Below are 144179 nucleotides of genomic sequence, written 5' to 3'. Positions count from 1 at the left end.
TGTCGTGGAAATTTCCTCTATTTACCAAATCATGGGAGCAAACCACACACACACATCAGAGTTAGTTATAAAAGTCCATCTTTAATTATATGAGCTCTATCACAATCCTGTGACTATCAGATAAATTCAGTGTCTCCCAGTGAATTCTCTGAGAGCCCCCTTACAATGCAACTCAGTTCCTTTAATAGCAAAGACACACATAGTCAGACAGCATAGACATAATTCATCGTTCAGCTTTGTCTCCTTTCCCAAACCCCAGAACCATAAACCAAATCCTCCATATCAAATTGTCATTTAGATACAACCCACTCAAAATACAAACTCCTGGACAAACTCACGGAGAGAAAAAGGTTAGGCTATAGGTTAAGATAGAAACAACATTAGAGGGAGCATAGAATGATTCCAGACACTGCAACCCTTCTTTCCCCAGAATGGGAAAGGTAGGGAGTAAAAGACATGTTTACACATGATGACACTTTGACCTCTCCCCTCTCTGTGGCCCATGCAACTTAGTCCTGACATAGAACAGATAACTGCCAATGGCCACCACTATAGTACAACAAAATACATTCTTATGAGAAGTAACTTACACACATTTGATGAATATTAAACATCTTACAAATGTTACCAACACATTCTGATAATTCCACAACAATGTTCAAGCAGAGTTTGAACATCAGACAGGATGGCATTGTCTCCCTCAATCCATGCAACGGCTACTGCTATAGGTTTCAGGCTGCTGGAAAAGACATAATCCTAGAGGATCCTCTTGATAGGGCTGTCCATATCGGCAGACTGTGATATGGCCATTTCTTGGAGAGACTCCTTCCTCACCCCAACGGGTATTGCTGGGCAGCTTCAATGTGGTGCTCTTATTCTTCGCACTTTGCTTGGTGAGGTAGATTGCTGCTATAGCTTGATGACCCTTCACATACCTAACCATTTCCATTGCTCTCTTGTAGAGCGTATCCATTGTTTTCAGTGCCATGATGTCCTTGAGGAGCAGATTCAATTGCATGAGCAACACGGCCAATGGGTGTGATGTGAGGGTAGGACTCCTCCACTTTAGACCAAGCAGCCTTCATGTTCACAGCATTGTCTGACACCAGTGCAAATACCTTCTGTGGTCCAAGGTCATTGATGACAGCCATCAGCTCATCTCCAATGTAGAGACCGGCGTGTCTGTTGTCCCTTGTGTCTGTGCTCTTGTAGATTACCGGTTGAGGGGTGGAGATGTAGTTAATTATTCCTTGCCCATGAACATTCGACCACCCATCAGAGATGAGCAGTCTGCTTTCTCTATGATTTGCTTGACCTTCATTTGAACTCTGTTGAACTCTGCATCCAGCAAATGAGTAGATAAAGCATGTCTGGTTGGAGAGGTGTATGCTGGGCGAAGAACATTCAGAAATCTCTTCCAATACACATTGCCTGTGAGCATCAGAGGTGAACCAGTTGCATACATAGCTCGAGCAAGACGTTCATCAGCATTTCTCTGACTATGTTCCTCCATTGAGTCAAAAAACCTTCTGATTCCAGGAGGACTATGAGCTGTTGCTATCGATAAGGTGTCTGATTCATCATTTTTACCATACATATTAACCGGATGCAGAAAATATGTTTTTTTTGGGGACGTTGAAATCGGGTTAATTTTATGTTCTGAAAAAAAGTTGAAAAAACGTCAATTCCAGAAGTTGAAAATATGTATTTCTTTGGTAATTGATTCTATGGCCGAATGTAAACTGCACTTATAATGCTTACTTGAGAATGTATCACACTAATACTTTTTTATCCATTTAATAAAAGAGGAGCCAACTGAAGATTGCAACAGAAAATATTTGGTAACACTTTACTGTAGGTGTTTCTATGCATGCATTCATAAAGCTTTTAAACAAAAAGTACTGGTTTATATATATATATTTTTTACATTGAGCTCATTGAATTACTTCACCAATCAAGTGTGGATAGAGTAGGCAAGCTAGTTATTTACATGCGTGATGGACAAAGTGTAGCCTATGGTGCAAGATGTGACTGATATTTTGCGGGTTGGGTGAGAGCTAGAGAGGGTTGAGGAGGCTTGAGACACTGGGCATCTTCTTGTGACATGCATAATCTAGCTAATTAAAAAATCTATCTTCTGAATCAAGCTTGTAATGTCAGTACAGTAGCTTATGCTTTGAAGGGGGAGGAGCAGGTAGCAAAAAAAAACATGCACAAGCAAAGATTTTCAGCTTGCAGGCAGACACTGGAATACGTTTCTGAGGGACAGAGTGAGGGCTTTGCATAGGTGTTTTGTTGTGGGACTAGAAAAAAATGCCTGATGCATTAAATAACTTTATTAACCGGTTCTCATGCATTTGTAATAATGGTTCTGTTACGGAACAGTATGGATCACTTTTGTTCCAGGTTCTGTTTCTGTTCCTTGAAAATATTCATTTTTTGGTTCTGGAAGAATTGAGGTTAGAAAAAGGGTTAGCTCAAATGCTCTCCTAACCTGCTGGCTGTACGCCATCTAGTCACAACCTTGCTGAGCCTCCATCGGCAGAGATCTCCTTTGCTCCTTTTTTTCTGGTTCATAAACAATCAATGAACTAAGAAGACCAGACCCAGTTGTTAATGCATTGGTGCATATGGGAGAGCCACCCCTTAAGCAGACCGGATCTGTTAACAATTGTTGTTCATTTACCCACTATCTTTGTCCATCAAGACATGTAGGTAGAGGGAAAGGGGCGTTGCTACTCCATATAGCCAACATTCGCCTCTTCCTCTCTATTGCTTTTATCGCCTGTAAACTAATTAAAACGAGCCTACTAATTTTTAAAAATTGCGCACTAAGCTACACATTAAAACAGATTCGTGAAGTTCACACTCCAGAAAGAATGGTGGCGATGATGCACTACCAGTTGGTTTGGCTGTGTCAAAAAAAGCTATCGAAGAAAAACTATTGTGGTTGCCGCGCATGCGTCCGTTCGGTCCTTGGTGTGCTGTGTGTAAGCTGGAGAGCTATGGCGGCGTGCCGGGGATCCTCTTCAAAATGGTTTTTCACCCGGGAGCAAATCGAAGCCACGCCGTCCCGCCGTTCGGGAGTGGATCCGGACAAGGAGCTATCTTACCGACAGCAGGCGGCTAACCTCATTCAAGATATGGGCCAGAGACTCAACGTGTATCCTTTATAAACAAGCTTGTAGTCATCAGATGTCGAAGGAAGGAGGATTTACATAGCGCTCTTTGTAGGCCCGTGTCTGGGGCACGCGCTAGAGGCAGTTTATGTTCGGCATTATTTTGTCATAGTAGAACATTTCAAATGTGCCAATGTGGTGTAGGTTATTATCCATCCAAGTTTAACTAGCAAACATCACCCAACATGAAGGGCATCTGTCTGGCGATAGTTAGCAAACTAGCCATGCTAGCAGCTAACTAGGGCATCTCTCTGGCTCTAGTTAGCAAACTAGCCATGCTAGCAGCTAACTAGGGCATCTCTCTGGCGATAGTTAGCAAACTAGCAGCAAACTAGCCCACTACTTGTTAGTTACCATAACTGAAATGTTACTTAGCTAACGCTGATGTTCAATGATGAATCATAGTTCCTTCGCTTAGACAAGTGATAGCTGCCCAGCATGCCAACACTAGTCAGCTAGCATTGAACGGTCCTGTCAAGCTAGCTTGTTCGTTGTGACTAAGTTGCTTAGCTAGTTAGCTCGAGCAAGTTCACTCAGGTAAAGCAGGACGTGCATTGTTGAATTTCTCAATTTAATTTGCTCGGTTGCCATGTTAGTACGTTGCTTACTGGATCAAATGTATCTAACTACTGTACCTTAACTAATAGTTCGCTAGTATCTATCCGGCATTGTCAACAACGTGGATCAAATGATTAGAAGTTGCCACATCTCATTGACTTGATTTAATTAAGTAACTAATGGCTTACTCGGTGGATAACAATGGCTGCGTTTATACAGGCAACCCAATTGTGATTGGTCAAAAGATAAATCAGTGGGGGAAAATGATCACATCAGATTTTAAAGCTTATCTGATTGGTCAAAGGACCAATTGGTGAGAAGAAAAAAAGATCACAATTGGACTGATTGTAAACGCAACTGTGATCTGTGGACTAAAATACATAATTTTAGTTAGTTGATGAAACATTGTAAGTTAAAATATATTTGAATTCCTTAACCCATTTTCTCCAGCTCACAACTTACAATAAATACAGCAATTGTTTACATGCATAGATTTTATATGTTCCACTCTTTCACCAAATTCCACAGAAATGTAAGTATTTTCTTTTCTTCATTATGTATAGTCAGCCTGACTCTGTTTTCTCCATACAGACCATTTGCAACATGTTTACTTACTAATATATTCAAATCCATTTATTTTGTTACAGATCATTTCTCCAACCACCTTATTCCTAGCTGCGAAAGTTGAAGAGCAACCTCGGAAACTTGAGCATGTTATTAAAGTTGCCCATGCTTGTCTAAACCCTCAAGAGACCCCGCTTGATACAAAGAGTAATGTAAGTATGGGTATTGTAGGTTTTATTTTCCCTTCCCACCTCCCTGCTTGTCCCATTTTGTCAATGGCTTGAACACTTTCTTTTGTGTGATTGTATTGAGGTTTGAGTGTAAAGGTTTATACAAAGTGTTAGTATACACTGAGTATTCAAAACAATAAGAATATCTGCTCTTTCCGTGAGACTGACTGACCAAGTGAATCCAGGTGAAAGCTATGGTCCCTTATTGATGTCAGCTCAATATTAGGTAGGTGTTCCTAATGTTGGGTATACTCAGTGTATATTCTCCTTTGTCACCAGAGGGCGAGTCTAGATTGACAATATTCAGGCTTTGTCAGACTGATGTCTCAGTCCAGTCTCAGCAAGATCTTCGTGCTCATATTATTCCTAGTAGCGAGACTGAGTTGAAACCACTGACACTAAGAAAACAATACTGTTATGGTTTGGAATTGGGCTTTGAAATAGAGGTATGGATAGACACATTACAAATGTCATGTAATGATTGTCTATTGAACAGGCATACCTCCAGCAAGCTCAAGAGCTGGTGATACTTGAAACCATAGTGCTGCAGACTTTAGGTAAGTGAAGTCTGACTGAGTGAGCATTTAGTGAGAGCTTGATCTTGTCTACAAAGTGTTTGAATATTATGTTTGACCATTCTGTTGGTTCATTGCTGCCAGGCATTGGTGAATTTCAATTTTTCAGACTGTTTAAATTGTTTGTCATGTTAACATGTTGATCATTCCTCAATGCCATAATTCTATTGTACCCGCGCAGGTCAAAATGTTCTTCTGTTATGATGAATTTCAGATCTTGGCAAACAGCAGTCCCAAGCATGTTCCAATCTGTGGTCTCTATGACTACGATATACTCTATGTGGCCACCATCTGTGGCCATTTTGATTATACAACACCAATATACTCACTCTTATTTGGATGGAAAGAAATGAGAACTCCCTTTCATAGTCCACATGTTATCCTAACTGTGCTCTTGTGATAAAGAATAGAGGGGAAGAACCATAGAACATTACTTTAATACATTTCATCTACAAACTGTTACTGTTGAAACTCACCTGTCATGTATTTTGTTCCAGGATTTGAAATAACTATTGAACATCCACACACTGATGTGGTGAAATGTTCCCAGCTAGTGAGAGGTAGAGGCTTCTTTCTTTGCTCTTTCATGCCCTCTAGTCCACCCAACCTCTAACGTGGGTGGGAGGGAAGATAATGCTGACATAATGATTGTGCAACAAGTCATTGTTGACCTTAGAGTTCACAAAACATGGTGTACAATTTGTGAACTTCTAATGATAACCCTTACCGGAGCTTACTGGTTGGCAAAGACTTACCCTCTTTTTCTTTCACTTGCAGCAAGCAAGGATCTGGCACAGACTTCCTATTTCATGGCTACCAACAGGTTGTTATCCTGACCCTCCTTTGTTGCACTGTGACTACTGCACACTATAGCTTCCTTTAATGCAGGGTACCCTTTCAGTGTCCAACGGCCCTCTATGCGCCGGTGGCTACTGGGACGCCAGCCCCCTCCTTGCCCCCCCGGGTTGGGGGCGTTTGGCGGTACCGGCCCCGGTTGCAGTGCGGTGTATTGTACAAGGGACCAGAGTTGGCACAGTGGGGTTGAATGCACAATGTGAAGTGTAGTGGTGCGCTAGAACCTCACGTTTGCTCGGTTACAAAAGTGCATATGTCTAAAAAGACACTTTGGTAGCCTGAATAGCAGCTAAAGATTACACAGATGTAAACATAACGTAGAAGTCATCCCGGTAAGTACCAATACCCTATTTTCTTTTTATTTGTATTTTTCCAATTTCACAAAATAGTTTTAAAGTATTTTCTTAAGTTTAAATTTTTTAAGTCAGTTAACCAAATACTTTTTCGTGGAATGATATCATATGCAGTGCATTCGGAATGTATGAAGACCCCTTGACTTTTCCCACATTTTGTTACGTTACAGCCTTATTCTAAAGTGGATGAAAAAAAATGTCCTCATCAATCTACACAATACTCCATAATGATAAAAGCTATTTAAAAAAAAAACGTTCTTTAGACATTTTTGCAAATGTGTATATATATTTTTTTAATTAGTTTATCACATTTACGTAAGTAATCAGACTCTTTACTCAGGACTTTGTTGAAGCACCTTTGGCAGCGATTACAGCCTCGAGTCTTGGGTATGATGCTACAAGCTTGGCACACCTGTATTTGGGGAGTTTCTCCAATTGTTCTCCGCAGATCCTCCCAAGCTATGTCAAGTTGGATGGGGAGCGTCGCTGCACATCTATTTTCATATCTCTCCAGAGATGTTTGATCAGGTTCAAGTCTGGGCTATGGCTGGGCCACTCAAGGACATTCAGAGATTTTTCCCGAAGCCACTCCTGCATTGTCTTGGCTGTGTGCTTAGGGTTGTTGTCCTGTTGGAAGGTGAACCTTCGCCCCCAGTCTGAATTCCTGAGCGCTCTGACGCAGGTTTTCAACAAGAATCTCTCTCTACTCCATTAATCTTTCCCTCGATCCTGACTAGTCTCCCTGCCGCTGAAAAACACCGCCACATCATGATGCTGCCCCCACCATGCTTCACTGTAGGAATGGTGCCAGGTTCCCTCCAGATGTGACGCTGTTTCTCATGGTCTGAGAGTTGTCATGCCTTTTACAGAGGAGTGGCTTCCGTCTGGCCACTCTACCATAAAGGCCTGATTGATGGGGTGCTGCAGAGATGGTTGTCCTTCTGGAAGGTTCTCCCATCACCACAGAGGAACTCTGTAGCTCTGTCAGAGTGACCATCGGGTTGTTGGTCACCTCCTTGACCAAGGCCCTTCTCCCCCAATTGCTCTGTTTGGCTGGGCGGCCAGCTCGGACGAGTCTTAGTGGTTCCAGACTAATTCCATTTTTTAAGAATGATTGAGGCCACTTTGTTCATGGGGACCTTCAATGATGCAGTAATTGTTTTGGAAACCCTTCCCCAGATCTGTGCCTCTGCACAATCCGATCTCTGAGCTCTTCGGACAATTCCTTCAACCTCATGGCTTGGTTTTTTTCTCAGACATGCACTGTCAGCTGTGGGACCTTTATATAGACAGGTGTGTGCCTTTATTATGTCCAATCAATTGAATTGACCGCAGGTGGTATCCAATCAAGTTGTAGAAACATCTCAAGGATGATCAATGGAAACAGGATGCACCTGAGCTCAATTTCACGTCTCATAGCAAAGGGTCTGAATACTTATGTAAATGAGGTATTTCTGTTTTAAATGAATGAATTTGCATTAATTTCTAAACCCGTTTTCACTTTGTCTTTGTGATATTGTGTGTAGATAGAGGGAAAACAACATGATTTAATCCATTTGAGGAAAAGTCTTAACGTAACAATGTGGAACGGGTCAAGTGGTCTGAATTCTTCCCGAATGCGCTGTTTTGTATATAAAACAGAAATGGAAGTGCCAATTTTACATTTCTGATGTTAACCCATTAAGGACCTGCTCAAATGGCAAGTTTTTATTTGCTTTGAAGAGAAGAATTCATGTTTTCATGCACCATTTCATTGCATTGTAAAATACTGATTTGGTGCCACATCTGCCCATTATCATACGTATTATTCTTGGTTTCTGGCTTTCCGCGTACAAACAACCTTTCACAGTTCATGGTCTGCAAATTCTCGTAGAACTAGGTCCTTAAAGGGTTACTTTTAACATGACATGTTGGGTTAGGATTTAAATATAGCCTTTTTGTTTCCAACTGTTGAATGCCCTCAAAACAAACTACAGTGTCTGGACGCAGATTTTGATAGTCACTTTTCTGTAAAGTGCTGTAATTCAGCAATTGTATGGATATATATATATATATATATATTTTTAATAGAAACAATTATCAAAGAGCCAAAGACAACGTTGTGTTCCAAAAGCGGCCTGTTCAGGCTGGGTTTGAGACGTTTGAACTGGAGAGGCTTATAGACAGTGAACAAGGAGAATAAGAGGTTGCCGCTGTGCCTGAGACATCACTCTAATTCGAGGATAAATGGCTTCTTAATGCCTTAACTGAATCCAATGACCAGCCACAGCAAGTAGGAGCATAGAAATGTAATTGACTTGAATGGGAATGTCTGTTTTAGAATCCAAACCATGGAAATACTAGTTGCCATGGTGAATTCTGGAACTTCTGATCTGTATGCGCACTAGTCTCAGGCTGTGCGGTCATACAGGAGATGGATATAAAAATGCATATTATGGATTTTTTTTACGTCTAGCGTCCAGACATTGTACTTGTTGTGACACAAGGTTACCATCCAGCTTTTACCACGGTCTTTCAAATGGTAGGATATCTAGCTCTCTGTGCTAGAAAATATTGTAAGGTTCAGTATTGTAGCTCGTTCTAGTTCTCTATTACTCTGGTTCTTTTAGAACTCAAACCAACTTGGACTAGAGTTGACCAGAAGAAGGCATTTCTATGCATGTCTCACCATAACCAGTTAGTCATGTGTGATGAATGCAGAATGAATGTCTGTTTGAATTAACTTGAGTTTACTTTGCCATAAAATGTTCACCTTGTGTGTTATTTATTGGTGGTTGATGTTTCAATAAAGGGTGAAATTCGGTCACTTTCCCCACACAAAAAAATGAATAAGTCATCTTTTTTTAAATAGAATTGAAGTTATTGCTATATCTGCAGCTCCTTGTGGTAAACACTAGGATGGTAGCCACAATGTGAAACTGACTCATGATCTATTCTGCATGTCAGTTGTTGTTTTATTTTGGTAAGTGTGCAACTGTGTCAATCTGGGTCTAACATTTCTGTTATAATGATTCTTATTCTTCTCTAATACTATGTTTTACCTCAGCCCTAAGCACCTGTTACTAACGTTGACCCCCCCCCCCCCCCTCTTTGTTTTTTCTTCCCTCTCGTCCATGTGACCCGTTGTGCTCCGGCCTCTCTTCACGCAGCCTCCACCTCACCACCTTCTGCCTGCAACACAAGCCCACAGTAATCGCCTGCGTCTGCATCCACCTGGCCTGTAAATGGTCCAACTGGGAGATCCCGGTCTCCACTGACGGGAAACACTGGTGGGAGTACGTGGACAACTCTGTCACACTGGAGCTTCTCGATGGTGAGGCTTTGATTTGATTTTGGTTTATGCTCATAGTCGAATAGCCACAGTTACAATGTGGTTTAGTTTAGAAGAGTAGTTTGTTTTCGTCAATGAGAAATGTTTGCGATATGTCATTGCTATGAATTAGGTGTTAACATTAAGTGTGATCTTTCCTTGCCTTCAGAACTGACGCATGAGTTCCTTCAGATTCTGGAGAAGACACCGAGCAGGTTGAAGAGGATACGAAATTGGAGGGTAAGCTTCTGTTTTTCACCAGTGAATCATTAAGACCTCTGACTCACGTTAAACACTGTAGAGCGTCTTGTCTGCTGATTTTAATTCAGTGTAGTACAGTTTTATTGCTGTACAGTTTTATATAATGCCCTTTGCAAAATCGCCTCCTCACGCCATCTTTCGCTCTTCTCCCACTCGCCAGACCACGCAAGCTGCCAAGAAGACCAAGGGGGATGGCTCTCAGGCAAACGACCCCTACCCAGGACCCTCCCTGATCCACGAACATTCCCTGGGAGATGCCATCCCTGGGGTCTCCAACTCAGCCTTCTCCAAAGCCGCTTCATCGTTCCCTGTCCCTCTGCCAGGGCACGCCAGTGGGCCCCTCTCCCTGGACTCTATCGCGTCCATGCAGGGCACCTCCTACACCTTCACAGCCCCCAGCGACTGGCCCCAGGATACGGGGGGTCGCTTGGAGGGAGGAAGCTATTCCCTCAAAACGGATGCACTTGGCCTCCAGCAGGGTCCTCCAATGAACCCGAACAGACCCGATAAGTCAGGAGAGTTCAACCCTACTAAACATGAACACAAGGTCGGGTCAGGGGGGGGTGTGGGGAAGCAACAACAGCCAATTTTCCCTCCACCGCCCCCACCGGCTCAGAAAATGTCCCTGGACAAGTATAGAGAGAAGCACGCTGCTGAGCTGGCGGTGCAGCATAAACGCAGGGCAGAGCAGCAGAGTTTCGAGCCTGAGGGCAGGGACTCATATATACCCTCTGTCCAATCAGACCACAGGAAACACATGCAGCTCCACCCTAACCCTGGGAGCAGCAGCACCACTGCCTCCCCTCTTAAAATGAAGCTCGCCACGCCAGGCCAGGACAAGGTCCCCTCTGACAAACGGGACAAGGGGGGCTCACTCAAACTCCGCCTTCCAATTCCTTCTCAGGGGGGCGTGGCCAGCAAAGAGGAGCTGAAGATGAAAATCAAGGTGTCCTCGGAGCGCCACAGCTCTTCTGATGAGGGCGGGGCCAAGAGCAAACATTCCAGCCCGCTAGTGAGCAAGGAGAAGCACCGAGAACACTCAACCCACCGCCACCACCACAAGCAGCACGGCCACTCTCACCTTCATGCAGCACAGCACAGTGGCAACGGCCGAGGGGTCCCGAGGGGCCAGCGGGGGCCGGGCCAGCCGTCCTCCGGAGACCCCTAGGGCTGGGGGGTGTTGAGGGGGTGGCGGGCATGGCCCCTAGCTCTGGTTCCAGCTCCTCCCGCAAGAGGGGGCACCCACACGTCGCAAGCCACAACCACCACTCCTCCAAAACGAGCAAAAGCTCCAAGGGCGGCGCAGGTAGTTCCTCCTCCTCTCATTGTTCCTCTGTTCAGCTGCAGTCACAGTGTGTGTCGTCTCAGTCACAGCTCTGGTTTTAACCTTCCCTCCCCCCCCCCCCCCCTCCTCCCCCTGTCACATACCAGGTGGGCTACGAACATCTCAACGCCCTAGTGAAACTGGACAAGAAGCCAGTGGAGAGCCGCAGTCTTGAGGGAGCCAGCCGGGCGTTTGCTGCCAACGGGCAGACTACAAACACTTCTGACATGCTCGATTCTCTCAAGTGCCCAAGGAATTAACTCATGAACCCTTTGTAGCAAAGCATAGGAAGGTAAAGTAAAAAATATAACGGAAAGTGTAGGACATCTCAACGTTTGAGGCAAAAAGAGAGAAAGGAATGCTTCCTGATCATCTGATATTTTGGCAGTGCTTGTATAGTCCTGCCCCTTTCAATGTGTAATTGCTGCTTTGTCCTCCATATTCTCAGGATGGGTCATGGAATGCGGACGTGTGTGAGTGTTAGGGGGTCATCCGAGTTTAAATCTCCCATGTTCGGAGGGGGAAAAAGTATAAATACTGAAAAGGCACGAAAGGTGCAATTTCTAACAGTCTCTTTTAAATAATAATTTAAACAGCATTGCCACAGTTGTTATCCATTCTGGTGAGAAAACATGTCAAGTAGCCCTCCGTTGTGGCAGGAGGGGGCTTAGCTCAGACAGAAGTAAAGGCAGGCCAAACATGGCTGCCAATGGAAGTTGGATTTTTAGTTGTTTATTTCTCTTGAATTATTTTTTCCTTTTTTATGCTGAATACTGTATGTAGGATCTGCATGCGATCATCAAAGGGATAACTCAGAAAGCTGACCGCTGTTTACAGAAAGTAAAGATAAATGTACATACATTTTTGTATGTTTAAAAAGCTATACCATAAATACTCAGGTTTGGAGCTGCTTGTAACTATAACAAGATATATATATTGGGAAAAAATACTATTGTAACTTGATGTAGGAGTCCTATCATCGGTGATTCTGACTGCCGCATTCCTGTGTTGTGCTTAGAGCCTGTACTACACATGGGTGGCTGCCAGGAGATGGCACTTGAACTTCGACCTTTCCAACTCAGCCAATCCAGACCCTACAAACAGTAACAACCACCTGGCATGTTGTCAGAGGCCATGCAATTTGTACACTTTTTTTTTTTGACTTCCAAGATTACCTTAAGCTGGATGCCAAAGGCTTTGCCTCACAAAAAAAACTAAAGACATACATGAGAAGAGGACAATAATAATAGTGCTATAACGTTTACATGCCTAACCTTTGCTGTGAAGAGCATTTACACAAAATTGTTACTTGGCTTGACGCTGTAGCCCATAGATACAAAGCTGTAGGTAAGTAATGTAGTATTGTTTATGTCTGGTGAAAGAAAACAACAGCATAAAAATAGCCTGGATGCCAGTCTCTCTTGCCAACTCCTTATGTAATTGATATGGCTTGACAATGGAGTAGGCAAGAGCACCAACCGTTCTGGGACCAGGCTAGCAGTAAAGGCTGTCAGTGTTGATACAGTACGGTGGCTTGTATGCTGTTCTCCAACGGGTCAGTTTCCTAATATATATGGAGTATATCGTTCTCAATTCTGGACACACAATAGTAACTGTTCTTTGACTGGTTAGTCCTTTATTTCAGTGTGCAGAGAGTTTGTATTGAGGCCAAGATGGTATATTTCCCCAGTACTGATAGTGATTATACTCTTGGGCACAGACATTATTACAGTGGTTTGGTCTCAACAAGAAGGCAAATGCAAACCTTGACATCCATTTTTTTGTTTTTTTTGTTCTACAAATAAATCTTACGGTTACCACTACCTTAAAACATTACCTATGTTGTATGGTTGGTATTTACTGTATGCTATATGAAAAGTATGGATGCAATATGTTTGACAAATGCTTGTTATTATTCAAGGAATTATTTGTGTAATAGCCTAGGGAAAGTATCTAAGTTTTAAGCAATACATTTGAAAGGGCATTTAAAAATACAATTTGGACATGTTATATAAATGATTGATAGGTGTTCCTGATTGGCACATCTGGCGTTATTTCCTAACAGCTTTGAGTGTAGGTCCTAAACTAAGATCACATTGTTAGGAATGAAAGGGTGGTCCAATAGTTGTTCTGCAGACGGGCGCTGTTTCTGGTCACTGCAAAGAGGACAGATTAATGTTATTCAACTTGGATGCCCTTTTATTATCATGATTTACTGACTGTTGGTGAGTTATCACATTTGTCTTTGACTTAGTAATTGGTAATCTAATTAAGTTACTGAAATGTTAATCCACACTGTTTTACTTCGTAGCATTCTATATAAACCCAGAGTAGATCCCAATCCTCATATTCGGAGACCAGGTTCAAGGTAAGGAAACATCCAGTCATTTAGTTGAACTATGCCTTTAAAAATATATGTAGGACAGAATTGTAAATCTATATGTAGGACAGAATTGTAAATCAACTCACTTGGTCAGACAGACTTGAACAAAATCCCTGGCGTCCTCTGAGAACCTGTCAGGCAGCGAGGGCATTAGGCCTCGCCTCGCCCCAATGTAGAACAGCGCTGCCATCTTGTCCATGTGTGACAGCGGCGGCTTCCCCGTGGCCATTTCAAACACTGTGCACCCCACGCTCCAGATGTCCGACTTCCTGCCGTGACCCGTCTCGTTGATTACCTCTGGCGCCATCCAATAGGGCGTGCCGTGCACCGATTTCAGGAGGTCACTATGACTGTACGTATGAGTGAGGCATCTCAAACGGCGGGCGCAGCCGAAGTCTATCAACTTGACTACTCCCGTAGGCATCAACATCACATTGTTCCCCTTCAGGTCCCTGTGGATGACCCTGTTGAGGTGCAGGTAGGACACGCCCTCCAGGATCTGGCGGGTGTACAGGGCCAGGACGCGCTCCGGAAGGGGACCAAAGCGGTGGAGCACGCTGGCAATGGAGCCTCCGGGGACATACTCCATGAAGATGCTGACCATGTGGTCCCGCAGAGAGGTGCCCAGAAATCCCACAATGTTGTCGTGATGGAGGTTCTTTAAGAGGTCTACTTCTTCCTGTAGACGGTTGTACTCCTTGTCTGCGGTTTCGAGGTCTGAGGCGTCCAGGGCCACCTGTTTTACGGCTATCAGCTGGCCTTGGTTGGTCAGTCCACAGTACACCTAAAAACAGCGTAAATATGAAGTTTTAAAATTCCTATTACAGGCATGCTCAGGAGCTAATTTGAGACCCTAGAGATAAGCTTGACTGTTTCATTTGAATATCTATATAATGAAGGTAGCCTTGTTTTGATATGGGATTATACAACTATAGCAAGGTTTGGGTGTTGGCATGATTGGTTCTCTTTACTGTGATGTGACTTTTCCTTTTCTACGAGGCAATTGAGAAGCAAACATGTATTCACAGTTCCATAAGCTCCTCTGCCCAGCACTTCTCCTTTCCTCCAGGTGATGGCATCATCCACTACTAACCCAGACCCACTGAGCACTTCTCCAGGTGATGTAAAATCCTAATGGACAACCGCACAGGGTGAGAAGTTACACACACAACCACACGTATGTGTGTGTATATATGATTAGCTGTAATTGGTGTAGGTACTCCAACTTACCCCCAGTAATGACTTCTCACATCTCAGCTCAGAATTGTTTCTGAATTCCCTCTGGTCTGAGTCACAGTTGTTTTCTGGACATACACCATCTCTCTCATCCAGTGATATCAGCTCTTCTGCCAGACAACGGAGCAGGTCATCGGTCAGTGGTCCCTCCCCCACATCATCCAGAAACTTCTGGAACACAGGGGACACTGTCCTGCTGTCACAGCTACCTGAGGTCCAGGTGTTGATCTTAGGCTGCACAGGGCAATTGGATGGGGTGGATGAATGGTCTAAATGATTTGCCTTGTTTTTCTCATTTTCTGACATGTTCGCCATGGGTCCCCTATTGTGCAGCACATGGTGGTGATCATCATCTAGGTCAGAATGAGATGTGAGTTTAGTCTTTGTCTGACTGGGGGAGGTTTCGTCTCTCGGCCAGTGGTGAGAGATTAGTGGGTTTGGCGTATGGCTGGACATAGACAGCACTTCTTCGATCACTGACAGTGACAACATATGGTCCCCCTCCTGAACCTCGGGTGTGCTGGGAGAGACGGTCTCTTCTCCATCTTTACCGAGGACCAGCTCAGTCTTAGTCTGGATGTGGATTTGCAAGTCAAGCCCAGAAATAACCACCACGTGGTCTTTGTCATGCGTGCTGGCGATAGGCGTCAGATGCGACTTTCCCCTGGATATAGGCCTAATAGCCCTGTTCTTCCTCTGCTTGGCCTTGTCCACAGGGCTTCGCCTCACTCTTCTGCTCTCCAGTGGTTTAGGGCATTTGTGTTTGGTCCTGTGGGTTTGGGTCTTCCTAGACGGGGCAGACAGGACCTGCCTCGTCCTCTCACTTGAACTGGAAACTCTTATGTTGTCAAACACCGGGCCGGCAAACATCTCATAGATGACTGGTCCCTCCTCATCCCCGGTGTTGATTTCCTGGAAGATATCACTATACGTGATGTAGTCCACGGCTGACTTGGCCCTCAGGGTCCCCAGTTGTGACCCAGTCTTGGCTTGTCTGGCACTTTTCGGTTCCCTCTGCTGAATATGTTTCTGACAAGGTACTTTTATTTTAAGTGCCTTTTTGTCGTTGTTCAGCTTTTTGCAGCTTGGATGTATGGGCTCTGTAACCCTCGTTCTGACAGAGGTTGAGTCTGTGCTTTTCTGACCAGTCTTTGTAGAGGTTATCCCATTGACGATGAGATCGGGAGGTTTTCTGACTTTGCCTTTGACTTGTGAAGGAATGGGTGAAGTCCTCAGGTTGCTTTTGGACTTGCTGTTCCCCCGAATGTGATCTTTGTGTGCCAAGACGTTGAAAGACTGATTGGTTTGGATGCTAGTGCTGCCTCTACTCTCCTTGTTCTTGGCAGGCTTGATAGGTTTGATCTTTTTCTCTGTAGGAGGGTTTAATTCAGGTAGTGTGACATTCACAGTAGAAGGAAGACATTGATACTCGGTGTCGTCCACAACACTAGTCTTTGCATTGTCATCAACTTGAATCTCTTTGTTTCCATTTCTTTTAGATGCAAAGGGACATGTGGTAGTTGGCTCAGTACTTGTAGTCTCTTTTGAGAGACCCCCTGAGCACATCACCTTCGTCCATTCCACTGCCACAACCTCACCCTCACAGTCCCTCTCAAAGCATGAAGTGCTGTTAACATCTTTGAAATTCGTCAAATCGGGGTTAAGTTGGTGACTCAACTCAATTATTGCTTTGTACCCTCTCCCTCCAGGGTCAGATTTGATAGATACTCCTTCCTTGTTATCCCTAGGAAAGGCACCCTGATGTCTTGTCGACTCCCTATTCCTATGGTCTGCATTATCCTGACTGTAATCTCCAACATTAAACTTTCCAGATGAGTCTAGATCCAACTGCAACCTTCCCTCTAAAGTCTCTCCAGCGTGTTGTTTTGCTGTAGTCTCTCTTAGGTCTCTTAAGTCTCTCTTATTGTCATCCACCTCTACCTCCAAGTCAATGGAGGATTGGCTACTGAAGCTGCTCTCCTCGCTGCCCCCTCTGGTGCCTGGGGACCCTCTGGGGCTCACCCTGGTCCTGGCCAGCCTCTCCCTCCTCAGCCTGGAGGTTATGGAGGACATGGAGGTCAGGGGCACAAGGCTGATGGGCTTTAGGGGAGAAGGGTGCTTCAGGCCGGGCAGCACTCCTCCGTTTCTATGCCTCCCCTCCAGAGGGGCTAACAGCTTGGGGGTCCTGATGGGGCCTGGAAGCAGGGCAGGGAAGGAGCCCTGGACAGAGATGATTGGAAAAGGCAACAGTGAATAAATAGCAGATTACAGATTTACAAACTAAGGAAGCTGTATGAAAATGTGATGTACGAATAAAACACGATTTATTTGCGTTGACCTACCTTTCGACCACTGCTTTTTTTCTCTGTTTCACCACATCCAAGCCCTGCAAGACAAGAACATGCCAAGCTTTACAAACACAAAATGACACAACTTTTTCCTCAACAAAGAGTACTTCTCTAAACACATTCATGAGCATGACCTTAACCTAAACAAATGAATCAACAACATGCTGACCTTTATACTGTCCTCTAAGCCTTTAGCAGATAGTAATGATTATATTACTAACTGTTCTGGATGTGAACTCTGGCCTGGACCAGAGAGTCCAGGAGAGGCTCCAATAGACCGGGGGCAGATTGGCTCAGCTGGGCTGGGTGAGGGGCCACCGGGCTGGGGGCCACAGCCTCCCATCTGAGCCTGGGGGGAACAGGCAGGCAGGATGAGCTTCCTGTGGTCTTCAATAGCCCCGGTGTAGGATCCAGTTTGTCTAAGTGTCTGGCTCTGAACCACAGACTGGGTAGAGATGAACATTGACTGGAGAGAGAACAAAGTAGATTTGAGAATAAATATTTTGCACCTCACAATGCTCTTCACAGGTAATCTTGGTAAAATAATTTGGTTCATTAAAATCATCTATAATTCACAAAACCTGGAGCTGAGACGTAGGGTAATCTTATATAATTTCCTAATAATGAAAACAGTGCAATTGAAAGGGATGGACATTCTCTGTTCTTTGTGGATGCAGGACAGAGGGCACAGCAGAAGGACGCTGGCTGTTGCTGTAAAGTGAGAACTTTTCAAAGGGGTTTATTCTCCCAGGATCCCTTTGGACCTCTTTCAGCAGTAAGAGCCCTACAGACAATGATCTGTTTCAGAAAGCAAAGTAGACTCTCCCTCAGTTTCTCCCTCCCTCCCTCTGTTTCTCTCGGTCTCCCTCTGTTCTCTGTTTGGGAAGATTGGCATGCCCTTGACATGATGACTGCTGGCCTGACTGTGTAACTGGACACTTCTTATTCTGTATTTATGTAAGTGAGGGAGGTGTGGGGGTGAAGTACACACAAGGAGGAGGGACTATCATACGGTGGATTTGTTTGTGTGTGAGAGAGCTTGTTAATAGCAAGGATGTGTGCATAAGTGTTTGTGTGTGTCTGTATGAACAGGTGTTGGTGTTTGGGTGTGTTCCTGACTCAATTTGCCCTGTGGTTACTGTATTGTTGTATTAATTTATAGCCGTTCTAATTAACATGGAGCGTGTGTGCGTGCCCACCTGCTACCCTTCCCCAGATCTTGGTAGGCTTGCCTCATGTCCATCAGGGTATCCATGGCGCTCTGGAAGGAGAGGGAGAGCCCCTTATCTACAGGACCCAACACAGCCCGAGGTCAGTAGGGGTTGATGTACCTTTCACACACAGCAGGGACATTACTGCTACTGTGTGTCAACAGCAAAAGTCCCAAGCCAACAGTGAATGGTTCCTCTGTTACACGTAGGATAGCATTCGGTATCACAACAGTCCACTGACAAATCAGATTATTTTTTTCTCCAGTTAACCATTATTTAACTAGGCAAGTCAGTTCAGAACAAATTCTTATTTACAATGACGGCCAAACGGGGACGACGCTGGGCCAATTGTGCTCCGCCCTATGGGACTCCCAATCACAGCCGGATGTGATACAGCCTGGATTCGAACCAGGGACTGTAGTGACGCCTCTTGCACTGAGATGCAGTGCATTAGACCGCTGCGCCACTCGGGAGTCCAGATGCTCCACCATGACACTGTTTATGTTCAGTAGAATTTCACCAAGATCCAACTGAACCAATAATATAATTTATTATCACTGCATAATACCAAACATTTTACACTATTTACATGTTGTTTTTACACACAACTATTTCTATACACAGCCTATGTGCAGAAAACTACAAATGACATTTAGCATTTACAGTACTTTCCAAACAAAGTGTTTGGAAAACAACATAAGAAACAATAGACGTTACCTGTTTCAGAGCCAGTTAGTCCAATCTACCCTCCTCTCAACCTACTCAGATTATATGACAGAATGAGATTGAGAGGGGCTGTTCACCTCTCGTTCGCTCGCTCTCGTTTTCGCTCTCTGAGCAACTCTGTTCTGTTGTGTGTGTCTGACAGGAGTCAGGAAGGTTTCCAGCTGGGAGTCTGTATTGTGTCTCCTTGAGGGGAGTGATTTAGCACACTGACCCAATCAGCTTGGGCCATGGCAGGGCTGGCCTTTGTGGCTGTCTCTTTGTGGGATAGGCCCAGTGTGTGAAGAGAGGGGAAGAGTGTGTTTGGGAGGAGGGGGTGGTCTTGTGTAGAGCCAACAGGGCACACAGACCAGGGACACAAGGAGTCACTGTCCAAGACCCTACCTACTGTAGGTGACAGTGCACAATAAGGAAATACAGCTTACCTTGATTGATGGCTTTATGATGGTCGGATAAAGGAACGCACTCTGGAGACTCCAGCAAATCCTACAATGGGAAAATAAGAATGGTCATAAGTAGCCTTAAACCCTGTGGCATTTGGCATGAAACCACAAAAATATCTATGATATCACTGTCCTAAGTGCAGTTAGGAGGACGATGGTGACTGTTGTTGTAGCTAGTGGTTGTTATGTTCAACTGACATTTATTTCAGAGCCTATAACGAATTAGATTGTTAAACATCTGATTAACAACTCCACCCCATTTAATTTCCCTGGGGGGGGGCCCTAAAATATTATATAGCTTCACGTTAGTGCCCAGTCTGCTATGTTTGTGTGCCCCTGGGATAGCCTCTTATAACCATCTGCCCTTCCGCTATTCAATAAGTGGGCTGGGTCATTAGACACCAGACAGTAGCCAGCTGCGCTCCCTGCCCTTGTCTCACCTGTTAAGGCCACTTCAAAGCAAAGTCAGGATATAGCTAAGAGTCGTCTAGTCAGAACACAGACTCCCCACCAGCCAATTACACTGATGTAACTCAGGTCTCTGGTGAATTGGGCCCCATTGCTTTAGGGGAAGAGCCACTATGGATTAAGCCTTTTAATTGATTAAGTTTATTTGGGCAAGTAATAAATAATGCATTTGAGACAGAAGCTATGTTGTAGTACATTTATTTTGATGCAATACAACTAACTTGTCTTGTAATATGTTTGATGATCTTAAAATGTGTTAACACATAGTGAACAAAATCACATGAGGAAGTAGGTCTCCACAAAATTACAGACTTGTACACTTCTTACATAACTGTACAACCGGAGGATCACTTACCTCTGTGCTGGCAGCAGTCTGAATGAGGACATTTTGGGTCAGATAGGGAGAGGAGCTTGGGGAGTTTGTTGCTCTCAGCTCATCGGTTAGAGAGGGAGAGGGGCTGGGGGAGTTTACTCTCAGCTCATCAGGGTGGAAGCACTGCAGGTCCAGGGGCGTGGGCGCTGTTTGTTGACCAGGGCAGAATGAGACGGAGGTGTGGAGTTAGTGGAGTCAGTGAGCACAATTAGGAAACAAGGCCCTCTCACACACTCAGCCCCTCAGGAATTCACCAGGATTTCCCATATGAGTGCTGGCTTTGACCCCTCCTCCAAGCTCAGGAAAACATTTGATTACGCAAGTACACACTGCACGGATCGACTAAATCAATACTATTCACCACAGGAGGTTTGTGGCACCTTAATTGGGCAGAAGGGGCTCATGATAATGGCTGGAGCGGAATACGTGGGATGGTATCAGAGATATGGTTTCCATGTGTTTAATGGCATTCCATTTGTGCTGTTTCTGCCATTATTATGAGCAGTTCTCCCCTCAGCAGCCTCCTGTGCTATACACTAAGCTAATAGATAAGTCAAATCTGTATTGCATTTCTGTCAGGATCGATTTGAAAACTTATAAGGCATCATGTTGTACATGACCTGAGTGCTGTGATGTCATAAGAACGAAATGCCACAAACAAGCAGATTTGGTGTGGTACTAGTATGTGTATAACCAACAGATCACATGGTTTGTACTTGGATAGAGAAGTATTTCCCTGGAATATCCTCAAAAGTAAACAGAATATATCAAACCATACCAAACATCTGAGTTGTGTTATGTTGGATTTGTCTGAACATCATGGTTGAAAGTCATGTCATGTAATTACACCGCAATAACTGTAGTAACAACATTGTCTGACCATCTTGGTTGAAAGTCATGTTATACCTGGCTGTCTGAGGGACTCAACCATCATGTGGATGAGTTCGTCTTTCAGGGGGCTCTCTATCTGTGCAGCATAGTGAAGAGCAGAACAGCCGTTGACATCACACACCCCCAGGTCACTGTTTGAAAGAGGGAGAAGAATTAACATAATTTATAGAGCGGAAGGCGGCGTATAGACCAATGAAAATGCAGGGGCAAGGTGAAAAAGTATTTGTGAGTGCTGTTATGGAACAAGGAAGTTGTTAGCTTGGGAGGTGGAATATATTATTATGTTGTAAGATTGTAATAAAATTGTATTGCAGTAATAATACGGTCATTTTGCAATAAGGTTCTGTAATAATGTAATGTTTTAGGCTGTTGTAATAACAAAACCAAAGTGATATTGTCATTGTTGCAGGTTTCCTTACGCTGAGAGAGCCAGCAGTTCCCTGACCACCTCCACAGGTCTGTATTCCCATGGCAACCGGACGTCCAGCTCCTCAAACAAGTCGACGTCCCTCACAGCCAGCATTAGAGGGGTCAGCCCGTCGCGGTTCTGAGTGTTCACGTCCACTGGGCCTGCAACACAGACATAGAGATATAGGCTCAGCATTGGTGCCTGCGAGTTACACATTACGAACAAAGAAAGGTCAAATGAGAAATATCCTGGAGATGATTACAGATGGAATGCTCATAGCTGCTTCGGCTGCATCCATACAATGCTGTCCTTTGTGCTAATCTAAACTCTAGCCTACCCTGTTGTTAGACAAGCACCTGATGCTGTGTGTCACATTTCCAGTTACACAATGTAAAGGGCGTTGGGAGTGATATCAGTGGCGGTGGCAGTGACTGTGTGCGCGATTGGTGTGTGCTTGTGCGCGTGTGTGTGTGTGGTCTATGGTGGGGCGTTGTAAAGGAGTTTTGGGGGAGGCGGACTTACCAGAAGGTGCTGCAGGGAGTGGAGGTCTCCCTGCCAAGCAGCCTGGAGGAGCTGGGTCTGGTGGGGCAGAGCCCTGAACATGGCTGATAACAGCACCCCCTGGAGGACTGGAAGACTCACATGCAGTGGTGTCTGGTTGCTATGGTTGCACAGAGTCACATCGGCTCCTCTTTTCAGAAGGAAGTGTACAACCTGACAACAAAATTTACATTAAAATACCCCCCCTCCTCCTATGTTTTATTGGTAGGGTAGGGTTAATAACATGCTTTGGTCCCCTATTTCAAAATGGCAAAGGTCAAGTAAATGACAGCCAGCATAATAGTATGGGGTTTATTGCATGTTTTCTCAGTGTACATCGTACAATGCCATGTTTTGCTTTGGCAACAGTGAAATCTGTGAAATCATACAGAGTCAAAACAAAAGCCAGAAAGACCCAACTCCTGGGACACATGCAAACAATTGTTTCCCTGTGGCCTTAGACACACTACTAACAAAGTAATGTGGTTGTTTTGATAGTGTATCTCCAGAGAATGATCATGGTTCTTCACCCCCCCTCCCTCAATGTCACATTGAGGGATAAAAAAAAAAAATAGTCTAGAATTTTTCATCGGTCAACACCTGTGTTTAAATGGATTGTTCACATCCTCACAGTATGTTAAACTGTTTTTGATTTAAATATTCCTTCATTCACACAGTGATGCTTTTGTTGAATATAGATTACAATGTGCAAGACTAATAGACATGCAACCACATAAACAGAACAAAGTCTGTATAAAGCATATCAGCCATGCTGTGTTTCCATTCAAATATATAGGCTTATTCACTAACAATAAGAATACTAATCACATCAGTTCAGTCAAAGGGTCACTGAAGCAGACTAACATACCAGACAGACCTCCCCCTAAACCAAATTCCCCTCCCCCAATGATGCTTACCTCAGTCAAGCCCTTCTGGCAGGCAGTGATAAGGGGAGTACAGCCCCCCTCCATGCGGGGAACATCCACCTCCTCCCAGGGACAATCTCCCAGCTCCTCCAGCCCCAGGTCTACCACCTCCAGCTCTCCCCTCAGCACCTCAATACCAGCCCCCAGAACCCTTCTCTCACTACTCTCCATCATCCACAAGGGTCCTGTTGACAAGTTGGCGAAAATAGAAGCCAGATGGATGAATGTAAGAGATAACAGTGAAGGTTGTTTTGTTGCTCTGTAGCTTGCTGCCTTTCAGCTTGGTTTGTTTGCTGTGGTTACTCTCCTCTTTCAAGATCTGGTACCTCCACGTATGGTGTGGGGCTTCAGCATGTTTGTGTTGAATGTTGATGCAAGCCTCTAGGGCTCTCCATCCCTGTTCCTTCAGAGCTACCGTTCAGTAGGTTTTCACGCCAACCCTAATCTAGCGCACCTGCTTATAATAATTACTATAATATCATAAGCTCCAGTAGGAGAGGTGGAGTGGAGGACATTTCCTCTCGTTACTGTATCATGTGTATCAGAGAATGACTGCCTCTCACATGGTGTCCTATATCCCCTATACCAGCGGTATTGAACGCTTACCCTACAAGGTCTAGAGCCTACTGGTTTTCTGTTCTACCTCATAATTAATTGCACACACCTAGAGTCCCCTCTAAATTAGAGGGGAACAATGGAGAAAAAGCAGTGGAACTGGCTTTGATGTCCAGAGTTGTGTTTGAGGGCCCTATACAGTGTAATACTTTTGATGCAAAAGTAATGCACTACGGTGCCTACACATAATACCCCATAGTGTTGAATTATGTTGTTAGACATGTTTACAAAAAAATGAAAAGCTGAAATGTCTATCTGCCTCACAAAGAAGGGTGCCTATTGATAGATGGGTAAAAAATAAAAAGCAATAATTGAATATCCATCTGAGCATGGTGAAGTTATTCATTACACTTTGGATGGTGTATCAATACACCCAGTCACTACATAAATACAGGCGTCCGTCCTAACAGTTGCCAGAGAGGAAGGAAACTTCTCAGGGATTTCACCATGAGGCCAATGGTGACTTTAAAACAGTTACAGAGTTTAATGGCTGTGATTGGAGAAAACTGAGGATGGATCAACATTTTTGTTACTCCACAATACTAACCTAAATGACAGAGTAAAAAGAAACAAGTCTGTACAGAATACAAATATTCCAAAACATGCATTGTTTGCAATAAACCACTGAAGTAAAAATGCAAAAAATGTGGCAAAGAAATTAACTTTATGTCCTGAATACAAAGTGTTATGTTTGGGTCAAATCCAAAACAACACATTACTGAATACCACTCTACATATGTTCAAGTGGTGGCTGTATCATGTTATGGGTATGCTTGTAATCATTAAGGACTGGGAAGTTTTTCACAATAAAAATGTTTACGGAATAGAGCTAAGCACAGGCAAAATCCCAGAGAAAAACCTGGATATCTGCTTTCCACCAGACACTGGGAGATGAATTAATCTTTCAACAGGACAATAACTTAAAACACAAGGCCAAATCTACACTGGAGTTGCTTACAAAGAGGACAGTGCATGTTCCTGAGTGGCCGAGTTACAGTTTTGACTTAAATATGCATGAAAATCTTAGGCAAGACCTGAAAATGGTCTTTCAATGATCAACAACCAATTTGACAGAGATTAAAGAATTTTGAAAAGAATAATGAGCAAATATTGCCCAATCCAGATGTGCAACGCTCTTGCCTTGTTCACACTACAGGCCTTAATGCTCAAATCAGTTCTGTTTTTCAAATCCGTTTTGGAATAATTACTGTCCAAACAGCAAGTTACAAGCAACCAAATTGGATTTGTGTGTGTTCAGAGTTCAGACAATAGTAATTTGGTGACATGGCTCAAATTTGACTTGTGTCACTTCAACCTGCTAATGTGAATAAGGCTTTAGAAACTTTCCCAGAAAGACTGACAGCTGTAATTGTTGGCAAAGGTGATTCTAACATGGGTGTGTGAATACTTATGTAAATTAGATATTTCTGTATTTCATTTCCAATAAATGTTCTAACATTTCTAAAAGCATGTTTTAACATTCATTGTTTGGTATAGTGGGTTGATGGTTGAGAAAAACCATTGGAATTCAGAATATAACACAACAAAATGTGGAATAAGTCAAGGGGTATGAATACTTTCTGAAGGCACTATATATATAGTACCCTCAACAGTACACATTTGGTTGTATCCCCAGACAAGCACGCCTGATTCAACTTGTCAACTAATCATCAAGCCATCAATGAGTTGAATTGGGTGAGTTTGTCCGGGGCAACAACAAAAATGTGCACTGTTGAGAATACTGGAGGACTGGAGTTGAGAAACACAAATGTAGGGGATAGGGTGCCATTAGGGACACAAACACCGACTCATGATGTGACTTAGACAATGACAACGAGTTAATGAGAGCTAATACAAACCACAGGCCTGACTGGCATCATAATAACAACAACTATTCATCCCTGGAACATTAACCAGCATCCTAGTGGATTCATGACTGACAACTAGTCATTTAAACCATTTTGGGAGTTCTTTACAGATTAGCATTCTAGAACCAATTAATGGAATAGTACTAAAAGTGTCAGTCAGAATGGACATAGTTAAAGCAAGAAGTCTTGAAAAAGAAAAGCAGTAGTTGAGTGAAATGAACAACTTTACTCACCTTCAGTATTCTTGGTCTCAAACTTTGAAATGTCTTACTCAATCCTTTGCCCAATTTTCATGCTTCACATTTACTCCAATGTTCTTTGACAAACAAATATAGTGTTCTGCATTTTAATAGCAGCTGTTTTATAAGAAAACCTCCTAGTTTAGCTTCTTCAGTGCATGTCTGCTCTCCTTCCTTGTGCAGTGTGCATGCCTCCCCTCCTAAGTAGCTTGAATGTTTACATTCTGTTACCAAGGAGATAGTCAGCCAGGCAGGCCAACAGTAGATTAATTGCCAGTCTGAATGGGCCTCTCAAACAAATAAAGGCAACACTGAGTGCATGCCTACAATTAGAAGTGAGATCTGTCAAAATGTTCCTTTTTCCTGTATGAATTAGCAGTTGTGGAAAAGTACCCATTTGTCATACTTGAGTAAAAGTAATGATATCTTAAAATAAAATGACTCAAGTAAAAGTGGAAGTCACCTAGTAAAATAATACTTGAGTAAAAATATTTGGCTTTAAATGTACTTACGTATCAAAAGTAAATGTAATCGCTAAAATATACTTAAGTATCAAAAGTGAAAGTATAAATCATTTGAAATTCCTTATTCTGGTTATAGCAAACCAGATGGCACTATTATCTTGATTTTTTAAAATTAACGGATAGCCAGGGGTACACTTCAACACTCAGACGTCATTTACAAATGAAGCGTTTGTGTTTAGTCAGTGCCAAATCAGAAGCAGTAGGGATGACCGGGATTTTCTCTTGATAAGTGTGTGAATTAGACAATTTTCCTGTCCTGCTAAGAATTCAAAATGTAACTCGTACTTTTGGGTGTCAGGGAAAATGTAAGGAGTAAAAAGTACATTATTTTGTTTAGGAACATAGTGGAGTAAAAGTAAAAGTTGTCAAATATAAATAGTAAAGTAAAGTAGATACCCCCCAAAAAACGACTTAAGTATTTTTTACTTAAGTACTTTACACCACTGTGAATTAGTCATCATAAATTACACCAAAAATATGTCGATTCAGTCACAACAAGCTGTTCTGACACTCAGCTCTGTAGTTAATCAGTATTACGCTCATATTTCACATGACATGTATGGGGTATAGCTTTGTCTTCAAAATAAAGCCTGTTATGCAGACCACCCCATGTACATGCTTTGGTCCATATGCCTGTCAGCATTTAAGTACCCTTTAATCTATTACTTTACATTCCCCTTAAACTAGTGGTTAGAGCGTTGGACTTGTAACCGAAAGGTAGCAAGTTCAAATCCCCGAGCTGACAAGGTACAAATCTGTCGTTCTGCCCCTAAACAGGCAGTTAACCCACTGTTCCTAGGCCGTCATTGAAAATAAGAATTTGTTCTTAACTGACTTGCCTAGTTAAATAAAGGTAAAATAAATAAAAACTTAAGAGAGCTGAGGCTTTATACAAATCATGTTTATTGTTTACAAAAACACATAACAGCGAAGGAACTTTGAGTTTCCCCCATGGTTGTTTGAAAACTGGTTTTACACATTTTATTTTGCAATATAGAATCATCTGTATTGGAAAATACAGTCCATTGTACAAAATATACAGTACCTTCAAGCTTACATGGAAACACAAACCTGTTTTATTTATGAATATAGAGTCAGTGTATAACTAACAAACTGCAGAAAGCTCCTATATGGAAGTATGCAGTTTATATTTGACCTATTACCTACCATAGCCATATTCCATATTTTGTGAAAAATTCCATCACATTATGTACAATGACTTAACACTTTTCTAGACCACTCTGTCATAACCCCAACACAGTCATAATAGTATTATGAAGACTTTAGAAACGGATGGTTCATGCCTAATCCAAACCAATGTTTTCTGTGATGATTAGTAGACAGTTTAAGAAACATCCTAGTTCATCTTGTTGAAGGCCATGTTGTCAGGTCAGAGGTCACAGAGCTTGGATGTGATGTCACAACGTCCTCCTATCCTATCTGAGAAGTCACCGGTAAAACCTGAAGATTGTGGGGAATATCTTCTTATGAAGGTATTGTACCCGTTCCTCTTGTGTTCTCAATTTCTCAAATTCAAAGTAAGGGATCTGGTGGGGAACATACAGACAAAGACCAATGTCAGATAGGTCTTCATGAGAAAATAAATACGCCTCGACAAATGTAACTCAGTCACAGAAAATGACACATTACATTGATTATAGAGATGAATTCAAAGCACATAGAGTACTAACACACATTCCACACACCTCACATTGTGTGTCTATTCTAGCCTGTAACCAGGAGCGGAGTTCCCCTACCTGAACCACTTCGTAGCCCATTCTGCAGAGGTGGCGTCTCTTTGTGGCCTCCTTTCCCAGAAGGTGATGGGTGTTGCTGCAGAAGCGGTCCTGAGCATCCAGGCACAAGGCAATCCTACATAGAGGAAAACAATTAACCTGTTATCTGACTGGCCATTTTATACAATGGGTGATAAGTCGTGAAATACAATAAGTATCATTCTGTCCGAGGATCTGCCTGAACAAGGTGCTGTGAAGATTTGCTCATTGGAATAAATTGTTGTATTTCAATTGAATATAATCTTTGGAAGCAAGGACCACTTATTGGGCACTTTGGAAAACAGGGTGATTGGTAGATCAGGGAATGAGTCTGTGCAGCGCCCTGTCAGACTGATCCTCTAACAAAGTTCCAATGGCTCTAACCTCCTATGAGTGTGGTCCCACTGTGAGAGAGGCAGGACAAACCCATCCTCATCCAGACAGATCTCCACGTCTATGGTGTATCCAGGCTGCGTGAAGACCCTGGTAGAGTAGTAGGTCTTTCCCTCTAGCAGCTTGTTAAGAGGGCCCTTCACCTGGTTGTACAGGTAGCTCTCTACAGGGCTCTCAAAGGAGTGGTCCATGGAGGAAAACTTCTTCACATGGAGATGGTAAGGTAATCTCGGGCCCTGTACGGAACACAGTATAATATACAGTATATACATCAGAATGAACTTAGTATTCAATCCAACTACTACAAAATAATATTTTTCATTCAGTGTGACACGTGAAGGCCCATTGTAAGAGTCAGAGGGCTTTAATTTGACATAATTATTGTATGATTTATTTGTTTATTTACAATGTTATTAGGGAGGTACTCACCCGGTAGTAGGTGCACTCTAGTGAGATAGAGAGGTTGAGTTGGGTTAGCTGGCCTAAGGCATGCTTGTCCAGGGGCTCCCCTTGTGCTGGGAAAGAATAGCAGCCGTCATCAGACACATACATAACATGACTCTGGCTATCTCAGCGGTGGACAGTGACAGAACTGTGCTGCTAGTATGATGTAACTTAAACCAAAGACTATTTCTGACCATCATCTGGAGGAATTTAATTTGCAACTGAATGGAAAGGACAAAACTGACCCTGTTACATAGACATATACACACCTGACATGAAATTGTGCACACATACTCACATGTAGCCCGTTTACTTTAGCTCTCACTTTTTTTTTTACACACACACACACACACACACACACCAAAACTGACTAGCCTACCTTGCAACCTCTGTAGGAAGTAGGGGCTGAAGACTTTGGACACAAAGTTGAGTGGAAACCTCTCCAGGTGAATACAGGAGTGGAGCACCTCAATCAGAGCCCTGGGCTGGAACTGGGAGAAGCGAGAGGACAGCACACTCTCCAGCTTCTTAAACATCTGACTGGAGCACTGGGGCAGGTAGCTCAGTCTCCCCATGGCAATGATCTGCCGGGCTATCTGGGGTGTGGTATACTTCTCTGAGTTGCAAATAAAGCTCTCAGCCACAGCTTCGAATATGGGCTCTGAGCGACACCTCATCTGAAGGCAAAACTCCATCACCACGCTTGTGAGTTCGGGGTCTGCGTCTACTATTTTCACTGGCAGGTGCTTTTCCATGGCTGTTATGAAGTCTTCACCATGCTGACCGAAATGCATTAAGGCACCTAGAACTTTGATGAGCTCTTCATCTTGGAACGATCTGAATACCCTAGAGGCCCGTCTGCTCAGCTTCACAATCAGTGCAATGGCCTGCCTCTGTTGTAATGCCACCAGGGAGTGGAAGATGTCACTGATGTTGATGGCTTGTAGTCTGTGTATCAATTTCTCTGTGTGTCTGTGTAGTCTTGACATGAGATCTTGGCAATGGTGTGGGTCCTCGAGTAGTGCAAGGAAGGAGTACACACGAGCGGTTTCATTTTGGGTGAGAGCATCAATTCTGATGCTCACGGAGTCGAGAACCTGCTCAACAATCTCTGACCTCTTCCCCTCCAGATTATAGGCTACTTCTCCAAGATGGCACAGGTGAATGACCCCAATGTCTGTTTTGGAGAGGTGTGTCCTCCACTCCTCTTTCAATCTAGAGACAATTGAACTTTGATAGTCCACACCAAACTCAACACATACTCCCAGTAAGGTTGCCAGACCCTCAGTTTTCTCATTGCTGGGAGCTTCTTTCAAACGTGTTAACAACTCAGGTAAAACCTCAACCTCGAAAAGGGATTTGACAGAAAGTGTCTCCACATTTACGTGCCCTAGTTTTGTTGGTGAAGCACTGGTTCCTAATTGGGTGTCAATGGAAGGCTGTCCAGCTGTTTTGGGCAAAAGGTGTTTCTCCGGATGAACCCTTAATTCGTAGTCTTTCTCTTCTGCAAATGGGAGGTTACTTAACTGTTGCGCCACCGCCCCCATCTCACGTGTGTTATGGAAGCAGCCTAAACTACTTTTTGGTTGTGCCATTCTGGCTTTAAAAGAAACGTCCGATTTCAATATTCTTCCAGATGAATCTGAGTGACGTATTAATCCCCGAGTACAAGTCACTAAATAGTTGGGAGAGTACTGACACACAGCCCTAACTGAGGAAGAAATGCTGACAACTGACTTCATGATTGAAATGATGTAATCCTCCTCTGAATTAAAGTGGAACCTAGAATAATAAGAACATGAAAGTGTGTTATTATGCATGCAGAAACATTATTATACTTCATTAATTACATTGCAGTCCAGTTTGTTAAAGTACCTTCTTTAGCAGTAACTTCCATGCACCAAAAACACAGCACTCTTTCACTTTTGGTAAAATGCCGAATGAAAATTCCAGTAAAAAACATTGCCTACCTTACATCATCATTAGTTTTTGAGCACCGTTAATATATTTTTCTTTAAGTGTGTAGTTTGCTTACCTCCTCGGTTCGAATACATTGGAAGAACTGACGAGTCACGGGCACTTACGGAACTGGCATTGTGTGTTCGGTAAATACCTTGTGTAATGTCACATGTGTCACTATTTGCTGCCCTCTGCTGGCAACATGTGTCCATGAAGGCATTTCACGTCTCCAATATGGCTTATTATATGAAGGCATTTCACGTCTCCAATATGGCTTATTATATGAAGGCATTTCACGTCTCCAATATGGCTTATTATATGAAGGCATTTCACGTCTCCAATAAAAGCTTATTATTATGCCATCATATCACCTTTAATAACAAATATATTACAATATGTATCAAAGCAATAATTGTATCTGCATAAACTGGTTAAGTAACTGCATTGTTGGTTAAGAGCTTGTAAGTAAGCATTTCACTGTAAGGGCTACACTTGTTGTATTCTGCGCATGTGATAAATAACATTTGATTTGATCTGATTTGAGTGTTTGACAATATGCAGACTGATATTAATTCCAAGACTAAGTTGTAAAAGTAAGATGTATTTTTCTACTACTGTTACTACTAGATGAACAAATGAAACTGCATTAAATAAAGGAATTTAAAACAAAGTACTCGAATGAAGGTAAATTGTCAAAGCACGAGCCTTGTGTCAAAAGCTTTGTTCGGTGTAAAATGTGTCAAATTCGGTGACGTCATTGCTTAATTGCGGAAGAGACTCCATCGACAAGAATCCCATAATGCAACGGACAGCAAAATTCATAAACAGGAATTCATGATGGCGGCTGACAGTGACGTGAGTACAGTACTGGTGTACAGTTTATAAAGTAAACATTGCATCATATTAAACATGTTTAGAAAATATTGGATGTTAACGTTATTTCCTTTACAGCCGGAGTCGGAGGTCTTCGAGATCACGGATTTTACCACCGCGTCGGAGTGGGAGAGGTAGGTGGATACTGGAGATCTCTGGCTAGCTAAATTAGCTTTAGCTAATAACAACAACAGTAACGTTAGTTGTGAATCATCATCAGACTAGCTAGAAGAATTGGATTAGAAGCTATTCATGGCTGGCCAAATATAGTTCGCCTGTTCCATATAGCTAGCATAATATGCTGAGTATATGACAGACAACGTTCTCGTCTCCTGTCTTGTGCTGTCAATCACTTTGCTCAATCAGCTAGCTATGCTGGTTTGCATTGCATTCCTCCACGAATAAATATTGCAGTACAACTGCAGTTACAGTGCAGCTATTCTGCAATTACTGCGTACAAAATACAACAGTCGACTGCAGTTACTTCACTTTTACTGCAGTTTCAAAACGGCAATATTTTTTGTAAGGGTTTTGTTAGTGGTTTACCCATAGGTTAGCTAACTGTCCTGTCACATCATAATTGCAAAAGAAAGCAACTGTTCTTACCAATGTTGACAGCTCAGCAGAGCCCTACATACACTACATGGCCAAAGGTGTGTGGACATACTTGAAATGAGTGGATTCTGTTATTTCAGCCACACCCTTTGCTGACAGGTGTATAACATTGAGCCCTACACCATGCAATCTCCAGAGACAAACATTGGCAGTAGAATGGCCCGTACTGAAGAGCTCAGGAACTTTCCATTATAGGATGCCACCTTTCCAACAAGTCAGTTCATCAAATTTCTGCCCTCCTAGAGCTGTCCCGGTCAACTGTAAGTGCTGTTATTGTGAAGTGGAAATGTCTAGGAGCAACAATTGCTCAGCCACAAAGTGGTAGGCCACACAATCTCACAGAATGGGAACGCTGAAGCTCGTAAAAATCGTATATCCTCTGTTGCAACACTAAACTGCCTCTGGAAGCAACGTCAGCACAAGAACTGTTAGTCGGGAGCTTCCTGAATTGAGTTTCCATGGCCAAGCAGCCGCACACAAGCCTAAGATCACCATGCTCAATGCCAAGCTGTGGCTGAAGTGGTGTAAAGCTCGCTACCATTGGACTCTGGAGCAGTGTAAACCCGTTCTCTGGAGTGATGAATCACACTTCACCATCTGTCGGTCCGACGGACGCATCTAGGTTTGGCGGATGCCAGGAGAATGCTACCTGCTCTAATCCGTAGTGCCAACTGTGAAGTTTGGTGGAGGGGGAATAATGGTCTGGGGTTGTTTTTCATGATTCGGGCTAGGCCCCTTAGTTCCAGTGAATGGAAACATCAATGCTACAGCATACAATGACATTCTAAATGGTTCTGTGCTTCCAACTTTGTGGCAACAGTTTGGGGAAGACACTTTCCTGTTTCAGCATGACAATGACCCTGTGCATAAAACAAGGTCCATACAGAAATGGTTTGTCGAGATCGGTGTGGAAGAACTTGACTGGCAGATTCCTGACCTCAACCCATTGAACACCTTTGGGATTAATTGGAACGCTGACTGCGAGCCAGGCCTAATTGCCCAACATCAGTGCCTGACCTCACTAATGCTCTTGTGGCTGAATGGAAGCAAGTTCCTGCAGTAATGTTCCAACATAAAGTTGGAAAGCCTTCCCAGAATAGTGGAGGCTGTTATAGCAGCAAAGTGGGACCAACTCCATATTAATGCCCATTATTTTGGAATGAGATGAGCAGGTGTCCACATACTTTTGACCTTGTAGTGTAGCTTGTCCTTCCTTATCAACAGTATTTCCCAGAGCCATTTATTTCGAGATTGTGCACGCCTGCTTGTGTGATCACTGCTCTCTGACTTCTGCTGGTATATGTTATGATCCCCATGTTGTTTGCTAGGTTTGTGTCCAGAGTAGAAGAGGTTCTGAATGACTGGAAGTTGATTGGGAACAATTCAAGCAAACCACCAGAGAAGGTAACAATAAACCCTCATTCAATCAGACCTTAATGTTATGTAAGAAGCACCACGCATTAATAAGCAGCGATCTGGTAAGCTTGTTGAATTCATTCATGGATGCCCTGATTGTCGTCTTGATCCAGGGTGAATACACCAGTGGTACCTGGGAGGAGAAGACCCAGGATATCAATTTTGCTGATTTTAAATTCTCCGTAACGCACCACTGCCTGAAGCAGGAGTCTGAGGAGGGCGAGGGGAAGGAGGAACCTGAGGAGGGTACATTGCTGCTGCGGCTTTTATTTATAATCCCTGTTATCATATCTGTCTCATAGGAATTGTCACTTGTTTCCCCTAGGATTTATTTCAGCAGTGGTAGCAAACTTAGTGTAGTGGGTGTGACCAATGAAGTCTCCAAGCTAAAATTTTAGAGGTCCCTTTCTTGGCTGCAGATAATTTCACTTTTAAAAGTAATTATTCTGTAAACTCATAAGAGCGTCTGCTAAATGACGTAAATGTAATACCCAAATAATGATGGTGACTTGTCCTATACATGTATTTATGGCCAAATCATAAATAGGACAAAAACACTTCAAAAACCCCACCTCAAATTTGTATCTCAAACAGACCATTTAAAAAGTCTTGCTATTTCCTCAGAGTATGGTATTCCCACACCATTATGTTCGGGTATTCCCACACCATTATGTTCGGGTATTCCCACACCATTATGTTCGGGTATTCCCACACCATTATGTTCGGGTATTCCCACACCATTATGTTCGGGTATTCCCACACCATTATGTTCGGGTATTCCCACACCATTATGTTCGGGTATTCCCACACCATTATGTTCGGGTATTCCCACACCATTATGTTCGGGTATTCCCACACCATTGTGTTAGGGTATTCCCACACCATTCGGTTAGGGTATTCCCACACCATTCGGTTAGGGTATTCCCACACCATTGTGTTAGGGTATTCCCACACCATTCGGTTAGGGTATTCCCACACCATTGTGTTAGGGTATTCCCACACCATTGTGTTAGGGTATTCCCACACCATTGTGTTAGGGTATTCCCACACCATTCCAACACAGAAACTATATGATGAGACTATATGGATGAACTCCACAGTTTTGTCTGGACCACTGCTCTGCTCTCCAGCAACAGAGAGAATCGTAGTGGATGTTAAAATATAAATGAAGATTCCCACTCTGCTCTCTCTCCAGATGCCTTCCCCACAGCCATGCAGGACCTGCTCTGCATGAACAATGACTTCCCTCCCAGGGCCCACTGCCTCGTCAGATGGTGAGTACAGTACTCCAGGTCTCCTAACCTCCGACCTCTAACCTTTACCTCTTACATTTATTTTAAGATGGGAATTAAAATGACTGAAGATAGACATTAACAACTGCTATTGATATTTGTTAACACTAAATCCAGCTGATGTCTGATCTTTTTGAGAAATATATTACAGAGTTTGGTTTGAATGAGACTTGATGGATAGATAGATGGTAGCTGTCTGCTCTCTTTAAAGTATTCCGTTTGTGTTTGCAGGTATGGCATGCGTGAGTTTGTGGTCATCTCCCCCGGGGCCAACTGTGAGGCGGTCATCAGTGAGTCCAAGTGCAACCTGCTACTTAGCTCCATCTCCATCTCTCTGGCCAACACAGGCTGGTAGGTGACAGTAACTCAGAGCAACAGTGAATAATATATTAACTAATACTCTTTGGGAACAGTATAATTGTTATAATTCAGTTACATTAGTATGCCACAACATCACTTTATGTTCTTATGGAAAATCAAGTTAATATTGGTAACATAATTTGCTTTGACAAAGAAAAGGGCTGATACTGCCAATGTGTTCTATTCATATTCATGAATCTACGCTAAGGGAAAACAGTGTTAGTTCTTACACATTCACACATCTAGTGGCAACCTGCCCTTTGTGTGTGTTTCTGTTTGATGACACAAGCATGTTTTAAAATAGCAACACTGTGGGTGGTGAGTACAGCTCTCTATGGCATCGTATTGCGGTAGATCAGCTGGTATCCATGGCAACACCGGGCTAAATGGGAGATGGTACCATTGTAGATGCTCTGAGTGCTGTGGCTCTGCAGCTCTGCTCTGTGGTAGCAGCAAGGTCACCTGGCCTCCCACTGTGTCTCTGGGAGTTTACTGTGAGGCAGAGTGACACTAATAACGCGGTTATAAGAGAAGGAAGCATGTAGCAGACCATCAGAACATACAGTACCTTCAGAAACTATTCAGACCCCTTTACTTTTTCCACATTTTGTTACGTTACAGCCTTATTCTAAAATTGATTCAATTGTATTTTTTCAATCTACACACAATAACCCATAATGACAAAGCAAAAACAGGTATTTAGAAATGTTTGCTAATTTTTATTTATTTTTTTAAACGGAAATATCACTTACATAAGTATTCAGACCCTTTACTCAATACTTTGTTGAAACAACTTTGGCAGCGATTACAGCCTCGAGTCTTCTTGGGTATGACGCTAGAAGCTTGGCACACCTGTATTAGGGGAATTTCTCCCATTCTTTTCTGCAGATCCCCTCAAGCTCTGTCAGGTCTTTCCAGAGATGTTCGATCGGGTTCAAGCCTGGGCTCTGGCTGGGCCACTCAAAGACAATCAGAGACAAGTCCCGAAGCCACTCCTGCGTTGTCTTGGCTCTATGCTTAGGGTCGTTGTCCTGTTGGAAGGTGAACCTTCGCCCCAGTCTGAGGTCCTGAGAGCTCTGAAGCAGGTTTTCATCAAGGAGCGCTCTGTCTTTGCTCCGTACATCTTTGCCTCGATCCTGATTAGTCTCCCAGTAACTGAAGCTGAAAAACATCCCACAGTATGATGCTGCCACCACCATGCTTCACCAAAGGGATGGTGCCAGGTTTCTTCCAGATGTGACTCTTAGCATTCAGGCCAAATAATTCAGTCTTGGTTTCATCACACCAGAGGATCTTGTGTCTCGTGGTCTGAGAGTCTTTAGGTGCCTTTTGGCAAACTCCAAGCGGGCTGGCACGTGCCTTTTACTGAGGAGTGGCTTCCGTCTGGCCACTCTAGCATTAAGGCCTGATTGGTGGAGTGCTGCGGAGATAATTATCCTTCTGAAAGATTCTCCCATCTCCACAGAGGAACTTTAGAGCTCTGTCGGAGTGACCATCGGGTTCTTGGTCACCTCCCTGACCAAAATCCCCGATTGCTCAGTTTGGCCAGCTCTATGAAGTGTCTTGATGTTTCTAAACTTCTTACATTTAAGAATTATGTAGGCCACTGTGTTCTTGGGGACCTTCAATGCTGCAGAAATGTTTTGGTGCCCTTCCCCAGATCTGTACCTTGACACAATCCACTCTCGGAGCTCTACGGACAATTCCTTCGACCTCATGGCTTGGTTTTTGCTCAGACATGCACTGTCAACTGTGGGACCTTATATAGACAGGTGTGTGCCTTTCCAAATCACGTCCAATTTTTATTTTATTTAATCCATTTTAGAATAAGGCTGTAATGTAACAAAATGTGGAAAAAGAGGTCTGAATACTTTCCGAAGGCACTGTATAGCTTCAAGTTCTTTTCTTGCACGAACACTTGTTCTATTACTAATGCATAGAGCATTTACTGCATTTTGTTTTGTGACTGGAAAAAAAATGAAAAGGAAAATAAATGAATCCATAGATATAACAAGGCTTATTATTTCAATTCCATACTTGTTCAATCCACTAGGTGGTGTATGTTTTGATTGTAATTTCTCTATTGTGCACCAGGTGCTGCTGTGTAGCTGTGGTATATCAGGGATGCTGAGGTAGTTACAGGATTTCAGTGTGTGCCTGCTCTTCCACATTGATACCAGAGATGCCTTGCATGTCTCTCAAAATCAAAGTTTTTCAAACATCACAATTTGTCTGTTGTGCAGCTCCAACTGAATGCCTCGATCCCAAACGAATGGGAAAGATGAGCAACATCTAAAATGATTTGACTAGATGGTGTTTATATATCTCATTAATTTGGTGAATGATGCGCATAGCTATGTCTTCACAACTGATGGCATAGGACATTACCTCATCTTGACACAAGAACAGGTGTAGTTAGAGTAGCAACAGGATTTCAATGTGTGGCTACCTTCCCACAAAACATCTGAATGAATTTGAAGTGACTTATCCCCATTAACGTCCTCTATCCCTGTGGATGCCATGCAGCCAGGTACCCATGTTTGTGCAGATCCAGCAGAAGTGGAGGAGGATGTACCATGGGGAGTGCCAGGGCCTGGGGGTGCGTACCGACTTTGAGATGGTCCACCTTCGCAAAGTGCCCAGCCAATACAACCATCTCTCAGGCCTACTGGACATCTTCAAGTCCAAAATAGTGAGTATGGAAGGACCAGGGCTTACTTATTGCCTTACATGGGCTTTTATGAGTAGTGCCTTTCACATGGGTCACCCATAAATAATTGTAAGACTGGTTTCCCAGGAATGAGAGTAAGCATAGTGGACTAGGATGTACTTAATGGTGAATCTCCATTGAGCATGCTTGTTCAGCCATGACTAGGGTTAATCTGGGTCCGGGCACTCAGTCCTACAATTAAATTCTATGATACAGTTGAACTCTAAAGTTTACATACACTTAGGTTGGAGTCACTAAAATTAATTTTTCAACCACTCCACCAATTTCTTGTTAACAAACTACAGTTTTGGCAAGTCGGTTAGGACATCTAATTTGTGCATGACACAAGTAATTATTCCAACAATTGTTTACAGACAGATTATTTAACTAATAATTCACTGTATCACAATTCCTGTGGGCCAGAAGTTTACATACACTAAGTTGACTGTGCCTTTAAACAGCTTTGAAACTTCCAGAAAATTATGTCATGGCTTTAGAAGCTTCTGATAGGCTAATTGACATCATTTGAGTCAATTGGAGGTGTACCTGTGGATGTATTTTCAAGGCCTTTCAAGGTTCATCCTTGGGAGCAATTTCCAAGCGTCTGAAGGTACCACGTTCATCTGTACAAACAATAGTACGCAAGTATAAAAACCACGCAGCCGTCATACCACTCAGGAAGGAGACACTTTCTGTCATCTAGAGGTGAACGTACTTTGTTGTGAAAAGTGCAAATCAATCCGAGAACAACAGCATAGGACCCTGTGAAGATGCTGGAGGAAACAGGCACAAAAGTATCTATATCCACAGTAAAACGAGTCCTATATTGCCATAACCTGAAAGGCCGCTCAGCAAGAAAGAAGCCACTGCTCCAAAAATGCCATAAAAAAGCCAGACTACGGTTTGCAACTGCACATGGGGACAAAGATCATACTTTTTGGAGAAATGTCCTCTGGTCTGATGAAACAAAAATAGAACTGTTTGGCCAAAATGACCATCGTTATGTTTGGAGGAAAAATTGGGACGCTTGCAAGCCAAGGAACACCATCCCAACCATGAAGCACGGGGTTGGCAGCATCATGTTGTGGGGGTGCTTTGCTGCAGGAGGGACTAGTGCATTTCCCAGAATTGATGGCATCACGAGGAAGGAAAATTATGTGGATATATTCAAGCAACATCTCAAGACATCAGTCAGGAAGTTAAAAGCTTGGTTGCAAATTGGTCTTCCAAATGGACAATTATTTTTACTAGGCAAGTCCGTTAAGAACAAATTCTTATTTTCAATGACTGCCTAGGAACAGTGGGTTAACTGCCTTGTTCAGGGGCAGAACGACAGATTTGTACCTTGTCAACTCAGGGATTCGATCTTCCAACCTTGCGGTTACTAGTCCAACGCTCTAACCACTAGGCTACGCTGCCACCCCAAATAGCCCCAAGCTTACTTCCAAAGTTGTGGCAAAATGGCTTAAGGACAACAAAGTCATGGTATTGGAGTGGCCATCACAAAGCCCTGACCTCAATGTGTGGGCAGAACTGAAAAAGCATGTGTGAGCAAGGAGGCCTACAAACCTGATTCAGTTACACCAGCTCTGTCTGGAGGAATCGGCCAAAATTCACCCAACTTATTGTGGGAAACTTGTGGAAGGCTACCAAATACCAAATGCAATGCTACCAAATACTAATTGAGTGTATGTGAACTTCTGACCCACTGGAAATGTGATGAAAGAAATAAAAGCTGAAATAGATCATTCTCTCTACTATTATTCTGACATTTCACATTTCTTAAAATAATGTGGTGATCCTAACTGACCTTAGACAGAGAATTTTTACTTGGATTAAATGTACATATGATGGATGGAACAAGATAATACATCATCTTGACTCTTTCTGTTTCTGCCCTTTTCCCTTTTTCTCTTCTCTGTCTTATGTTGTTCTCCAGGGTTGTCCCCTGACTCCTCTTCCTCCCATCAACATCGCTATCCGCTTCACGTATGTCCTGCAAGACTGGCAGCAGTACTCCTGGCCTCAGCAGCCCCCTGGTCAGTACCACCAACAACACAACCACACAGCCTACTAAACTGGAAGAAATGTATCTGGTTATTATGACCCCTTGACTTTTCCCACATTTTGTTACGTTACAGCCTTATTCGAAAATGGATTAAATAAATATGTCCTCTGCAATCTACACACTACCCCACGATGACAAAGCGACAACAGTTTATTTTTATTTTTTGCAAATGTATTAGAAATAAACTGATACCTTATTTACCTAAGTTTTCAGACCTTTTACTATGAGACTCGAAATTGAGCTCAGGTGCCTTGATCATTCTTGAGATGTTTTTACAACTTGATTGGAGTCCAACTGTGGTAAATTCAATTGATTGGACGTGATTTGGAAAGGCACACGCTTGTCTATATAAGGTCCCACCGTTGACCGTGCCTGTCCGAGCAAAAACCAAGCCATGAGGTTGAAGGAATTTTCCGTAGAGCCCAAAGACTGAATTGTGTCGAAGCATTGTGGATTGTGTCGATCTGGGGAAGGGCACCCAAAAATGTTGGCACCATTGAAGGTCCCCAAGAACACAGTGGCCTTAATCAGTCTTAAATGGAATAAGTTTAGAACCACCAAGACTCTTCCTAGACCTGGCAGCCTGGCCAAGCTGAGCAATCGGGGGAGAAGGGTCTTGGTCAGGGAGGTGACCAGGAACCCGATGGTCACTCTGACAGAGCTATAGAGTTCCTCTGTGGCGATGAGAGAAACTTCCAGAAGGACAACTATCTCTGTAGCACTCCACCAATCGGGCCTTTATGGTCGAATGACCAGATGGAAGCCACTCCTCAGTAAAAGGCACATGACAGCCTGCTTGGAGTTTGCCCAACGGCACCTAAAGACTTTCTGACAATGAGAGGCAAGATTCTCTGGTCTGATGACACCAAGATGGAACTCTTTGGCCTGAATGCCAAGTGTCACGTCTGGAGTAAACCTGGCACCATCCTTACTGTGAAGCATGGTGGTGGCAGCGTCATCCTGTGGGATGTTTTTTAGCGGCAGGAACTGGGAGACCAGTCAGGATTGAGGGAAAGATGAACGGAGCGAAGTCCAGAGAGATCCTTGATGAAAACCTGCTCAGGACCTCAGACTGGGGCGATGCTTCATCTTCCAACAGGACAATGACCCTAAGCACACAGCCAAGACAACGCAGGAGTGACTTCGGGAGAAGTCTCTGAATGTCCTTGAGTGGCCCAGCCAGAGCCCGGACTTGAACCCGATCGAACATCTCTGGAGAGACCTGAAAATAAATGTGCAGCAACTCTCCCCATCCAACCTGACAGAGCTTGAGGGGATCTGCAGAAAAGAATGGGAGACAATCCCCAAATACAGGTGTGCCAAGCTTGAAGCGTCATACCCAAGAGGACTCGAGGCTGTAATCGCTGCCAAAGGTGCTTCAACAAAGTACTGAGTAAAGGGTCTGAATAGTTATATACTTATTTAAATGTGATATTTCAGTTTATAATAAATTAGCAAAAATGTTTTAAATGTTTTGCCATTATGGGTAATTGTGTGTAGATTGATGAGGGGGAATTTAGAATACGTCACCCAGTGTCTGTTAGAAAGCAGGCCGAACCAGGTCTTCCTCTAGGATTTTGCCTGTACTTAGTTCTATTCCGTTTATTTTTACCCCCCCAAAAAACCTTGCTGATTACGAGCATACCTATAATATGATGCAGCCACCACCATGATTGATAATATGAAGAGTAGAACTCTGTGATCTGTTGTTGGATTTTCCTCAAACATAGCATTTTCTATTCAGGACATAAAGTTAGTTTCTTAGCCAAATGTTTTGTTGTTTTATTTAGACCCTTATTGCAAACAGGTTGCATGTTTTGGAATATGTTTTGTCTGTACAGGCTTCCTTCTTTTCACTGTGTCCTTTAGGTTAGTATTGTGGAGTAACTACAATGTTGTTGATCCATCCTCAGGTTTCTCCGATCATAGCCATTAAACTCTAACTGTTTTAAAGCGGCAGGGTAGCCTAGTGTTGGACTAGTAACCGGAAGGTTGCAAGTTCAAACCCCCGAGCTGACAAGGTACACATCTGTCGTTCTGCCCCTGAACAGGCAGTTAACCCATTGTTCCTAGGCCGTCATTGAAAATAAGAATTTGTTCTTAACTGACTTGCCTGGTTAAATAAAGGTAAAAAAAATCAAATAAAAAGCCACCATTGGCCTCATGTTGAAATCGCTGAGTGGTTTCCTTCCTCTCTGGCAACTGAGTTAGGGAGGACGCCTGTGTCTTTTGGAGTGAGTGGGTGTACCACCCAAAGTGTAATGAATAACTTCACCATGCTCAAAGGGATATTCAAAGTCAGCTTTTTATTTATTTATACCCATCTACCAATAGGTTCTCTTCTTTGCGAGGCATTGGAAAACCTCCCTGGTCTTTGTGGTTGAATCTGTTGGAAATCACTGCCCGACTGAAGAACCTTACAGATGATAATTGTATGTGTGGGGTACAGAGATGAGTTAGTCATTAAAAAATCATATTCAACCCTATTATTGAACACTGAGTCCATGAAACTTATGTGACTTATTATATTTTTACTCCTGAACTTGGTGCTAGGCCTATGTAGGTTAGACCATAGTGTATTGGAACCGGTCTTTCAACGCCTCCACGCGCATTGCCAACTTTTTTAGGAAACTGATATAATCCACTCAATCTCTATGCTCCAAATTCAATAGTGGATGATTCTTCCCACGGTCATGTTAAGTGCTGCTCCCTGGGGTACATTTTAGTGCTGCAAAGAGATGCTCAACTCTTTGAATGGTGCAGGGAAGGCGATAAAAGGTAAGAGCTCAGATTTTTAAACGGCTTACAAACAGTCACTATTTCTGCTCCTCTTGAATGGGGCTGGTGAGCTCTAGTTTGAGAGACCAGAGTATATTTGGACCTTTAGTTTTTATGGGATGAATTTGCCTGCCTTCAAGGCATTGAAGATGATAAAGCGTAAAAAGTGTTTACAGTTTGGGTTCTTCTTGCTACTTCTAAGTGGAAGTATTGTGTGCTGAATCAAAGTCATGTTTGAACAATGAAGGTAAGTGTTTTTTTTTGTTTTTTTGCTGCCTCCAGACTTCGACGCTCTCCTCGGAGGTGAGGTGGGAGGGGTGGAGTTCGGGAAGCTACCATTTGGAGCGTGTGAGGATCCAATCAGGTAGGATCGATGGTACTGTAGCCATGCCGATAAAACAATTCATGCTTAATTTAGCAATTTACATCATTGGTCATGTGTATTATTTGTGTCTTTTAATAAGAGCCTGTAATTAATTGTTTTATGTAATTAATTAATCTTGATTATGCGAAACAAACATATCTGTATTTAATTGTTGTTTAGTGAGCTTCACCTAGCGACCACCTGGCCCCACCTGACAGAAGGCATCGTGGTGGATAACGATGTGTACTCGTATGTATCCACCACCACCCTCCCTCTCTCTTCTGCCCTGCTGGTTGACACACACTGAAAAAACATCTCAACAACCTGAGCTATGATCTATCAACAACATTGTTTGTCCCCCCACAGAATGACAGGTATTTAGACAGGGAAGATGGAGGTGTCGTCTTTAATAAATAGAATCAGTAGCCAGCTTAAACTCATCAAGTAAGTGAGCATTGAGATAGACAGAGAGAGGGAACCTCCAGGTAGGTGATGCCAACAATGAAACAAGTTCCCTTTGAAACATTGGGAAAGATTGTTGCCCATAATAATTTCCTGTGTGCCAGACAGTGTAGGTGTTGAGGATGGATCTGGAGGAGTTGTGTGGGAGTTGATATAACAAGTACTTCAGCCCTAGCATCAGCACTCGCTTGTTCAACTGCATTAAAGCTGAATGACTTTACGCTTTTCAGTTTAGTGATAAAGTGGTGCTCAGTGAGCCAGCGCATCTTATTAACAGTGTTTGTGTTTTTCTTCGAGGCCCTTCATCCTAAATGTTCATGACATTCACTGTATAAAGACATCGAGACTAATCTCAGCCCTCTGAAGAGAATCGAAGACCGAGATTAGCCCAGCCTAAGATGGTCCTCCTCCAAATATGTTTTGGGTTTTATTTTGATGGTTGGATTTATTGTTGAATCCCCTTTGGGCATTCTGGGATAGAAATGTTATACATGGTGTTTTGGCGTTTAAAAAAAGAAGATATGAGTTGAAATGTAAATTCTACCTTCCCTGACTGAATGGGTAATATACCTGGGTAAGAACCCCTTTTTGCCCTCAGAACTGCCTCAATTTGTCAGGGCATGGACTCTATAAGGTGTCAAGTGTTCCATGGGGATTCTGGCCCATGTTGACTCCAATGAGTCCCACAGTTGTATCTAAATGGCTGGATGTCCTTTGGGTGGAGGACCAGTCTTGATACACACAGTAAACTGTTGTGTGTGAAAAACCCAGCAGCGTTGCAGTTCTTGACACAAACCGGTGAGCCTGGCATGTACTACCATACCCCGTTCAAGGACACTTAAATATTTATTTTGCCCATTCACCCTCTGAATGGCACACATACACAATCCATGTCTCGAGGCTTAAAAATAATTTAACCTGTTTCCTGCCCTTCATCTACACTGATTTGAAGTGGATTTATCAAGTGACATCATAGCTTTCACCTGGTCACTCTGTGTCATGGAAAGAGCAGGTGTTCTTAATGTTTTGTACACTCAGTGTAGATTATATGGCAAGTGATGTTTAGTGGTCCTTATTTCAAGGATCTCAAATTAACCAAAAGGTCAATAGATGATTATCATGTAATTACTCTTTCCACTATATAATCCCTATACTAACACCAGGACGTTCCAGGCTGTAAAATATACCACACTAACAAGGAACCTTTCCTCCTTTCAGAGCACCATGTTTTAATAGCCATTGTTCAGTCCTAACCTTGACTATAATGGTAAATGTGAACCACTGAAACGATCCAGGGCCAGTTTACCTTCCTCCCCTGTGTTGTCTGACTGTGTTCTCTGTGTGACCTTACAGTGATCTGGACCCGCTCCAGGCCCCTCATTGGTCAGTCCGAGTCAGGAAAGCAGACAGCCCCACCTGTTTGCTCGGTAAGACCTTCACAAAAAGACTTACTGACCTTAAAGAAACATTATAAAATCCCATGGATACCCATGTAGAGCAGTGTGTATTTCCGTTGTCCTTCAGCTACCAGATATGTGTATAGTGGGGGTTTTGGGAACTACATGCAAAACACGTCTTTTGTAAGATTTGTTGGACAATAAAGTAGGGTTAGGTCGATGGTGACTAAATCATGTGACAGATGATGGTTTTAGCCTATTTGATCTTGACTGGCACCTCCCAGTAAAAAGACTGAGTGTCACAGGGCAGCACACAGGTGACATTCAGAGTAAGTTGCCTATTCCTATTTGTTATGGCCTATTTTATATCGGACACTGATTTAACTATCTTGTGTCGAGCTGTTTAAAAAAACATGTGTCCTATATTCCTTTCTCTCTCCATTCGATAGGCTATAAATATGATTGGCTTGTCTCCGATCAAGCAATGGACGTAACAGAGTTCCTTCTCAAATTTATTTGAATAGTCTAAAAACTTAAGGTAGCCAGAGTATTAATAATTAGAGAGAACAAACAATATCAATAGGAAAATAGAATGTCAAGTTAAATCAAGTTTAAGCTTTTAAGAAAGAAATGACTCGTGCTGGCCGGGAAAATCCTTCCATGCGAGGTTGAAAACCAAATGGCCAATAACCGATCCTCCTACTAGGCCGATCATAAAAGCTTTATGACTAGTTTAAAGTTATGAACCGTAGCTTATTTCCCAAATATAGTAGCCTACGAAGGTGTTGCTCTAAAGTTGTTGTGGCTTTCAAAAATAACCAGAATGGAAGTCTATGGTCTAGGCATAGGCTATTCTCAGTCACAGCTTTAGGAGCGAGAGAAAAATAAATAATATTGTTTGTTATATTATTTTATGATGCAAATACCGCTATTATTGGCCAGTTTTGAAGACTGATTCTATCCAGCCCGTGATGTAGGCCTATAACCTAGTTCACTACAGGAAGAAAGTCCGTTCCTCATCAGACAGTTACTGCTCCAGCATGTACGTGCCACACACACACACACACACACACACACAGACACACACACACACACACAAACCAGTTCTGCTCCTCCACCGGAATGTAAAATTAGAAAATATTTGCCATTGCCGGCACTTTGCCTCTTCCCAGGCTTTCAACAACATTTATCTTTTGTCATGGTTCTTCCAGTTGCATTCAATTTCGCACTATAGCGCAACTGTTTTAGCTGATTAAATGTTTTGGTGGCCAATAGAGAGAGCATCGTATATCACAATGTTTTATGGGTACCTAAGCACGATACGACAAAGGTTGCCATTGCCCAATCCTACAATAAAGCTTTTTTGACTTTGAATTGATTGTAATAAAACCTCATGTTGCCCATCCCAGGTGACTTCCTGACGGAGTTCTTCAAGCTGTGCTCTAAGAAAGAGTCAACAGAGGAGATCCTGGGACGGGGTCCAGTTGAGGAGGAAGGCAAAGGTAATAGGACTCCCTCTATTAGTGTCTGCTATGGCTACTGGGGTGTGTCTCAATAGTCTAACATCACTCACTCCCTCTCATTTTCCAATATGTTGTATGCCCAAAGGGGATTTGTGCAGAGCTCAGTGCTGATGGAGGAAAGGAAGAGTAGAACATGAAGCCACTTTGGACTATTGAGATGCACCCTTGGCTTGTGTCTTTCCATTTTTGTTTGTTTGCTGGTGCATGTGAAGGGAGCATATGCTCTCTCTGTCAGAGCCCACCCTCATTCCCTCCCTGTGTATAATTTTTCTCTCTCTCCCTCCCCTCCCCTGTGGTTACAGATGACATCAGCCATGCCCTGTCTAAGTTGACAGAGCCCACGGCCGTGCCCATCCCCAAGCTGTCTGTCTCTAACATGGTGCACAGCGCCCGCAAACGCATCCGCCGCCACCGCCGCGTCGACGAATCACCGCTCAGCAACGATGTACTCAACTCCATACTGCTGGTGAGAGCGGCAACGCATAGACACACACACACACAGTGAAACCCAATATAAACAATGCATCAGTTCTGATGGGTACGCTAGGCCATGTGTTTGGCCTGCTCAGATGTCTACCGCAGCCCTCTGAAGGATTTATGGGGATTTAGTCTTTCTGACATAGTACACAAGTGGCTCTGCCTCAGTGGCTGTGAGAGAGAGAGAGCTCCAGACATTCACTGAGAGGAGAGAAAGGGAGCCGAGTCTGCAGCCAGGCTCCACTGGCATTGCTGTGTGGAACAGTTTCTTAATCAGCCGTGAAGACACTTGGAGTCTCAATTGGCAAGCCCCTAAGGGCCTTTATGGGTCCTGGTCAAAAGTATTGGACTGAATAGTGAATAGGGTGCCATTTTGGAATACACACACTGCTAGAGGCTCAGTGGTGAGTCAGTGAGGTGAATAAAACATTTAAACCAGACTCCGTTAGTAGCATAATTGTTCCTTGAGGGTTTTTTTTTTGTTCAAAGGGTGAAATGGAATGGATGTTCCCTATGTAAGAGAATGGTTAAGCTCATATTTGTGTGTGTGTCTCTCAGTATCTCTTCCCAGACGCCGCCATAGACAAGTCATCATCAGAGAACAGCGAGAGCAAGGCTTCTCAATTGAATACTGATGGGAAACCAGAAGAGAAGGAGTCTGACGACTATGTATGTCTGCCCTCTATCTCTATCTCACTATTGTTCTCACAGACAGACATTGTACATCAGGGGTGTGTTCAGTAGGCATGACATTCCAAAAAAACATTTAAATACCTGAACTTGTCTGATAAAAGCACTCGTCTTTTTTCAGTGTGAACGAGATTGTTCCTTACTGAACGAAACTCACAAACACAATTTTCAATTGTCAAACTTACACATTCAGAAAATCCATGATTGATTAGTGTAATTGTCTGTAGTACCGCATCCTGATTGCATTCTCTTTGTCAACTGTCTCCATCCAGAACCTGTACAACCAGCTGAAGTCTGCGCCTAGTGACAGTCTGACATACCGCCTGGCTCTGTGTGTGTGTCTGGTTAACTTCTACCATGGAGGGGTCAGGGCGGTGGCTCACCTCTGGCAGGAGTTTGTCCTTGAGATGAGATACCGCTGGGAGAACAACTACCTCGTCTACGGGTGAGACCATTATCGTATTTATTACGCAACAAACTAAACTGCAAAAGAAGAAACGTCCTCTCACTGTCAACTGTGTTTATTTCCAGCAAACTTAACGTGTATATATTTGTATGAACATAAGATTCAACAACTGAGACATAAACTGAACAAGTTCCACAGACATGTGACAAACAGAAATGTCCCTGAACAAAGGTGGGGTCAAAATCAAAAGTAACAGTCAGTATTTGCCGTGGCCACCAGCTGCATTAAGTACTGCAGTGCATCTCCGCCTCATGGACTGCACCAGATTTGCCGGTTCTTGCTGAGATGTTACCCCACTCTTCCATCAAGGCACCTGCAGGTTCCCAGACTTTTCTTGGGGGAATGGCCCTAGCCCTCACCCTCCGATCCAACAGGTCCCAGACGTGCTCAATGGGATTGAGATCCGGGCTCTTCGCTGGCCATGGCAGAACACTGACATTCTTGTCTTGCAGGAAATCACGCACAGAACGAGCAGTATGGCTGGTGGCATTGTCATGCTGGAGGGTCATGTCAGGATGAGCCTGCAGTAAGGGTACCACATGAGGGAGGAGGATGTCTTCCCTGTAACACACAGCGTTGAGATTGCCTGCAATGATAATCAGCTCAGTCCGATAATGCTGCGACACACCGCCCCAAACCACGATGGACCCTCCACCTCCAAATCGATCTCGCTCCAGAGTATAGGCCTCTGTAACGCTCATTCCTTCTAACAATAAACGCGAATCCGACCATCACCCCCGCTGAGACAACCACGACTCGTCAGCGAAGAGCACTTTTTGCCAGTCCTGTCTGGTCCAGCGACAGTGGGTTTGTGCCCATAGGCGACGTTGTTGCCGGTGATGTCTGGTAAGGACCTGCCTTACAACAGGCCTACAAGCCCTCAGTCCAGCCTCTCTCAGCCTATTGCGGACAGTCTGAGCACTGATGGGATTGTGTGTTCCTGGTGTAACTCGGGCAGTTGTTGTTGCCATCCTGTACCTGTCCCGCAGGTGTGATGTTCGGATGTACCGATCCTGTGCAGGTGTTACACGTGGTCTGCTACTGCGAGGACGATCAGCTATCCGTCCTGTCTCCCTGTAGCGCTGTCTTAGGCGTCTCACAGTACAGACATTGCAATTTATTGCCCTGGTCACATCTGCAGTCCTCATGCTTCCTTGCAGCATGCCTAAGGCACGTTCACGCAGAAGAGCAGGTGTTTTTCAGAGTCAGTAGAAAGGCTTCTTTAGTATCCAAAGTTTTTATAGCTGTGACCTTAGTTGCCTACCGTCTGTAAGCTGTTAGTGTCTTAACGACCGTTCCACAGGTGCATGTTCATTAATTGTTTATGGTTCATTGAACAAGCATGGGAAACAATGAAGATCTTTGAAGTTATTTGGATTTTTACGAATTATCTTTGAAAGACAGGGTCCTGAAAAGGGATGTTTCTTTTTTTGCTGAGTCTATATATTAATTTAGCAGCAGTGTGCTTTTTTTTAAGGGATAGTTTGACATTTTGGCAACTAAGCCATTTCTTTACTTATCCAGAGTCAGATGAACTCATGGATACCATTTTTATGTCTCTGCGTGCAGTTTGAAGGAAGTTAGCTAACTATCATACGCGCAATGACTGCATGTCTATGGGAACATCTAGCATGCTAGCTGTGCCTGTAGACTACCAACGTGCTAGCTGTTCCCCTAGCCTTCAAGTCATTGCCCTAGTTAGCAATGGCTTGTGAAACTACCTTCAATTTTGTTCAAACTGCACGCAGAGACAAAAAATGGTAATTCCCAAAATCTCACACTATCCCTATAAGATCAGAGAAACAAGTTACATCATATATTTGTAGCAAGCAGAGCGAGCAGTGGCGCGATTCAGAACCATAAGCGCACAGCCACCGCTTGCTCATATCCCTACAAGTGCTCTGGCTCCCATCAATTATATTTAATATGGTGTCAACATCATTTAATTTTCATGCATTTTGGTGTCAAATGTTGTTTTTTTTGTCACCTTCTCAAAGTCGTTCTACAAGAAAATCTCCTGGGGGCATGCGCCCGGACCCCTGCAGCAAATACCCCCCACCCCTCCCGCTACCTTTCCCACCGCTGTTGAAAAAAATCCTAGGGGAAACACTGCACTTGATTACAGAGGGAATAGAAATAGAAATTGGATTGAACCCTCATCAAATTGGATTGAACCCAAACCGGAATCCCATCAATAATGATGTTGAGGGTATACACCGGGACTGTATACTGAATTATCCCCTTCCCTGTCTTTTATTTCAGACTGGCCAGTGGTCCTCCAGACCTTCGCTGCTGTCTCCTGCACCAGAAACTCCAGGTGACGAGCCCAGTCTATCAACTGTATACATATAGACCTCACTATGATTATTACTAAGACTGTTTACTCAGTCCTAATTAAAAAAAGAAAAAGCTTTGTCAGAGTTTTCCCTCTTTAAGGCCTGCAACAACAACAAAGCTCTCTGTAATGCCTTTGATAAAAACCACTGTAAGCCCCACACACCAACATAAACAATAGCTACATGAAAGCATTAATCCAGCACAAAGCAAACTATCTGCAGAAATGAATTGTTTAGGAATGATGGATTAAGATGGTGGTAGCAGCAACTTGTACACCAGGATCTCTATCTTTCTGTGTGTTTTGGTTTTGCATATTAGTCTGGTAGCGATAGCATGTAAAAACATTTTTATTGGTAGTACAAAAGGGGTACCTCTCTCCTCCGAGTGTTCACTCAATTGAGTCTAAATTTATCCTGGAGAGGATAGGATGAATAAGGTAGAACTGTTGATAATAATGCCTCTGCCTTAAGTTTATGATGGAGAGAGTGTGAGTGAGTGGACAGATAAGAGAGAGAGAGAGAGTGCGAGCCGACAGGTAGGAGAGAGTGCGAGCCGACGGGTAGGAGAGAGTGCGAGCCGACGGGTAGGAGAGAGAGAGTGCGAGCCGACGGGTAGGAGAGAGAGAGTGCGAGCCGACGGGTAGGAGAGAGAGAGTGCGAGCCGACGGGTAGGAGAGAGAGAGTGCGAGCCGACGGGTAGGAGAGAGAGAGTGCGAGCCGACGGGTAGGAGACAGAGAGTGCGAGCCGACGGGTAGGAGACAGAGAGTGCGAGCCGACGGGTAGGAGAGAGAGAGTGCGAGCCGACGGGTAGGAGAGAGAGAGTGCGAGCCGACGGGTAGGAGAGCGTGACAGGAGAGAGAGAGAGAGAGCGAGCCGACATGTAGGAGAGAAGGAGAGAGTGCGAGCCGGCGGGTAGGAGAGAAGGAGAGGGAGCGTGACTACAGGAGAGAGAGAGAGAGCGAGCCGACAGGTAGGAGAGAGAGAGAGCGAGCCGACATGTAGGAGAGAAGGAGAGAGAGCGAGCCGACAGGAGAGAGAAAGAGCCAACGGGTAGGCGAGAAGGAGAGAGAGACAGCCAGCCAGTCGACAGGTAGAAGAGAGACAGCTAGCCAGTCGACAGGTAGGAGAGAGACCGCAAGCCAGCCAGCTAGTCGACAGGTAGGAGAGAGAGACAGCTAGCCAACCAGCCAGTCGACAGGTAGGAGAGAGCGAGAGCGAGTCGACAGGTCGGAGAGAGACAGCTAGCCAGTCAGACAGTCGACAGGTAGGAGAGAGAGACAGCCGACGGGTAGGAGAGAGTGCGAGCCGACGGGTAGGAGAGAGTGCGAGCCGACGGGTAGGAGAGAGTGCGAGCCGACGGGTAGGAGAGAGTGCGAGCCGACGGGTAGGAGAGAGTGCGAGCCGACGGGTAGGAGAGAGTGCGAGCCGACGGGTAGGAGAGAGTGCGAGCCGACGGGTAGGAGAGAGTGCGAGCCGACGGGTAGGAGAGAGAGAGTGCGAGCCGACGGGTAGGAGAGAGAGAGTGCGAGCCGACGGGTAGGAGAGAGAGAGTGCGAGCCGACGGGTAGGAGAGAGAGAGTGCGAGCCGACGGGTAGGAGAGAGAGAGTGCGAGCCGACGGGTAGGAGAGAGAGAGTGCGAGCCGGGCGGGTAGGAGAGAGAGAGCGAGCCGGCGGGTAGGAGAGAGGAGTGCGAGCCGGCGGGTAGGAGAGAGGAGTGCGAGCCGGCGGGTAGGAGAGAGGGAGTGCGAGCCGGCGGGTAGGAGAGAGGGAGTGCGAGCCGGCGGGTAGGAGAGAGAGAGTGCGAGCCGGCGGGTAGGAGAGAGAGAGTGCGAGCCGGCGGGTAGGAGAGAGAGAGTGCGAGCCGGCGGGTAGGAGAGAGAGAGTGCGAGCCGGCGGGTAGGAGAGAGAGAGAGGAGCCGGCGGGTAGGAGAGAGAGAGTGCGAGCCGGCGGGTAGGAGAGAGGAGTGCGAGCCGGCGGGTAGGAGAGAGAGAGTGCGAGCCGGCGGGTAGGAGAGAGAGAGTGCGAGCCGGCGGGTAGGAGAGAGGGAGTGCGAGCCGGCGGGTAGGAGAGAGGGAGTGCGAGCCGGCGGGTAGGAGAGAGGGAGTGCGAGCCGGCGGGTAGGAGAGAGGGAGTGCGAGCCGGGCGGGTAGGAGAGAGGGAGTGCGAGCAGGCGGGTAGGAGAGAGGGAGTGCGAGCGTGACTACAGGAGAGGGAGAGAGAGCGTGACTACAGGAGAGGGAGAGAGAGCGAGCCGACAGGTAGGAGAGAGAGAGAGCGAGCCGACATGTAGGAGAGAAGGAGAGAGAGAGAGAGAGAGCGAGCCGACATGAAGGAGAGAGAGCGAGCCGACTGGAGAGAGAAAGAGCCAACGGGTAGGCGAGAAGGAGAGAGAGACAGCCAGCCAGTCGACAGGTAGAAGAGAGACCGCAAGCCAGCCAGCCAGTCGACAGGTAGGAGAGAGACCGCAAGCCAGCCAGCCAGTCGACAGGTAGGAGAGAGACAGCTAGCCAACCAGCCAGTCGACAGGTAGGAGAGAGCGAGAGCTTATCGACAGGTCGGAGAGAGACAGCTAGCCAACCAGCCAGTCGACAGGTAGGAGAGAGCGAGAGCGAGTCGACAGGTAGGAGAGAGAGACAGCTAGCCAACCAGCCAGTCGACAGGTAGGAGAGAGCGAGAGCGAGTCGACAGGTCGGAGAGAGACAGCTAGCCAGTCAGACAGTCGACAGGTAGGAGAGAGAGACAGCTAGCCAGTCAGACAGTCGACAGGTAGGAGAGAGAGACAGCTAGCCAACCAGCCAGTCGACAGGTAGGAGAGAGAGACAGTTAGCCAACCAGCCAGGCGACAAGTAGGAGAGAGCGAGAGCGAGTCGACAGGTAGGAGAGAGCGAGCGAGTCGACAGGTAGGAGAGAGCGAGCGAGTCGACAGGTAGGAGAGAGCGAGCGAGTCGACAGGTAGGAGGGAGCGAGAGCGAGTCGACAGGTAGGAGGGAGCGAGAGCGAGTCGACAGGTAGGAGGGAGCGAGAGCGAGTCGACAGGTAGGAGGGAGCGAGAGCGAGTCGACAGGTAGGAGGGAGCGAGTCGACAGGTAGGAGTCATAGCATTTTGGATGACAGTAGTTGGCCTGCCAAATGGCCGCGGTCACCGTAATAACTGTTTGAATAGCAAGAAAATAAATGTATACAGTGTTATTTGCAGTTGTTGTACTTCAATAACACAACCCCCAAAGCAAATCTGTGGAGAAAATAGAAAATACAATTAAAAATAAAATGTATTTGAGAAGGAAAAATCATAGCTGTTATGCTGGGAGGTAGAATAAAGTAATAGGATGCCATTTGTAACCCCCCCCCACCCTAGCCTGGAGTTGACCAATCAGAAGTCCTTACAGTACAACTTGGCCAATGGCCAAATAACAAGGATCCTGCTTCAGACTCAATGTACAGACCAATGAAAACGTAGCATACGTAGCTCTGAGTTCAGGACTGACATTCCACAGATTCCAAACAGCTGTTGAACTGAGACCCAACTATTTCCCTTGACAATTCCTTATTGACCATTAGTACTCTATTTAGTTTTTAGTACTCTCGTCCTCTGTGTTGTGTATTTATCTTCAAAATATTCTTAGAGTACCAGTCAAAAGTTTTGACACCTACTCATTCAAGGGTTTTTCTTTATTTTTTAAAACTATTTTCTACATTGTTGAATAAGAGTGAAGACATCAAAACTTTGAAAAAACACATGGAATCATGTAGTAACCAAAAAAGTGTTCCAACAAATCAAAATATATTTTATATTTGAGATTCTTCAAAGCAGCCACCCTTTGCCTTGATGACAGCTTTGCACACGCTTGGCATTCTCTCAACCAGCTTTACCTGGAATGCCAACAGTCTGCAGTCCAACTCATCCCAAACCATCTCAATTGGGTTGAGGTTGGGTGATTGTGGAGGTCAGGTCATCTAATGCAGCACTCCATCACTCTCCTTACACAGCCTTGAGGTTTATTTTCAGTCATTGTCCTGTTGAAAAACAAATTATAGTCCCACTAAGCGCCAACCAAATGGGATTGCGTATTGCTGCAGAATGCTGTGGTAGCCATGCCGGTTAACTTCTTGACGCACACATCCCTTTAACTGGATCATTTTCAACAACACCCTCTGAATTGCAGCGCGTCAAATTCAAATTAAATTACAAAAAATATTTCATTTTCATGAAATTACAAGTGCAATATAGCAAAACACAGTTTAGTTTGTTAATCCACCTGGCATGTCAGATTTCAATACAGCTTTTCGGCGAAAGCATAACAAGTGTTTATGTAAGAACATCTCTCTCAGTAGACAAAATATTACAAACTCTAGCAGCTAAGTAGATTGGTCACGAAAGTCTTCTGACTTATAGATTTACTCGCTTACCTTTGATCTTTGGATGTTTGCACTCACGAGACTCCCAGTTACACAATAAATGTTCCTTTTGTTCCATAAAGATTATTTCTATATCCAAAATACCTCTATTTGTTTGGCGCGTTATGTTCAGAAATCCACAGGCTCGAGCGGTCACGACATCGCAGACAAATTCCAAATAGTATCCGTAATGTCCACAGAAACATGTCAAATGTTTTTTATAATCAATCATCAGGTTGTTTTTTAAAATATATAATCGATAATATATCAACCAGGACTGTCCCTTTTTCAATAGGAGAGGCTGTCCCACTCTGTTTCTCAAGCAAAACTCTGCGAACACCCAGCTATCCACTGACGCAATGTGATCATTCTCGCTCATTTTCAAAATAAAAGCCTGAAACTATGTCTAAAGACCGTTGACACCTTGAGGAAGCCATAGGAAAAGGAATCTGGTTGATATCCCTTTAAATGGAGTCAAGGCATCCAATGGAACAGAGAGCTTTCAGGAAAAACAGCACTTCCTGGTTTGATTTTCCTCAGGTTTTCGCCTGCAATATCAGTTCTGTTATACTAGTTCTAGTTTCTGGGTCTGAGAAATAGGCAGTTTCAAAAGGGTATGTTTTTTTAGCCAAAACATGTCAATCCTGCCCCCTACACTCAAGAAGTTAAGTGTGCCTTGAATTCTAATTAAATCACTGACAGTGTCACCAGCAAAGAACCATCACCCCACCTCCTCCATGCTTCACGGTGGGAACCACACATGCAGAAATCATCCGTTCACCTACTCTGCGTCTCACAAAGACATGGCGGTTGGAACCAAAAATCTCCAATATGGACTCATCAGACCAAAAGACAGATTTCCACTGGTCTAATGTCCATTGCTCGTGTTTCTTGGCCCAAGCAAGTCTCTTCTTCTTATTGGTGTCCTTTAGTAGTGGTTTCTTTGCAGCAATTCGACCAAGAAGGCCTGACTCACACAGTCTCCTCTGAACAGTTGACGTTGAGCTGTGTCTGTTACTTGAACTTTGTGAAGCATTTATTTGGGCTGCAATCTGAGGTGCAGTTAACTCTAACTCTCTCTTATCCTCTGCAGCAGAGGTAACTCTGGGTCTTCCTGTGGTGGTCCTCGTGAGAGCCAGTTTCATCATAGCCCTTGATGGTTTTTGAAACTGCTCTTGAAGAAAATGGCAAAGTTCTTGAAATGTTCTTAAAGGAATGATGGATTGATTGGCTCAAACGCATTAATTAGGAATGAAATTCCACAAACTGAACTTTTAACAAGGCACACCTGTTAATTGAAATGCATTCCAGGTGACCTACCTCATGAAGCTGGTTGAGAGAATGCCAAGAGTGTACAAAGTTGTCATCAAGGCAAAGGGTAGCTACATTTTTTTGGTTGCTACATTATTCCATATTTGTTATTTCATAGTTTTGATGTCTTTGCTATTGTTTTACAATATAGAAAATAGTAAAAATAAAGAAAAACCCTGGAATTGAGTAGGTGTGTCCAAACTTTTGACTGGTATTGTATATTATAATTGTTGGGGTTGCTCTTGACACATTTTCTCCTCTCATCCGCTCCTGACTGCATGTGCTGCCATTGAAATAGAATGAATAGAACCCCCCCTCCCAGAAGAAAAAATCAGTTAACATCATTTGAATGAACATTCTACATTACTTTGGAAATCGTTTCAATACCAGGCAGTGGTTCCAGGCCTGTTCTATTAATTATTTTCTATGTGTCCTGCTGCTGCATTGTGGTCATCCAGTCAACTTTTGTGCCAGCCCTACTCCCCATGGCCCAGCCAGATGTCTGCAGAGGCCCCAGACAGAACCAGACCCATAAACAGTGTTGTTATTCAGCTGCCCACGCCTCACCTGGGGGAGGGAGGGATTGAGGAGAGTGAGAGGAAGAGATAAAAGGAAGTAGGGAGAAGTGGTAATAAAGATGTCCGGAGAGAGTGTGAGCGAGGATGAGAGGGAAGGAAGGAGAGGTAATATCTTTCTGGAAAGGCGGAGTGAGCCACTTTATCTGCAATCACTTTAATAAGAGGAAGAGGTGCCCAGGCTGCACTGGGCAGAGAGCTCCTGACTCATAAGCTGAGTCTGTCTCTGTATCGCTCTCTCCCTCTACCTACCTACCTCTCTGCTCTCTTTCCCCTTTCTCTCTCTTTGTTCTCTATTTCTCACACACGCACACACACCTAGGCTGGGCATGCATCAGTATTAGAGCAGGAAGTGACTCTATTCATAGTAATGAAGTGCCGCAGCCTGCACTAGGTAGACGTTTGGAGCTCAGTGTAGGAGGAAGAGAAGACTTTAGTGTGGGCACACAGGGACATGATGATGAGAAATGGCTCGATAAGGGGCAAAGGGATGGGGTTATACCGGATAGAATTACACACACACACACCGCCCAAAAGCTTGCCATCTGCTGCTGTTTCCCTGACTCCCTGCACTCATCACTCTTTGTCCATCTCTGCCCCCCAGATGCTCAACTGCTGCATTGAGAGGAAGAGAGCGAGGGATGATGGAAGGAAGACTGCTGAGGGAGGGAAGGAGAGGGAGAGAGGGAGGGAGAGGAAGGTTTCAGGGGCAACCGGGACTGAGAATGGGCGCCTGGGGCCGGAGAGTGCGGAGATGGGCAGAGAGGTGTCTCCTGGGAAGTCATGGGACTCGTGGAGTGACAGCGAGGGCGAGGACGAGTTCTTTGAGTGCCTGAGCGACACGGAGGAGATGAAGGAGGCTGGGTCCACAGACGGAGAGAAGGGCGGGGCCAAAGTGGCCAAGCCAGACGGTCGGCTCCACCCCCATGGGAAGTTGACCCTGCTCAACTCCCAGGAACCCCTGTACATCCCTGTTACTCAGGTCAGACACACAAGCACACACAGCCATTTCAATCTTCATGGTGGCTTCAAGCACCCTTTAATTGTTTAATGTTTGGTGTACAATGCATATCATTGTAAAATGATTCCTAGGACCAATATGTCCACATACTGACCATGTCATTAACAATGCCACAGGTCAGACAGACAGCCATGGCAGATGTACTGTACAATATGCACCACTAACTCATTGAACTATTCATTACTACATTGTAGTGACACTGTGACTCATTGAACTATTCATTACTACATTGTAGTGATACTGTGACTCATTGAACTATTCATTACTACATTGTAGTGATACTGTGACTCATTGTTACTATGATACCATAAATCACTATAACACAGTTACCCTGACGAATACACACTGCACACAGTGCCTAATTCATTATCACAGACTTTTAAGAAATTGTTGTAACATAAATCCAATAATTGGCTTTAAATGTCTGTGGGTTCATCTTAATAAGTATGGTAAAAGCCAAGAGCAGCATGATGTGGAACTTAGCCTGACAGACTCAACTCAGCAAAGGTTGTGCTCAGCCTCTTATTGTAGAAGGTATTTGGGGGCAGGTACAAAACATCTTGTTATAATTGGCTATATCCTCTTCCATTTGGTGATCAGCCTCTATGCCAGGGGTGTGAAACTCATTCCATGGTTGGCCTAGTGTCTGCTGGTTTATTTTTTTCCCCTTTCAATTAAGCCCTAGTCAACCAGGTAAGAGACACTCCTTATTAATTAGTGACCTTAATTCATCAATAAAGTACAAGGGACGAGCGAAGACCAGCAGACCGTTGGCCCTCCGTGGAACGAGTTTGGCACATGTGCTCTATGCTATGAGTCTCTCTGATAGTGCTACCTCCCTCCCTCTACATTCCCTGCTATGTGTGTGAGCCCAGAGCTAGCCTGGAGAGATGTGTAGCTCCTTTACCTCTCATCAATTATAGACTGGGATGAATAGTAGAGTTAATTAATGCACAGGGCTGAGGCTGACACTGTTCAATGATTAACACTAGGAGGTGAGACGCAGGAAGGGAGATGGTGGCCCGGGCTTTCTGAAGCCGCTATCTATCCATAAATACATAACACGCACACAAAGATGACACACAGTACACGGACATATACATGGTACACGCACACAAAGAAGACACACAGACCCAGTACACGGACACACACACAGCAGACGCTGCAGCTGGTGGGCGAGGACGGACGCCTTGCCGTGTTAAGAGAACGGATTTGACTGTGTGCTGCGTGGAGGAGAGATGGATGGAGTGTGTGAGTGTAAAATAAACTAGTGTCAGCACTTCTAGATGGGCCCAACGTGTTCACACAGCTTGTGTCTGCTAACACACAACACCGTCTCAGGCCGTGTCTACAATTGACACTTACATTTGACTTCTGCTATCAGAATACGAAGATCAGGTCTAGACGCGCTGAAGTGTCATTGTGGTCTGATTGTGTTCAGATCTGGCTGACCACCTTATCGAGCCATTTTCCTTCAGGAGGTTTGTAATAATAATTGGGTGTGGAACTTTCATTGTTGGACATAAAAGATTGTAAAAGTCCCCAGGAAATCAGCTCCAAGGGATTTTAATTGATGAAATCTGTTCCCAAGTATTCCCACGCATAATAAAGACAAGACGTGATCGTATACAAATGTAAGCAAGGTGTGAAATGATTATGTTTTAGTTAAACATGTCTGTTTGTGCTGCTTGCGGTCAATTTGCAATTATTTGTATTCATGTTCTGGCCCCCCGACCATCCGCTCAAGAAAGAATTGTCCCCCGGCTGAATCTCAATGATGATCCCTGGTGTATACAGAGTCCAGAACACTTTGGTTTTGGGAAAGAGCGGCACCTTTTCATTATAACATTTGCGGAAATACATTCCTAGCGTGTGAGGAACGTGTTTGCTGGCCTCATGAATTCTAGCCAGCTAACAACTATTTCTAGAGTTATTCTAACCCGTTTGCAATCCCATTAGCTTTGCTTGCTGGCTAGCCACTGAGGTTACCTGGCTTGTTAGCTACAGTAGTTAGCTACTACCATGAAGTTGTTGTGTTATAATATTTAGCTTATTCCACTGTTTGCAGACTACATACTGGCATTTGAATATAGTGCAGAAAATCCTGACAAAATGTGGACTAATTTGCCTTGCACCCCCCCTGTGCTTCTCTGCCTGTCTCTGAACCGTTGCAGTGACTTCTGTTGTACAGACAGCTTCTTTCACTCTTGTTTGCGGCAGAATTGATTGGGGAAAGTCGCAAGATGCTATTAAAATCAGAGAAATCCTCGCTGTCGAAACTCCCGAAAGCAGCCTGAAAAGTAGGGGAATTTGACACTATCCACTTTTACAAATAAAGTCACCGGAGGGGGCCTGAAAACTTGCTAAATATATCGACAAAGTCGCTAAATTGGCAACACTGACTGTGGACATGGTGGATACATTTAAATGTAGCTGTAGATGCATGATGTGTCCTTAAAGAATACAAAAACTGCATTCATTAACTGTCAAGTCTTAGACACGGCCTCAGTCTCCGGCTGTCTCGGTGTATCATGCGGGGATTTTTGCACTTGTCTTTTCTCTGTCTGCCTTTTTCCATCTCTCTCCCTCTTTATCCACACACCATTCTCCAAACTTTTGTGTCTCTGACTCTCATATATCACTCCCACTACCCCTCGGTCCTTTTCCATTTCCTCTCTCTTTTCTCTTTCTCTCGCTGTCTGTCCTCTCAATGACATGTTCTCTCTTTCTCTTTCTCTTCCTACATCCATCGATTATCTGTACGTCTGTTTGCTCTTCTGTGCTGCTCTGTCTCTGTCTGGATCTGTTGTCTCCATCTCTACTCGCCTGTCTGTTTTTTTTTCTTCTTTCTATTACCTTTCAACCATTTCCTCTCTGACACCCCTGTCAATCTCTCTCTCGCTATCTCGCGCTCTCTTTCTCTCTCTTTCTCTCCCGCACTCCCTCTTTTCTCTTTCTCCCTCTCTGTCGAACTTTTAAACAGCGTGGGCAGGGTAGAAGGGGGGGGACAGGCAGGGGTAGGCAGAGATGGGTGTTTTAGATTCATGGCATTGCCACTATTTGTAATGAGGTGGATGCCTCTGCTCCACTACTACTCATGCTCTGCTCGGCATTCTCACCTTCCTTCCCTAGTTTTAATTAGTCTGGATAAAGTGTTTTTTGATCGCCGCTCCTGTCTGCCCTGTTTGTATTCTCCACACTCTGGCTGCGTCTTAAATAGCATACTATACTGTATATGGTGCACTACTTTTGACAAGGGGCAAGGCCCGTAGGGCTCTGCTCAAAAGTAGTGCACTATATATGGGAATGGGGTGCAATTTAGGACGTGGGTCTCTCAAGAGCCGCAGCTAATGGTCCCCTCTGACTCAGGTCTTTCTTTATTTCATTAGAAACTTGCTCAGGAGGGGACAGGCTTTTAGTCTTTTCTTTCTCCCAGACCCGACTGTGCATTAGTCAGTCTGAGCCACTGGGTAGAATGCATTAGAGGCTGTGATGGTAAGGAAAGAAAGGCACAGTTGGATTCTGCCCCCCTTTTCCATTCATGATTGCATGGTGTGGCCTTTTGCATTTAGAGGTATGCGGTCGTTGTTTAAAAAGGTAGGTACAGCAGCCTTACATTGGGCTACTTCCGCTCAGAAATCCTTTGGGTGTTGTATGGAGCCCATTGTTATATAAGCCTGCTTTGTGCTGGAAAACAGTTGCATAATGCCAGCAATGAAAAAGGCAGGAATGGCCAATTAAAGCAGGTTATAGAATGTGTAAGTAATGGCTATTAGGGAGTTATTACAAGCCAAGGAGCAGAATCAGGATTCTATGAAATTAGGGACTTTTATTTAGCAGCTTTATCTGAACAATAGTGATTATTTTGTACATAACAAACCTACTGGGTAATCTATGTGACTCAAGACAATGTTAGTCCTCTGAGCTAAATCCCTGGCTTTAGTTTGGCCAACCACCACCTACTTCTACATGTCATCAGTCTTTCTTGTTCATTCAAATAGGTGCATAACCATTTTCGTTATGCACCTGATTGGCCGGTGATCATAACTGACTTTGCCAGTGGTGGAACCGAGTCCGACCTTAGCGAACATTATGCAGTGTTCAGTTGCCCTTCAGCAACTTGGACACTAGACAGGACTGTGGACATTGCTCTACAAGACAGAACCAGTGTTCATTAGCTGGAGCTGATGGGAGATTGGCAGGGCGTTGTGGGTGTTTTGGCATGGGGTTGTAGGTGCCCCAAGTGTTCCATTGTTCCACAGGTTGCTAATGAACATGACGAGCTGTCTCCTCTGTAGTGCTCAGAGTGAATGACCGGGCCAATCCCTGTCATGTCTCTCACACACTAATAAGTACTGTAACATACAGACCTTATGGATCAGCTTTAGGGGTCAGTTTCTGGCTTCCTTGTGTTTCGGAAACCAACCCCCACACACGCACTTCTTCATGCACACACCAAAACCCCTAAAACACAGAAACCCTGAGTGTCCTCCTCCCCACTCCCCAGGAGCCAGCGCCCATGACAGAAGACCTTCTAGAGGAGCAGTCGGAGGTATTGGCCAAACTGGGCACGTCAGCCGAGGGTGCCCACCTCCGCGCCCGCATGCAGAGTGCCTGTCTGCTCTCAGACATGGAATCTTTTAAGGTGAGGACACACACCCCATCCTGACATATATATTTTACACACACACACCCTGAAATGAATGCTGGCACACACACAAACACAGAGAAACACACACAGAGAGAGGCACACTCACTCTCACTGACACCCAGACTGGGTGAGTGGCACAGGAGCCTATTAGTGTTCTCCGTCCTCTCAGTCAGTCAATGTGTCAGACTGGGGGGCGTTTGATTTGATTCTCACAGTCTCTCTGCCTCCCTCGTCTCACACGGTGGCATAGTGGAGGGCATGCTAATTGTGTTATTAAGATCAATGAAAGGCTTCTTTCTTATTATAAAGCGTGAGGGGTGTGGATTTGGACATGTGAAGAGGTCTTTGAGAGCTGATTTTCTGTATAGATTTCTGTTTTAGTGCTTCAAATTTCCATTTAGAAAATAATCCTCCGTCGTGTTGAATTATTGAATACTAGTCGTTGATGTTATGCCTGTAAAAGTATTAGTTGATAGAAGGTTGAACACACATGCTTTTTAATGATTCATGTAGATTTCCTTCGTCATGCAGACAAATCTACAAAGCCGCTCTTTTTTAATAGTTGTCTCTTTAAAAAAAGAATGGACTCAGGCTAAAGAAAGCTTCATTAATCTCTATGGTCACCTTACTGTGCAATGAATACAGTGAAACATACCCCATTTTTCTGCTGAGTAGAATGAAGCCACACCTGCCAACTCCAAGCTGTTGGATTCAAGAGGTTCAGAACTTCAGGTCATTATCTTTAAACTTCTCTGATGGGACTTCAGGCTCAACCCCTTTGTTGCCAACAGTAACAAACGTTGACAAATAGTGTTCTTTCAGGGGGCACAGTTGCAACTTTCTGTTGCATTACCCCGGGCTGTTTTTAGCTGGCCCACTAAATGCTCTACTTTGGAGTTAGTTGTATGTTCTCGACCTCTTCTTCTGTTCTTTCTGAGCTCCGACAACAGCTGACGTGAGGAGGAGGGAGATGGGTTATAAACTAGAGGAAGAAGAATGTTGTGTATTCAACCAGAGCGGTAAATGGGGCCCTTAGTTGAGTTAGAATGGCCTCAAAATGTTTCATGGCCAGGGCCGACCTGCTCTGTATGTAATTGTGCTTAGCCAAGCATAATCTGGCATTTTAGCTTTAATTATCCCGGTCCTTGCGGGCGCAATGCCAAGGATGGACCACTGATGAATGGTGGGGACTTAGGAATATGACAGCCAAGCACTACGTAACCAGCCCCCGCCTCAACTGAATATGTCACACGCACGAATTCCGGTATGCGCGCACACACAAATTTCACACACACGCAAATACACATTTCACACACACACACCTTCTTTAGGGGGACTGCAGTAGAGAAGCCTCCTGTCCTGGCCTGGACCCCCAGGCTACGGAGGAGCTCCTGTCTCAGTTATTCACGCTTTATCCTCTTTCTCATCAATCCATCTACTGCCGCTGCACTGAAATGGAGCTATCTTCTCGCTACGAAACTTACCACGGAAAAAAAATAAAGGAAATGAAGTAAGGCAGGCTTCTAATTAATTATGGAGTGTGAATGAAGGAGAGAAATGACTGTGCTGAATCTCACTAACGCACATCAGCGAAAGGTCACACAAAAGTTCTTGTTCAATTGGTCAGTCGGTTGGTTTCCAGAGGAAGCAGGGAAGCAGTGAGACATTGATTTATTTCACAGCAGCAGGTACTCTGATTCAGACTCAGTCCCTCTGAGGGCCATTAACAGACTGATGCTGTCTGCTACACCTGAATCATCACCTGTCTTTGAGTCATGAGCTCACAGACAGCGAGCACTGCTCTGGAGGGGAGCTGAAGCACTAGAGGTGGTGATAACATCAGCCAGATGTATGTGTGTTTTCTGCTACTATCGCCAGGGTTTTTTAGAAGACTTTTGACTTCTCTTGACTGTGTATATATGCTTTGGAAGATTAGAATATAGTGGAAAACCTTGAACATCTGTGGGGTTTGAGAAACATGACTTTGCTGTGACAGTGACAAGCCTGTGTCTGTCCGTGTCCATATTAGGCAGCGAACCCTGGCTGTACCCTGGAGGACTTTGTGAGGTGGTACTCGCCCAGGGACTACGTTGAGGAGGAGGTGGTGGACGAGAACGGAGACACAGTGGTCAGGGGTGACTTGAGTGCCAGGATGAAGATCCCGGGAAACATGTGGATGGAGGCGTGGGCCACAGCCAAGACTACCCCCGCTCGCAGACAGAGACGCCTGTTTGACGACACCAAGGAGGCTGAGAAGGTACTGAGCTTTAAGAATTGTATTGTGCATTGCAGGGCCGCCATCATTTTTTACATTTTTTTTTTTGTCTGGTCAACTGTAGAATCCTAACAGCTGCATACAATCTACTTCACCCTATCCCTCTGTTCAGGGTAAACAAAGAGGTAACATTGTGTTTTTATAGCTAGCAAATTTGTTTGGTTTTGAAAATACTAAATATTCAATTTAGTTTATATTCAAACTTTGGGTGACTAGGCAACCTAGACTTTTTCAATCCAACTTTATTAACTGGAATTAAACAATGAACTCAATATCTGACATAGACTTTGAAGTCTTTTTTTGTATTAAGCCTATAGTTGCGTAGTGCAGGCCTACACGATGCAGACCTGCGTAAAGCAGACCTCAGCCCCGTGAGTTCTATCGTCCAATAATGTTGGTGTCTCTGTATATGTGTTGATGAAAACCCCCCCTTTAGTCTAGCTTTAAAATATAAAGGTTGCTGCAGTTTGACATGGTTTTCATCCTCCCAAAGGCCAGGAGTTTTTCCAGGAGTTTTTAAAACCATGTGACCTGATTTTTAGAAAAACTCTGGTCCCATCAGAGCCCTTATTAAACCTTTTTACAACTGATAAATCACATCATACCGTGTTAGTTCCAGAATCTTTGGTTACCAGACCAGGAATTACTAAAAGGGGGGAGAAGCTCAGTTTGGGGTTTTCCCCTCAAGTTAGGATTTGGGGAGGACAAGTTGTGCCTAAGAACAACTTTTACCCAGAGCCATTTTGCATTGTGATTCACTGACTGATTTAATATAACAAGCAGTTCAAACCCCCCCCCCCCCTTTGAACTGCTAGACTGAAACTCAGTGAATGACACCTCTACCTGTTCTGCAGCTCATTGCTGCCAGCCCAGAGATCGAAACACTGCCAGGTTCACTACACACTCTGCCTCTCTCTGTTTGTCCCTGTTTCAGCCAATCACCATGCAGCGCTGCTAGAAATAGGAAGTAGGTCAGAACACAAGGTGTCCCTGCTATGACACACACACACACACAAGGTGTCCCTCCCCTCCCTGACATGGGTCCCCTCCCTGAGAGTTTAAACTGAGTTCAGGAGAACCTTGCCGGGCCTTGAAGGTCGGTCATCTAGCCTATAGCACGGCGTCCTTCATCCGTATGGCTGCCGCCAGCCAGCCGGCTCTTTTGGGGAAATTCCAGGTGCACAATTTAGTTTGGAATTAATTTACTGCTGATTTATATACATTTTTTCTTTTTTTCTTCCTGCTCCAGTAAGTTGTCCTCTTAAGTAGGTAGATGACAGGTGTGCTTCTATAATCCACAGTCCTCTGTTTGCAGTCGAGACCATCGCCACAAGGTCACTCTGCGACAACTTAAGAGAGCTGTACTGTGCCTTTCCTTCTATCCCTGTGCTCTCCCTGTGCACGAGAGCCTGAAGGGTTGTGTGTTATTAAGGGATACCAAATCAGATTGAGCTTCTGGAATCTCATCAGTGACTCACTCAACATAACGAATGACCCTGTGTTGTATAAAGAGGAGGGTCATTAAAATGCAGCGCTGCCTCTCGCCAACACAATTGCGTTTATGCGGCAGACAGCCTCCATAAGTCAAAAGAAGCCGATGAACCAGTTTTGTAAAAGAACAATGCCTTTGGAAATGTCAAGTACCTTGCCGGGTCCCTGACAACCTCTGGAATCATAATTGCTGTAAGAGAGAGAGAGAATTTGCTTTTGATATTCTTCCCCTCCCCCAGGTGCTGCACTACTTGGCGGTACAGAAGCCAGCAGACCTGACCCGCCATCTCCTGCCCTGCATCCTCCATGCTGCCATCCTCAAGGAGAAGGAGGAGGGTTAGTGACCGCAGGGTCCTGTTGCTCGGTCTCTGTCTCTTTATCTATCCCTCTCTCATATCTCACCAACTTCCTCTCTTCTCTCCCATACAGAGTCAGTAGAGGACATCCTATCTGTTAGAAAGGCCATCCAGCAGGCCACCTCTCATGCCAGCAAGCTGCTGCGCCACCCCAGCCCAGACTACAAGAAACTAGAGGTGACTGGAAACAACTTTTTTTTCATCTAGCCTTTATCTTACCAGGATAAATCCTGTTTTTCAAGGGAGACCTGGCAAGATTTGACGATCTCTACCCAACAGTCTCTAATCCCTAACCTCTACCTCTAACCCATTGGTTGGACTGCAAGGTAGCCACAGTATACTTTTTTTCTACCCCCAATTCATCCACCCTAGTACTGTGTCTATGTGTCTGTCTCCTCCAACAGGACGTGATTACCCAGCTGATAGCGGTGGAGACGGTCATTGCCCGCTCCCGCTCTCTGAAGGCCAAGTTTGGCATCGGGAAGGCAGAGCAGGGCGACAACGCAGAGGATCTGGAGAGGTACAGTAGGACAAAAGCAGCACGCCCTGAAATAATACGAATATATTCCATTCAGCAGACACTTTTATCCAAAGCGTATTAGGCATGCATACATTCCTGGCATTGCAAGCACTGTGCGCTAAACGAAGTAATTTAATGTTAACCAGTAGGGCCAGATAGATCTGCGGAGATACAAAAATACCTATGGAGTTAAATGAAATCAATCCAACTGCTTCAAACCTATCTATTTCTATGCAGGTCTATTTCTATTGAGATAAAATCTCTTTTGCAAGTGAGACCAATCGAAACCATGAATAGTTTAAGTGTTATCGATTCGGTTTTCAGACAGTGCTTTTAACTTCCCTGTAGATTCTCTCCAGCCCTACTCCTGATGAAACCAGCAGGCACATTTGAACCAACCCTCCATGCCACTACTCCTCCTTCCCCACTGTTGTTCTTTTGTCCTCTCAAATCAAATAACTTTTTATTCATCACCTGCTTCGTAAACAACAGACGTAGGCCAACAGTGAAATGCTTCCTTACGGGCCCTTCGCAACTGCTGAGAGAAAGAAAATAATAGAAAAGTAATAACACGTTTGAGGGAGAGGTTGTTGTCCTCGCACCACCCTGCCTGGTCTCTGACGACCTCCTTATAGGGCAGGGGTTCCCAAACTCTCACGACCCCAACCATAGGCTATTAATGACCATTTGTTTCACATGGTTGGGTCGCGAGAATTTACGGATATCAAAATGGGGTCATGGGCTAAACAAGTTTGAGAACCCCTGACCTATAAGGAGGTCGTCAGAGACCTGGCAGGGTAGTGCGAGGACAACAACCTCTCCATCACCGTCAGCTAGACAAAGGAAATGGAAAACTATAGGAAATGGAGGGCTGAGCACACCCCCATTCACATCGACAGGGCAGTAGTGGAGCGGGTCGAGAGCTTCAAGTTCCTTGTATCCACATCACTAAGGATTTATCATGGCCCGCACACATCAACACAGTTGTGAAGAGGGCACGATAACGCCTCTTCCCCCTCAAAAGGCTGAAAAAATTGGGCATGGCCCCTTAGATCCTCAACGTTCTACAGCTGCGCTATTGAGAGCATCTTGACTGGCTACATCACCGCTTGGTATGACAACTGCTTGGCATTCGACCGCAAGACGCTACAGAGGTTAGCGCGTACGGACCAGTACATCACTGGGGCCGAGCTCCCTGCCATCCAGGACCTCTATACCAGGCGGTGTCCGAGGGAGTCCCTAAAAATTGTCATTAACAGCCTATGTTAACTTTTTATTTTTATTTGTGGCTATCGCAGTCAATTGAAAAACATTTCTAACATTCTGATTGTCTTAACTCACCATCATATACTTTGAATGTGGGGCTATGACAGTCAATTGCAAATTAGACTGACATAATGTCTTATCTCACCACCACTAATGAGAAGGGTATGCTTGATGCATGTCGCGTCGGAGCTTCTCAAAGTAAGGAACATTTTTGGTTTTAATGCAAACGAGAGCACTCAATCCAGCTTCACACAGATTTGAGCTGGCAAAGGGTACTAGGAGTTTTATGGTGCTTTCAAGATAACTGGGAACTCTGAAAAATTAGAGGTCAAATCATGACGTCAGTGATCTTCAGGTCGGAATGTCAGAGCTCTAGAAAGAGGCCCGAGTTGGATGACCGTTCAAAAGGATTTTTCCCAGTCAGAGCTCGTTTTTTTCCCTAGTTCCCAGTTCTCCTTAATGCACTGAAGTCAGAAGTCTGAGATTGCTTAGTTCCCAGTTCACTTACTGATGCTGTTTTCTGTTAGAAACATGCTCAGCGTTGGGAAGGGGGCATGGTTCGCTTTTGTAAGACTCTCCAATAAGTAAGACTTTTGTTAGACTCTCCAATAAGAATTCTTTCCTCTGAATCCACTGATGCGGTTACGCATCTGTAGAATGTTTTTCTTATTTCCCCAGCATGCTTGAATTCAGTTTCCCAAAGATGTCTATTGCATAGGCAAGGAGACATTTTCTTTTACTTTACACAGAAAGTTCTTTAAAAAAAAATGTTTTTTTTACATCCTTTGTGAATGACAGAAGTTCCACTGTCAATGTGAACATCTTTTCAACCCTCCCCCTTGCTAACCACCAATCCTCAGTGTGAAATAGAACATTGTCATGCTCTGATCACATATCACATAGTTTTGTGAACAGGCCTGCGTGCAGTGGATATGCTTTCATGTAGTTTACCATTGAAGTTACCTGCTGCAGTATATTTCAGTTCTGTGCTCAGCTCTTTTGCTGCCAGTTCCTCTCGGTGTATCATACAATGCTTCCATATGGCAGAGGGAGACGCAATCATAACTAGAGTGCAGAGGCCTGCCTGCCTGCCATCCCACCATAGATGGAGCCCCATCTGTGCAAGATCCCACCATTCCATCCCATGGAATCTGTTTTTCGTCAATATAGCCACGCAGCATACTGAACATCCTCTGTGCCGTTTCTTGCTCGGGAATCGTGAGACGGAACAATATGTCCTCGTGAATAGCATCCCCTGACGTACAAACGTCAACTCATGGGCATCTCGGCCCTCACGGCTAATGTACATTTGGAGTCATTCAGTTTGAGTCATTCAGTCAGAGTTTTCTCTTGATTACTAGCAATAGCATAATTTCTTCATTTAGCAGTGTTATCTGACAAAGGTATTGATGCGAGTGTCTGTACATCTCCCACCCCACGTTGTTGTCACCATATCTATTGCGGCCAGTAATATCAAAGTCTCTGTAATAGTGTGTGGTCTCATAGCATAGCGGGCCTAGCCATTCACCGTGGGAATGATTCAAGTGCAACAGTCAAGTGCAGCCTTTTCAAATGATCTAGAGTTGTGTCTTTTTAGATTTGAAAAATGTAGACGAAGGTTAACCACATTGCAATGATTTTGAGATACAAAGACGATATTATGGTCATTTTGGGAGGGTATATACAGTTGAAGTCGGAAGTTTACATACACTTAGGTTGGAGTCATTAACTTGTTTTTCAAACACTCCACAAATTTCTTGTTAAACTATAGTTTTGACAAGTCATGACACAAGTAATTTTTCCAACAGTTGTTTACAGACATTATTTCACTGTATCACAATTCCAGTGGTCAGAAGTTTACATACACTAAGTTGATTGTGCCTTTAAACAGCTTGGAAAATTCCATAAAATTATGTCATACTTTAGAAGCTTCTGATAGAATAATTGACATCATTTGAGTCAATTGGAGGTGTACCTGTGGATGTATATCAAGGCCTACCTTCAAACTCTGCGCCTCTTTGCTTGACATCATGGGAAAATCAAAAGACATCAGCCAAGACCTCAGTAAAAAATTGTAGACCTCCACAAGTCTGGTTCATCCTTGGGAGCAATTTCCAAACGTCTGAAGGTACCACGTTCATCTGTACAAACAATAGTACGCAAGTATAAACACCATGGGACCACGCAGCCATCATACCGCTCAGGAAGGAGACACGTTCTGTCTCCTAGAGATGAACGTACTTTGGTGCGAAAAGTGCAAATAAATCCCAGAACAACAGCAAAGGACCTTGTGACGATGCTGGAGGAAACAGGCACAAAAGTATCTATATCCACAGTAAAACGAGTCCTATATCGACATAACCTGAAAGGCCATTTAGCAAGGAAGAAGCCACTGCTCCAAAACCGCCATAAAAAAGCAAGACTACGGTTTGCAACTGCACATGGGGACAAAGATCGTACTTGTTGGAGAAATGTCCTCTGGTCTGATGAAACCGAAATATAACTGTTTGGCCATAATGACCATTGTTATGTTTGGAGAAAAAAGGGGGAGGCTTACAAGCAGAAGAACAATATCCCAACCGTGTAGCACGGGGGTGGCAGCATCCTGTTGTGGGGGTGCTTTATTGTAGGAGGGACTGGTGCACCTCACAAAATAGATGGCTTCGTGAGGGAGGAAAATTATGTGGATATATTGAAGCAACATCTCGAGACATCAGTCCGGAAGTTAAAGCTTGGTCGCAAATGGGTCTTCCAAATGGACAATGACCCCAAGCATACTTCCAAAGTTATGGCTTAAGGACAACAAAGTCAAGGTATTGGAGTGGCCATCACAAAGCCCTGACTTCCAGCCTGTAGAACATTTGTGGGCAGAACTGCAAAAGCAATGTGCGAGCAAGGAGGCCTACAAACCTGACTCAGTTATACCAGCTCTGTCAGGAGGAATGGGCCAAAATGCACCCAAGCTTGTGGAAGGCTACCCAAAATGTTTGAACCAAGTTAAACAATTTAAAGGCAATGCTACCAAATACTAATTGAGTGTCAACTTCTGAACCACTGGAAATGTGATGAAAGAAATAAAAGCTGAAATAAGTAATTCTCTCTACTATTATTCTGACATTTCACATTCTTAAAATAATGTGGTGATCCTAACTGACCTAAGACAGGGAATTTTTACTTTGATTAAATGGCAGGAATTTTGAAAAACGGAGTTTAAATCTATTTGGCTAAGGTGTATGTAAACTTCCGACTTCAACTGTATATATTTTTCTCAGGATTTTGGAAATGATCCACGACCCGTTTTCATATCAGGTGACCCCACGACCCCTAGTTTGGGAACCGCTGCTATAGGCTGCCTCATTGTGGTTGGTGATCAGGCCTACCACCGTCATATTGTCAGCAAACGTAATAATTGTGTTTGAGTCCACGCAGTTGTGTGTGAACAGGGAGTACAGGAGGGGACTGAGCATGCACCCCTGATGGGGACCCTGTGTTGAGTTTGGATATTTGCTAACAAATAGTCTGGGGAAAATGTTAGCTGTTGAGGTGAGTGCTAATGATCATATTTATTTTTACGTTTGCTCATATATTCACTCGTGATACAAGTCAGTATTCAACGTCCATCCATGTCTGGAGATGAAGTGGAAACCTGCCGCTAGGATCAACAGTGAGCGCTGTTACCTTTTTCAAGTTTGTTTGGTTTCGATTCGTTAGGGACGGCGGATGAGTTTAAGCATCTGCGTCTGATTCCAAAGGTTGCATGTAATTTTGGGGGGGGCAATCCCATTTTGGGGGGGCCAATCCCAAATGCCAATCCCAACATTTGGAATAATTTCCAAATTTGATGTTTGACAAACATGGATGAACGTCTAATTCTGACATGAGACCTATGAGAGCTGGTAGCATACAGTGCATTCGGAAAGTATTCAGCCCTCTTGACTTTTTCCACATTTTGTTACGTTTCAGCCTTAAATTGATTAAATTCATTTGTTTCCTTATAAATCTACCCACAATACCCCACAATGACAAAGCGAAAACAGTTCTGGGAACATTTTTGCAGAATAATCAAAAAGAAAAACAGATACCTTATTTACATAAGTATTCAGGCTCCAATTATCATCTTTGATGTTTCTACAACTTGATTGGAGTCCTCCTGTGGTAAATTGAATTGATTGGACATGATTTGGAAAGGCACACACCTGTCTATATACAGTGGGGCAAAAAAGTATTTAGTCAGCCACCAATTGTGCAAGTTCTCCCACTTAAAAAGATGAGAGGCCTGTAATGTTCATGATAGGTACACTTCAACTATGACAGACAAAATTAGAAGAAAAAAAATTATGAATTTATTTGCAAATTATGGTGGAAATAAGTATTTGGTTAATAACAAAAGTTTATCTCAATACTTTGTTATATACCCTTTGTTGGCAATGACGGAGGTCAAACGTTTTGTGTAAGTCTTCACAAGGTTTTCACACACTGTTGCTGGTATTTTGGCCCATTCCTCCATGCAGATCTCCTCTAGAGAAGTGATGTTTTGGGGCTGTTGCTGGGCAACACGGACTTTCAACTCCCTCCAAAGATTTTCTATGGGGTTGAGATCTGGAGACTGGCTAGGCCACTCCAGGACCTTGAAATGCTTCTTACGAAGCCACTCCTTCGTTGCCCGGGCGGTGTGTTTGGGATCATTGTCATGCTGAAAGACCCAGCCAAGTTTAATCTTCAATGCCCTTTCTGATGGAAGGAGGTTTTCACTCAAAATCTCACGATACATGGCCCCACACGGATCAGTCGTCCTGGTCCCTTTGCAGAAAAACAGCCCCAAAGCATGATGTTTCCACCCCCATTGCTTCACAGTAGGTATGGATGCAACTCAGCATTCTTTGTCCTCCAAACACGACGAGTTGAGTTTTTACGAAAAAGTTATATTTTGTTTTCATCTGATCATATGACATTCTCCCAATCTTCTTCTGGATCATCCAAATGCTCTCTAGCAAACTTCAGACGGGCCTGGACATGTGCCCCCCTGCTTAAGCCAGTACGTCTAGCACTGCAGGATTTGAGTCCCTGGCGGCGTAGTGTGTTACTGATGGTAGGCTTTGTTACTTTGGTCCCAGCTCTCTGCAGGTCATTCACTAGGTCCCCCCGTGTGGTTCTGGGATTTTTGCTCACCGTTCTTGTGATCATTTTGACCCCACGGGGTGAGATCTTGCGTGGAGCCCCAGATCGAGGGAGATTATCAGTGGTCTTGTATGTCTTCCATTTCCTAATAATTGCTCCCACAGTTGATTTCTTCAAACCAAGCTGCTTACCTATTGCAGATTCAGTCTTCCCAGCCTGGTGCAGGTCTACAGTTTTGTTTCTGGTGTCCTTTGACAGCTCTTTGGTCTTGGCCATAGTGGAGTTTGGAGTGTGACTATTTGAGGTTGTGGACCGGTGTCTTTTTTACCGATAACAAGTTCAAACAGGTGCCATTAATACAGGTAACGAGTGGAGGACAGAGGAGCCTCTTAAAGAAGTTACAGGTCTGTGAGAGCCAGAAATCTTGCTCGTTTGTAGGTGACCAAATACTTATTTTCCACCATAATTAGCAAATAAATTCATTCAAAATCCTACAATGTAATTTTCTGGATTTTTTTTTCTCATTTTGTCTGTCATAGTTGAAGTGTACCTATGATGAAAATTACAGGCCTCTCTCATCTTTTTAAGTGGGAGAACTTGCACAATTGGTGGCTGACTAAATACTTTTTTGCCCCACTGTATATATATTCTGGCATCCTCCAAGTTACCAACTAGTGAATAAATGATAGCTGGGAAGGTAAAGAACTTGAAAGGAACTTTGTTTCATGGGGAAGCTATTTGAAAGTTCCTCTGTGGTTGCTGAAATTGTAGGAAATGGTTTTAGGCAAGTGCAGACTCTAACGCTACACTTAAAGTGGAAATGTAAGATTTTGCTATTGTTACCATAAACAATCCATATTCATTCTGTGTGATTTGAATAGTATGCACATTCAATTCAGTTTGAAAGATGTAAATTGTGTGCTGTCACCTGTACTAGGGATTGAGACAATCTCACCAGGGATGTCAGTCGGCCTATGGATAAACATTCAGAACATTAAAACTTTGCTCACCAGAACCGGTATTATTCTGTTGCAGTGTGTAGCCTTGTAGAGAACTTTCTCATTTTTTCTGTCATAGTTGAAGTGTACCTATGATGAAAATTACAGGCCTCTCTCATATTTTTAAGTGGGAGAACTTGCACAATCGGTGGCTGACTAAATACTTTATTGCCCCACTGTAAGGTCCCACAGTTGACAGTGCATGTCAGAGCAAAAACCAAGCCATGATGTCAAAGGAAAAAAACAGAACTGTGTTGAGGCACATATCTGGGGAATGGTACCAAAAAATGTCTGCAACATTGAAGGTACCCAAGAACACAGTGGCCTCCATCATTCTTAAATGGAAGAAGTTTGGAAACACCAAGACTCTTCCTAGTGCTGGCTGCCCAGCCAAACTGAGTGATCGGAGGAGAAGGGCCTTGGTTAGGGAGGTGACCAAGATCCTGATGGTCACTCTGACAAAGCTCCAGAGATCCTCTGTGGTGATGGGAGAACCTTCCAGAAGGACAACCATCTCTGCAGCACTACACCAGCCAGGCCTTTATGGTAGAGTGGCCAGACGGAAGTCACTCCTTTGTAAATTCACGTGACAGCCTGCTTGGAGTTTGCCAAAAGGCACATAAAGGACTCTCAGACCATGAGAAGCAAGATTCTTATGAAGGTCTTATGAAACCAAAATTGAATGCCAAGTGTCTCTTTGGCCTGAATGCCAAGTGTCACGTCTGGAAGAAACCTGGCACCATCCCTACTGTGAAGCATGGTGGCGGCAGCATCATGCTTTTGTGATCTTTTTCAGCGGCAAGGACTGGGAGTCTAGTCAGGATCGAGGGAAAGATGAATGGAGAGCGCTCATGACCTCAGACTGGGGCGATGGTTCACCTTCCAACAGGACAATGATCCTAAGCACACAACCAAAAGAAAGTGACTTAGTGACTTAGGGACACGTCTCGGAATGTCCTTGACTCCTGTCTCGCTTGAAAATTCCTAACCTTATTCTGTAATCTATAGGTTGCATTATCAAAGCATGTCTCGCCTATGCATGTCAAAATACCGCTATAATACGTCTGCTCTGTCTTGTATTGCTGCCCATATGAGAGCTTCGGTAGAGAATGTGACCATCAAACGGTATGAGAGTAGATATGGATTTTGTTTTTTATAAATAGAGTTGGTCCCCGTTAAGATGCCTTGATATTTAAACAGTTCCCTCTCATCATCTCCCCGTTATTCATGAGCTGATCTGCTGTCTGTATAATCATCAACTTGACTTTGCCAAATAGGAGAGATTCTGTCATTCGTTGGAGGTTATCTAGCAAGCTTTCAACTTTGGTCATTTTACTTTTGTTTGACTGCCGTTACAAAGTTTGTATGATCCGACAACGCTATAGCCTACTCGGGGTCCGCTGTGTGTCAAGATACTGTAGCCTGGACCAACTGCTGAAATGCGCTGAATTAATTGAGGAACATGATAACACTCTGAATTTCTGAACGGCCTGTTTCTCAAGTCATTTACTCTATCATTACTAAATATCAGTTTCACTTTCTGTGAAATCTTTACATAGTGGCGCTGACAAGGTGGCGCAGCACCTCTCTTATTTGCGGAGAATCTTTACATAGTCACTATATCTTGGTTTTGAACACTTTAAATGGGCACATTTTTGCTGTATTTCCCCGGACTCTCTGGTTAGATTAATTATTCCCGGGTATTGAAACTGTCAATTTTATCTACTCTCACCACCTGGGTGGCGGCCCGTCAGGATGTCCAGGATCCAGTTGCAGAGGGATGTGTTCAGTCCCAGAGTCCTTAGCGTAGTGATGAGCTTGGAGGGCACTATGGTGTTGTAGTAGTCGTTGTAGTAGCTGTAGTCGATGAACAGTGTTCTCACATAGGTGTTCCTCTTGTCCAGATGGGAGAGGGCGGTGTGGAGTGCAGATTGTGTAATCTGTGGCTCTGTTGAGGCGGGATGTGAATTGTAGTGGGTACCTCTTGTGTGCCTTCCATCCCATCCTTCTCGCTTTATTAATATCACAAGCCGGCTCTTATTTCATCATACAACCTGCTCGGGGGGGTAGGAGTAGGAATGCTAATAAATGTTGGGCAAACACAAGTACTGTGTTGTGTGCTATATTAAAACTCCACCACCCTCTCCCCAGGCACACACTCTGCTCAAATTGTAATAAGGGAGCATATTATAGTGGGTGTGTTTGTGTGCCTATCTTGGGAGTGAATAAGTGAGTGTGTCTGGAGTGTGTAGATCTGTCTGTCTGTGTGTGTGTGTCTGTCTGTCTGTCTGTCTAGGTATTCACTTAGTGTCAGAGGTTCAGGTACATTGAGAGAGAGAAACATAGATATACAGACAGATGGGGTTATATTAGGGAGGCCCACCGTGTTCATTTGTCCCAGGGGCCTCTGATTGCCCAGCCATTCAGGCAGTAGAACCAGGCAGAGAGAGACTAATTTTGAGGACACTCAGAGCTGGCCTGGAACCATGCAGCCATTAACTTGTCCCTTTTCTCTCCAACAATGAAACTGCCTGTCCTGCCTTGTATCCGAGATGCTGTGTCAGGGGAGAGGGATGCGTTCCAGAAAGGCTGTAGTTTTCACATGTTGTGTACTGTACTGTAGCTAGTTTTTACAACCCCTTCTCGTTATTCTGTTGGTAAAAGTATAATTGCATGTCTTTTAAATATAAAAACCTGCATGTGTTTTCTGACTACGCTCACATGAACTGAACCTCTTCCCCCATCTCCTCTTCTTCTCGCTCTCAGGTTCGTGAGCTCTCTGCTAGAGGAGCCTGAGGTGTCTGTGATCGGAGCAGGGCGCGGCCCAGCCGGCAGCATCATCCATAAGCTGTTTGTCAGCGCTCAGAGGGTAAAGCACACCGTCTCACACTGTCACCACCATCCAGAACACACACGCACACGCTTGTACAAACATACACACCGTCCCCCACTGAGGCCTTTCCTAACTCCTTGGCGTCACAGGATATCCCGCCACCACTATCGGTTCACGTGCTGTTTGTCCAACAGCCCAGGCAGGAGATGTTATGTTCCCCCTGACTGATTCCCCTCCTACAACCCCACCCTTTTTCCAGGCCCTGAGGGGCTCCTGGGCATGCTGCCTGAGTAACAAAAAGCATGCTGCTGCTGGACTGTGTTCTAATGTGTTCACTTATCACTACTTTCTTCTTGCCGCTTTATTAAACCGTTTTACTTGCTTAAGTTAAGTCACTCTTCTTGCATATCACATAATGCAACTCATACCAAGTATGATAAAAACGTCTGTCAAAAAATGGCTTTGTGCAATCTGACAGACAAACATCTAGGCTCTGTAGTTCCCTCTGTTATGATTAGCAGAAGGACAATTAAACACATGTCTTGTTTTATTCAGTTTGATATGATTTGACAAGCAAGGAGAGAGACACCTGGACCAAATGACTGTCTATTCTGTGCTGCATGTCTTTGAGTATACTCCGACTGAATAGTCTGAGATGATCAGTTAAAAGGCACTTGCAATGATATATTACCTCTCGCATTGTACTGTACAGTTGCACCTGTATTGGTTATGAAAGTAAGTGTATGCTTTGCTGTAACACATTGAAATACAATGCCTGGTTTGGTCTTGGCACATCCAATGACACATACATTTGTTTGTTCAACGTGAAATTTAGTTCAAGCCAATAAATGTGTCTTCTTCCGGAGTTCATCAACAGATGCAGTCCCTGGTCCCAGATCTGTTCCTTAGAATAATTGCTAGTCAAATGCAAACAGGGAATGAATGCTTGTCTTGGCTCTCTCCCCTGTGCCTTGTGTTGGAGGATGAAATGGTGCGAAAAAATAGTTAGATTTCAGCAAACTCTCACTCCCTCAATCACTTTTTTTTTTTTACCCAGCAAGATGTCGGAGTGTTAAATTACAGCCTGTGTTTTGCCAAGCTCTCAAAAGAAAGCTTGTAATTATCCCAAGCACATGTAAATCAGATGAAATCATCAGCCAATCAAATGAGGTGAGTTTCTTGGGAACGAGGGAAAGAGAGACAGAGAAGAATAGAAGAGAGGAGAGATGTCCTGCCCCTCATCTTACCCATGTTACCAGTACAAGACTAGAGTACCAGTTTGATTGTTGTCTGATTGCAATGCCGCTTGCTCTGGCTTGAGTGCGTATGCTATGCATGGGATGCATTCGGTGGGATGAATGTCATGTCTTCTCAACCAGAACCTAATCACCTGACTTTGTGTCGGTTGTGTTGTTTGTTATTTTATGTTTTTTCGTTCTCTCCATCGTATTATGTGTTTTTTTTTGTCTCCTAACGCTGCTTGCCTCTCACCCATGTCAAGCTCGCTGACTACAGCAGTGATGAGGTAACCACTAGCAACCCTCCCTATCCCCCCTTTACACCCCTAGTTCACCCCCCACCCTAGCTGCCTCCACCCCCCATGCCCCTCTCCACGATGACTTCTCCCTCTTTCTACCTGCAAAGCAGTGCTGCAACTGAGGTTCAGGCCAGCTGAGGGAGGGATACAGACAAAGATTACAGTTATTTCTCTGGTAATGGTTTGGAAGAGTGAACCGCTGCAATTTCCAGACCTCCATAACACAATGGAGAAGCACAGGGTTCCTAAAGCGATGCCACTTACCGTGTTTTTAACCTCCCTCTGACCTTTTTACCTAACCACCTAGCCCCTCTTCTTCTCCTCCTCCCTTCCATCTTTTCTTCTAACCACCTATCTGTTAGTGTAGCTCTAATCAATTATTTTTTGTTGTATGTCCATTTGCTCTCATTCTCTGTTGATGGGTCTGCGTTGATAAACAAGTGTTTTCTGGTGGATGTGGAGGTTGGTTTATAGTAGACTAGTTTTAGCTGGTTTAGTATGTATACTAAGGAGTGGTATGTCGCTATACACTGAGTGCATAAAACCATTAGGAACACCTGCTCTTTCCATGACAGACAGTGAATCCAGCTCAAAGCTATGATCCCTTACTGATGTCACTTGTTAAATCCACTTCAATCAGTGTAGATGAAGGGGAGGAGACAGGTTAAAGAAGGCTTTTTAAGCCTTGAGACATGGATTGTAAAAAAAAAAGATTGAAGTGCCTTTTGAATGGGCTTTGATAGTAGGTGCCAAGCGCACCGATTTGTCAAGAACTACAACGCTGCTAGGTTTTTCATGCTCAACCGTTTCCCATGTATATCAAGAATTCTACCTATTCTTCAGATATACTACATATTCTATCCACATAATGTCTAAACATGCCATCACATACATATATAATTATACTCCGGACTCCGACATTGCTTGTCCTAATATTTCTATATTTCTTAATTCCATTCTTTTACTTTTAGATTTGTGTGTGTTGTTAGATATTAGTGTACTGTTGGAGCTAGTAACACAAGCATTTCGCTACACCCACAATAAACATCTACTAAATATGTGGATGCGACCAATAAGATTTGATTATGAATGGTCCACCACCTAAAGGACATCCAGCCAATTTGACACAACTGGGGGAAGCGTTGCCGTCAACAAGGTCCAGCATCTCTTTGGAACGCCTTCGACACCTTGTAGAGTCCATGCCCCGATGAATTCAGGCTGTTCTGAGGGCAAAATGGGGTGCAACTCAATATTAGGAATTTGTTCCTTTTAAGTTTCGTACACTCAGTGTATACATTACAGTAGGTTAGTGGTATCCTGCTGTTTAGTATGTACACTCAGGAGTGGTAGGTTGCTCTTTTCTGTCTGGTTAGTTATATACTAGTTTTAGCCTGCTAGTTTACTATGTAAGTATTGGAGGTTGCTGTGGTGTGTTTGATCCCTTTTGGCTTTAGATCTTAGCGTCACGTAGCTTTCTTGTGTTGCCATCCCTCTAGGGCTATGCTGTGCCCCACTGAAAACAAATGCATACATTGATCTGGAAGCACACACCGAATCGCTCCAATCCATTAAATGTGTTCTCCTTTCCTCGCCTTAGACAATAGTTTGGGAGATGTGGGAAGGCATTTGTTAATTTGTAATCAGCTTTCTAATTTATGTAATTTGTTCCTGCTCAGTAAAAATAGATTGTGTTAACATGCTGCTGTCGTTTCTCAGTCCAGACGCTTTCACTTGCGCCAGGTCTGATCACTGTCGAGGTTGTTTCATTCCCCCAACCACTTAGAATGAGTTGTATGTATGTTTTTCTCAGTCTCGCGTGTCACACTCTGTTATACTCACATTGTAAAAGTGTAGTATGTGTTAAGGTTCTGCTTAGACTGCCTAAAAATATATTGTGTTCTAGTTTCCACATTTTATTGGGCTTTTATAGAAAGTCTACTGTGTGTTGGGCCCTGCATTCTCCATTTTGTGCCGGCCTGAATGTTAGCCACTCAATTATGTGCCAACCTAAATTTTTGCCACTTTGCTTGCGTTTAGACAGGCAGCTAATTCTGGTCTTTTTTCCACTAATTGGTCTTTTGACCAATCCCATCAGATAATTTTCCGAGCTGATCGGATTGGTCAAAATACCAATTAGTGTTATTAGAATTGGGCTGTCTGTTTAAACGCAGCTGTTGACTCCTCCCATCTGTCTGCCTCGCCCCACACAGGCTGCCCTTTTGGCTCCATTGGATGAAGACACAGGACGTGGGGGTGGAGCTGATGACAAAAAGCCAATGGGAGGTGCCAGTGTGCCAGACTTCCCTCCCCCTGCAGGGCGTGAGATCTTGCTGCGTACGTGTGTCCCGCGGCCCGCGCCCTACTCCAAGGCTCTCCCCCAGCGTCTCTTCTGTGTCCTGATGAGAGAAGACTTCAGGCTGGCTGGGGCCTTCTCATCCGACACCTCCTTCTTCTGAGAGAGGGAGAGTGAGAGAGGGAGAGAAGGAGATGGAGAGCGAGAGAGGGGCTAGTCTGGAAGATGAACCAGGGAGTGTTGGTGGGAGGTCAGGAGGGCATTTGGGATCTCTGGTCAGTGACTCAATCAAGGCTGTATGCATCTCATCATGAGTGGAGCTATGGGCTAGTCTATGGTTTGTTCCAAAGCCACATGACGGAACGCTCCACCCATCTCGGGGCTGGCACCATCTTAAGTGTCTCGTGGGAGGATCGGAGAAACAGAACGGTGGGCTGGCAGGCAGCGCTTTCTTATGAAATCATCGCACTGTGCAACGACTCATATCAGACTGTTCGTTGGTTCCCGGAGGGCTACCAACGACTCTTTGTTGATTTAGACTATTCAGTTATTTGGGGTTTAAATGCAAAATAGACTGTTCTCAATTGGGAACTGAGCTTACTATGACTGTTGTAGTCAAATAAATCTCATGCTTTTTTGTTGCGTAGCTCTATAATAACCTAGGGAAAAATAAAAGTACCCTTGTGTGAAAATAATTTGTTTTTGGGGTGGGAATAAGAATATTCCCCTTGACCTATCTCCCTGAGTGGTAATATATTAGGACGCTAAATAGCATATCATGTATTTTTCCCTGTATTTTTCCCTCCTTGATTGTGATCGTTTGTGGCTCTCCAGTTGCCCAATCAGTCATTGGTTGAAGACCATCATCTCTTAGACGCTCACAATGCTCTGTCTGTTCTGTAGCCCCAGACACTCACGCTGCCCATCGCGCTCGTACTGTATGCAGCAATTAGTTACCACTTAAAGCATTTCTCACTATAATAATGCTTATTGATATACATGCAATCACCGTAGGTTTTCCCTAGTCATCTAAATGTATTGAATCCTAGTTGAAAGTGCAATTACATATTCTATATTGTAAAGACGTAGCCTTACATATAGCAGCAGAAAGAAAGGTGTCCTAGTTAATGTTGTTAGTGCTGTTTCTATGAAGAAGGATGTTAAGTGCTGTTAATTGTTAAATTGCTGAGTAATTTTACTTAAGTCAATGCAGACAACTTTTCTACTTTGTCAGTAATTAACTGAGGGGATGGATTCAAACTGTGGAGCTAGCCAAAGTCTGTACGTGTCAAGTGAGTCTTGGTTGTAAATGTCTCCTAGTTTAGTCCTGTTACATTGGTAAAAGAATAAACATTTTAATTCAACACTAAAATGTATAATATTGGTATCTGTTATTGGCATAACTATTTAACATTTTGTGCACTTATTTTCTTAATTGCGATTAATCATATTGTCTGAAAGCGTTCAAAATACACTGAAAACATCTCAAATACATAATCTACTGTATACAGCTAAAAACAACAATGCGATGTCAAAACAGGTTGACATTGAGGTAAAAGAAAGTGTGATTATCAATTTACCACATTTTGTTTAATGTTACTTTGGGCAAAATCAAGGCGTCAATATTCTCGTGATACAAAAAGCATTAATCTTAAAGGGTAGGTAGCATAAACGTAACATACTGTATGGATTTGCATTAGTGTACACAACAAAAGTCCCAATGCAAAGTTACACATCACTTTTTATCACATAGAACCGATCAGCAATCCGAATGTCATGTCAGAAAATGTTTCTCCGGGTTGTGGTGTAATATGGAGGACCCGGCAAGCCAGCCTATTCCCTATAATGTAAACTCCAACAGAGTTGCTAACAGAGTTGTTAGCACTGAATAAGTCAGCCAGTTGCTATCAACACCTACCTTATAGCTACATTAAAGTAAACCAACGTTTTGGAAATACATAACGCCATCTAACCAGTTATGAAAGAATGTTATATCTATGCAGTTATCTTAGCCAGACAGCTAATGTTCGCTTTTAAGCCAACTTACTATTAGCCTAGCCAACCACCAAGGTTATGGTCGGCAAGCTAGAGCCCCAACTACTGGAGACCAGCTAGAACACAACTAACACAACTAAAACATAACCACAAATAAAAGCAAAGGGCAAGCAGAGACTTACAGATTGATGACCGGGGCCCATCCGATGGTAGAGTGCAGACCCATCCTTTTAAAAAGAGTACAAGCTGAGAGCTACCAAAGTGAGGGGAGGCGGGCGCTTCACCGGACTGAGGAAGAGTCAGGGAAATCCAATAGCTATATAGCAAGAAAAATCCGAAATAGATAGATTCCAGATGTCAGTCAGCTAGGTGAAAGGTGGAAAAAGTTAGAAAAGTCCCGTAGCCAATTTCACAGCGAACATGAAAAAAGTTGACAAAACAAAAAGCAAAACAGACTAGGTACTACACAATTAGAGCAGGCAGGTAGGATTTTCTCTTTCATTTTGAGCTCACGACAAGAAGGCACCAGAACCTGCCATGCTAACGGGTTCCAATAAGGTTAACACAGCTACAAAGTCTGTGAAGAGCTTGAGCTACAGAGCTACAGAGCTAGCACACAAACTTGGTAGCACGGAGTAGATCCTCCATATGACGTTGAGAAATAGCGCATTGTGGGTAGTTTAGAAGATATCTGAATAAGTTAATAAATATGTAATAACCCAAAACATAACTGTTTACTTTGAAGTAGCCAGATCGTGACTACAATAAAGTCTTTGACCACACTGTGTTGTTACATTGGTGAGTAAATACTCATATTTCCTACCCTTCAAATTACAGCTAAATAAGTGCAAATTCAGAATTTGCAATTAATCACAGCAAATCTTTTGGCAGTTCTAGTTCCCTTTCAGTTAGTACTCTCAGTTCAACACATCACACATTCAACACATGTGGGATAGAAATGCAAAAAAAATTGAGAAAGTACTTTTTCTCTCATGGCTAACTACTAGAAGTTTGAAAAGACAGGCTGAGTTGGTGGGGAGCTTATATTCATAAAACACCTATTTCTAGAAACTTGGATGCAGTGTTGTAGCAAATTTGGTGATAAACAAAGCAACTCAAACAACTTTGAAATTGCAGGTATGATGTACTTTTTCTGTTTACGTCTCCCGTTTGGCATGTCGCTTGTGATGCAATTCACAGCAGCACATGACAACTGCATCAGAGTATTGAATGAACCACCCCCCTTTTGTTCCTTGCTTGTTGAAGATCTAGCTAGCCAGTAACTAGCTAACAGCTAGACACAGATGAAAGGGGAGACATATAAGTATCTTTGCCATAGAATTATTATTATTATTTGACCCTGCTGGTCATCTATGAACATTTGAACATCTTGGCCATGTTCTGTTATAATCTCTACCCGGCTCAGCCAGAAGAGGCCTGGTTCCTCTCCAGGTTTCTTCCTAAGTTCTGACCTTTCTAGGGAGTTTTTCCTAGCCACCATGCTTCTACACCTGCATTGCTTGGTGTTTGGGGTTTTAGGCTTGGTTTCTGTACAGTACTTTGACATCAGCTGATGTAAGAAGGGCTTTATAAATACATTTGATTGGTCATAACCTGTCATATGGTCATAAGACTGTCATGACCCATATATTTACACCTGTTGTGACATACAGTTGAAGTCGGAAGTTTACATACACTTAGGTTGGAGTCATTAAAACTTGTTTTTCAACCACTCCACAAATTTCTTGTTAACAAACTATAGTTTTGGCAAGTCGGTTAGGACATCTAATTTGTGCTTGACACAAGTAATTTTTCCAACATAATATTTCAGTTATAATTCACTGTATCACAATTCCAGTGGGTCAGAAATTTACATTGACTGTGCCTCTAAACAGCTTGGAAAATTCCAGAAAATGATGTCAAGGCTTTAAAAGTTTGGAGTGTAGCTTTGGATGTATTTCAAGGCCTACCTTCAAACTCAGTGCCTCTTGGCTTGACATCAAAATAAATTAGCCAAGACCACAGAAAAATTTGTAGACCATCTTGATGGTTCCATCTTGATTTCATCAGACCAGAGAATCTTGTTTTTCATGGTCTGAGAGTCCTTTAGGTGCCTTTTGGCAAACTCCAAGCGGGCTGTCAAGTGCCTTTTACTGAGGAGGGGCTTCCTTCTGGCCACTCTACCATAAAGGCCTGATTGGTGGAGTGCTGCAGAGATGGTTGTCCTTCTGGAAGGTTCTCCCATCGCCACAGAGGAATCTGGAGCTCTGTAAGGGTGACCATCGGTTCTTGGTCACCTCCCTGACCAAGGCCCTTCTCCACAGATTGCTAAGTTTGGCTGGGTAGCCAGCTCTAGAAGGAGTCTTGGTGGCTCCAAACTTCATCCGTTTAAGAATGATGGAGGCCACTGTATTCTTGGGGACCTTCAATGCTACAGACCTTTTTTCGTACCCTTCCCCAGATCTGTGCCTCGGCATAACCCTATCTCCGAGCTCTATGGATAATTTCTTCAACCTCATTGCTTGGTTTTTTCTCTGATATGCACTGTCAACTGTGGGACCTTATATAGACAGGTATGTGCAACAGGTGGACTCCAAGTTGTAGAAACATCTCAAGGATGATCAATGGAAACATGATCCACCTGAGCTCAATTTCGAGTCTAATAGTAAAGGGGATGACCAGTGAAATATACATGCTGGAGTGTGTGCTACGGGTGGGTGCTGCTATGGTGATCAGTGAGCTGAGATAAGGCGGGGCTTTACCAAGCAAAGACTTAGATGACCTGGAGCCAGTGGGTTTGGCGACGAGTATGAAGCGAGGGCCAGCCAACGAGAGCATACAGGTCGCAGTGGTTGGTAGTATATGGGGCATTGGTGACAAAACAGATGGCACTGTGATAGACTACATCCAATTTGCTGAGTAGAGTGTTGGAGGATATTTTGTAAATGACATCGCCGAAGTCAAGAATCAGTAGCATTCTCTGGAGATGCTTAATGTGCGTCTGGAAGGAGAGTTTACAGTCTAACCAGACACCTAGGTATTTGTAGTTGTCCACATACAGTTGAAGTCGGAAGTTTACATACACTTAGGTTGTAGTCATTAAAACTCGTTTTTCATCCACTCCACACATTCCTTGTTAACAAACTATAGTTTTGGCAAGTTGGTTAGGAGATCTACTTTATGCATGACACAAGTAATTATTCCAGCAATTTTTTACAGACAGATTATTTCACTGTATCACAATTCCAGTGGGTCAGAAGTTTACATACACTAAGTTGACTGTGCCTTTAAACAGCTTGGAAAATTCCAGAAAATTATGTCATGGCTTTAGAAGCTTCTAAAGCTAATTGACATCAATTGACTCAAATTGAGGTGTACCTGTGGATGTATTTCAAGGCCTACCTTCAAACTCCGTGTGTCTTTGCTTGACATCATTTGAAAATCAAAAGAAATCAGCCCAAAAATTGTAGCCCTCCACAAGTCTGGTTCAGCATTGGGAGCAATTTCCAAATGCCTGAAGGTACCACGTTCATCTGTACAAACAATAGTATACAAGTATAAACACCATGGGACCACACAGCCGTCATACCGCTCTGGAAGGAGACACGTTCTGCCTCCTAGAGATGAACGTACTTTGGTACAAAAAGTGCAAATCAATCCCAGAATAACAGCAAAGGACCTTGTGACGATGCTGGAGGAAACAGGCACAAAAATATCTATATCCACAGTAAAACGAGTCCTATATCGACATAACCTGAAAGGCCGCTCAGCAAGGAAGAAGCCACTGCTCCAAAACCGCCATAAAAAAGCAAGACTACGGTTTGCAACTGCACATGGGGACAAAGATCCTACTTTTTGGAGAAATGTCCTCTGGTCTGATGAAACAAAAATAGAACTGTTTGGCCATAATGATCATTGTTATGTTTGGAGGAAAAAGGGGGAGGCTTGGAAGCCGAAGAACACCATCCCAACCGTGTAGCACGGGGTGGCAGCATCATGTTGTGGGGGTGCTTTACTGTAGGCGGGACTGGTGCACCTCACAAAATAGATGGCATCATGAGGGAAGAAAATTATGTGGATATATTGAAGCAACATCTCAAGACATCAGTCAGGAAGTTAAAGCTTGGTCGCAAATGGGTCTTCCAAATGGACAATGACCCCAAGCATACTTCCAAAGTTGTGGCAAAATGGCTTAAGGACAACAAAGTCAAGGTATTGGAGTGGCCATTCCAAAGCCCTGACCTCAATCCTATAGAAAATCTGTGGGCAGAACTGAAAAAGCATGTGCGAACAAGGAGGGCTAAAAACCTGATTCAGTTACACCAGCTCTGTCAGGAGGAATGGGCCAAAATTAACCAAACTTATTGTGGGAAGCTTATGGAAGGCTTCCCGAAACGTTTGACCCAAGTTGAACAATTTAAAGGCAATGCTACCAAATACTAATTGAGTGTAAGTAAACTTCTGACCCACTGGGAATGTGATGAAATAAATCAAGCTGAAATAAACAATACTCTCTACTATTATTCTGACATTTCACATTCTTAAGATAAAGTGGTGATCCTAACTGACCAAAGACAGGGAATTCTTACTTGGATTAAATGTCAGGAATTGTGAAAAACTGAGTTTGTTTTATTTGGCTAAGGTGTATGTAAACTTCCGACTTCAACTGTACATTTTGGTGGGGTAAAAATAAATACATGTGGGATGCATGCCAGGAAAGCCACTACACAACACAACACTAAACAATGCTTTAATTGAACTATAACGGTGACAAACAGTGCCCACAAACTGTGAGGGCCTACATAAGCAGTCCCAACACCTTACCACTGTTACCCCTGGCTATCAGCGGAGCCTCATTTAGTGCCTTTAGATAAACATAGCTGATATGGCTGACCTGCAAATGTGGTTTCTACGGACAATTGAGATGTACAAGCTATGGCATAAGGGGACGACGAGAAGATAAGAGGCAATCCGTTATTTCGATTGACATTAATGAGCAAGCTAGGACGTAGTCAAAATAACTATTTGTTCAGCACTTTTGAAATGTACAGCAACAGAATTCAGAACATGGGCCATTCTTACAGTGTTCTCCCTGTATACCAAGTCTGAACTGTAAGATAAATAAAGGGGGCCTAATAGCAGACAATGAAAGCTCTTAGAATATTTGATGATTATATTTCTCAAAAACAGGTTAAAGGCTACATGTCAGAACAGTAGGCAAAATTAGGAGGTGAAAATAGACAAAATTATTAGGGTGAGGCACATGGGCTACTAACAGCTTACTACACAACATATACTTAGTATTACTTTCTTAGCTACAGTATACATATCTCCTTGGTATATTACATAATTTATTAAGCAGTATACAATACATTTTCGGACTCACCTTGTTGTGCTGTGCTCACTTGAACAGGAAGGTGGCGCGGCAGCCCTTCGTTGGCAAATTTTGTCATCAAACTGTCATCAAAGTGTGGCATTATCTAGATAGATGTATGGTGCTTTCAAAACAACTGGGAACTCAATGAAAAAAAAGTTGAATCATGATGACATCAGTGATCTTTAGGTCATAGCTCTAGAAAGAGGTCTGAGTTCTGAATTTACATTTCTGAGTTGGATGAATGTTCAAAACGTTTTTCCCAAGTTTCCAGTTGTCTTGAACTCACTAAAGTCCGATTTTGCTGTTCCAAGTTAAGTTGTTTTGAGCACGGCACAAATCATGCTTCATTTACAGCATGGCCAATGTTGAATGATTATCATTTTAAACTAGGAAAAGAGACCCTTCATCTTAGACTTGGGACCACACAGCCACTCCACTGAAAAGAAGGCTAATGATTGCTTTGCAATGCTTACAGTTAGCCATACTGACTCCTTCAGAACCACTCATTGTTGAATTTGTGATTTTCTACTTGTTGTGTAATGTTTATATCCAATGGCCGATGAGCACCGATACATTGTATCTATAAATTCTCTTCATTATTTTTCTTCATATGACAAGGATTTAAAAGGATTTGCAAGTAGATTGTCGACTTGATTCATGATGATGACTGCTAGCTAAGATTTTGAAAGTATGATGTTGACATGATCAGTCCAATCAAGGCTACTGTAGATATAATGTGATTTGATGTAATTTTATCTGTGGCCAATGACCTTGAGCCTACTTGGATGGGAACTTCTAATGTAACTCTATGACAGCACCCAAGGCACTTGAATTTACTAGCTCTACCCTTAGACATGGCGGTGATGTTGAGTCCCCATGAGTAACAGAACACTGAGCCAATCACGGAGCAACGCTCCGTATTTTCTGCTGGCTTGCCCCACCACCACAGAAAGCACTGAGCTAGGCTGAAACACCTGCATATTGGAGCTGCCTTACTCAAGAAAACAAAAAGAGATCATGTTTGTATGCGGTTTTATTAACTCAATGATATATATATATATATATTTATATGTGACACTTATTAATGCCAAAATAACATGCAAAAACGAAATGCTCCCAATAAAAACATTCCAACTGGTCGCCACTGGTCTGAATACTTTCCCAATGCACCGTATTTTACCAAGCTACCAATTACTTCACACTGGAAGAAGTTAAGCTAAAGTTATCCTTAAGAAAAATATAGCTTTTAACTAAAGCTACTTTAAAAAAGTAGTTCACTACATCCAAACTACTTAGTGAAAAATTATCATATTTGAAATGTCATTGACTACTAATTGCATGAACAGAACACTCTCAGATGAGTCAGATGTTAACAGAATGTGCAATTTAGCCTATTAAACACAAAAACAAGGTTTTATCCGACTGGATAAATGAAGATAGAAATGTACCTCCGACTTCTTAAACCTAAATTAATGTAGTTTAATTACTAGTTGAACTACATGTAGTTCACTACTCCCCTACATTGCAGCCAAGTTTCAGCCCCCTGTCAATCAGGTTTTTGGCTACAATGTCCTGATACTGGGTAAAGTTCACGATGCCGTTGACCTTAACAAGGGCCCGGGCCAGTGGAAGCAAAATAGCCCATCACACCAGCCTTCACTTTGGCTCCTCCTCCTATCCAGCGCAGACATTCGGCGTCGCCGGCCTTCTAGCTGCTGCCAAACCTGCTATCAACCCCGGACTTGTCTCGTCATCATTACACACACCTGGTTCCAATCCCCACTCCATCACTGTATATATACTCCCTCTGTCATTTGTCTTTGTCGGTCATTGTAAATGTTGCTTGTTTTCCTGAGAGGAATCTTTATTACTTAAGTACTTTATTATTTTCCACTTTGAGTTTCGTCCCACTTTTATATACACTTCCTCTAGTCCTTTTACAACCCCCTATCCCAGTCCATGCCCTAAACAACTGTCCCCTAGGAATAGGACTGGTGAGCCAGACCACGATTTCCATTTTCCTCAGTTGCTCACAACCACCATTAACACATCACTGTCCTCATTTTAGACTCTCCTGCACACCCCATAGTTTTAGGTTTTCTCTGGTTACAGTTCCATAACCCCAGGATATTGTGGACAGAGAGGAGGTTGTTGGGTTGTTCGAAGGAGTGTCAGAGGAAGTGTCTCTCTGTGTCTATCAATGCCACCTCCTTGGAAAGTCCAGACCAGGTCACCCACGTCCCTATCCCGGAGGAGTACTGGAACCTACAGGTGGTTTTTTCAAAGATTCGTGCCACGTCCCTGCCCACCATCGCCCATGGGACTGCACTATCGACCTACTGCCTGGTTCTACCCTCCCGGGGGGCACATCTACCCTCTCTCGCATGCAGAAACCGAAGTCTACTTCCAGGAGGTGCTTGCCCTTGTCCACCTTTTCCGGCCTCCTCCAGCTTCTTTTTCGTAAAGAAAAATGACAGAGGTCTCCTCCCCTGTATCGATTACCAGACACTGAATAAGGAAACTGTTAAATTCAGTTATCCCCTGCCTCTCATACCCACTGTGATCGAACAGATGCACGGTGCTCAGTACTTTACCAAATAGGATTTACGCAGTATCTACAACCTGGTACGCATCAGAGAGGGGGATGAATGGAAGACCGCCTTCAGCACCAGCACTGGGCACTAAAAATACAACGTAATGCCCTATGGCCTGAAAAATGCACCCTCTGTGTTTCAATCCTTAATTAATGAAGTGTTTAGAGACATGTTGGGTCACTGTGTAGTGGTGTACATTGACAACATCTTAGTGTACTCCACTACACGTGAGCAACATGTCTCTCATGGCAGGTCCGTTTTGCAGAGGCTGATAGGGCATCACCTGTATGCCAAGGCGGAGAAGTGCCTTTTCTTTCAGCAGGCGGTCTCCTTCCTGGGCTATCGGATATCCACTGCAGGAGTGGAGATGGAAGAGCAGAGGGTCAGTGCAGTACAGTCGTGGCCTGTTCCATCCAACATAAAGGCGGTGCAACGCTTCCTAGGTTTTGCCAACTACTTCAGGCACTTCATTAGGGGGTTCAGCACCGCGGTGGCCCCTCTCACCTCCCTCCTAGACAGCTGCGCTGGACTGAGGAGGCCAACGAATCCTTCCTTTGCACTCAAGGAACGTTTTACGAACGCACCTGTTCTGACCCCTCTCTGCCCTTCATTGTGGATGTGGACGCCTCCGAAGTTGGAGTAGGGTCTGTTCTCTCCCAACGCACTGGATCGCACTCACGTCACTAGGCATGAAGATCTTTGAAAGGCTGGGAATGGCTCACATCAACAGTATCCTCCCAGATACCCTAGACCCACTCCAATTCGCATACCGCCCCAACAGATCCACAGATGACGCAATCTCAATCGCACTCCACACTGCCCTTTCCCACATGGATAAAATTAACACCTATGTGAGAATGCTGTTCATTGACTACAGCTCAGCGTTCAACACCATAGTGCCCACGAAGCTCATCACTAAGTTAAGGACTCACCACCATTACGTTTGCTGATGACACAAAGGTAGTAGATCTGATCACCAACAATGATGAGACAGCCTATATGTAGGAGGTCAGAGAACTGACAGTGTGGTGCCAGGACAACAAACTCTCCCTCAATGTGAGCAAGACAAAGGAGCTGATCGTGGACTACAGGAAAAGGCAGGCCGAACAGGCCCCCATTAACATAAACAGGGCTGTAGTGGAGCGGGTCGAGAGTTTCAAGTTCTTTGGTGTCCACATCACCAACAATCTATCATGGTCAAAACACACCAAGACAGTTGTGAAGAGGGTAGACAGTTTTCTCTGCTACCGCATGGCAAGCAGTACCAGAGCACCAAGTCTTGGACCAAAAGGCTCCTTAACAGCTTCTACCTCCAAGCCATAAGACTGCTGAACAATTAATCAAGTGGTCACCGGACTATTACATTGACCCCCCTCCATTTGTTTTGTACACTGCTGCAACTCATAGTTTATTATCTATGCATAGTCACTTCACCCCTACCTTCATGTACAAATTACCTCCAACCTGTACCACCGCACACTGACTCTGTACTGGTACCCCCTGTATATAGCCTCATTATTGTTATGTTATTGTGTTCATTTTTATAATTTTTTACTTTATTTTCTTTGGTAAATATTTTCTTAACTCTTCTTGAACTGCACTGTTGGTTAATGAATCTCAAAGAAACCAACTGTATTTATTAAGTAACAATTTTGCCATGCGGTTTGTAAGTACACCAAGTAAATAGCATACTCTATGTAAAAATGTTAGAGAGAACATCATTATCACATCAAAGCACTGCTAGTGCCACATTCAGTTTAGTTACTCTAGCCCCTCTGTAATGGCTTCCGTTCTGTCTCTTTAGTATGCCTAATGTCCTTTATCCAGCTAAAGTGTTTCCCTATTAATATGTTATTATTCCAGGCAACATGACTTCCTCTACATTAATGACAGTCCATGCTCTATTTGTAGCTGTTACACTGAAAAAATTACTTTTACTTTGAAGAAATTCTAGGCTATGAAGACAAAATATGAAGGATTCTTTCTTGTGAAATTGCGATTCATTGAATAACTTGAATAGATCAATGTCCTCGCCCCTGTGGAAATTGAATTAACATAATACCAAAGTCCTCATAAAAATCTGTTAGTTTAAACTAGAGAAATCTGTTTTTTTTCTTTGGATGCATCTCAATCCACCGCATCCACCTATGTCGCACTTCCGCATCTGCGGTGAAAGGTGACAGAGCTAGAGCAGTGTTTGTCAGACCATAAGACATCCCAAAAGTCAGTCTTCTCACAAAATCGTCTGTAGCTCGTCTGTAGCGTCCGAACGGTTTGGCCTACAAACTATTATGACCCCTCTATGGAGAGATGAAACTCTCACGAAAATGTATAGTACAGTGTTGGTTGTTTTGCTCTATGACACCCAAAGGCTTCACAAGACTCATCTGAAGGTCCCCCGGTACCAGTTGAATGGAAGTATACAGTGCCTGCGGAAAGTATTCAGACCCCTTGACTTTTTTCCTATTTTGTTATGTTACAGCCTTAATCTAAAATGTATTTTAAAAAATGACCCTCAGCAATCTACACACAATAACCCATAATGCAAACATTTCAAAAAAACTGTTTTGCCAAGCCATGAGGTCGAAGGAATTGTCCATAGAGCTCTGAGACAGGATTGTGTCAAGGTACAAAGATCTGGGTACCGACAAATGTCTGCAGCATTGAAGGTCCCCAAGAACACAGTGGCCTCCATCATTCTTAGACTGAAAAAGTTTGGAACCACCAAAAATCTTCCTAGAGCTGGCCCCCAGTCCAAACTGATTAATCGGGGGAGAAAGGACCTTGGTCAGGGAGGTGACCAAGAACCTGATGGTTACTCACCAAGAACCTGATGGTCACTCTGACAGAGCTCTAGAGTTCCTCTGTGGAGATGGGAGAACCTTCCAGAAGGACAACCATCTCTGCAGCACCCCACCAATCAGGCCTTTATGGCAGAGCGGCCAGACGGAAGCCCCTCCTCAGTAAATGGCACATGACAGCCTGCTTGGAGTTTGCCAAAAAGCACCTAAGGAAACCAACATTAAACTCTTTGGCCTGAATGCTAAGCGTCACGTCTGGAGGAAACCTGGCACCATTCCTACGGTGAAGCATGATGGTGGCAGCATCATACTGTGGGGATGTTTTTCAGCGGCAAGGACTGTGAGACTAGTCAGGATCGAGGCAATGATGTACAGAGCAAAAACAGAGAGATCCTTGATGAAAACGTGCTCCAGAGCTCTCAGTACCTCAGACTGGGGCAAATGTTCACCTTCCAGCAGGACAATGACCCTAAGCACAGAGCCAAGACAACGCAGGGGTGGTTTTAGGACAAGTCTCTGATTGTCCTTGAGTGGCCCAGCCAGAGCCCGGACTTAAATCTAATCTAACATCTCTGGAGAGATTATAAAATAGCTGTGCAGCAACGCTCGCCATCCAACCTGACAGAGTTTGAGAGGATCTGCAGAGAAGAATTGGAGAAACTTCCCAAATACAGGTGTGCCAAGCTTGTAGCATCATACCCAAGAAGACTCGAGGCTGTAATCGCTGCAAAGGGTGCTTCAACAAAGTACTGAGTAGAGGGTCTGAATACTTATGTAAATGTAATATATATATACACTGCTCAAAAAAATAAAGGGAACACTAAAATAACACATCCTAGATCTGAATGAATGAAATATTCTTATTAAATACTTTTTCTTTACATAGTTGAATGTGCTGACAACAAAATCACACAAAAATTATCAATGGAAATCAAATTTATCAACCCATGGAGGTCTGGATTTGGAGTCACACTCAAAATTAAAGTGGAAATCCACACTACAGGCTGATCCAACTTTGTAATGTCCTTAAAACAAGTCAAAATGAGGCTCAGTAGTGTGTGTGGCCTCCACGTGCCTGTATGACCTCCCTACAACGCCTGGGCATGCTCCTGATGAGGTGGCGGATGGTCTCCTGAGGGATCTCCTCCCAGATCTGGACTAAAGCAAGACATGATGTCCCAGATGTGCTCAATTGGATTCAGGTCTGGGGAACGGGCGGGCCAGTCCATAGCATCAATGCCTTCCTCTTGCAGGAACTGCTGACACACTCCAGCCACATGAGGTCTAGCATGGTCTTGCATTAGGAGGAACCCAGGGCCAACCGCACCAGCATATGGTCTCACAAGGGGTCTGAGGATCTCATCTCGGTACCTAATGGCAGTCAGGCTACCTCTGGCGAGCCCATGGAGGGCTGTGCGGCCCCCCCAAGAAATGCTACCCCACACCATGACTGACCCACCGCCAAACCGGTCATGCTGGAGGATGTTGCAGGCAGCAGAACGTTCTCCACGGCGTCTCCAGACTGTCACGTCTGTCACATGTGCTCAGTGTGAACTTTCTTTCATCTGTGAAGAGCACAGGGCGCCAGTGGCGATTTTTACCAATCTTGGTGTTCTCTGGCAAATGCCAAACGTACTGCACGGTGTTGGGCTGTAAGCACAACCCCCACCTGTGGACGTCGGGCCCTCATACCACCCTCATGGAGTCTGTTTCTGACCGTTTGAGCAGACACATGCACATTTGTGGCCTGCTGGAGGTCATTTTGCAGGGCTCTGGCAGTGCTCCTCCTGCTCCTCCTTGCACAAAGGCGGAGGTAGCGGTCCTACTGCTGGGTTGTTGCCCTCCCACGCCTCCTCCACATCTCCTGATGTACTGGCCTGTCTCCTGGTAGCGCCTCCATGCTCTGGACACTACGCTGACAGACACAGCAAACCTTGCCACAGCTCGCATTGATGTGCCATCCTGGATGAGCTGCACTACCTGAGCCACTTGTGTGGGTTGTAGACTCCGTCTCATGCTACCACTAGAGTGAAAGCACCGCCAGCATTCAAAGTGACCAAAACATCAGCCAGGAAGCATAGGAACTGAGACGTGGTCTGTGATTATCACCTGCAGAACCACTCCTTTATTGGGGGTGTCTTGCTAATTGCCTATCATTTCCACCTGTTGTCTATTCCATTTGCACAACAGCATGTGAAATTTATTATCAATCAGTGTTGCTTCCTAAGTGGACAGTTTGATTTCACAGAAGTGTGATTGACTTGGAGTTACATTGTGTTGTTTAAGTGTTCCCTTAATTTTTTTGAGCAGTGTATACTGTATATATTAGAAAACATTTCTAAATAACTGTTTTTGCTTTTTCATTATGGGGTTTTGTTTGTAGATTGATGAGGAATTTAAAAAACATTTTTTTTAAGTAAGCCTGTGATCTAACGAAATGTTGAAAAAGTCAAGAGATTTGAATACTTTCCTAAGGCACTGTATATGGAGACTGTTTAGTGCCAGAAATAAGGGGTTAAGCACATATAAGAAAGATTTTTTTTTTTTTTAAATTTTTTTTTACATCTCTCAGATATAGGACATACACTTCAGAACAAACATCCTTTTGTAATGATCATCGTATGAAGGAGTGGACCAAAACGCAGTGTGGTAAGTGTTCATGATAAATTTAATACTCAAAACACACAAAACAAAACAACAAAGAGGGGAAACCGAAACAGTCCTGTCAGGTACAGACACTAGACAGAAAACAACTACCCACAAAACCCATACGAAAAAGGACAACTATATGATCCCCAATCAGAGACAACGATAGACAGCTGCCTCTGATTGGGAACCACACCAACATAGAAATAAAGAAACTAGAATGCCCACACTAGTCACACCCTGTCCTAACCAAAATAGAGAATAAAAACCTCTCTATGGCGAGACACCTTTAGATTTTTTTTGTGGGATTATCTCTTGTTCCATGTAGTGAATCTGTTATTCAATGTGTTTGTATGGGCTAATAAAAGGTCAAATAAAACATTTTATCAAAGATTTTTAAATTTTGGGATACTTCAAGGGGTCTTGAAATTCAAATAAAATAGCAAAATGATCCTTGGTATGACCCTCTTAAAACAATTCCATATAGCTTAGTAGAACCCCCCCTCTCCAGCTTAGACATGCTTTAGACTCTATGCCATATAATGGTATGGCGTTGATAACTGTTTCAGGGAGTTCCATTTTTCTTCACATATTCAGGATAATGACATCTCCTTTCTGTGAACTTTTAGCTTGTCAATTGTTCAATAGCCTCATCACTGACTGACTGAAATAAAAGCCACAAAACTTTCTTTCTCAGCAGTTTATCAATCAAGTTTATCGTCTCATTATTGCTAGGCCAAATGTGTGAGCATGTGAGACAGATTGAGATATGGTTCTCCTGGCACAATGTGATCAGTTCAGTGGTAGAGCTGTTCACAGCTTGATCAATGGCTCCTAGCTGGTCCCGTAGCGTTTCCATAAACAGAAATATGGCTGTAAAGCGCTTCAACACTCTAAGTGCGGCTTATCGCTCAGCCTCTGTTTCCATGGCGACGCGCAGCACTTTTGTTCCAGCCCCTCCGCCCCCAACTTCGCCTTACTCCTCTTGTATTACAGCCACAAACATAGAAGTACAGTTGGATGGGTTGTTATGTGGGCAGCGATACACAAACACACACACGCACAGGGACGCATGCGTACACACACCACACACACTTATGTCTCTTCGAGAACTTAACAACATGTTTTACTAAGGCCGGAGAATTCCGGTGCTCCTTTGTTGTTTTTCAATGGCAGCTCGATGAAGCACATACCCCTGGTATGAATACTGTATGTTGTGTTGTGAAGTTCAGAAGCTCAATTAGCACTGATAAAAGAGTCGGCTGGAGCGCAGAAAAGAAGACAAGGAACTTTTGGGTGTGTTAAAAGCGAGGGCTGCTTTCCTTCCTTCCCTTTCCTTCCCTTCACACAAATGTGACAAAACCTAACAGACATGATGTTAGGAGAACTTTGTGAAACTTGAAAACACACTGGAATATGCAGCGAGAAGGCATCGCAAATGCCATTTTTCATGAAGTTTTGCACCACTTAAAAATAGCTGTGACACTTTTAACCGTACCCTCCTTTCCCAACTGTCTCATTCCCCTCCTTCCCTCGCTATTCCCTCTTAACCCCCCCCCCCCCCCTTGAGCCAGATAAGCTTGTCATAAATCAAACCTGACATGAATCCGCTGCATAGGATACAGTTCTGGGAGAACTTAAATACATGGCAGATAACTGTAGATTACTCCAGTCCTCGCCCATGATGCAGTACTTTTGGGGAACTTGCTTCTCTTTCTTGATATTACCTCTATGGTGGAGGGCATGTAGCTAGAACTGGTATACTGTATTTACAGCTGCCTAGCGCCTTTGTTTAGATCAACTGTGTTTAAGAGACTGCAGCTTGACTGCCGGTCGCGGTGAAAAGCAGACAGCCAGATTAGTGTCTCTGTGCTGTGTGGCTGGCTGATCAGGATTAAAGTGATTCCTGAATGGGTAGAGATAGGACAGAGTGGGTGGTGGATGCTCCTTCTGCACAGGGAAAGCAAGCAATGCTATGGATTTTGCTACAACACCTCCAGCGAAATAGGATTGTGTCGAACTGAGGAGCAAAATGCTTCGTTATACAACTGCTGTTAAAATGAAACTATTATACAACCCCTCTATGAGAGGATGGTGTGTTGGGCTCCTCAAACACGGGTTATTTTTGTCTTGCCAAAGTTTGCTGATCAATCCATCAAAACAGTTTCTACGTAAAGAAAACCGTAACGTGTGATGAAATATGTTCCCTTGTTTGTTCATCATAAGGACACTTTAATAGAATCTGATTGTATTTCTCTGTGAAGCTTGCTTGAAATTCTGTGTCAAGCCAATGGAAACATGGATAGTGTTTCTTCATGTACTCACTCAGCCCACATGATTCTTGATGTACTCATCTTTGACAAGGGCTGCCCATCCTCTAATGTGTTAACTACTTCTGACAGTCTTGCTATTAATATGCTGTCCACCTATCAGAGAGACTATTGTCTTCAGTCGTGAGGATAAGGCCTCAGACCAGTAATCTCTGTTATTTCAGAGAACAAATCAATGCAAGGAGCTGTATTTGTCACCTGAATACAACAGGTGTAGACCTCATAGTGAAATGCTTACTTTACAAGCCCAACAATTCTTTAAGAAGTTAAGAAGAAAAGTGTTAATGATAAGTGTTAGTGCTTTGATTAGCTGTTCAGGAGACTTGGGAGTAGAAGCCTTTTGGACCTCAACTTTTGTCTCTGTGCGTACACAACATTTTTGTGTCCTTAGCTAATCTGTCTTCCTTCTCTGTTTAGGGCGACATTCTATTCCGACATTCTATTTCAGAGCTGTTGGAGATCTGTCTAAGGGCTAACCCATTAGTGATGACTGCCTTGATTGTTTATGATGCATTGCAGATGTTGTGTGGTCTGAAGTGAAGACCTACTTTCTTTCTTTCTGAAGGGCAGTGTTGACTTGGCTAAACAAATAATGTCCCCAGCACACTAATAATGAATTCAATAAAATGCCATTTAAAATGTCAGTGAGGGAGGGTACAAAATGGAACCGCAGTTGCATATTAGAGAGAGAGAGAGGCCCAAATCACAGACTTTACCTTGAGGGCTCTTTAGGCAGAGACACCCACAGGAGGAGTCCGGCCCCAGAAATCGATCCCCATTTCAGAGTGTGTAATAAGCTTGATCTGGGCTGAGCAGCACAAGAGAACCACCAGAGGACCTTAAAGGAGCACTTAGTGGGAGTGACAAACCACCTGAAAACATACATGCACAATCTCACTCAAACACACACTTGCACGTAGGACATGCACCCGCGCACACACTCACACACACCCTCCTCCGAAACACAGACCAATACTACCACATCTGGGCATTCCCCTTCCTGTACACACCTCTATAGGGAGAAGAGGTCTGAACCTCCACTGTATTGGACTAATCATGTTGACTGCTGATAGTATTTATTGTCCTGACTATTTCCTCTCTGACATGGCGGAGGTCTAGCCAGCCAAAAAGGCTACCATTGATTTTTGAGAAGCAGTCTTTGGGGGCTCTTGTGGGAAAATGGCAAAGAGTATCAGAGGGCCGTTGGGCTGGGGATCGGTGAGCTGAGCTGACGCTGAGCTGCAGGGAGAAATCAATGCCTTTTCCACCGGACCCCGGAATCTATTTCCTGTAAGCGTCTCACAGGCATCTGCACATCCCTTAAACACCTACCCCTCCCTCACCACCCCTCTCCTCCAACCTCATCTCACCCTCTCTACTTCCCCCATCTCCTTCCTTCCCTCAAACTCTCTCCCTCGCTCCCCCACCACCATCCCTCCGTCGGCATCTTGGCATTGTTGCTCTCTTCCAGGGGGAGGGCATCCCACGCAGCTCCAAATCGTTTATCTTCTCCCGGCACAAAGCCGCAGATCATAGGGGAAGAAAGAGAGAGAGAATGTGTTGGTGTTTCATCCCCCTTTCCTTCTCTCCCCCCCCCCCCCCACCGCCTCCCCATGGCACTGTTTGACAGCTTCAGAGACGCCTCTCTCTTTTTCCCGGAGCTTTATGAGGTAGCGGAGCCATGGACAGAGAAGCTACAGGAGAACTGGGGGGTTGGAACATGTTCTTACCCTTTCACCCCAGTTCTTGTAAGGTATTGTAAAGGCTTTAGTGGAATGGTAGAAAAGTGCTGTAGCTTTATGTAGTTCACTCTGAAACATTTATCCCTAGTAGTCCACAATGATTCACACTAGCTGTTCCATAACGTCCACAGTCTTGGACGGATATACTGTCCTGTATGAATATACAGTATTTTACTCCAGTTATTGGATTGGTTTGCGTAATACTTATGTAAACCTGAGTTTTCATCGGTTGTACAACAGATTTTTTTTTTTTTGTACACTACTTCAGAAGCTCATATATGACTTCTCGTATGTTTTGTCAGGCAGTAGTTTGGATAGTGTTAGAGATTTCTAGTCATTTATAACATATGTACATATATGCAATTTAACAGATGCTTTTATCCAAAGCAACTTACTTTTTTTGGGATCTATTAATAACACAACAGCTAAGTAATTCAATACTGTGACTTAACATGATCAATAATAATTAGCAAAATCATCATCATTAAAAGCAAAATATGGATTTTCAATGATCTTGTGAGCATTTCTAACATCTTGTTTCAATAGAATCATGTTTTCGTCATTATCCAGTCAAATGGATCTAAAAGAGGCTTTAAGCTTTGCAAGCAGATCATTGGGACACAGAGACAGAGAGGAGAGCAGTGTGTTTCTATCTGAGCACTACCCCAGGGTTCATGTTCTGTCTGAAGGTTATCCTCTCCTCCACCTCTTTCAAAACACACACTAACTCCATGCTCCTCCAGCCTAACAGACCTCGTCAAAACTACACAGAGTTCAGATGTTGACGTTGAAGCCGACATAATGTAGCTTTATCTGCATGGCTCTCTCTGCTTTATTTCTCTGTGGAGGGGTGAACATATCCCATGGTGCACCAGTGAGAGCCTGTTGATCTGTGCCTCGCCCGCTGAGGGTTCCTGCTCTACCCAGAAGCCCCAGCCTTCACAGAGACCTTCTTTGCTCGATATAAAGCCCACCGCTGTTCCCAAGGCAACATCCACACCAACCAGCCAATGGGGTTCCAGCTCCACCTGCCTCAGGTCTTAGACAATGGATTAAGTTCCCCGCATAGCCAAACATTCACTCGTTCCTCTTCCAGGAGCCGCCCGACGTTGTTTTTGTAGACGCCGCAGGGCTCAGCAGAGCAAACAGTCTGTGGGCGATATCTCATCCTCTGCTTTGAGTCCTAACCTCATATCGAGCCCCATCTGAACAGGCCCCTGAGAGAGGGAGCCAGGGGGAGAGGAGGGGGGAATCGCTTCAGCAAACACTGTGATATTGGAGGAGGGAGCGTTGGTTTCACATTTCATTATTATTACAATATATCTATTCTCTGGTGGTGATATTGGAGGGGGTTGATTTTGTTTTGATTTGACACCAGAGCCACTCTATGTGTGCAGATCCCAGATGGGGTCATCGCTCTCTCTTCATCAGGTCTATTCTTAGTTCTTTGCATATTGGTGCCATCTGACCACTACTTCTGTCTCCATGACCACCAGTGTTTACCTTCCATTATTAGAGAGTACCTTGTACGCCACAGGATACAAATGTGGGCTCTGGTATGGTAGGACCTTGGTTTGTCTTCTTCAATGATTGTTCTCTGTAAAGATACTATATGTTATTTGACTTCTGTTAATCCGCCGTAGTTCATGTTCTGTCGAGAATACGGTTAACATATATTGTGCGTTAATATCTCAAAAGGTTAGATACTCTCTGTGCTCCGCCTCAGTAATAGCTTGGTTAAACCATGGCTAAACACATTGCACCCCCCCCCCCCCCCCATAACCAAGAAAATGAACAAAAGAGAAAAAAGACAAAGGAAAACAGAAAACAACAATGCAAATAACAAAAGACATCCAGGACAACAAAAATCATAACAGCAAGGCCAACTGAATATGTTTGAGTGCATGTCTGCCACTATTTATATGTGTGTGTGTCCGTGTATGTGCACATGTGTGCATTTGAATGAGAGTGTGTGTATATGCATGTGTACAAACACCTGCATGGCATCAGCCTCAGGAAAACCAGCATTAGCTGTAAAAACACTGCCCCTCAGTGTCATTCAAACTTTACTTTTTGTTATGTTTTATTTTGACTTTATTTTTTATACTTTATCTTTGGCCGTTATTCTATCCCCTCCCAACAACTCCACTCCCTCTTGTCTCCAATTCCACATCCCAACCCTCAGCTTCCCTCAGCCCATCCCACGTATCTCTCCTGACCACCTTCTTCGGTTAGATATTATCTGTGCTCCGCCTCAGTAATAGCTTGGTTAAACCATGGCTAAACCCTTCACTCTGGTTGTTTCACTTCCGTCTTGTTTAACCAGGCTACCTCAGTGATGCCATGTTAAGATCTGTGATGAAACTTGATGCCAAACACAGATAAATCACAGTTACGTTGTTGGTTTCAGTGAAATCAAAGCTCACCGTAGACAGACATGCGACACACCTCTCCTTTACTTGATGATAACAGTTAACTTCAGCGTAAATTACAGCCCAAGAGTGATTTCTATTTTTGATCTTTTCCCGTGCTGCAGTGACACTAACACGTCAACCCCATCTCCACGTCACGTCACCCCTGTTTAGAGAGGCAATACTTTGATTAACTCCTCTGAGACGTGGATCTTGAAGCAAGTGGGTTGATTTTGGACATTGGGTGGATTTTACTAAGCAGTGAAGCAGCTCCATTATTCCTCCCTTTCAGTCCTATCCCAGCTAGCACATTTGGTTCCTTGGATGTTGTGGGAATGTATGTTTTTGGTTTCACATTGGCTGACCGGTAAAACTGAACTTTATACGTTCCAAGGACACAAGTGAAAGGTTCTGAGAATGTTTTATTATTTTCCCTTGAAAGTTTTCCTGAAAGATTGTATTATCTGAGAAGTGTGCATGTGTGTGCGTGTGTGTGTGCGCGTGTGTGTGCGTGTGCGTGCGTGCGTGTGTGTGTGTGTGTGGCAAATAGCAGCGGAGAGCAGTAGAAATTAGGGATGGAGGAGTGGAGGGGGGAATGAAAAGGATCACATGAAAGGTGCATCCCATCCTGACAGGGTTCGGATCAGGTCATAGGAGTAGGTGTGCTTGCGCTTGGGCGCGTGTGTCTGTGCCCTGGGACAGTAGTGGGCTGAGGGGTGATCTCACTGGGGGTTTGTATATGGAACTAGTTCCTCCATAGGATTCTCACCTTTTAATTATCATGTTTTCTCCCTCAATGGTGCCGCTAATGGAGTGAAGAAACACTGGTGCCTCCTTTTATTGTCTTCTACCTAGAAGGAGTTACAGTACTGTACCTAACAGAAATAGTGTGAAACCAATCATAGGGTTGTCCCAGTTGACACATAATGTTCTGAGAACCATATGTTTCTTAGAGCTCGGTGTGAGTGTTGTGGTCCTATGGTTATTTTGCATACAACCTTCCCACAAAGTTCTGGTGCAGGATATTTGCTTGGCTTTGGAACATTCTGAGCACATTTAAGGAACTTTACAAGATTAAATGTTCTTGGTATTTCCTTACTTTAACAGAATGTTTCCTAAAAGCTCAGACATGGTTACATTTAATACATTTTTTGGTAAATGTCCTAGGACTGTTCTCCTACTGCTTTGGCATTGGGAATGTTCTCAAATTGTTCAGAGAATGTGAAGGAAAGGTTCTTCTGTGGGAATTTCAATACTTCAGCATGACGTTTCCTACAGGTTTCCTCACGGTCATGTTCTCAGAACATTAAGAGAACTTTCCATAAAAACCACAAAAAAACATTCAAAGAATCAAATAAAATTGTATTTGTCACATGCCGAATACAACAGGTGTAGATTTTCCCGTGAAATGCTTACTTACGAGGCCTTTCCCAACAATGCAAAGGTAAAAAGTATGAAAAATGTGCAAAAAAATAAATATTAAGACAAAAATTAACAATAAAGAGAATATATACAAGGACTACCGTTACCGAGTCAATAATCTAAGAATGTTATTGAAAAACATATGCATTTTGTTCTCAGCGTAATTGTTATTTTTTTGTTATCCTTTATCTTGTTAAATGTGTTCAGGTGTGTTGGCCGCACCCATTAATGGGTTCTGTTTGAATAGACAAAAATGAACAGCTTCGTATGAGTAAAAAAGAATGCTATGCTAGCTTCATCCTGGTGGCTCGGTGGACTAAAACCATTCATATTGATCCAAGGTTCAAATCTCACTGATGCCATGCCACAATACATTTTTTGTGTGTGTTTTGATGATTAATGCCTAACCAAATCCATTTCCATGTGTCCTATCTGTGCTTGGAATTCGAAACAGTTAACCTCAGCTAGCATTTTTATTAAAAGTCCTACTGGACTGGTAACAGGCATCAGTGTTGGTAAAGATGAATATAAACTACATTTATTTGCAGATTACAGCAATCCTTTAAGTGGACCACAAAAAATATTAGATACTTAATAAGTGACAAAAAAACAACAAATATATAAAAATAACTAATCCATTGCTCAACAATGTGAAAACAGAACTAATTAAATGGAACAGTATTATCATAAATCTTACCGGTAGAATAAAACTCTTTAGAATGGCTTAGCTCCCAAAGTTTTGGGATTTATTTTCGGTAATACCAATTACACCACCGCAGACATTCTTTTAAAAAGTATACTTGGCATAACAGACTTTATATGGGCAAATAAAATGAATAGAATAAAAAGTCTGAGAATGGTTTAAACCTTCCAGACTTGAAATTGTATCAACTCGCTACCCATACTGTATAGTTAAATGCACTAACAAGGAACTAGGGGTACATATTGAAGATGCTCATCCCCAGAATATTTGTACGTGTCTATTTTCAAAGGATAAACCTAAGAACATGAACAACTTCATAGTTTAAGAACACTATAACAACATGGAAGAAGATGAAACGTATTCTACAAGAACCAATATCCCTCCCTAAAAACACAACCCTATGGAACAATCCTTGGAAAAGCTTTTCAGAATTCACCAATAAATTGGTCCAAATGGAAGACGAAAGGAATAGAAACCATAATTAACTTGGTAACAGGAAGTACATTTATTGGGGTGTGAGTAAAGACAGCTAAAGTCACTCAACTCTGCTGAACTGCTTAAGAACATATTTAAAATACATAAATATCACGTACTGTACAAGTGTACAAATGTTACCTTTGAGTCTCCTAAGCAAATGAAAAGAGTGTAAACTTTAGAGCTCTTTCTAACAGTCTTCACTCATTTATTGTAAGGTTCCCCGTTATTTCCTGCAGTTGTTTTTGTGTTAAGCCAAAGCTGAAAGAGGTCCAGTGTGGAAACTGAAGCCATTGTGTTGCATAACACTGTACAGCCTTGGGTGTAACTGTGACCTCTGTCCTCCTCGTGTAAGTTGTGAGCGCACTCTCTCTTTACACACACACACACACACACACACACACACACACACACAAATCACACACACAACACACAAACACACGCACACATTGCATCACTATGAACTCTCATTCTCCACTTCATGTGCATGTCGGACTTCTCTCTCTCTGTGTGCTTCAAACACCACAGTGCTTGCCGTCTTGTTCACAGCAGCCTGGTTCCTCTCTCTTTTTCCTCTCTTCCTTTATGCACTCCATCCTCTCTCCATCCTCCCACCATGCATCTACCGGCTCATCCATAGGGATGAAAGCTCTGCTCAGACGCTCCGCTCTCCCCTTCAGCGTGTGGGCGGGCGAGGAGAAAGAGTGAGCCCTCTAATGACACACACACTCCCACACAGAAGCCAAAACCAATTCCATCCTGACAGGAATAAAAGCTATTCTCCATTCTATCACTTACAAATGGCCAATCGATGGATGGATGTCACTGACTCACTGGGGTTATCCACCCACCAGGTTTTTACGCTTTAAAAAAATCTTAACTCAAGTCAGTTGAAACTGAAAGAAACAGAGAGAGCAGGAGCAGGCATTTTGACTAGAGACAGGAATCAGGATGAGAACGCATGGCGGCTTGTTGGCGATCGATACAGCCAAGTGACGGCAGTTGACATGATTGACTGGGGGAAGAGGACAGACATTGATACACTTCTCTCTCTCTCTTCTCCTTCGCCAGACCCCATCCCGGCATAATCTTCCTTTCCATTCAGCAGCCCTAATCTCATTACAGATTTAAACAGATCCCCTCAGAAAACATAAACCCTGACTGAGAGGGGGCTTGAACAATACCCCTGGGTTTAAAATAATCTGACACAGTGTAAATCAGGTCTCCTCTCTTCTGAGTTGAGCTGAGTGGCTTGTTTCAGTTTCAGCTATGTGCTTTGGCTAGACGACCATGTCCCCTCTCTTCTTCTCCTCTATCTGCAGGGCGTCAGGTAAGGACAGACACAGAATCAAATGAAGTTGATTGGATGCAAGAGATTGTAAATAACTCTTCTTACTGCATCTGTCCGTCTTTTCAACAATGCACTTGATGATGGTTTTGTGTAGGCGTGTGTTGAGAGTACGCAACGTGTTTATGTCAGCACCTGCATGTGTGTGTGTATGCTCACTGCATGTGTGTGTAGGTAAACTGGTGATTGCAATGGGTGAGTGTTTGTTCATGCCTGTGTGTCAGCTCACACACACACACACACACACACACACACACACAGAGACCCTATCCACCATCTCGTTCGTCACCACCTTGCTATTCTGAAGACAGATCCTGTCAGGTTTTCTGCTGGCATAAGAGCCTGTGGCGAATGAAGGAAGGAAGGGTGGCATCAGCAGAATCGCACCACTACCCGCCACCCGTCTCCCGCCACCCGCTCCCTGTCAACGCGGCAGAGGAAAGTAGTGCTGATGGAATGGGGGTGGTGTTCATTAATGTCTGTCACAGAGCCTCAAAATAATAACGCCAGGAGCTGTGAGAGAAAAGGCCAGCAGGTGACAGCGAAAGCTGTGAAGATCACTCTCTTTCTCTCTACTGTAGTTTGGTCATGTTGCTGCGTCCTTCACCCACCGCCACTGTTGTCTGTCTATAGCGCCTATTAACTTTCAACAATCAATGTCCATGAGACCGTACTGAGTGAATGTGATTATAACCTGGTTATACAACCCATTGACTCCTGAATAATAGAACAGAGACGTTTTTGAATGCGGGAAGAAATGTCATGGTTCGTTTTCTAAATTGCATCCTATTCCTTATATAGAGTGCATTAGTTTGACCTAAGCCCTCTAGGCCCTGGTCCAAAAGCAGTGCACTACATAGGAAATGGGCATGGAAGGAACAGACACAACGGGCGAGGAACCTTTAGGATCAATCAGCACCTTGAGAAAGCATCCAGCAAGCTGCCATGCCACGTTGGCGTTGCTAGGTTGCTAAAAAAGGAAGACGTGTTGCTAACGCTCCTTTTTTCATGGAGAGAGTTTTTTGTGTCCCTGGTCGAATGAGTGAACAAGCAAGCGTTTCGCTTGGTGCTGAGCATCAGATCCATGCAGGTCCAACCTAACTGACCCACCACTGTGCCCCGAAATTTAACCCCCTGACATGCCACCGCTGGCGAGCAAAGACTCATCCAATGAGAACGTAGCATTGGTACTGACAATCTATGAGAATGAAGCACTGGTACAAGAGAGCAGAGGTAGCCTATAGGAACACAGCACTGCCTCAGTAATCACACAGCCCCATTAACAGCCATTAAGAGCTGCTCTCTGGGGTCATGGCAACGTCTTTCTCCAGGGAGATGGAGTGGAGGCGGGCGGAAAAATGAAAGAAATAAACAAGCCTTTGCCATTTCAATGATCTCTGTTTGATTGTTGGCAGTTTTTTGTATCCTTTCAAGGATCTAAAACATCCAGAAATAAATCCTTGGACAGGTTTCAGAGGGCATCCAGAGGAAGAGGGGTTGAGGGGGTGTTGATTGGTGTGTTATACTGCCTCTCTCTCTCTTTCTCTCTCTCTCTCTCTCGCTCGCTCTTCTCTCTCTCTCTCTCTCTCTCACTCTCTCTCTCTCTCTCTCTCTCTGCTTCCAAGATGGACGGCCCTTGTTCTCAACGTAATCTGCCCATGTTTGCATTCGCCATTTCGTGGCCCGTCTTCTGCTTTACAGAGTTGATAACGCCGCACTAGGACTCAGTGCGCACTGGAGCAAGCAGCGATGACATCATCACGTCATCCAGAAATATGGCAGACATCGGATTAATATTATACGTTAATATCTTTAGCTGTGAGTCATGGAAAAGAATGGACATTTTTGGTGCTAAAGTGATATAGAAAGTGTCTTGGAATTGGAATTCTCAATGGAGCCATCTATATTGTCCTTTTGGGCTCGGTTTTAGCTAAACTGAAGTACCGAATGTGCCTTCTGAAGAGGGTGCTTCTAGACCGGAACCCTGGTCCCCTGGTTGACACTGGGTCTTTGATGGTGGTTGGTGTATGTATGAGGCTGACTTGATGGTTCACTGCCAACTCATTTTCCTCAACCTTCCCTGACCTCGAGCTGCTGTGATGTAGCGAGCAGCATATGGTTCCCATCCCCTCAGCACAGTATGTATGAAGAGACTCTGGAGTATCTATTTTTTCTCCTTCATTTGCATCCAATTTTACTTACCATGTAGATGTGGAGTAAATTACTAATGCACCATCATTTATTTTGTACTGTATTGTTTACTGTGTTCATTTAGAAATGGGATTATGGTATTGATGAGTAGTTTGATGGATATTTTGGTACCATTTTTAATATATGTACAAATTAATGGAGAATCAAGATTCTCCCTCCTCAAATGGAAAATAAGCAGGTGTAATAAATGGTGTCATTTGTGGCCTGTTGCTCCACAGGGAGCAGTAGTAGGGATCAGTGATTAAGGAGTGAAATATGCCTCAGAAGGTGTGATTGTGAATTAAACACTAGCCTGGCCATAGCTCGTAGGCCAATCCATAAACCCATCAGGACACCTCTCTGGTCAATGGCATCAAATGATAAAATAAAACCGCTGACGTCATGGTTCCAGACCAGTCAGGCGCTGTGTCCTAAATGGCACCCTATTCCCTATATCGTGTACTACTTTTGACCAGGGCTCTGGTCAAACGTAATGCACTGTGTTAGGAATAGGGTAACATTTGGGACACAAGACAGGAACTGACTGCATGGATGGAATGCATAAAAATAGATGTATGCTCTGAACATTCTAGATATCCCATTTTATTAGCAAGTAGTGATTAAACCCTGCAGTAACCTTCAGATGAAATGAAAGAGAAGGGGTGGAATACTCAGGATACAGATGTAGGATCTTAATTTGAGCCAGTTTGCTACAGCAGAAAAATAATCCTACAGCAACAGGAAATAAATTATTATGTGGTTTGTAGTTAATGGACATTTTTTTGTAGGGGTTGATATATTTTGTGTTAGGGCAAATCAAGTCTGACATTTTAAAGTGGAAATTACAAACTTTAGAAGCCTTTTTAAAAGTTTTACAATTCTCAGCAACAAAATAAATAAAATTAATATCCTACATCTGTAAATAAGAGAAGGGGCCCGCGGAAATCCATATTTGAAGATATCTGTACTTTTTGGGTCTGCAGGGAGAGCGAGATGAGGAATCGGCGATATCCTTCGGAAGATAAAGATCCAGAATGTAATGGAATATTGACGGTTATCCTCATTGAGGAGTGACAGCAATGTTAGAATTCACCATGGATGGATAAAACATTCCCACAACATAGGTCTTTACACAGTCGTGCAAATGTGAGCTTTATGTAACATATACAGGAAGACAAACAGACAGTAGAGTTGGCTGTCATAGACCTTTTCACTACATGGAGGATTGAGATAATGACATAACCCAGGTAAAAAAAAGGAAGTTAAATGCTTTATGTGCAAATGTGTGTGTATATATAAAAATATACAGCTTTCATGATTTTACAATATGGGCCTTAAGTGGGGACTTCTCATGGTAGGTGTTCCTAGAAAAGCAGGCCTGCGTGACCGACAACGACCCATGTAATGTGCTACATGCTTTAACCGCTGCCAGTACCCCTTTTAAGTGGCTGTAGACACCTTCCCCCACAGGTCGATGTGAAAACAAAAGACGCATGCCGTGCCTTTTTCCTCTGCTGCGCCTCAGAAAGGCTGCTAATTGTTTTTCCACCCCGAGAAGCTGTTTCTTGGCATCTCTCAAAAGGCCAGGGACTCTTATTGATTTTATGAAATGTCATCTGAGTTTTGGGTCCCACCCCCACTAAATTCCCCTCCATTCCCTAGTGCCAGCCAAAACCTCCAAAGACATGCCTTTTAACAACACATTGAAATCTAAGCTTCGTATTCTTGAGACAACACTTCATTACTTATTCATGCAGTATATCAAATGGTTCTATTTTCAACACTAATACTTCTCATATCTGTGGATGTATAGGTACTAGCTGTATGATTGCTAATGCCTGGGATGTGTAGTACTAATCTATTGTCTATTATTGTGAGAAACTGGAGACACGTAGCCTGTGACTACTAATTAATTCAAGGCAGGTGGAAATCTAGGAGATAGTAAGAATGTCTTGATTAATGATTAGTGATGAATCTAAACACCACCTTTTGTGAACAATACCACGTCCTCTTGCACCTATGAAAATAAGCATATCATTTGGTTAACACCTGATTATTTACACAAAGTGATGATGCCTACCTCTATGAGCCACCTGGCGTCTTTCGTTTCTCTCTATCGTCGTGCCAACGCACATCAGACCTGTGAATCATGGGTGATATGTGTTTTGTGATCACGTTGAGCTGGGGTGTACAGTAGGCCTAAGTGTGTGTCCCAAATGGCACCCTATTCCATATTTAGTGCACTACCTTTGACCAGGGTGCATAGGGCTCTGGTCAAAAGTAGTGCACTATATAAGGAATAGGGTGCCATTTGAGACGTGACACCCTCTCAGCCCCCTGACCCACACACACGGTGTAGTTGAGAAGAGCATTGCCGTTGAGAGCTGTGTCTGTGGAGTGTAACAGCTGGCTGCCAGCTCTGCTGTACCGCTGTGTCTTCTTCTTCAGCGACATGAAGGCAGTTTCCCATCCTAGCGTTACATCTGCTGGCGCTTGCTGCCGCGGCAACACCGACATGTGTTGAGAGTGTGTGAATGGATGCTTGTCCTCAGAACCAATCTAGCATGAAACACATTCTGATGGAGTGTTGGGAAGAAACAGAGTAAATTAGAATGTGTTCTCAGTCTTACCTGGTAAAATAAAGATAAAATGAAATAGAAAATAAGAAAAAACATGTTTTAGTTATGAACAGTACAATAATATGATGACTGCACCTGTTTATCAGTATACAATTTGGAGATAATTTGCTCGAATTTCAATGTTTAAAAAAAAATCATTGGCAGCAATCTGTTTACTTAACTGTAAATGTCTGAAGCAATCAGAATCTCCCTCATTGTAGCTTAACTCATTGTGGAAGCAGCATATTTGTGAAACTTAAGCCACCAGTTATCAATGAATTATTCATTTGGTAATTTATTCATATAATAAGAAACAATACAATATGTATCCCTATTGTCACTATTGCTCATGTAAATTACATCAGTGTAAATGATGTATTCATATTTTCTGTGTTTTATTGATTAGAATCATTTTAAAAATTCCCTTAGTTCTACTTTTGTTCTATGCTTAGGCCTGTGGGCTTAACATTCCAATAGAATTCCGAAACTTTAACCTCTGTAATGGCTTTTTGACATTGCCATTAAGTGACCAGTTTAGTTTGTAGATCCATTTTAACATATATTTGAAGCTTTTTTTATAGAGCTTAAAAAGACGGACCAGCTGACGGCAGTATCAATTCTAATCTATTCTGTTCTGTTGTATTATATTCTAGTCTATTTTATTATGTTCAATTCTGTTCTATTCTATTCTACATATGTACCATCCATACTTGAAAACCTTGCATTCCCCAGTCTACTATAGTCTAATGAGATAGATAGCCAGCCGCATTTCACAGATATCAGAACATGGAGATATATATGTAGTACTTGTATGAACACCACGGATATCAGAACATGGAGATATATATGTAGTACTTGTATTAACACCACAGATATCAGAACATGGAGATATATATGTAGTACTTGTATTAACACCACAGATATCAGAACATGGAGATATATATGTAGTACTTTTATTAACACCACAGATATCAGAACATGGAGATATATATGTAGTACTTGTATTAACACCACGGATATCAGAACATGGAGATATATATGTAGTACTTGTATTAACACCACAGATAGGTGTTCACCGGATGTTAATAAGATATGTAAGTTCACGTAGGGGATAGCCTTGTGTGAGATCCTGTTTCAGATGGAAGCACCCAGGAGGTCTGTCTTTAAACTGGAGACATCCTCCCCATGTTCAGCCTCACACATAGTCTGCTGCCCAAATGGCTCTCTATTCCCAGATAGTGCACTACGTTTGACCAGAGCCACCGCTAAATAGGGAACAGGGTGCCATTTCATACGCACCCGCAGATAACATTTTAACTGGGCCAGGCCCGCTTTCCATTCCATTATTCATTCGCCTAAGCCAAGGTGACTTACATTTTAGTACTAGTATAGCCCTCTCTTACAGCTGTTTGAGTAAGCTTCTGGGAGGGAGACATGTATGGCATCGCCCCTCACTCACTTTATACAGTGTCTAAATAAGTCTTGTCATTTTCTGTCGGCCGACATGCCTTGGGGCCTTTCCAAGCTGGGTTGTATTAAAGGTGGGAGAATAGTTCCGCACAGGGATGTCTTCTAGTGGAAGTTCAATTGAAACTTTTCGCTACATTGGGCCTCACTGTCTCGTTGTAGTATACGTGTCAAGGGGTAGTGGTGGCTTCGATTTATTTTTGTCAGGTCACATTGCATGGAAAAACTTCAGGTCCAATCATAAGGGTTGACTTTAGGTGTTGGTCTCACTTCTGTACCCTTGTGTCAGGGAGAAGAAGGGAAGCCTTCACCAGTGGCAGACAGTAAAGTGTTGCTCATTAGGGTGTGTCATGATAGGGTTGCTGGTGTGACAGAGAGACAATGTTAGAACCTCATCACACCTCTACAGGGGAACATTTGGGAATGACACACACTTGGGTTCCTTCTCGTTGTCTGAACACCGCGCAGGTAGGGAAAAATATGCCACAGCTGCAGTGTCGCCACAGCGATAAGGACTGTCCAATCAGATGTCTCTCAGCTGCCAGGTTGTGAAGGAACAGATGAAGAAAAACTTTAAGGACTTTATAACATCGTTGTGAATGTAACTCTTTAGGGAGAAAGTATGCTTTATGTCTCTCCATTCCAACATGGTCTCATTAGAATATGTCAAAATTGTGACATTTAACCATTGTAGTTATATGTCACTTTGGCCGACATATTAGTTATATCGCCGATATGAAAATGAGACTACAGTATGTCTGCACGCCAACATGTAAAAAATGGCTTAGTTCTCAAAATTCTAACACTGTAGTGATTATATATCCTAGCTCAAATTGAGAAAGTTTCCCAATGGTGGAACCAGCTTCCGCCCGAAGCCTGGACAGTAGAGTCCCTGCCTATCTTCTGAATACGTCTGAAACCCTACCTCTTCAAAGAGTATGTTAAATTCATCCCAGAAAAAATTGTTTCTTTCTACTAGCACTGACGTTGCTGATAACTACTTTATTGAGGGAAAATGTACTTGATTTGACTGTGATATGTGGATTTCTGACCCATCTATCTTAAGATGAATGCACAAATTTTAAGTGACTCTGGATAAGTGTGTCTGCTAAATTACTAAAATGTAAATGTAGAAAGTATAACATTTCTGACTTTCTGACTAATATTTCCTACTAAAACATTTCTGATTCTGACAATAAACCAACCAGGAAAGTCGACGTATTAAATCATCATGTTGATGTAGCCCATTTTTGTCTCGCTGAACACAAGCAGGAAGTAGGACATTGAATGCATCTGTTAGAGCCAATTCAACAGCATATGTTTCAGAGAAGGAACAATGGGAAATCACACACTAGGAGAGCCAGCAACGCAAATACCATCGCTAATGGGCCTCTTTTAGTAATGTACTCCCTTTATATAAGTTATGAAACAAAACGCCTGCTACATCGGTTCAATCACAAAACCATAATTGAAAAAGGAGAGACACAACAGACACTCGTGTGTGTTCTCTTTGTTTTCAGTGTGGCGGTCGGTAGATTCATTAAGACAAGGGTAGCGAGGTCAACACATCTTTCCAGCTACTCAGCTCTGCCAGAGCTGAATTAATGTCATTCCCTCCCGTTAGTTAACGTGTTCTAGTCAATCTCCTCTCCTCTTTCCTCTCTACACTCCACATTCATCACGCCATATGGTGGTGGAGAGATAGAATAGAATGGCGGAGGTGCTATTCTGAGCAGCACAGGTGACGGAGGTCCTTAATGTGAGGGGAAAGTGATGGAACTGACCTTTCTTCTGTTTAATCTAATCTTCCAACTGAGAGGCTGACTTACCGTGCTCCTCTCCTGGGAGGAGGGGTACAAAGAGGTGCCTGACCATAAATACTGACAAACTGAAAATGTCTCTGTATCAGGAGTCATGGCACTGGCAGGGTCAATCTACCAAGCAAAAACAGGAGGCTTTTAAAAAGCCCTTCATAAAGAATGTCCTTTCATTTACTGTTTACACTTTCTATATTTTTATGCTTTTCTGTTATGGTGTTGTCATTGTATGATTAATTCTTATACCAAAATAAGAGATTCTGTTATAATGGGATAATATTGATCAAAAATTATAGTGTGATTCAAGACTGATATGAATATAAGTGACAACCAGATGGCTGGTGGGCATAATTTTTGTCTGACTTTCAAATTGTTATCTTACTTTTACTGAGCACCAGAAAAATATAGCAATATGAAGCCTGAGATTAGGACATAACTTGGTAGGCAGCTAGACATATTCAATTTGATAGCTCTTTTATTAGAGATAAAACAGAACAGCTAGCTTGTGTTAATTGCATTGAGGATGAGCGAGCGAGAGAGAGCAAGAAATGGGCCTATTAACATCTGTGTACACAGATATCAAACAGGAGATGACATAGAATGTCAGAATCTGCATTTTTTAACATTATAGCCAGTGTGCTGTCTCCAATGGTAAATCAGAAAGGTATCTGATGGCGGAAAATCTGCTTTCTCTTCTAATGATCATTCTCTGCCTACACAATAATTCCTACTGATAGTTAACATTTTCACCCCGCCATACCGTTTGTCTGAAAATAAGGGGATGAAAGGTAGATGAAAGCAGCATGATTTTCATGATAGCAATAAAGTGAGATCTAGCAGAATGCACCCTGTACCCTGAAATAACACAGAGATATTTGGAAACACCGCCAATTAAGAAGATACACCAATGGAATGGAATCGTTAAATCTGTGGAGCCTGGCTCCTGCTGTTGCTAGGTTTCCGGAGGATTTGTGGGTATGCTGTGATTGATGAAACGTACGGCGGGCAGCAGGTTTCTGTTGTATGTTGTTGTGAGCACTTAAATTCTTTGTTCAAAGAGTGACTTGGGGTCAAATATAACAACTTGAGGACGTAGAAAGAAACCAACAATAAAACAAATCTGAATGCACAAATAAAATCTATTTGCTTTCAACAATTTGATTAAAAACAGGTTGGGCAAGATGATAAGGGTTTTCTTAACCTTATAAATCAAGGTAAAGTTCATTTCTAACCCTGTTAATTTATACCCCTTTTCTTTCTCTCTGTTGTTTTTTGGGAGCTCACCCACTCTGTTACATACGTGGCGTGGCATTCTCTGTTGTGCACTGTGTGGTCATGTATGTGTGTGCGCATGTGTTTGTGTATGTTTGGTGTGTACTGTATGTGTTATTCTGTGTGGAGAGAATGGCAAGGCAGACAGATGTCCTCTCACCAGTGGCACGGGGGTCTAACTGAGATCACCTGCCTCCTCATCCGCTTCACCCGGCTGGGGTGCTGGCAGGGTCACTGGGTTGAGGGACGAGTGGCCGAGGACAAGGTGCGTGTGTGTCATCTTCTGACATAGTTCACACACACTCACACATGCAAACACAAGCACACACAGCTCAGTGACGTACATGCCTTAGAAGTGAGATGTCATTACTGTACACAGCATACCACCCAAAACGGTGGAAAGAACCACATTGAGTTGATTGATTTAATATAACAGAAGATCAAATTTAGCACTTTGACACAAGAAAGACTTGTCCGTTTTGCAACAGCATGTCTTCCATAATAGTGGTACTACATCACTATGAGAATGCAGCAGTCCAAAAAAGTTCTCATCTCATATCAACCACAAAAAGTGTATTTTGAGCTCTTTTATTACATACAATAGAATACATAATACCCCTTGTGCCCATTCTCTACATAACCTCATTTACACAATTGTATCTGTTTTCAATCACCCCCCTCATCCCACTACCCCAACCCCATCTCCATGTTATGCCAATCCCTCTGAGGGCCAACCTGGATTTGTCACCTTGAGTGGGGCTGCTGTGGGGATATGAGGGGGAAGGAGAAGGACATCCTCTCCTCCTGGCTCTCCTCTCTTGTCATTGGCCAGTTAACGTTTCGGTGGAGAGAGAGTTGCAGAGGCCCCTTCTCCTGTACTCTGGGGCCTCTGAGTGTGAGTCCATCTCTTAATTACTGACACACTCCCACTGTTGGGATGGGACTGGGAGAGATGGGGGGACTGGGAGAGATATGGGGGAATGGGAGAGATGGGGGGATGGGAGAGATGGAGGGAATGGGGAAGATTGAAAGGGGAGAAATGTGGGGAACAGGAGAAATGGGAGAGAGATGGGGGGGGGACTGGGAGAAATTAGAGAGTTTGGTGGGGGGATGACGGATTTGGCCTCAAACCAATAGAAGAACGTGATTGGGACTTGCTACTTGTAAGTGGTAAGAAAATGAGGTTGCTCACTGGGCTAGGACTATAGGCCTGGAGGATGGTGTTTTTAGATTGAGCTGTATGACCCCCAGTCGTGGGCCAGAGAGGTTGGTTCAGGACTTTATTACTAGGGCCATTACGGAATATTGGCCCCTTTCGTCTGCCATAATGATGATATGTCACAAGGCCTGCAGCAGATTTCTGCAGTGGATTCGCCACGGCCAGTGGAGGCAGGACAGGACAGAACGCTTCCATCTTCATGGATTAACCCCTGTTCCATAGACAACAACAGGGCCCAGGGGGGTGTAGCCAACTAGCTGTGTAGCTGTGCATGTCTTAGGATGCTCCATCCCTATCCTGAGGCGAGAGTCCAATGAGATGGCTCACTAGCTTTCGAATTGACCTTTACTCTGAGGGCTTGCATGCAGACACTGAGCCGCAGACACTGAACTCTTAAGGCATTAGCATGCTCCAAACTCGGCTAGGCGAACTGAGCGAGTGTGCTCGCATACTCTCTTAAAATACCTTCGCTTGAAAAATGAGAATGTGGCAGTAGTACTGTTCGTACATCTTGAGACACCGTAGCCAGTATACACTTCCTCAAAATAGTCAGAATTAATATAAGTTAACTCAAAAATCGGTCATTCATTTTGACGTTTTTTGTATCAGTATTACTCAAGTGAAAAGATTTGCATGAAAACAAGTCGTCACTTGTTGAATTACAACAAACACTTCATTAAAGAATCCTTACTATTGACCAATCACCAACAAAGGGGTGTAAACTTCGGCTGATGACTTCGACTTGCCTCGGGGAACATTTTTATGTGCACGAACAGTCGGAAAAAAACTTTGCAGAAGACCAAAACTAACAAAAAAGTCACAAAATGTCATCATAATATATGCACAAACTGCTAAGAACTGTTTTGGATGTGAAGCATGCGGAAACCTTTATACATAGATGAAACAGTAAAGCGATTTCAGTCGAAGGCCATTCCTTTTGTGATAAGATAAATAGGGATGTCTTACTGGGCTACTATTGTATTGTCTTATCATGTCATACCGGTCTATTCAAGTGCTACATTCCATTCACAGTGTGATACATTGTCGTCATTAGGAAAATGCATCATTAGGAAAAGAGCCTGATTGAAAGGGGACAATAATACCACCCACTGTATGGCGGACAGACACTGCCACGCATAGCACTCAACCCATGCCATACCCTAAGCCAGATTGTCAACAGCACAATAGTTAATCATTTCCTTCGTTCTACAATTCTAGAACACAAAGTTCTCCAAAGCCCTCTTTGATTGTCTCCCACCGAGAGCTGCTGATGAGATTGGTGGAAGGCACTGCTGGCCACACCACAGGGCGCCAGTCATCCAGCAACCCAGCTATTCAGCTAACTAACTTTACCTCCTTCTCACCAGGGCTTCATTCCGTCAGCTAACTGTAATCACGTTCATTTGAGATGTGTCCCAAACGGCAACCTTCTCCCTACATAGTTCACTACTTTTGAACAGGGCCCATCGGACTCTGGTCAAAACTATTGCACCATATAGGCAATAGGGTGCCATTTGTGATACAGATTTGCTCTTGGGGTCTCTTACCAACCATGTGTTGTGATCAGATTGAGTGTCTTCTGGGAGATCTAAATTCAGCCTCCATTTCCTTGCTTATTGGAGGTGAGGAATCTGAACGTGTGAAAATGTTCGCATGGGGAGGTGAAATTGCGTACTTTACGGTAGACGTTTTGTTTCCTGCTGTCGTCTTCTCCTCTCGTCTTCTCCTTTTTCTTTTTCACACCTTTTCCTGGCGTGCTATTGAGAGCGTGTGGAGAAGATTAGTTTCCTGAGTTGCGGAGAGCGCTCTCTCAGAGGAGCACAGCGCAACACAACAGCAATAAAACATCTAATTTTCTTCCTTATTTTAAGACTAGCTTTTCACAGTCCCCTGACAACACAGAGACATTCAGGCCAAAGTTCATAATAGCCGAGCTGAAAGTAAAGTAAGAAATCAAAACAACATTCCTTAAACTGAAGCGTGTTTAAGAGATGTACTACTCTTGTTTAATGGTAATTGCTGTCTATTGTTCCCTGGCAACGGGCAGAAATACAAAGGTGCTATGTAATAGTATGCTTTAACATATGCTTTTCCTATGCTCTAGTTGGTCATAAAATTATAATACCCTGTATTACCTTACAATGCTAACTTCATCCAACTGCACAGGTCATCCAACTGCATAACAGAGCACTGATAGAAACTTTCTCAACAAAGCAGGGAAAGTATAGACGCTTTCCATGGTGCTGAAACTCTCAAGCCCTCTAGTGGCGCTGAATGAACAGCTAGGGATGACAAGGATTCTCAACTTCCAATGTGTTTCCAGCAACAAACCCACAAAGCACCCCAGACATACACTATATATACAAAGTTATGTGGACACCCCTTCAAATGAGTGGATTTGGCTAGTTCAGCCACACCCGTTGCTGACAGGTGTATAAAATTGAGCACACAGCCATGCAATCTCCATAGACAAATATTAGCAGTAGAATGGCTTTACTCAAGAGCTCAGTGACTTTCAACGTGGCACCATCATAGGATGCCACCTTTCCAACAAGTCAGTTCATCAAATATATGCCCTCCTAGAGCTGCCCCGGGTCAACTGTAAGTTCTGTTATTGTAAAATGCAAATGTCTAGGAGCAAGAATGTCTCAGCAGCAAAGTGGTAGTCCACACATGCTCACAGAACAAGACTACTGAGTGCCGAAGTACGTAGCTCGTAAAAATCGTCTGTCCTCGGTTGCAACACTCACTACTGAGTCACACTGCCTCTGGAAGCAATGTCAGCACAAAAACTGTTAATCGGGAGCTTCAAGAAATGGGTTTCCATGGCCAAGCAGCCACACACAAGCCTAAGATCACCATGCGCAATGCCAAGCGTCGACTGGAGTGGTGTAAAGCTCACCTCCATTGGACTCTGGAGCAGTGGAAACTCGTTCTCTGGAGTGATGAATCCTGCTTCGCCATCTGGTAGTCCAACGGATGAATCTGGGTTTGGCATATGCCAGGAGAATGCTACGTGTCTGAATACATAGTGTAAACTGTAAAGTTTGGTGGAGGAGGAATGATGGTGTGGGGCTGTTTTTCATGGTTCAGGCCCCTTAGTTCCAGTGAAGGGAAATCTTAACACCACAGAATACAATGACATTCTAGACAATTCTGTGCTTCCAACTTTGTGGCAACAGTTTGGGGAAGGCCCTTTCCTGTTTAGCATGACAATTCCCCTGTGCACAAAACGAGGTTCGTACAGAAATGGTTTGTCGAGATTGGTGTGGAAGAACTTGACTGGCCTGCACAGATCCCTCACCTCAACTCCATCGAACACCTTTGGGATGAATTGGAACACCGACAGCGAGCCAGGCCTAATCACTCAACATCAGTGCCCAACCTCACGAATGCTCTTGTGGCTGAATGGAAGCAAGTCCCTGCAGCAATGTTCCAACATCTAGTGGAAAGCCTTCCCAGAAGAGTGGAGGCGGTTATATCAGCAAAGGGGGTACCAACTCCATATTAATGCCCATGATTTTGAAATGAGATGTTTGACAAGCCGGTGTCCACATACTTTGGTCATGCAGTGTACTTTCCTTCTTTCTCTCAATCCATTACTCCTGGTCTCTCTCTCTCTCCCTTCCACTCCCCTTCCTCACGACGGGTCAGAAAGGTCTTGCAAATTTAAGACAATGGGATTTTCTGAGCAGAATGAGCAGAGCATGTGAGATCAGTAATTGCATGGCGAGAGAGTGAGAGAGAGAGAGGCAGGTGGGGAGGTCATGTGATGATGGCTCTGACAGGTGATGCCCATGCTACACATCTGTGTTCTGCCTCATGAAGGGGTTGGGGATGGACCTGCATCCCCTCCTCTTCCATTGCTCCCCCACCCTGCCCCTGGTCTAATAAGCAGACAACAGAACCTATGACAGCCACCATGATGGGGAGGGTAAGGTGGCAGTATAATTGCAGGTAGCATTGATTGCTCCTGGCCCAGGTGAACGAACGCCTCAACTGAGCTGGGATGACAGGTGAAGTCCGAAAAATTGTAGTTTGGTGTGTGTGTGTGTGTGTGTGGGTGTGTCTGCGCATGTATGTGTGTGTCTGTGTGCGTACGTGCATGCGTGTGTGTGTGCTGCATGTGTGTGTGTGTGAGTGCTTTTGAGCACCTTACATTCCCCAAGTGTCACACTGCACAGACCTGAAATTCCCTTTGTAACAAGCTGATGTGCTAGCTACCTGCTGTGAAGCTGCCTGTCAATATACACACATCATCTGGCTCAGGCTTCCTCTCACAGGTGGCTGCTGCAAAAGTGCAGAGCCACTAAATATCAAAGGGTTTGAGTGTGGGTGGGGGGAACAAAGGTACCCACACACAAACTTGAAGTCTTTCGTGATGTGCGATACAGGAGCTCTTACCACCACCTGCTTTTGTACTTGCTCCGATGCTTAATTGGAGCGTTGAGCTCCCAATCTGTTCCTTGCAAAATGTCTGCCTTGTAGAACAGACCCGCCGCCGTTAAGAGTCAAGCAAAATATGTTAGCTACATCACACGTTCACTGGGTTCTCTCAGTTGCAGAGAGCCAGTAGATAGAATATCGTGTGTGTGTTTGTGTGTGTTTGCGTGTGTGGGTCCGGCATGTATGTGTGTGTGGAGGGGAATTGCAGATGTGCTCCTCACAATGTCCTATTTCACCCTTCTGGTTAACTGGCAGTGTGGTTAATGTTAAGAAAGTGGAGAAGGAATGAAACACGGTTGGTATCTGCATTGGTGAACAACAGTGGGAGAATAGGACTTAAAGAGGATAAGGCAAACTGCAGTGAAATTCATCAACTGCCTGGTGACTTCAAATCTGAAAATGACAAATTAAGAAAGCACATTTTCTGGTAGGAGTCTAGTAAGCCTTGCCATGGCAGCCACTCTCTTATTGGGGGTGTCTCATCACAATAGACAATGTCTTCGTGCCTGACGCCTATCACTTTCCACTCATTAGAGACCACTTCATGACTCCTCGTGGCAAAGAGAGAGAAGGGTTGGGAGTTGGTAATAATACCATCCGTCTCCAAGCCGCTCCCTCCCTGCTTTGTTTTTCTGCATATTTAGTGCTCCTCTTCATGTCACCTGTAGCTAAAGCACCTCTGTGACTCCCGTAGCACCCGACTTTCTAGAAGTGAAACTTTCCTGCGAGCTGAGCTCCCGAGGTTGTCATGGAAACCACTGCTTCAGAGAGGAGGACTGGAAGAGGAAGGTTGGTTTCTGCAGCTCGGGCTCCAGGGTGGTATCAGGAACAGAGCCCAAATGGCAGGGGGTCGACAGAGCCTGTCCACAACTTTACTGCTGGTTGGTCCACACCTTTAATACTGGTGGCTACACACCTTTTATTAGCAGATAATCAAGGAGATGCTAATCAACCATGTTCCTGTTATAGGCAACACATTTCCTCAAAGATGAAACACTGACACTATAACATAGAGATACTGGCCTCAAGGGAAATCCTTGTCTTATAAGCACAGTCCTTTCAAAACACCTTCACAGTACTTCCCCGTCCTATAAGATACAGGGAGTTTAAACTATTGTTCTGTGTCAGTGTTGTTTTGTTCAGCTACACCCACTTTTTTTTGTTTAATGTTGATCCTCTTGTTCAGACATAAAAGAAGCATGAGTAATTAGCAGAAATACATTGTTGTCTTCCTGGTTAATTGGTCTGTTCTTCCCCTGGGAGACATAGTTACTCACCCATGACCCGGGATGCCTCTCCATTTCCATTGGGATCCATGCATTAATAAGTGATGCCCAACACATAGACATAGCCTATAAAGGTAAATATTGCTTTACATAAGCTCTGTGTGTTGACTGTCTACAGTGAAAGGAAATGAGGGGTGGAGTTGGTGAGAAACAAACTGGCCTGCCTGGCTGGAAGCAGACTTCCTCCCCTGACAGAGACATACACAGCTATGGGAGAAAAGGGGGAGAGATGGGAGAGGTAGAGGGGAGAGATCGATGGTTTCCACCCCAGCTTCCTAGAGGTCCTCTCAGCCAGGTAAAAAAAAGAGGGATGACACGTTGAGGTTGGAAGGATGGAAGGAGGTCAGGATGGTTGGAGGATGCAGGAGACATAACAGGGTCACAGGGGCAAATTACATTTTGAGGCCAGTCATAGGGGTCAGGTCAAGTCCAGAGCCTGTAGCAGCATCCCCCCTTGAACCGGGAACAGTGAGGGAGACAGAGCACCATCATTATGACTTTCTCAAAGGGCGAGCAGGAGCGAGCTGCCTCCACCTCCCTCCAGCTCACAGCATACAACAGCCTCATTAATTTGACCCATTCCTCAAAGCTGGGTCCAGCACTGGCTGCGGTTCTTTATTTCTTTTTTCGCATGTTTGTTGCTTTCCTTTCACTTCGTCACTTTTATAGGGGGTTGTTTTGTGGTTGAGCTAGAAAGGGCAGAGCAATTAATGAAGGAGACGCAAATGGCGTCCTACTTTCACTCTCTGTTGGTGAAAAAGGAAACGAAAGAAGACAAGGGAGGGAGAAAGGGAGGTAATCTCCCAAAGAAAGACAGCGTCGGTGCTGGCGCTAGCTATCGCGTGGCTGAAGCATCAACACTGGCTAGGTCGGTCATGCGGCTCGCCCAATTATAGAACAGCAGTGACAACCCAGGGGCGAAGATGGAAACTCAGTGCTTCACCGTAATAAATCATAGATGGATAGCTCCTCTTAAGGTGAAGAGCCATCCACATTTAGGGAAGTTGGAAAGTCAGACAATTACATTACGGAAGGAGAATCAGGGATTTCTAGAGCGTTGGAGAGAGAAGGAAGAACAGAAGTTCTGAAATCACTGAATGGATGAGAGTTTATTGACCGTTACACGTCTCACGTACAGTGAAACTCTTACAGTGAAAAGGAAACACCTACAGTAGAATATGGTTGACGTGAATAATTGCATGGTGTAAGTTCCCATCATTTTGTCCTGAACAGTTTGTGCCACAAATTATTAGAATTTTTCTTAATTGGAATAGCAATACTCTCATTCTGCCCCAAATCCAGCTTGTTCTCAATTAATATACAGTGCCAGTCAAAAGTTTGGACACACTACTAATTTAAGGGTTTTTCTTTATTTCTACTATTATTGACATTGTATAATAGTGAAGACATCAAAACCATGAAATAACAAATATGGAATCATGTAGTAACCAAAAAAGTGAGATTCTTCAAAGTAGCCACCCTTTGCCTCGATGACAGCTTTGCACACTCTTGGCATTCTCTCATCCAGCTACACATGGAATGCTTTTCCAACAGTCTTGAAGGAGTTCCCACATATGCTGAGCACTTGTTGGCTGCCTTTCCTACACTCTGCTGTCCAACTCATCCCAAACCATCTCAATTGGGTTGAGGTTGGGTGATTGTGGAGGCCAGGTCATCTGATGCAGCACTCCATCACCCTCCTTCTTGGTCAAATAGCCCTTACACCGCCTGGAGGTGTGTTGGGTCATTGTCCTGTTGAAAACAAATGATAGTCCCAGTAAGCACAAACCAGATGGGATGGCGTATCGCTGCAGAATACTGTGGTAGCCATGCTGGTTAAGTGTGCCTTGAATTCTAAATAAATCACAACAGTGTCACTAGCAAAGCACCCCCACACCTCCTTCTCCATGCTTCACGGTGGGAACCACACATGCGGAGATCATCCGTTCACCTACTCTGCGTCACACAGGCACGGCGGTTGGAGAAAAAAAATCTCAAATTTGTACTCATGACACCAAAGGACATGTTTTCACCGGTCTAATCTCTATCGCTCGTGTTTCTTGGCCCAAGCAAGTCTCTTCTTATTATTTTTATTTTCTTTATTTTTATTTCACCTTTATTTAACCAGGTAGGCTAGTTGAGAACAAGTTCTCATTTGCAACTGCGACCTGGCCAAGATAAAGCATAGCAGTGTGAACAGACAACAACACAGAGTTACACATGGAGTAAACAATAAACAAGTCAGTAACATAGTAGAAAAAAAGGCAATAAATAGGCCATAGGAGTGAATAATTACAATTTAGCAGATTAACACTGGAGTGATAAATGATCAGATGAACATGTGCAGGTAGAGATACTGGTGTGCAAAAGAGCAGAAAAGTGAATAAAATAAAAACAGTATGGGGATGAGGTAGGTAAATTGGGTGGGCTATATACCAATGGACTATGTACAGCTGCAGCGATCGGTTAGCTGCTCAGATAGCAGATGTTTGAAGTTGGTGAGGGAGATAAAAGTCTCCGACTTCAGAGATTTTTGCAATTCGTTCCAGTCGCAGGCAGCAGAGAACTGGAAGGAAAGGCGGCCAAATTAGGTTTTGGCTTTAGGGAGGATCAGTGAGATACACCTGCTGGAGCGTGTGCTACGGGTGGGTGTTGCCATCGTGACCAGTGAACTGAGATAAGGCGGAGCTTTACCTAGCATAGACTTGTAGATGACCTGGAGCCAGTGGGTCTAGCGACGAACATGTAGCGAGGGCCAGCCGATTAGAGCATACAGGTCGCAGTGGTGGGTGGTATAAGGTGATTTAGTAACAAAACGGATGGCACTGTGATAAACTGCATCCAGTTTGGTGAGTAGAGTATTGGAAGCTATTTTGTAGATGACATCGCCGAAGTCGAGGATCGGTAGGATAGTCAGTTTTACGAGGGTAAGTTTTGCGGCATGAGTGAAGGAGGCTTTGTTGCGAAATAGAAAGCCGACTCTAGATTTGATTTTGGATTGGACATGTTTGATATGAGTCTGAAAGGAGAGTTTGCAGTCTAGCCAGACACCTAGGTACTTATAGATGTCCACATATTCTAGGTCGGAACCATCCAGGGTAGTGATGCTAGTCGGGCGTGCGGGTGCAGGCAGCGAACGGTTGAAAAGCATGCATTTGGTTTTACTAGCGTTTAAGAGCAGTTGGAGGCCACGGAAGGAGTGTTGTATGGCATTGAAGCTCGTTTGGAGGTTAGATAGCACAGTGTCCCAGGAAGGGCCAGAAGTATACAGAATGGTGTCGTCTGCGTAGAGGTGGATCAGGGAATCGCCCGCAGCAAGAGCAACATCATTGATATATACAGAGAAAGGAGTCGGCCCAAGAATTGAACCCTGTGGTACCCCCATAGAGACTGCCAGAGGACCGGACCACATGCCCTCCGTGTGTTGGTGTTGGTGTCCTTTAGTAGTGGTTTCTTTGCAGCAATTCAACCATGAAGGCCTGATTCACACAGTCTCCTCTGAACAGTTGATGTTGAGATATGTCTGTTACTTGAACTCTGAGAAGCATTTATTTGGGCTGCAAGTTCTGAGGCTGGTAACTCTAGTGAACTTATCTTCTGCAGCAGAGGTAACTCTGGGTCTTCCTTTCCTGTGGCGGTCCTCATGAGAGCCAGTTTCATCATAGCGCTTGATGGTTTATGCGACTGCACTTGAAGAAACTTTCAAAGTTCTTGGAATTTTCCGCATTGACTGATCTTCATGTCTTAAAGTAATGATGACTGTCGTTTCTGTTTGCTTATTTGAGCTGTTCTTGCCATAATATGGACTTGGTCTTTTACCAAATAGGGCTATCTTCTGTATACCACCCATACCTTGTGACAGCACAACTGATTGGTTGAAACGCACCAAGAAGGAAAGAAATTCCACAAATTAACAAGGCACACCTGTTATTTGAAATACATTCCAGGTGACTACCTCATGAAGCTGGCTGAGAGAATGCCAAGAGTGTGCAAAGCTGTCAACAAGGCAAAGGGTGGCTATTTTGATGAATCTCAAATATATTTAGATGTAACACTTTTGTGGTTACTACATGATTCCATAATTATGTTATTTCATAGTTTTGATGTCTTCACTATTCTACAATATCAAAAATAGTACAAATAAAGAAAAACCCTTGAATGAGTAGGCGTCTCTAAACTTTTGACTGGTACTGTACATATACAGATAGCCACATTATATTTCAGGAAATGTAGACCTTACATATGCATAATGTTATATTTATTATGTTATATTTATTATGTTCTTCCATGTTAAATGTAGGGGAAAATAAGTGCATTTTCCTCCTCCTAATTGCCTTAACTGCAGGAGGCTAGTGTGAAATGACATTGTGATTTATGGGCTGTTGAGGTGTTTGAACAGTGTCTGTTGCTGGAAGGTGTGTATGTGTGTACGTGCGTGCATGCGTGCATCTACATTTTCTGGCAAATCTGTCTTTGTGTTGTTGTATGTGCATGTGCATGTGTTATGTATGCATGTATGTGCATGTGTTACTTGTTTGCCTCTCTGAAGTGTATTTGTGTGTGCTCGTGCATGTGTGTTTGTGCGCATCTGTGTGTGGGCTTTTTGCACAACGCCTGCATTCTTCACCCTGACAGGAAAGATGGGCTCTGTTCCTATGGAAGCTCTCATTACTGCCAGCATAGAGAAACAATGGGCAGGTCTGGAAGAATGCTGTGTGCCCCCGAGCTGTGGCCTACACGGGTGCCAGAGATCCACAGGAATAAATCACTATGACTAGGGTGAGCAGCAGGATTCTCTTTTTAACACAAAAACACAGCTTACATTACATACATCTCCCATTCTAGTTCCTAAGCAGGAAAACTAATTTCCAAAGAACAGAGGAGGATCTCCGTGTGCAGGTGGAACGTTTTTTCATTTTTTTTGTCAGTCCTCTGGATGGGTTCCGTCTCAGAGAAAAACCTGCAGTCAGCGTACATTATTAGCTTACTGTAGGTTCTGGGATGTTACGTAAGGGTTTATGTAAGGGTTTTCTTATGACGAAGAGGAGTAGTATGAAACATCGGAGGACCAAAACGCAGCGTGGTAAGTGTTCATGTTTTTTAATGAATAAACAACACTGAACAAAACAATAAACGTGATGTAAATCAAACCGAAACAGTCCCGTGTGGCACAGACACTAACACAGAAAATAAACACCCACAACTCAAAAGTGAAACCAGGCTACCTAAGTATGATTCTCAATCAGGGACAACGATTGACAGCTGCCTCTGATTGAGAACCATACCAGGCCAAACACAGAAATAGAAAATCATAGACAAACTAACATAGACAACCCACCCAACTCACACCCTGACCATACTAAAACAAAAGACAAAACAAAGGAACTAAGGTCAACTGTTCAGAGGAGACTGTGTGAATCAGGCATTCATGGTTGAATTGCTGCAAAGAAACCACTACTAAAGGACACCAAAAAGAAGAATAGACTTGCTTGGGCCAAGAAACACGAGTAATGAACATTAGACCTGTGTAAATCTGTCCTTTGGTCTGATAAGTCCAAATTTGAGATGTTTTGTTCCAACCACCGTGTCTTTGTGAGACACAGAGTAGGTGAACGGATGATCTCTGCATGTGTGATTTCCACCGTGAAGCATGGAGGAGGAGGTGTTTTGGGGTGTGGTGCACTGCTGGTGACACTGTCTGTGATTTATTTAGAATTCCTGTCAAACTTAACCAGCATGGCTACCACAGCATTCTGCAGCGATACGCCATCCCATCTGGTTTGCGCTTATTGGGACTATCATTTGTTAGACATTGACCCAACACACCTCCAGGCTATGTAAGGGCTATATGACCAAGAAAGAGAGTGATGGAGTGCTGCATCAGATGACCTGGCCTCCACAGTCACCCGACCTCAACCCAATTGAGATGGTTTGGAATGATTGGGCCGCAGAGCGAAAGAAAAGCAGCCAACAAGTGCTCAACATATGTGGGAAGTCCTTCAAGACGGTTAGAAAAGCATTCCATGTGAAGCTGGTTGAGAGAATGCCAAGAGTGTACAAAGCCGCCAACAAGGCAAAGGGTGGCTACTTTGAAGAATCAAAAATGTCAAATATATTTAGATTAGGTTAACACTTTTTTGATTACTACATGATTCCATGTGTAATATTTCCTCATTTTCATGTCTTCACTATTATTCTACAATGTAGAAAATAGTAAAAATAAAGAAAAATCCTTGAATTAGTAGGTGTGTCCAAACTTTTGACTAGTACTGTACATTTGGTTTAGTTGTCAACCATCGTGCATTCAACATGAAATCAATAACAAATGTCACGATGTCATTGGATTTAACAGTTGGGTGAAAAAAAAGATTAAATGCCATTGATTTCACATTGACAACTTTTTGCCAGTCCAATCAATTTTCTATGTTAATTCAACATCATCAAATAGATTTTTTGTGTTGAAATGATGTGGAAACAAGGTTGATTTAACTAGTTTTTGCCCAGTGGGTTACCTTGAATTGAGGTATTCCAGACAAACAGATGAAGACAATTGTATTACTCTCTGGATTCTGCTCGTGTCCTGCACTTCCCAAACTAGATATATCAGTGGTGTTTTAATGTGATGTGACAAATGACTGATATTTATGAAAGGGACTAACGTTATATCAGCCCTTCACCAATATTGGATCCCTCTAATTTATTATTTTCTCACAATATCAGAAAATGAAATGCTTCCGAATGGAAATATCTTAATGTGAATTCCTAAAGTAACTCCTCAGTGCAAATGATCAAAATCACAGTTTCAGCTTTACAGCAGAGAGAGAGAGAGAGAGAGAGAGAGAGAGAGAGAGAGAGAGAGTAAAAAAAGAAAAAAACGACAGGGGAAAGAAAAGTGTGATAAAATGATAATTAGTGTTAATCTGATACCATTGCCTAGCAACAGACAATGGGCTGCAATAATGGAGTAATGAGGCTCTATTTTTATCTCCTCCGTCTCTCCCTCTGCCCCCACCCTCAGTACCGGATAAAGGATTTGGCCGTGCCAGTACCTCTCAGGCGAACCACAGGCGGATTCAAAGAGTAATGAAGAGGTTTGCAGAACTGCCTTTAAGCTGTGGGTCAATCAGACCCAATCAGAGGTGGATTTTATTATTTAATTCAGGTGCAGCTCAAAACTTTTATGAGGGGAGGCAAAGGAAGAGGAGACAATGCCAGTCACCTGTCATCCCATAGCCAGGCTCGGGCGGACCAGGAAAGGCCAGAGTGGCAGTACTACCGCCTCCCTGTGTGTGTGTGTGTGTGTGTGTGTGTGTGTGTGTGTGTGTGTGTGTGTGTGTGTGTGTGTGTGTGTGTGTGTGTGTGTGTGCATGTGTGACAGACAGGGCTGCTGCCTCAGATCTCGTTCTAAAAGGGAATCCACGCCTCATTTACATTTTTTTTTACCCCAAAGCCATATTATCACATCAAAAGAATCTGTATGGACTCAGAACATTTTGTTCTTTCACAAAGTAACAGCTATATTTTGATTCGGAAACCCTGATGTCAGCAGCACTCATCGTAGTGACGTTCCATAAATATGTAGAGAAATATAAAAAGCTCAGCTGCCTATCGTTTTCTAAATGACACTAACATGGATTACTAATGTGTAATCCACACCGGGTTATTAGAAAAACACACTTTGGAGCTGAGGATAATCATTTCTTAATTTTGGCTCAATAGAAGGGTCTGATTTCCATAAATTGCTGTGCATGTTCGCAAGGCAGTTGAGTATTACATAAATTAAAATGTGATTCTCCATTTCCATAGAGATTGAATTAGGAAGCATGTGTGCTTGTTGAAGAGCCATTAAAGTACTTAGAAGAACAAAACAGATTGTCTCTCTCCATGCAGCCACATTCAACAACTGCTTTGAAGGAGGGAGCCATCGTACGTGGGTTCAGAATTATGCTGATATTGAAGTGCTGGTAATGTTGAAAATAATATTTTTTGCTAAAGTAGTATCATCTCTGCTAGCAGGTTTTGGTGAAAATGCTGATGCACAGGTGAATTTATGTGGGCAGCAGGCAACTCACGCGTTCTCTTTTCTGTTGTGCCGTGCACATACCTGCAATTAAAATGGTCGATCCCTTCGGAGAGACTCTAATTCCCACAAAAAAATGTTGCTGATGAATCATAAAGCATCCAATTTAATCACAGATGATGAAACACGTTCATTAATACTGTGAGGTGCCAAGTATGATATGTCAATTGGGTCATCTGGAACAGGGAGGAGGGAGGGAGGCGATTAGTTGGCCATTTGGTCAAAGACACGGGCTGTGTCCCAAATGGCACCCTATTCCCCATAGGGCTCTGGTAAAAAGTAGTGAACTATGTATGGAATATGCGGCCATTGGGATGCCATCACTCGCTCCACTTGGTTAGTCAGATGGAAGTACTGTACGCAAATCCACTGCAGGGCTCTGAGACGGATGAAATAACTCTCTCTTTAATCATTCCATATAAAAAGGAGAGACCCAACCACATTAAACACTTCCCAAAGACAACATTACCAAATCAATTATCCTAGCTGTAACTTATTTGATAATGAATTATAAATCAATAATGAATAGAAAGCCATCAGTGTGTGATGTTGTATGGTCGTTAGCAAACTCAATAAATGCAATGGAACTAAATCATTTTAATCTGTATTGTAACAGTCTAATATAACAACAACAAAAACATTCTTAGCATATTATTGCCACTCTTTCTCTGAGAAATGGTACTAGTATAAAATAATATCATTTTCAAATTTTGTGGAGAACAATATAGTATTTGTATTATTTATTTGATACAGTATTCTTTCGCTCCTTTCTCAAGGGTGCCAATAACGTTGGACCTGACTGTATATCAGAGGGAATGTTGCAGAAAATGCCCAGAAATGTTGCAAACATAAATATTCTGTAGTGATGGGCAAAGTTCTCTACAAGGCTACACACTGCAACAGAATAATACCGGTTCTGGTGAGCAAAGTTCTGAATGTTTATCCATAGGCCGACTGACATCCCTGGTGAGATTGTCTCAATCCCTAGTACAGGTGACAGCACACAATTTACATCTTTCAAATTGAATTGAATGTGCATACTATTCAAATCACACAGAATGAATATGGATTGTTTACGGTAACAGTAGCAAAATTTCCACTTTAAGTGTAGCGTTAGAGTCTGCACTTGCCTAAAACCATTTCCTACAATTTCAGCAACCACAGAGGAACTTTCAAATAGCTTCCCCATGAAACAAAGTTCCTTTCAAGTTCTTTACCTTCCCAGCTATCATTTATTCACTAGTTGGTAACTTGGAGGATGCAAGAATACAGTGCCTTGCGAAAGTATTCGGCCCCCTTGAACTTTGTGACCTTTTGCCACATTTCAGGCTTCAAACATAAAGATATAAAACTATATTTTTTTGTGAAGAATCAACAACAAGTGGGACACAATCATGAAGTGGAACGACGTTTATTGGATATTTCAAACTTTTTTAACAAATCCAAAACTGAAAAATTGGGCGTGCAAAATTATTCAGCCCCTTTACTTTCAGTGCAGCAAACTCTCTCCAGAAGTTCAGTGAGGATCTCTGAATGATCCAATGTTGACCTAAATGACTAATGATGATAAATACAATCCACCTGTGTGTAATCAAGTCTCCGTATAAATGCACCTGCACTGTGATAGTCTCAGAGGTCCGTTAAAAGCGCAGAGAGCATCATGAAGAACAAGGAACACACCAGGCAGGTCCGAGATACTGTTGTGAAGAAGTTTAAAGCCGGATTTGGATACAAAAAGATTTCCCAAGCTTTAAACATCCCAAGGAGCACTGTGCAAGCGATAATATTGAAATGGAAGGAGTATCAGACCACTGCAAATCTACCAAGACCTGGCCGTCCCTCTAAACTTTCAGCTCATACAAGGAGAAGACTGATCAGAGATGCAGCCAAGAGGCCCATGATCACTCTGGATGAACTGCAGAGATCTACAGCTGAGGTGGGAGACTCTGTCCATAGGACAACAAAGTCGTATATTGCACAAATCTGGCCTTTATGGAAGAGTGGCAAGAAGAAAGCCATTTCTTAAAGATATCCATAAAAAGTGTTGTTTAAAGTTTGCCACAAGCCACCTGGGAGACACACCAAACATGTGGAAGAAGGTGCTCTGGTCAGATGAAACCAAAATTGAACTTTTTGGCAACAATGCAAAACGTTATGTTTGGCGTAAAAGCAACACAGCTCATCACCCTGAACCTACCATCCCCACTGTCAAACATGTTGGTGGCAGCATCATGGTTTGGGCCTGCTTTTCTTCAGCAGGGACAGGGAAGATGGTTAAAATTGGATGGAGCCAAATACAGGACCATTCTGGAAGAAAACCTGATGGAGTCTGCAAAAGACCTAGGACTGGGACGGAGATTTGTCTTCCAACAAGACAATGATCCAAAACATAAAGCAAAATCTACAATGGAATGGTTCAAAAATAAACATATCCAGGTGTTAGAATGGCCAAGTCAAAGTCCAGACCTGAATCCAATCGAGAATCTGTGGAAAGAACTGAAAACTGCTGTTCACAAATGCTCTCCATCCAACCTCACTGAGCTCGAGCTGTTTTGCAAGGAGGAATGGGAAAAAATTTCAGTCTCTCGATGTGCAAAACTGATAGAGACATACCCCAAGCGACTTACAGCTGTAATCGCAGCAAAAGGTGGCGCTACAAAGTATTAACTTAAGGGGGCTGAATAATTTTGCACGCCCAATTTTTCCGTTTTTGATTTGTTAAAAAAGTTTGAAATATCCAATAAATGTCGTTCCACTTCATGATTGTGTCCCACTTGTTGTTGATTCTTCACAAAACAATACAGTTTTATATATTTATGTTTGAAGCCTGAAATGTGGCAAAAGGTCGCAAAGTTCAAGGGGGCCGAATACTTTCGCAAGGCACTGTATATATATATATAATATGAGTATGTGTGTCCAAACTTTTGACTTGTACTTGTCACATTCTGACCCTAGTTCTTGTGTTTTTAAATATTTTTTTTAACCTTTTTTTAACTAGGCAAGTCAGTTAAGAACAAATTCTTATTTTCAATGATGGCCTAGGAACAGTGGGTTAACTGCCTGTTCAGGGGCAGAACGACAGATTTGTACCTTGTCAGCTCGGGGGTTTGAACTCGCAACCTTCCGGTTATTAGTCCAACGCTCTAACCACTAGTTGGTCAGGACGTGAGTTGGGTGGGCATTCTATGTTTTGTGTTTCTAGGTTGTATTTCTATGTTTGGCCTGATATGGTTCATCAGAGGCAGGTGTTAGTCATTGTCTCTGATTGGGAACCAAATTTAGGTAGCCTGTTTTGTGTTGGGATTTGTGGGTGGTTGTCTTCTGTCTATGCACCAGGTAGGACTGTTTTGGTATTGTCCACATTTGTAGGTTTGGTATTTTCCACATTTGTAGGTTTGGTATTTTCCACATTTGTAGGTTGGTATTTTCCACATTTGTAGGTTTGGTATTTTCCACATTTGTAGGTTTGGTATTTTGTAGGTTTGGTATTTTCCACATTTGTAGGTTTGGTATTTTCCACATTTGTAGGTTTGGTATTTTCCACATTTGTAGGTTTGGTATTTTCCACATTTGTAGGTTTGGTATTTTCCACATTTGTAGGTTTGGTATTTTCCACATTTGTAGATTCACGTTTGTCTTTATTAAACATGTTGAACTCTAACCACGCTTTGGTCCGATCCTTCGTCCACAGAAGAAAACAAATAATTTGGGATGATAAACCGTTTTTGGTATAAACTAAAACCAGATAAAGTACACAAAGCTAATGCTGATAAAAAAATAATGCATTAAGGAAAGAAATTCCACAAATGATCTTTTAACAACGCACACCTGTTAATTGAAATGCATTCCAGGTGACTACCTCATGAATCTGGTTGAGAGAATGCCAAGAGTGCTAAGCTGTCATCAAGGCAAAGGGTGGCTACTTTGAAGAATCTCAAATATAAAATATATTTTGATTTGTTTAACACTTTTCTGGTTACTACATGATTTGATGTGTTAATTCATAGTTATGATGTCTTTACCATAGTTCTACAATGTAGAAAATATAAACAATGAAATCCCTTAAATGAGTAGGTGTCCAAACTCAAATTTGTTTTTTGATTTCTCTCCTTTCTGAGAGGAATAAAACATACCATTCCTAGAGCCATATAAGCATTTTCAGCTTTATCTGTGTGGGTGTCTATATATACAGTGCCTTCAGAAAGTATTCAAACTCCTTGACTTTTTCCACAATTTGTTACATTACAGCCATAATCTAAAATGGATTAAATAAATACAAATCCTCAGCAATCTACACACAATACCCCATAATGACAAAGCAAAAACAAGTTTAGAATTTTTTTGGGCAAAAAAAAAAAAAAAAACTTTATATACATAAGTATTCAGAACCTTTTGCTAAGAGACTTTGAGCACAGGTGCATCCTGTTTCCATTGCTCATCCTTGAGATGTTTATACAATTTGATTGGAGTCCACCTGTGGTAAATTCAATTGATTGGACATGATTTGGATTTGCAAAGGCTATAAATGTCCCACAAGATTGTGTCAAGGCACAGATCTGGGGAAAGGTACAAACAGAATTCTGCAGCATTGAAGGTCCCCAAGAACACAGTGGCCTCCAATTTTTGTTGTTGTACTTCTCTCCCCAATTGGAAGTTAAAGTCTTGTCTCATCGCTGCAACTCCCCTACGGACTCAGGAGAGGCGACGGTCGAGCGCCACGTGTCCTCAAACACGACCCTGCCAAGCCGCAATGCTTCTTGACACACTGCCCGCTAAACCCGGAAGCCAGCCGCACCAATGTGTCGGGAAACACCATTCAGCTGGCGACCAAGTCAGCTTGAAGGTGCCTGACCCGCTTGAGCGAGATGGGACAAGAAAATCCCGGATGGCCAAACCCTCCCCTAACCTGGACGACGCTGGGCCAATTTTGTGCCCCCTCATGGGTTTCCCAGTCACGGCTGGCTGTGCCACAGCATGGGATAGAACCCGGGTCTGTAGTGATGCTTCAAGCAGTGTGATGCAGTGCCTTAGACCTCTGCGCCACTCTGGAGACCCCCAGTTCATGTTTAAACGGAAGAAGTTTGGAAACACCAAGACTCTTCCTAGAGCTGGCCGCCTGGCCAAACTGAGCAATCGGGGGAGAGGGGCCTTTGTCAGGAAGGTGACCAAGAAGCCAATGGTCACTCTGACAGAGCTCTAGAGTTCCTCTGTTGAGCTGGGAGAACCTTCCAGAAGGACAACCATCTCTGCAGCACTCCACCAATCAGGCCTTTATGGTAGAACGGCCAGATGGAAGCCACTACTCAATAAAAGGCACATGACAGAAAACATGGAGTTTGCCAAAAGGCACCTAAAGACTCTCAGACCATGAGAAACAAGATTCTCTGGTCTGATGAAACCAAATCAAACTATTTGGCCTGAATGTCAAGTGTCACGCCTGGAGAGAACCTGGCACCATCCCTACGGGGAAGCATGGTAGTGGCAGCATCATTGTTTTTCAACAGCAGGGACTGGGCGACTAATCAGGATCGAGTCAAAGATGAACCGAGCAAAGTACAGAAAGGTCCTCTGACTGGGGGGGGTGACGGTTCACTTTTCAACAGGACAATGACCCTAAGCACACAGCCAAGACAACACAGGAGTGGCTTCAGGACAAGTCTCTGAATGCCCTTGAGAGGCCCAGTCAGAGCCCAGATTTGACCCTGCTCAAACATCTCTGGAGAGACCTGAAAATAGCTGTGCAGCAACGCTCCCCATTCAACCTGACACAGCTTGAGAGGATCTGCAGAGTGGGAGAATGGGAGAAACTCCCCAAATACAGGTGTGCCAAGTGTCATACCTGTCATGACTGTCCTGTGAGGATGCGAATGGGTCAGATCAACTTGGCAATGGATGACAGTAAAAATACCCTCCCTCACCCACAGCGGGGAGGAGGGAGCTGCTGGGGGGTTGACAGTTCACACCCTGTTTAGAGAAATGTGCTTTGTTTCCCGAGTGAGGTCAGAGAGTGTGTCAGCCTGATGGAACCGTCCCCTTCTACCAGAGTGCATAAAAGGATCCGTAAATAAATGAACATTTAGACCAGGAAAGACTGGGAGTTGCGGCCCACGACCAAAGTGGTTTGAACTCTGAATCTCATAGACTAGGAAGGCGTCGAGCTGCAGCTCAAATACAAAGAGGTTTGAACCCTGAATACCAACACGATTTGTAGAAAACTCTCCCTCTCAGACAATCACTGGTACAGCTGCTTAGCTGTCCCAAGGTACGTATGTAGAAAACCACATTTAAGTGGGACCACTGTACTATTCTTCTCAAATCACCGTATTACGCTACTCTCATCGACCCATGGGAACCACCAGCATGGCTGGCTAGCCTATCTTCAAATGAGTGTAATGGGAATTTTAATGTTTGTTTTTCTTATAACTCATGTCTGTGTTCTATTCATGTGCTGTTCTATAAATCAATGTCTGTGTTCATGCAAGTGGTTGACTGTCCAAATCCTCACTATCAGTAGTGTAGCTGCAATTTGGCAGTACGCCCAGACCTTGTTTTGAGAACGAACGAAAGATGGGTCTCAGCTTAGAGAGAAGAAGCCTCGTGAGGTATTAGTCTGTCACATGTTATGAACCAGCATTGGTCTTTCACACAACTGAAACAAAACGGTAATGATTCATTAATGATGCTAAATCATGCAAATATAACTTGTCTGTGTATAGCTGTATATAAGACAACTGCTGGGACAGCCAGGCAGAGCTCCTGATTAACATCTGTACTATGGTGCATTGAGTTGGTTGGAACCTCTCCAGCGCTGACAATAAACAAGGATTCATTTAAGATTGACTTTGAGTGTCCCTGTGTAAGAATTTCCATGACAGGAGCATCGTCCACAGTGAACAACAGTAGAAGAGGTGGGTCTGGACCTTTTCGGACAATCGGAGCCTTACGCATGCCGCTAAAAGGCCCATCACCCTTCCTAAGGAGGGCTGGTTCCGACAGAGATAAACGGTGAACGAAGGCATTCGCATGTAAATACATGAATGATTTCTTACTCCTAACGGACGGTGGTTCATGTGCAAAGTATTTGATTACTGTGAGAATAGTTTTAAAAATGTATCAATGATAAGTGTCTCTCTCTCTATTCCCTCCATGTAGTTGTGTAAAAAGCCACCATTTTGTGTCAGTCCGCTTGGGACTTTTTCCTAATGTATTAAGTGTGCATGCTATCCTGTGTTATCATTTAGTTAGCTAGTAAATAAATAATTAAACCAATTTGTGTAGTACTGAATCACCAGTAAGACGGATTTTGCAGTTGCAGGAGGTTACGACTGTTCAAAATGATATGATAAGAAGTTATGATGAATGCTTTGACAGTTTTATGGATGTGATAGTTAAACATTTACATTTACATTTAAGTCATTTAGCAGACGCTCTTATCCAGAGCGACTTACAAATTGGTGCATTCACCTTAAAGACCTTTGGAGTTTAATTCAGGAGATTGTAACTCTAAACAACTTCTCTTGTGGTGCCCCAAATTCCTAATGAGTTAATTGTTACATGATTCAATTAAATCGGGTAACAATTAAACATAGTTGATTCAATAAATAACAGTCATCAGATGAATGAAAGTAAAGTCACGACACACCCAAGAAGACTAAAGGCTGTAATCGCTGCAAAATGTGCCTAATCAATGTACTGAGTAAAGGGTCTGAAAACTTATGCAAATGTTATATTTCAGTTATTTGTATTTTATAAATTCGCAAACATTTCTAAACGTAACAAAATGTGGAAAAAGTCTAGATCTGAATACTTTCCGAAGGCACTGTATGTCTTACAGCACTAGAATTTCTATATGGAATATCATTTGGAATAACAAGGTAAAGAGGTAATTTCCCTAATGCGGTACTCCATCTCTGAAGACCCCACTGAAGTCCCCATTTGGTGAGTAAATGACAGTCGATCACAACAGTCGTTGTGGTTCTGAGAAACTGTTTTAAGTTTAATTCTCACACGACCGCACTCCCTATGTTTTCACCCCCATACTGTACGTATGCATGAGGGCTTTTCACATCCTCAGAGATAGGTCCATCAACGATGGTCATTATACTTCATTGCACACCGGGGCTGATTATCAGCTTTAATAACTAGCAATTACTGAGATGCTACTTTTGTGTTGCCCACGTGCAGAACAGAGAGACCTGATTGCACTCATCAAAGGATCCCAGCATCACCACACATACCCACTGCCTGTCACTAATATTACAGCTCTATTAGAAACTCCATCTATAAGTGGGGGTGATAGTCAGAGATATACTATATTTACAAAAGTATGTGGACATCCTTTCAAATGAGTGGATTTGGCTATTTCAGCCACACCCATTGCTGACAGGTGTATAAAATCGAGCACACAGCAATGCAATCTTCATAGACAAACATTGGTAGTAGAATGGCGTTACTGAAGAACTCAGTGACTTTCAATGAGGCACCGTCATAGGATGCAACCTTTCCAACAAGTCAGTTCGTCAAATTTCTGCCCTGCTATAGCTGCCCAGGTCAACTATAAGTGCTGTTGTGAAGTGCAAACGTTTAAGTGCAACAATGGCTCAGCCGCAAAGTGGTAGACCACACAAGCTCACAGACCGTGAACGCTGAAGCGTGTAGCTCGTAAAAATCATCTGTCCTCTGGTTGCAACACTCACTACTGAGTTCCAAACTGCCTCTGGAAGCAACGTCAGCACAGGAACTGTTCATCGGGAGCTTAATGAAATGGGTTTCCATGGCCAAGCAGCCGCACACAAGCCTAAGATCAGAAAGCACAATGCCAAGCGTCGGCTGGAGTGGTGTGAAGCTCGCCCCCATTAGACTCTGAATAAGTGGAAACACATTCTCCGGAGTGATGAATAATGCTTCACCATCTGGGTTTGGTCGATGCAAGGAGATCGCTACCTGCCCCAATGCATAGTGTCAAAAGTTTGGTGGAGGAGTAATAATGGCCTGGAGCTGTTTTTCATGGTTCAGGCCCCTTTGTTCCAGTTAAGGGAAATCTTAATGCTACAGCTTACAATGACATTATAGATGATTCTGTGCTTCCAACTTTGTGGCAAAAGTTTGGGGAAGGCCCTTTCCCGTTTCAGCATAACAATGCCCCTGTGTACAAAGTGAGGTCCATACAGAAACGATTTGTCGAGATCGGTGTGAAAGAACTTGACTGGCCTGCACAGAGCCCTGACCTCAACTCTATCGAACACCTTTGGGATGAATTGGAATGCCGACTGCAAGCCAGGTCTAATTGCCCAATATCAGTGCCTGACCACCCTAATGCTCGTGGCTGAACGGAACCAAGTCCTTGCAGCAATGTTCCAACATCTAGTGGAAAGCCTTCCCAGAAGAGTGGAGGCTGTTGTAGCAGCAAAGGGGGTACCAATTCCATATTAATGCCCATGATTCTGGAATGAGATGTTCGACAACCACAGTTTCCCGTGTGTATCAATAATGGTCCACCACCCAAAGGACATCTAGCCAACTTGACACAACTGTGGGAAGCATTGGCATCAACATAGGCCAGCACTCTTTCGACACCTTGTAGACTACACACCACGTTGACTTGAGGCTGTTTTGAGGACAAAAGGGGGTACAACTCAATATTAGGAATGTGTTCCTAATGTTTTGTCTACTCAGTTCACACGTACCTGTAACCCCCCTTCTGAATAAATGACAAACTAAATAAAAAGTTGGTCACAAAATGGCTTGTTTTGGTCCTATAGGATCCTACCATGCAACATTTTTTTATTATTTTGAAAACCGTACATTACCGTAAGTACATTGCATTTTTTTTTAAATCATACTGTAAAAGCCCATGAACACCTCTAGATTGTGACATTGCAGTAGGAGGGTAAAGGTTAAAGGAATATGTGCTCATAAAATATAAAAGTTTGGAAATAAAGTCAGACATAAGGCAATCTGACAAAGCCGGAGCTATTCTCAGAGCTGTTCTTCTCACCTCAGCTTAGTGTGGGAGTTCATTTAAACAGTCTGTGAACACTTTTAAGGTGTGAGATTGTTTTAATTTGTACATGATCATTTGATTGTGAATGTTCCCGAATGAGAACTCGAGAAGTATCCAACACACCATAGCACAGCTTATGGCAATCAAGTAACATTATACTTTAGATTTTGTTGCTGTGTTGTTGTGTATGTGCCTTTTTTGTTGTTGTAATTAAAGCTATAACGTATGCGCTGTTAATTATGAAAAAAGAGTGTGTAGCAAGAAGCATAACCAATAAATGTGAGAAAATCAACACTGTGAATGGTGTCTTTGACAGACTCTTGCTTGTTATTAATTATGGTTGCTATGTTTGTTTCAGAAAGTGACAGCTCGTCAGTAGAAGTCAACTCAAACATCAAATGATTAGAAAAAAAGATGGGTATTAAAGTTAATAATCAAAAGGAACACAACAATGACAATCTTGGATGCACAATATATCCTGATGAAGAGACTAACAGGGTAGCTTGTGACTATTTTAAATAAGCAAAGATTATTCACATTTTCACATCAAGAACACTTAGTATGAGTAAAGCTCTCTATACACAACCTTAAGTAGAGAGTTAGTCTTCAGGTGACGTAACAAAGAGAGACACATATTTCTGTCCAAACTAAATTGAGTCAATAAAATGTTGAATTTACTTCCAATGATTTAAGATAATTTCTTTGCACATATGTAGGTAGCGTGCGATGCACAGTGGGGGTTCTTTAAAATCTCATTGTGTGTAATTGACATGTTTTAATGTTTTTATTTTCTCTTGAAGGAGAAAAACATCCTGTTCTTGGAAGAGGTTAATAGTTTAACATAAGGTATGGAGACATACAATATAAATAACATCGATCTGTATCACAACCGGCCGTGATCGGGAGCCCCATAGGGCATTTGTTATGCATGCATACTGCCTGAGAGGCAACATCAGAGATGTATTCTAAATGTTACCATGGCAGCAACACAAGTCCACCTAAACTGGTGCTGCTGGAATTCTCAGGGAGGGTTTACTGCCAGAACAACAAGAACTCATTAATTTGTGAGAATCTTTCTTTAGCAACATAAATTCATCCTCTCGTGAACAAAGAAACTTGTCACATTTACTGTTCTTTGCTATTTCAGGACAGACAGTCCACCAAAACTTGACAAAATAACTTCCCAACAGCATTTTCCCACTTTTGAATGAAACATTATGACAATTATTTCTGTTATATGCCTGTCATGAACTATATGAATTGGTTATGTCAATGTATAGAAACATTTGTTATAGTTATGAATCATTCATTGTTAGCAGGGTCCAATTGTTAACATCTTAAATGAATAAGTGTGAGACAGTAGGCTACTCTTGTTCAAATCCAATTGTATTTGTTCAATGCGTCAAATACAACAGGTGTAGACCTTACCATGAAATGCTTACTTATGAGCCCTTAACCAACAATGCAGTTCAAGAAATAGAGTTAAACTAAAGTAAAAAATTTAAAGTAACACAAAAAAATAACAATAACAAGGCTACATACAGGTGGTACCGGTACAGAGTCAATGTGCAAGCAAGCTTTTGTGTCACAGAAATTGAGAAACAGAAGAAACACAGAAGTGGCTGCTGTCTCTTGTCTTTTTCTGGCATCTCTTTCATGATTCCCTTTTCGTCCCATGGGGCAACACAAGACAATTTCCTGAAGTAGCCAAACGTCGCAGCACCTCTGTCCCGATGCACCCCGGAGTCATAAAACATTCAGCATGCCAGATATCACATGGGGATTGTACCTGGTTGTTTCCTTGCCGACAAACAACACAGAAAGTGTGCAAGGCTGGGAGGCATCACATCAATCTTTTATAAACCTGAGTGTCAGCGGTTTCAGAGCCGATTCTGTTTTTGCTCCCTGACAACCCAAGCTTATAGCTTATAGCCATCAGTCGCAGGGAAGGGAAGGACAATGATGAGGTACAAGAGATGGTGCGGTATCAGCCCTCACCTTATTGCCAATTATGGTTAGTACAATGCAAGCAGTTACCGTAGCTGTATGGTTTCACTAGCCTAAATTGCTTCCGACACATCCACCTGGTCTGTCTATTCCCAGGCACATCCTGGCAATCATGATATCAGGAGATGTGGCGCTACACAAATCACAATAAACCCACTTTATAGGCCTGTGAATCCTGTAGCTGAATCATCTCTACCGTAGCCTCTGCCATCCTCTCTCATGGGTGATAAACATGGTAGAAAAATGAAATGTTCTAATAAAAAAAATCAGTTGGATGAGGGTTTGTTACACCCTTCAGTATCGAAACTCTTTCGGACACACAAGCCGATATTGGTATTGTATTACAGATGTGTAACAAATGCGTTTGACACAGTAATAAAGGGATTTCTTGTAAGTTTGCAAATTGGCTGGATAACTTCTCACCTTATCAGCTTGTCATTTGGAGGCTCCCGAGTTGCGCAGCGTTCTAAAGCACTGCATCTCA

The 144179-nt window shown here is 43.5% G+C and overlaps 4 protein-coding genes across 6 annotated transcripts; 2 read left to right on the top strand and 2 right to left on the bottom strand.

The window, feature by feature from the left end:
- Nucleotides 1–2967: 2967 nt before the first annotated feature.
- LOC115110168 (cyclin-T2-like) lies at nt 2968–13045 on the top strand. The gene is given in 11 exon segments (XM_029635593.2): nt 2968–3163; nt 4188–4269; nt 4385–4513; nt 5028–5088; nt 5604–5666; nt 5884–5929; nt 9464–9627; nt 9794–9864; nt 10046–10997; nt 11000–11191; nt 11317–13045. Coding segments are annotated over 11 exon segments (1986 nt in total). The 5' UTR covers nt 2968–3005; the 3' UTR covers nt 11385–13045.
- Nucleotides 12820–22420, bottom strand: map3k19 (mitogen-activated protein kinase kinase kinase 19). 2 transcript variants are annotated; one of them, XM_029635571.2, is made up of 12 exons: nt 22217–22420; nt 21705–21855; nt 21301–21416; nt 20377–20540; nt 19536–19596; nt 18376–18463; nt 17398–17642; nt 17171–17214; nt 14823–17048; nt 14619–14723; nt 13679–14376; nt 12820–13365 (listed from the first exon to the last, which is right to left on the bottom strand). In XM_029635571.2, the coding sequence occupies exons 2-12, from the start codon at nt 21806–21808 to the stop codon at nt 13290–13292; spliced, it is 3927 nt and encodes a 1308-aa protein (XP_029491431.2). In that variant the 5' UTR covers nt 21809–21855; nt 22217–22420; the 3' UTR covers nt 12820–13289. The 2 variants fall into 2 exon arrangements, with proteins under 2 accessions (XP_029491431.2, XP_029491439.2); XM_029635579.2 differs by lacking the exons at nt 19536–19596; nt 20377–20540; nt 21301–21416; nt 21705–21855; nt 22217–22420 and adding an exon at nt 19105–19389.
- Nucleotides 22421–27286: 4866 nt separating this feature from the next.
- Nucleotides 27287–31157, bottom strand: LOC115115579 (FAST kinase domain-containing protein 3, mitochondrial-like). Of its 2 annotated transcripts, XM_029644063.2 has the most exons (6): nt 31054–31157; nt 29398–30800; nt 29004–29089; nt 28566–28810; nt 28164–28278; nt 27287–27953 (listed from the first exon to the last, which is right to left on the bottom strand). In XM_029644063.2, the coding sequence occupies exons 2-6, from the start codon at nt 30758–30760 to the stop codon at nt 27855–27857; spliced, it is 1908 nt and encodes a 635-aa protein (XP_029499923.1). In that variant the 5' UTR covers nt 30761–30800; nt 31054–31157; the 3' UTR covers nt 27287–27854. The 2 variants fall into 2 exon arrangements, with proteins under 2 accessions (XP_029499923.1, XP_064869229.1); XM_065013157.1 differs by lacking the exon at nt 31054–31157 and having other exon boundaries at nt 29398–31026.
- Nucleotides 31158–31773: 616 nt separating this feature from the next.
- Nucleotides 31774–82819, top strand: LOC115110152 (RAB3 GTPase activating protein subunit 1). Its single transcript, XM_029635560.2, has 24 exons — nt 31774–31832; nt 31929–31984; nt 33794–33869; nt 33995–34127; nt 35077–35155; nt 35405–35524; nt 38060–38225; nt 40183–40282; nt 43372–43453; nt 43634–43702; nt 45269–45342; nt 46722–46814; nt 47138–47301; nt 47871–47981; nt 48275–48447; nt 50731–50785; nt 57693–58070; nt 62617–62754; nt 64790–65017; nt 66766–66862; nt 66956–67059; nt 67287–67402; nt 77551–77653; nt 81365–82819. Exons 1-24 carry the CDS (start codon nt 31812–31814, stop codon nt 81608–81610), a joined length of 2982 nt encoding a protein of 993 aa, XP_029491420.2. The 5' UTR covers nt 31774–31811; the 3' UTR covers nt 81611–82819.
- The last annotated feature ends 61360 nt before the right edge of the window (nt 82820–144179 follow it).

Source organism: Oncorhynchus nerka, linkage group LG3 (assembly GCF_034236695.1).
Source record: "Oncorhynchus nerka isolate Pitt River linkage group LG3, Oner_Uvic_2.0, whole genome shotgun sequence".
NCBI classification, from domain to species: Eukaryota; Metazoa; Chordata; class Actinopteri; order Salmoniformes; family Salmonidae; genus Oncorhynchus; species Oncorhynchus nerka.
This window is presented reverse-complemented; position numbering and strand designations above follow the sequence as displayed.

What these genes read in the sequence shown, in the direction of transcription:
- LOC115115579 (XM_065013157.1), bottom strand. Translation starts at nt 30,838, where the DNA reads ATGCATAATAACACACTTTCATGTTCTTATTATTCTAGGTTCCACTTT. An exon ending in TAGAGTGCACCTACTACCGG is followed by an intron (nt 28,811 to 29,003) that starts GTGAGTACCTCC and finishes TGTTCCGTACAG; the next exon opens with GGCCCGAGATTACCTTACCA. An exon ending in TGGGACCACACTCATAGGAG is followed by an intron (nt 28,279 to 28,565) that starts GTTAGAGCCATT and finishes TCCTCTATGTAG; the next exon opens with GATTGCCTTGTGCCTGGATG.
- map3k19 (XM_029635571.2), bottom strand. Translation starts at nt 21,808, where the DNA reads ATGCTGGCTGTGAGGGACGTCGACTTGTTTGAGGAGCTGGACGTCCGG. An exon ending in GATCTGGGGAAGGGTAGCAG is followed by an intron (nt 17,643 to 18,375) that starts GTGGGCACGCAC and finishes TTCTCTCTCCAG; the next exon opens with TCAATGTTCATCTCTACCCA. An exon ending in GTGAGAAGTCATTACTGGGG is followed by an intron (nt 14,724 to 14,822) that starts GTAAGTTGGAGT and finishes GTTGTCCATTAG; the next exon opens with GATTTTACATCACCTGGAGA.
- LOC115110152 (XM_029635560.2), top strand. Translation starts at nt 31,812, where the DNA reads ATGATGGCGGCTGACAGTGAC. An exon ending in AGTTGAGGAGGAAGGCAAAG is followed by an intron (nt 46,815 to 47,137) that starts GTAATAGGACTC and finishes CTGTGGTTACAG; the next exon opens with ATGACATCAGCCATGCCCTG. An exon ending in CAGACATGGAATCTTTTAAG is followed by an intron (nt 62,755 to 64,789) that starts GTGAGGACACAC and finishes TGTCCATATTAG; the next exon opens with GCAGCGAACCCTGGCTGTAC.